The sequence below is a fragment of the Zootoca vivipara genome, chromosome 10 (genome assembly GCF_963506605.1).
Source record: "Zootoca vivipara chromosome 10, rZooViv1.1, whole genome shotgun sequence".
NCBI classification, from domain to species: domain Eukaryota; kingdom Metazoa; phylum Chordata; class Lepidosauria; order Squamata; family Lacertidae; genus Zootoca; species Zootoca vivipara.
This window is the reverse complement of record NC_083285.1, coordinates 43,057,638-43,200,332: the sequence shown is the minus strand read 5'-3', so window position 1 is coordinate 43,200,332 and position 142,695 is coordinate 43,057,638. Positions and strand designations below refer to the sequence as shown.

Sequence of the window (142,695 nt, the reverse complement as noted above, 5' to 3'; positions counted from 1 at the left end):
AAAGTGCTCATCTAGATTTTTTCCACCCAGACACGCCTATGATTGAACTGGGACCTTCCACATACCAAGTTTAGGTGCCCCATTGAGCTGTGGCCCCACCGCATGTGAGACCTAGACTGAGTGGTGATGGCTGTTTTCTGACACATAACTTCGATGATTATAGTGTAATGACTACATTAGGTGATCAAGGTAGGAATTCGGAGTGGGAAGGTCAAAGGCTGGTTAAGGCCTAGGAGAGTAAGGACATCAGAGAGACAGGAGAGGAATATGCAGAGGAGAAATCAGGTGTGGATCATCCACAGTCAGATGCGCTAGTCTGAACACTTTCTGCATGTTCAGCCACCTCCAACTCAGCACACTTGAGCAAATGTAATCACATAGCTTCTGACTGAGCCAGGGGTTTCCTGCAGGTTATTGCCATTTCAGGGGTGGTCTAGTGCACGTCCCATATGTGGAATTTGCACTATGTTGTGCATGCATAGACATAAACACAAAAGGATCCTGCAGTTGGGGAGGGGCACAGTGTCAGTGCTGCAGGGGATCAGTTGGAAGCCGCATGCATATGTGGTGGTTGCTGCCAGCCACATCATTTCTTTTTTAAAGCAGAATCATTCCTTGCCCTGCCATTCCCCCCCCCTTCTGAAGACCACCTCTTGAGTCTTTAACATGCCTTGCCTTGCAGAGGATTTCTAGGCTTTGCACAAAGGGTCCGTGAGACTGAGTGATGTTTAAAATCCAGGATGGGGAACCTGTGGTGCTCCAGATGTTTGACCACAACACGCCTCACTCCTGGCCACAGGTTCTCCATTCCTGATGTAAAGCCACCTTTGGGGCGATCCCTTGCCCTGGTGTTGGGTTGTGTACACATTACAGTACTGGCTTAAAACACAGTGAAGTCATTACCCCTGCCCTCTGTGCTTCAAATCACATTTCCACATCATCATATGTAACAGTACGGTTGGGTGAGTTTCCAAGTTGCTGTCTGTGCACACCAGTGAGCAGAGGGTGTGTGTGGATGTCTTCAAATGGCTTATGTTTTCAAATTGAATCAAAGCTGGTTGGGGGGTGGGAAATGCATCAGAAAGCAGTGTTTCTCAAGACACTGCAGGATAGATGTGGATAGGGGCTCACGTCTTAATAATAATAACAACTCTGCACTCTGGGCGGCTTCCAACAAACATTAAAATACATTAAAGCACATGGATTCAGAAACCAGCAACTGGAGTGCACTGGATGCAGAGTAATCAGGAGTGTGTGCACAGCCTTTGTGTTTGGGCGCTTTTTTGCAGAAAAAGTTGGGTAAGATGCTGTCTTGACACAGGTGCAGGAGACAAGGGGTCATGATTACACCTCCCCTGGCTTTGAGGAAACCTCACTGTAAGCGGAGGGATGTTCCCACACTTCCCTTTCTCTCTTGAGTTATTTCACTGTTATCATTTCTTCACCCCTTTTGGTGTTGATGTAATCAAGGATTCAACAAGGAAGTGTTTTTTGCTGGGAGGAAATGGGTTATGTGGTGGTTGCAGGGAGAGTTGGCAGGGGTTTTTTTAGTCCAAGAGTGCCTCCTGTTTTAAATAAAAGCACCATAAAGTTACATAGATGCACCAACACCCTCTTAGCCAGAAAAGCCCACACATACCCTATCCAGACAGCTCACACATGTTAGAGAATGACACAGCTACCTCATTCTCTTTTTCTGTCACAGAGATATAGTCAGACACATGTTGGATTATAGAGCATGCTCTAATTTCAGCTTTATACCTCTGGGATTTAGAAATACTTTACAGTGCAAAAATTAAGCGGAGCACAGACATCTCATGCTAAAGCTGACAGCCTGCTTCTGTATCAGCTGTGACAGGCACTCAACCACCAACACCAGAATTTCATTACAGTCAGAACACTGAGTCTGCTATCTGTGTGGTGCCCCAAGACCCATCAAGGCATTCCCTGAGGCTCTGCCATTGTCTGGCAGACTGACTTAGCCATTCATTTCCTTAAAGGCTCCATTGTGATTCCACGTAATCCAGTACAGCCTCAGGATTCAAAGATTTACATTACCATGCATAGCTGAACTGGATACATGCATCCCCAGGCCCTCTTTTATATGGATTATCTAACAGAGCCATGGCTCAGCAGTGCAGCATTTGCTGTTGCATACAGAAGGTCCCAGGTTCAATACCCAGGGAGACCTAGAGAGACTCCTGCCTGAAACCCTGGAGAACTCCTGCCAGCCAATGTAGACAAATGCTCGGCTCGATGGTCCAATGATGTGACTCAGTGCAAGGTCGCTTCCTGTGTTCCTAGTAGTGCTGGAGAACTACGTCACAAGAAAATGCAGAAGTGACAGGAGGCAAGGATGGCCACTACTCTAGAGGGACTTAAAAGAGGGTTTGTCAAATTCATGGAGGAGAGGGCTAACTATGGCTACTAGCCTTCAAGGCTATGTTCTGCCTCCACAGTTGGAGGCAGCCATGCTGCTGAATACCAGTTGTGGGAAACCACAGGCGGGCAGAGGGCTCTCACCAAGTCCTCTTGTGGGATAAGTCTCAATCGAACTTTCCTAACAAGTTCTGAAGGCCAAACTACACAGACTGCAACCCTTCTGGACAACCTGTTTGTTCAGCATTCATCCTAATATGCTTGCAGAAAGCTTATGTACAAGTTAGTTTATGCCTGGTCTTTGTTTTTTTAAGATCATCATTATATTTTATTTTCCAAATAAATCATAACCCATAGAATTTACATAAATCATTAATTGCCAAAATAAATGTCTCTGAAGCCGGTTATATCCCAGATTCATGTGGCAATGGTTTACAAAACATCTATATCTCTCACCAAATTTTGCATTATAGCCAGTTAAATTATATCCAGTCTTTATTGAGCATTTGTTCTGATTTGTTTGTAAGCCAGGTTTACGACAATGAGCATTCTTCTGTAAGAACACAAGAAGAGCCTGCTGGATCAGGCCCCTCTAGCCCAGCATTCTGTTCTCACAGTGGCCAACCAAATGCCTGTGGGCAGTCTGCAAGCTGGGCGTGAGGGCAACAGTGCTCTACCCACCTGTGATCATCAGCAGCCGGTATTCAGAGAGATATTGCCTATCTCTCTGTAAGAGCTGTTCAACAGTGGAATTTGCTGCCAAGGAGTGTGGTGGAGTCTCCTTCTTTGGAGGTCTTTAAGCAGAGGCTTGGCAGCCATATGTCAGGAATGCTTTGATGGTGTTTCCTGCTTGGCAGGGGGTTGGACTGGATGGCCCTTGTGGTCTCTTCCAACTCTATGATTCTATGATCCTGGTCTGCTTGTTGCTTACCATTACAGTGGTACCTTGGTTCTCGAATTTAATCCATTCCGGGAGTCCATTCGACTCCCCAAACCATTCGAAAACCAAGGCACGACTTGCGATTGGCTGCAGGAGCTTCCTGCACTCAATCTGAAGCCACGTCGGACATTCAGCTTCCGAAAAACGTTTGCAAACCGGAACACTTACATCTAAGCCCTTCGGGAACCAAGGTACCACTGTATTCATTCACCCCACACTTTTCAATTCATTTCCCCAAACTCAAAAAGCCTGTGTGTGTGTTTTTTTTTTTTTTAAAAAAGTGGTTTTGTTTCACTAGGGAAATGGAGCACCTTAATCCACTTTAAATGTGGAAACATAAATTTTGAATACATGCTTGCATCCCTCCAGCAAAATACTGATAGTCTGAAGAAGCTTTTGTGTATCTTTTAACACTGGTATAACAGGGTCTCTGGATCTGAAACGTACTTTACAGATTAGAGATGAGAAGAAACATTATTAAATTTGAATGCCTGTCGGAGCAACTATGGTAGGTGTTGTTTTCTTTTGGGAGATTTTAGTAATGCTGTTTGTATTGTACTGTTTTATTACATGTTTACTGGCTGGTTTTCTGTTAGCAGTGTTGATTATCTATTTTACAGAAAAGGCAGGATATAAATAAAATTGCAGTTTTGAAGAATGTAAAAATGAGTGTACATGTCAATTCTTTTTATATGGACTTTGAAAAATAAACCTGTGGACTTGGATGTTTTTATTATAGATTTATTATTATTATTATTATTATTATTATTATTATTATGACGGTATACTGCTTTGTGCATTCTGAAGGAAAAGTAGTATATTGTGCAGTGCTTTTTTTCTTTAAAAATGTTTAGAGGTATGTACTCTCATTTTGACTCAAGAAAATCACCATTTTATAGTTCAAAATAGGAAACATAAATACAGTAAATGGACGAAAGTACAAAGATTCACAAATTGTTTAGGGGTATGAGTACCGCTGCGTACCCCCAGAAAAATAGCACTGATATTGTGTATATTTTAATAATCTGCTGTGCAATTCCTTGGACATTCCATTGAAATCAGTCGGAGCACCGCCTAAAGAGCCTTACCCTTATTAATATGTGCTAATGACACATGTAGCTGAAAGTCAAGACAATATGCCTTGCACATGTATGTGCAATTGGTATATTTTGTTTTGTTCATTTGGTTAATTTCTGGGCCAAATCAATTACCATAGTGGCTACATTACTTGTACTTTAAAAGGTGCTAATAGCCCTACCATTTTAGACTAGGTCCCCTTTGATTGGACCTAACTATCCGGGGTCATTTACCTATACCTTTACTGTTCCTTTAGGCTGCAGTTCCATGTGCACCTGCCATTGAGTAAACCCTGTTGAATTTAGTGGGACTTACTAGGCATGCAGGGGACGCGGGTGGCGCTGTGGGTTAAACCACAGAGCCTAGGGCTTGCCGATCAGAAGATCGGCGATTCGAATCCCCGCAACAGGGTGAGCTCCCATTGCTCAGTCCCAGCTCCTGACAACCTAGAAGTTCGAAAGCACGCCAAAGTGCAAGTAGATAAATAGGTACCGCTGCAGCGGGAAGGTAAACGGCATTTCCATGCGTTGCTCTGGTTCGCCAGAAGTGGCTTAGTCATGCTGTCCACATGACCTGGAAGCTGTACGCCGGCTCCCTCGGCCAATAATGCGAGATGAGCGCCGCAACCCCAGAGTTGGTCACGACTGGACCTAATGCTCAAGGGTCCCTTTACCTTTACCTTACTAGGTATGCATAGGTTTGTGCTGTTGGATCATCGATTGTTGGCATCCGTCTGTCTTGAGAAAGAATGGAGTGCACTTCCGGGAGTGAAACCAAACCACTGTGTTAGCAGCATTGAAGTGACCTCTCTGGGTCGCAAGCCTGGGCAGTGTTTATGGAGGTCCTGGGCTGCTCAGACGACGACCCCCTTTCGGCCTCACTGATGTGGTCCAAAAGAAAGCAGAGCAATACATTTGGCACCAGCTTGGCTTGTAGGAGTTGTTGGAAGGAGGCGTACATTCTGGATTTGTGTAAGGTTTACTCCTTAGCCTTTTCTTCTCCCAAAGATATCCTGCAAGGCAGCTGAGGTTAAGGATCAGAGACTTCCTTCTCCTAAATGGGCTACCTTCCCAGGTCTGCCCCATCTGCCTCTCACTTCCCTCTACAGCTTGTGCAGAAATGGCCTTCTTTTCTGTTGGGCTCACGATTGGTCTTATTCGCTCAATCCACTAATCCTGTCTTCGCACATGGGGGAAGTCCCTAGCTCACCGAGGGGTTGAGACCCATCCACTACCATCACCTCGTTTAGCTGGCCAGTCAAAGCCATTTCTAGGAGCCACAGGTGAGAGCTGAGTGCATGCTGGCGACCAAAGGTGGACAAGCTACCCCAAAAGAATCATGATCTGTGTCCCCCACCAGAGGTACTACCCCTCTTCTAACACCCCATACACCCTTGGATCATCTAGGCATGTTTTTCTCAACTATATTAGTTCACAAATGGCCATCTTCTTATCCTGGAGTTAGGGAACTTATACCCCTCCATACTTGGTTGAACTACAACTCCCATCATCCCTGGCCAATGGTCATGCTAACTAGAGCTGTTGGGGGCTGAAGTCCAGCAAGACATGGAGGCCCTCAGGCTCCCGCACCAGTATTATCCCTAAGGAAAAAGTATGTTCTGTGGTAGGACGTCCTCTGAAGTTCCTTTTATGTATGTATCACATGGAGCATGTGTAGAGTCCAGGACAAATTTAAAAGTGGCACTTGTGACACAAGAATATAGGAAATCTCAGGTTACGTTTTTGAGCCCTTGGCACACTGTCTTCTCCAAATCCGGTTTAATTACGTGGGAGCTGAGATGGGAAGAAGGTTATTTATTTACACGTGGATGATGCTGAGAGGAATTTTTAGAAGCATGGCTGTAGAGAAGCTAATTCTTACTGATTCTTCAGACAATGAGGAAAAGGATGTTTGGAAACAAGACTGTCCACCTATAGCACTGGATGGGGCCAGAAGTAAATAATATTCAAAGGCTTTTAAGGATTTCAGTAACTATTTATTTAACATGGGAAGGGAACAGATTGTCTTTCCCTGAGAAATCTTTAGAAGGGTTCCAGGCCAGATTTGGACAAGGTGGAGGGAGGGAGGTGGCCAGATAATGTATAGTATAGTATGTATAGAGGGTACCTTGTGGAGTGCCACAGAGCTGGGCTTTGGATGGGAAGACCAAGTTCAAATCCTTGCTCAGCTGCCATCTCATTGGGTGTCCTTAGGCAGGTCAGTGCCTTTCACCATCTCCTATTTTGCAGGGTTATTGAAACCAAAACATCAGCTTGGGTTGTTCTTAAGTGAAGTGTGCAAATGACATGGATAGATCACTATGCAAGGAGGTTCCCAGACCTCCCTACTCACATACATTCTCCTCACTGAACCAGGAGAAATGGCGCCAAACCACTGGACACTCGCCTGGTTCTCCCCCATCACCAGTCTCCAACTCAGGTTGGTTTTCATTGACAACTTAAAATGTTCTTGCATGCTTGTTTTGATCTATTTTTTCCCAAACTAAAAGTGAATACTTCAAGCTGCTTGAACTTGTGTGCAGAGTGTGTTTGCTATGTTTGTTTTTAATGCTGCTGCTTTACATTCAGTAAACATTACATTGAGAGCCAGCGTGGTGAGAGCCAGTGGATTCGTAATCGGGTGAACCGGGTTCGCTTCCCTGCTCCTCCACATGCAGCTGCTGGCTGACCTTGGGCTGGTCACACTTCTCTGAAGTCTCTCAGCCTCACTCACTTCACAGAGTGTTTGTTGTGGGGGAGGAAGGGAAAGGAGATTGTTAGCCGCTTTGAGACTCCTTAGGGTAGTAATAAAGCGGGCTATCAGATCCAAACTCTTCTTCAGTGCCTCAGTAATCCTTACAATGGGGGTGGGGAACCTGGGGCTCTCTAGATGCTGTTCGACTACGACCCCATCTCCCCAGGTCATTGGCCCTGTTGACTGGGGCTACTGGGAGCTGGGGTCCAAGAACATATGGAGGGCTACATCCCTTTTATTGCAAACTGAGAGATGAGGTGGAGAAAGAGGAGCTTGCTTGTGCATGTTTGAGTACTGTTTGAGTACCTTGCTGTAAAGGCCGTTCTTATGAATGCAGTCCTACTGCACCCTGTTCTCACAGTGGCCAACGAGACGCCCATGGGAAACCTTCAAGCAGGACATGAGCACAACAGCACTTTGTCTACCTGTGATTCCCAGCAGCTGGGATTCAGAGACATGCCAGCTCTGAAGGTGGAGGTAGAACATAGCCATTGTGTGGCTTGTTGATAGCCTTATCCTCCTTGAATTCGCCTTCTCTTTTAAAGCCATCCATTTTAAAGCCTAATCCTCTTTTTGAAGCTAATGGCACCATTAGCTGCGGTGGCTTCCTCTGCCTTTCAATTAGGAGAGAACCACAGCTCCTCTGCCAGAAAGTAAAATTTAAGAAATCCATAGAACTTGGCTTGCATGCTTTGTTTGAGCTATAAGGCATCAAGGGAGGGACTGGAGATCAGTGGTTTGAACACTGTGTGAAACAGGATGCTAGACTAGGTAGGCCTTTGGCTTAATCTAGGTGGGTTCTTCCAGTGGCTTTGGGGGCAAGACTTATGGTTCTTATGGTTAAGTCTTACGTATATTGTCTCCCTGCTTATTTAACTTATATGCAAAATTCATCATGCGAAAGGCTGGACTGGATGAATCCCAAGCCGGAATTAAGATTGCCGGAGGAAATACCAACAACCTCAGATATGCTGATGACACAACCTTGATGGCAGAAAGCAAGGAGGAATTAAAGAACCTTTTAATGAGGGTGAAAGAGGAGAGCGCAAAATATGGTCTGAAGCTCAACATCAAAAAAACTAAGTCACTGGTCCCATCACCTCCTGGCAAATAGAAGGGGAAGAAATGGAGGCAGTGAGAGATTTTACTTTCTTGGGTTCCATGATCACTGCAGATGGTGACAGCGGTCACGAAATTAAAAGATGGCTGCTTCTTGGGAGAAAAGCAATGACAAACCTAGACAGCATCTTAAAAAGCAGAGACATTACCTTGCCAACAAAGGTCCATATAGTTAAAGCTATGGTTTTCCCAGTAGTGATGTATGGAAGTGGGAGCTGAACCATAAAGAAGGCTGATCGCCAAAGAATTGATGCTTTTGAATTATGGTGCTGGAGGAGACCCTTGAGAGTCCTATGAACTGCAAGAAGATCAAACCTATCCATTCTGAAGGAAATCAGCCCTGAGTCCTCACTGGAAGGACAGATCCTGAAGCTGAGGCTCCAATACTTGAGCCACCTCATGAGAAGAGAAGACTCCCTGGAAAAGACCCTGATGTTGGGAAAGATGGAGGGCACTAGGAGAAGGGGACGACAGAGAACGAGATGGTTGGACAGTGTTCTCAAAGCTACCAACATGAGTCTGACTGCGGGAGGCAGTGGAAGACAGGAGTGCCTGGCGTGCTCTGGTCCATGGGGTCACGAAGAGTCGGACACGACTAAACGACTAAACAACAACAGCAACAACTTATGGTTCCACATCTATGGCTCATAGAGTGCCATTGTAGCAGAGTGGCTAAGAGACTGATCTACAAATCAGGAAGATCCTGCTGCTTTGACTCTCCCCTGTGTAATAAACTCATTAGGTGGCTGTAGGCAAGCCAATCTCTTGCAGCTTCAGCCCCCACCTCCCTTTGCAACAGGGATTGCAGGATTGTTGCGAGAATTATACCCAAAGGATGCATTGCAAGCCATTTTTCGTGGAAATGATTGCTCAGTTAGCCTAGGGCAGGGTGTTTGGGAAATCGTAGCCCAAAGGCAGCATTTTAGGCGTAAAGCAGGGGCGTGTTGACATAGTGGATTAGAGAATTAAAGGGTGCTTTGCATTTGAATAGACTATGGTGAATTCTAGGAACTGGAAGCATAAAAAAGACATTTGAGCTCAGTCTTTTCAGGTATCAAAGGATTATAAAGCTACTGAGCAAGATGCCACCTAAGTGGAGATTTGCTGCATAAGAACATCAGAAGAGCCCTGGCTGACTAGATGCTTATCTAGTCTATCTAAGCTTATCTTATCTACCTAAGCAGGACCTGAGTGCAGGACATGCCACCAGCAGAGTTGTCACACCTCTGAACTCTGTATTTATTGACCTAGGAATACCATCCTCTGGTTGCATATAGTCACTAAAGTGGACGAGGATCCCTGTTTTATCACTGGAATGCATTGGAAGTAATGAGAAGATTTGATTACTAGACCCCTTGGATGGCTGAAGAGTTCTCTAAGGAGCACCTGATCCATGATGGATCAACTTGACTCTTCTGCCTTACCTTGCAGTCTTATGAATAGCTACCCAGAGGTAAGCCCTATTAAGTCTAATGAGACTTCCAGATAGGTGTGTATAGTATTGCAACCTAAGGACATAATATTCAAGTTATTCCAGCTGGAGGCGGGGTTACATCAGGTTAGGTGGCAGCCCTGTGACTCCCACAGAACTGCCACCAGCACAACAGAGAAAGCCTGTAGGTTTGCATATCACTCTGGCAGAATGATCAAAACAGGCTATGTTGACCCCCAACCTGCAAAGCCAGACTCCAAAATTAAATTGGGTAGGGATTTTTTAAAGACTTGTTATTTGAAAAAAAGCCTGACCAAAATAATTATATGACAACAGATAACAAAATGTGTTGAAGTCCACATGCGTTTCAACCCAATTGGTTGTCTTCAGTGGTCGGAAGATAATTATGGAGGTGACAGAGTGGGGGCATTGTTTTGTGCTGCCATGGCGTGCAGGGGGTGTGTCCCCTTGCCCTGATGGCAGGCTTTGGAGGTGTTTCAAGGTGGGGGCGCCTGCTCTTTCTATGCCCTTTGGGGGGGTGGGGATTAATGGTTCGTTTCCCCCTTCTTTCCCAAGCTTTGCATGCACAGGAGATGGTGGCCATTCAACGGGGAAAACAGTCACGTATTTTCCCAGCCCCCTTCGACAAAACTGGAACATAGGATTGCTTCGTAAGTCTCCTTCATAAGTGAAAGCATAGGGGAAATTAAGGCTGTCCCTGGAGGGGTGTGGGGTGAGCTGATATACGCTGATGCCTGTGTATTTTTATGAGCTGGGGATTAAAAACCCTTCCCCTGTACAATGACACACATGCACACCACTCCATTCATTTCTCTCTCTCTCTCTCTTTCTCTGGCTTCAGGACATTATAGAACTCTTTTCCTGCACCGGGAGGAGCATTTAATGATGGGTACACCCCCCTTCTCCCCCTCCATCACCTCTTTCCTGTTTTGATGGAAGGGGGGGGGGAGAATGTCCTGTTTTCCTTCTTTATTTTTCCGAAGTACCAAATAGCACTGGAAAAGGAATATCTCCCCCTACTCTCTTCCTTGCTACCATCAATTTAACAATATATATGTCGATTTTTGACATATAACACATCACACCCTGTTCTTTGGGGATAATAAACATACTCCCCCCCCAAACTTGAGGAGGGTAGGAAACACCTTCAGCTCCCCCCCTTTTCCACCCACCACCCAAGCCCATCTCTTATAACCCACCCGTTTCCCCCAACTCACCATTCTCCTGTCCTTCACCTCTTCACGCAGCAGCCGCTGAGGAAAGGAAGCCTGCTGAACAAGAGTAAAAATAGACCCGGCAGTTACTCAGCGCCTGAGAACATGATGACATGACTCATGAGGTAAAATAAAGAGATGTGAAAATCAAAAGCCCGTTGTATTCCTACCACCATCCATCCATCCTTGCACGTAGCGAACCCCACTTCCATCCAGGCCTGTCTTGCATCTCGGATCTAAGGAAGGGGGGGGGGAATAAATTGCTCTTGAATTTTGGAAGTCGCCAAGCACTCAGGTAAAGACTTGGGTAAAAGGGAACTAACAGGAGGCCTCCCCCCAAGCTGATTTTTGACCAAGCACCAGTTTGCATACTACATCTGATGGGGAACACTTTCCAGGGTTCTTCTCTCCTCCCCCCTTTTCAGGGTTTTCACCACCAGCTGGCAGGGAGGGCTGTGCATTTGCGGGGGGCCCAGGACCATTCATGGGCTTCACTTAGCCAGCACTGCGTTCTGTGTTTCTGTTCTGCAGGGGGCACATGTATGGCCTCTGGTCCACGAAGGCTTCTGCAGGCTGAAGCACTCTCAATTTGCACATCCTGTGCCACACCAGATGTGGCTCATGCTGTAACAAGCCTTTTAGTGCTTCAAGTGTTGCAGCATGATTGATCTTGCTCCTTTCACTTTTAGCTCTCGCCACGTACTGGGGGTCAGCGTTGGATCATTTAGGGCCAGTTTTATACATCATCATTGCCGCCATTAAACCAAGGTAGTTGCAAATATATCAGTAGGGGGAGTGGCCATCAGGTGAGCCGTTCATCTACATCAGACTGGGTGATTTTCAGCATCTCGTTATGAGCAAACATTGGCCCACGGGGGAAATCACCTAATTCATGGAATCAGCCATTGCACATCAACAGCTTGCCACGTGGAGCAGTTTTCATGTGATTTTCATATGGTGGTCATAATGTGTAAGGTAAAAGGTAAAGGACCCCTGGATGGTTAAGCCCAGTCAAAGGCGACTATGGGGTGTGGTGCTCATCTCGCTTTTCAGGCTGAGGGAGCCGGCGTTTGCCACAGACAGCTTTCTGGGTCCTGTGGCCAGCATGACTAAACCACTTGTGGTGCAACGGGACACTGTGACGGAAACCAGATCACATGGAAACGCCGTTTACCTTCCCGCCGGAGCGGTACCTATTTATCTACTTGCACTGGTATGTTCAAACTGCTAGGTTGACAGGAGCTGGGACAGAGCCACAGGAGCTCACCCCGTCGTGGGGATTTGAACTGCCAACCTTCTGATCAGCAAGCCCAAGGGGCTCAGTGGTTTAGACCACAGTGCCACCCGCATCCCACATAATGTGTAAACCTGTGGTAAGAGGGAGGCTGGGGCAGGGGATGGGGTATCTGGCAGCAGACGAAGAGCCCAGTTCGAGAGTGTTTGAACCGAGCTACACAGAATGGTGTGGTGCAGCTCTTGCTGAACTTCCTGCAACATAACAAATCAGTGTGATAGAAGGGAAAAGATTTTCCCTTCTATGTATGGGGAAGGTGCACTCCCACAAATAAATATGGGCTCTGCATTTAAAGATATGGCCCCCTCACAACCTGGCGAATGAACCTCCAAAAGATGCATCCCATGGTTTTCTTGATCTGTTATAAGAGCAAAATCTGGTGCTCACCCACCAGGAAAGATGGTTTGCAAGTTTGCACGGGTCAGGCCCAGGCCAGAGGCAGATTCAGCACTTTCTACCATTGCAATAATTTCCCCTCTGTTTCCTTTCATGAGAAGTCAGGTAAGAACTGCACTGTTGGTGCAGAACTCCAGTGTTGGTACAATAGCTGGAGGGTGGGATATGCTGAAATGATGCTTGGCTGTATTGGCGAGCCATGTGTTTTACCAGCCTGGCATTAAAGTCCTCATACTTTGATAAGGTCATTTTGGGAGAGTGGCTCTGCATGCACAGTTAGCCCAATATTGTCACTGCTCTGTATACTAGCATAGGGCAGGGGGTTGGAGTGGAGAATGGCTATTGACTTCTTAGGATTTAGTACTGCCTACAAATCCTGAATCAGGAACGTGTGTGGCGTTGTGGTCTAAACCCCTGAGCCTCTTGGGCTTGCCAATCAGAAGGTCGGCGGTTCAAATCCCTGCGACAGGGTGAGCTCCCATTGTTCAGTCCCAGCTCCTGCCAACCTAGCAGTTCGCAAGCACGTCAAAGTGCAACTAGATAAATAGGTACCACTCTGCTCTGCCGGGAAGGTAAATGGCGTTTCCGTGTGCTGCTCTGGTTCGCCAGAAGTGGCTTAGTCATGCTGGCCACATGACCTGCAAGTTGTCTGCAGACAAACATCGGCTCCCTCGGCCAGTAAAGCGAGATGAGCACCGCAACCCCAGAGTCGTTCGCGACTGGACTTAACTGTCAGGGGTCCTTTACCTTTACAAATTCTGAAGCTGGAATGATACCCTCAAATCCCTCTGCACCAGCTTATTGAGTGCTACACAGGTGCAGACCGTGCTCATGCAATACACGCCACTCGCCCACAATCCCTACGCCAACCATGCGCCTGGGCAAACAGAGAAAGGAATCAGGCAAGCAGTCACAATGACTTGCACCCGTTGAGAGCCATGTGGCTCCAGCTATGAAGTGGGCCCTTCTCTCTCTCTCTGGAAGCAGGGCAGCCTCTTCACCAACCTGGTGCCCTCCAGCTATTTTGGACTACAATTTCCTGGCTGGGGCTATGGGAATTGCAGTCCAAAACAGCACTAGGCTGATGAAAGCTCTGCTGGGGAATTTGTGGTTTTCCACTGACCCTTCTCAGCACCATTGTCTGTGCAGCCTTTTGCTCCCTTCCCTTGAGTGAACAGTTGAGGGAGATCCTGTTGCTCCGCCTTCTGTTTTTCATGGTGTTTAAATTTTCCAGCTTGCTTTTTGCATGCCATGAGCTGAGGTGACCACTGACCACACAGTTCCTGTGGCTTTTCCTGAGAGTGTCCCCCCCATTTTCCCCATCTTTTAAAGGCATGCTTTTTATTTGGGGGGCATTTTGGCCCCATACAACCCATGTTGCGACGATTATTTTACATGGTTGAATGAGCCGTCATAGGCTGCATCTCCTGGAGCAAAATATTAAATGAAGACGCTTCACACATCCAATTGAGAATTGTCTAGTGGTGTGATGAGCATAGCACCTACAAATCGGTCCACGTGATAACGTTTTTGCTGTGAGATATTGCCTGTGGGAAATCCCAGGTGACTAAGACTTCGCTTCCAGACATCCTTGCAGAATGCCATAACCCCAGCAGCATTTGTCATGCTCTATTCAGCCTACAGCTGAACACCTCTGCAGGTGGTTCCCGCCCCCCCCCCCCGCTGAAAGGTAATAACAATTAACCTTAGCCATATAAGTGACAGGAGGTGGTTCTTATTGATTCCGCACTTAGAAATGGAGAGCAATGTGTCAGCTGTCTCCAGACAGGAGGTACCACATCACCATCACCCATGCAATATGTCTTTGCCCCTCCGGCACCCAAACTAGGGCATCTTCTCTAACAAAAACAAGACAAAAGCTCCCGCGTCTGAGCAGGTTAACAAGCCCCCCCCGCCCCCCCCTCAACAGACCCAGACAAAGTGGCATCTCGGAAGACAAAGGGTTTCAATAGCGCCCCTGCCCTCTGCCCTCTCCTGAACAATGTGAAATCAAGGAATATTGTCCTCAGCTGAATAAAAGCCTCTAAATATAGTGCGTCTGATGTGTTCTTGGTTTCCTGCCCGTCATTCCCCTCCCCTCCCCCTCTGCCGGCCCACTTTGCCACTAATCCCAACACATTAACACAAAAGAGGGTGAGATCACAGTAGGAAGACCACCTCCTCCCCACATGATGAGGCAGAGGGGATTTCCAGTGTTTTGTGCAAGCTAGAGGTGGGCTGGCTTGGTGGGGGTGGGTAAATGTCAGGAGGCACCAGCGCCGCATGTGGGGTAGGTTGCTGTCAAACAAACAGAGAGCCTTTCACTCCGGCTTCCGCCTGCACCCACTTCTAATTCTGGACCATGCGCATGACCCTGCCCGTGCACACACTAGCCTCTAATAACACAGTCCTGGGTTGCTGCTCCAGTCTGTGAAGCTATGTTAGCCCGTGTGCATTTCTGCACATTGGCTTTATGCATGGTGGAAGTGCATCAGGCTTCCATGACCGATGCATTGAACTGCTCCTGCAACCTTGTTTCCCCCCAGGACCAAAGCAGGGTCTCCTGTGTGGGGTAGCAGATGGGGGACCACCTTTGCAGTGATGAAGGGGAAGGATGGAGCAACTCCTCTGTGTGGAAAAGTGGCTGCATTAAGGACCTTTTAGCATAGAGAGAAAGGGCAAGTCAAAGGGGATATGACAGAGGTGTGCAAAGCAATGCATGTTATGGAGAAAGCAGGCGGGGAGAGGTTTGTCTCCCTCCCATATAGTATTTGAATTCTGGGATGTAATTTACTCTCTGGTCTCATTTTGGCATCGCTCTTCTTGCTGCAAATTGTGAAATCCACTCAGACCTTCCTCTTGAAGGATTAAAATAAGAGTTCTTTAATTAGGGACACTTCTCTACGTTCATATTTCCTCCTTGGCTATGAAAATAAATTACAGGTTGAAAGCTAATTAAAGGACTTGCAACCTCTATAAGCAAATCCCCAAGTGACGATACCTTGTGTGAATAATAATAATAATAATAATAATTTATTATTTATACCCCGCCCATCTGGCTGTGCAATGGTTTCTCACCAGCCCAGGTTCCTTCCTGAAAAGTAAAATAAAAAAAAAGCAAGGCCGCTAACTCAGAGATTTGGGAAGGGGCAACTGAGACCGCCACATTCCTCCTTCCTCTTCCCTTCTATTTCATTTTCAATGTTGTGGCCAAGTAAGTTTTCCTATTCCTTCTCATGTCCTTTCTTTAATATTCTTTATTTTATTTTAATTTATTCCAATTTTTTTGGCCAATTTTCTGGGGGCAGCTTCTGCGGAATGTTGTCTTTATTTGCCATGGCTGATGTGCCAAAAGTGGCAGAGGCGTGGGGGGGGGCACACCAGATCCCCACAAGGAGCGGGGGAGGAAGCAGAAGAACAGCAGCTACAATCTGAATCACAGACAGAGAAGCAATGAAGGGTGAGGAGAAGTGGGGAGGAGGGTGCTCTCTCTCTCTCTCTCTCTCTCTCTCTCTCTCTCTCTCTCTCTCTCTCTCTCTCTCTCTCTCAAGTCTTTGTCAGCAGGTAAGAGATGAAGGGTGAACTGTGGAACCCTGTTGTCCTGTGAGTCACTTGCTTCTAATCTCATCCCAGACAGGGAGGTTGCCCTGGGGATGCCCAGGAAAGCAGCGATGGGGAATGACTGATGTCACAGTGATGGATAATAAAACAATTGTTTTCTGAAGTGTGGTAGGTCTCCAGGAGGGGAGCCAGCATCGTACCAGAGATGAACAGGACCCCAAGGCAGGGTGGTATCTTCCACTCATACCAGCCAAGAGTTGCTTGTCCTCTGGCATGGGATGTCACTGATTCACCCTGGATTTGTGGGCATGGCCAAACCCTTGGTGCTCCATCATCCCAATCATATGGATCAATAATGGCAAGGAAACCTGCTTCGCCCTGCTGTGATGTAGTTGGAATGGCCTCACACACAATACAGTAATGCCAGTGTTGCTTGTTACGCCATTCTGCGAAGACTCCAAACTCGGCATCAGGACAAAGTACAGTGGTACCTCGGTTTATGAACACAATTGGTTCCGGAAGTCTGTTCATAAACTGAAGCGTTCATAAACTGAAGCAAACTTTCCCATTGAAAGTAATGGAAAGTGAATTAATCCGTTCCAGATGGGTCTGCGGCGCTCATAAACTGAAGCGTTCATAAACTGAAGCGAACTTTCCCATTGTAAGTAATGGAAAGTGGATTAATCCGTTCCAGATGGGTCCGCGGAGTACTTAAACTGAAGCGTTCATAAACTGAAGCATGGGTGTAATTGGTTCCGGAAGTCTGTTCATAAACTGAAGCGTTCATAAACTGAAGCGAACTTTCCCATTGAAAGTAATGGAAAATGAATTAATCCGTTCCAGATGGGTCCGCAGTGTTCATAAACCGAAAATTCATAAACCGAGGTGTTCATAAACCGAGGTTCCACTGTACACGGAATAAAGCACCCCAATTCATTGCAGAGTGCGCAAGCCCTAAAATTAAAGCACATTTAAGGCCCTTGCCTTCCCCAAGGAATCCTGGCACCGTAGTTCACTGCCACAGACTTTCAGTTCCCAGCACCGTTAACTACAGTTTCCAGAAATCTTTGGGGGAAGCCATATGCTCAAATGTGCTTTGAATGCATGGTGTGTAGACAGCCATGCATACATAAATATATTTTGCATGCAGTTTGCGTGCAGAGTATGGACCTTCTGAAGCACCGCTGGTCCCTCTTCCCTACATTTTCATGGTTTGATTGGTCACATCCACACCATACATTTAAAGCACTCTTCTGCCACTGTTAATGGCCATGGTTTCCCCCAAAGAGCCCTGGGAAGTGTAGTTTGTTAAAAGATGCTGGGAATTATAGCTCTGTGAGAGGTGCCCTAAGCACTCTCAGCACCCTTAACAAACTACGGTTCCCCAGGATTCATTGGGGAAGCCAAGGCCATTGAAGTGATATAAGAGTGCTTTGAATGTGCTGTGTGTGTGTCTGCTCTGTCTTGCCAGAAAAGTGCCTGCTCAGTTTTTCGAGAACTGGAAAGGAAAATGCATGAATGCAAAGACCCAGCTATGAACCTGTACTGGAATTAGCTGCTTTCTTGCCATGCTTTCCTACCTCTTAGCAGGATGCTGGGCTGCCTCCACCTCCCAGACCCCATGCCAAGACGACTTTATTTTTAAAATCACAAACAATGAATGAGCAGCTGTTATGATCCTGGAGGAAAATTATATATACATTTTAATTAGCTCCTTTGAGTCAATTTCCCTTCCCATCATTCATTAGCAAGGGCAGGTGCCAAAATGACCCCCCTAACCCCTTATCTATAGGGTGGAGAACCTTATTTATTCCCTGGCACACCTGGCATTTATTTTGGGTATTTACTATTTAGGGTGCCCAAGCCTACCATCTGAAACAGACCCCCACCCCTTTGGCCTTGCTGTGATCTTGCACATCAGTATAAACACATCAGGGATTTGATATGTGTATGTGTCCGAGGAACACAATCTCAGCACCATACTTGTGACATGTCGTCTTTTGGATACATGAGCTATTTCTTCAGGCACATCTACACTACAGATTGCAACTGGCTTACTTGTCATTCTCCCCTTGGGAACACTGGAAACTGAGTGTTCTTGGGCATGGCTACTGAAACCTAGCAGAATGTACCTTGAGCTTGTTTGGAGGTTCTAGCAGGGGAGCGCAGCTATCGTATACCCTTGACCGAAGAACGGTACACTCCTTCTATCTGGGAAGGTCGTCCTCTTCCACCGAGCGTGCAGCTTCGGGAGGGACGCACATGGAGCCGTGAGGGAGGAAGGGGACACCCGCCTAGGCAGCCAGATCAGCCGAATCAACCCTGACGATCAATGGGGTGACAGATGTCGCAGCCAGATCGCCCTCACATGTTTGCACCCTCATTCTTCTATATGTTTGCACCCTCATTCTTCCTCTAATTCCCATGATTCTTTTGGAGGAAGACATGGGAGTTAAAATGGTATAAGAATGATATTGGAAAGAATGTAGATATGCCACTTGGCTTTCCCCGACTAACAGACTTAAAAAGAGCTAATGACACATGATTTGTTGTTGTTGTTTAGTCGTTTAGTCATGTCCGACTCTTCGTGACCCCATGGACCAGAGCACGCCAGGCACTCCTGTCTTCCACTGCCTCCCGCAGTTTGGTCAGATTCATGTTGGTAGCTTTGAGAACACTGTCCAACCGTCTCATCCTCTGTCGTCCCCTTCTCCTTGTGCCCTCCATCTGTCCAACCATCTTGTCCTCTGTCGTCCCCTTCTCCTTGTGCCCTCCATCTTTCCCAACATCAGGGTCTTTTCCGGGGAGTCTTCTCTTCTCATGAGGTGGCCCAAGTATTGGAGCCTCAGCTTCAGGATCTGTCCTTCCAGTGAACACTCAGGGCTGATTTCCTTCAAAAGGGATAGGTTTGATCTTCTTGCAGTCCATGGGACTCTCAAGAGTCTCCTCCAGCACCATAATTCAAAAGCATCAATTCTTTGGCGATCAGCCTTCTTTATGGTCCAGCTCTCACTTCCATACATCACTACTGGGAAAACCATAGCTTTAACTATACGGACCTTTGTCGGCATGGTGATGTCTCTGCTTTTTAAGATGCTGCCTAGGTTTGTCATTGCTTTTCTCCCAAGAAGCAGGCGTCTTTTAATTTTGTGACTGGTCACCATCTGCAGTGATCATGGAACCCAAGAAAGTAAAATCTCTCACTGCCTCAATTTCTTCCCCTTCTATTTGCCAGGAGGTGATGGGACCAGTGGCCATGACACATGATGGCCAGGTCAAAAGAAAATCCAACCTTTAATAGTTGTCTTTGAAGAGGGAATTTCAGCAAATCCCCTCCTCTACAGAACTATTAAAGGTCCAGCAGCCCAGCCCTCTTTTTCATCCAGCCACCTTACACAGATGAAGTAAGGTGAGACACACCAGGCACCAGGAATGTACAACAACACGGTGTATAGACAGATCTGCACACTTGAAATGGGATGTTGGGTTGTGACAGACGTCCTTCCATCCACCCCACCTTGGAATCCATGATCCTTCAGTTTGCCTATTGATTAACATAAGAAGATCCTGCTGGATCAGCCAATGGCCCATCCGGTCCACAATCCTGTTCTCACAGTGGCCAACCAGATGCCTGTGGGAAACCTACAAGCAGGATCCAAGCACAAGAGCCCTCTCCCCTCCTGCAGTTTTCAGCAACTGGTATTCAGAGGCATAACTGTCTCTAACTGTGGAAGCAGAAGATACCGTAATTATAATGGTTGCACATGCTGAACTCAGCTTTGCCTAGGATTCAATGCCTAGGATTCAAACACTTTTCAGGTGCTGTGATTGCATGTAGAGAGCTGGCCCATGTGCATTTCAGTGCATGGTGCAGGTGTAATCACCACCTGCTATGTCCATGGTGTTGCTAAATTGCAGGACATGGATAAAGAACTGCTGCTGACTCACACTTTGCTCTGGAGGGCTCCAGATTACCCGGTCTGGAGGACTCCAAAGTCAAACCAGGAGTGAATGCTGTCTGGCACACGAGGAGGCCAACAGGCTTGCAAGGGTTTGCTGCCAACTGGCCTGGTTGCTCCTTTGCTTCCATTCTGCAGGAAGCTCCAGGACATGTACCAAACTTAAACAGAGCAGTGTGTCCACCCTGAAACTTCCACAAGGAAAGCTGGATCACATAGATCCATCCTTCACATAGATCCATCCTCTTAACCGTCATGAGCACAAATAATCATGAATGCACATTTTTTTATATTAAAAAATGTCGGGGGGGGTCTCTTTGAGAGAGGTTATGGGGAGCTGATGTAGGAAAGGTTGGATCACAGCATTCCATCGTCTGCTAGCATCGCCAAGCTACAATGGAAGGTCAAGTCAGACGCAAAGTTTCGGCTGCTGCCTCAACTATGGAGCGAGTGTGAATAGGTCACCCTTATCTCGAGAAAACACTGCCATAGCCAAGGCTTCCAGCCCTTCCAGCCTTCTTCTCTGGCTGTGCTCTTGGAGGTTCCCTTCTCCTGCAGCTCTTGCCATGTTGCCAAGCTCTCTGGAATGTCAGCAATGCCACCGAGATGAAACACTTCCACGTCCCTCAGAGTCTGGCCTCTGCCACTCAGAGGCACAGGGAAGGTGGGCTCCCAAAGGGTCCCCTTAGCAAACATTCTTCCACTCCCACCCCTGTGTTGCCGTTTGGGACAAAGGTGGAAGGCTAGCTGATGAGGTAATGCAAATGAACGTGCTTTTGCACCCCTGTTGAGCAAACATGTATACACTGTAGGCATGTTAGGACCTTCCTGTGATTGTCTGGCTCTGCATTCCTGCCAGTGCCCTTTGTGAGGATGTTCTTCCTAACTGTGTGTCTGCATTTGCTGTTATTGTTCATCTTGTTTATTTCAGCTACGTCTTCTCCAGGGGTGGCAGCAGGGAGGGAGAGAGATACTCATTAACACTGCATGTAAAAAAAAAAATTGAACCTATGCAAGCCTTCAAACCTCCAGCTTGTCAGAAAAAAACAAAATCCAGGTAAATAAGGGCCAGCCAAGGCAGGGCAGCAGCGATGTGTCTCCCAAAACTCTTCTGTGACTGTGGATAAAATGTTTTGATTGTAGTTTTTCTTAGAACACCCGTTGCTTCTTTAGTAAAGTGCCATGTCTGTTAATGGTATTGTGCTGCTGCTACTAGTAGTAATGGTAATCATCCTATATTTTTCAAGGCTTTGTACTGTATTGTTTTGTCAGTACGCCATACTTATGCCTGCCACTGTCGCCAACCTTACACAATTAGCTCCACTGGATAGGAGTCTGGTTCTGAACTTGCATGGCCTGCGCATCTGCTCTTATTTTCACATCGTGAGCCTGATGTAGCAGCCCACAAATTCATCTAGTTGAGCATCCTACTTCTCACAGCTGCCATCCACATGCTTCTGGAAAGTGCACAAGCTGGATAAGATCCTCAGCAACTGGTCTTCTACAGTACAATCCTACTATGCATGTCTACTGAGAAATAAGTCTGGATTTAGTCAAAATGGACTTACTTCTTGGTACTTGGATATGAGATTGGAGCCTTAGGGTGCAATCCTAAGGCTGGGAGAGTGCAAGAGGAAACTAAGGTAGTTTAAGTACCTACCCAACATACGGTAGGTAAAAAAAGGTAAAGGACCCCTGGACAGTTAAGCCCTGTCAAAGGCGACTATGGGTTTGTGGCGCTCATCTCGCTTTCAGGCCAAGGGAGCTGGCATGTGTCCGCAGACAGCTTTCCGGGTCATGTGGCCAGCATGACTAAACAGCTTCTGGTGCAACGGAACACCATGACGGAAACCAGAGTGCACGGAAAAACCATTTACCTTCCTGCTGTGGGAATGTTAGCGATGTGGATTAGGATATATTATTAGATAGATCCTATCCAAGCTTGTGTTATCAAGCTTCCAATATCAGTAGAGTGACATTCCCCTTTTGTGCGCAGCAAAAGTGTGTGTTTAGGTTTGTTAAAACCTATACAACAATGTTATACTTCCTGGCAAATCCCCTTTGTCCCTCTTAAAAGAAATACACAACACAGTGTTCATAAAATAAGATAGAGTTTACTTACGGGTTCATCCTGAGTTAACAGCATAATCTCAGAAAGGCAGGCTTACGTAGAAAAGTTACAAATATGTTTGGATATAATTTGTCTTCAGGAAACACATGTGGCAAAAAAACATAGTTATATTCTTAAAAATAAAAGGTTGGGTAAAGAGTTTATAAGTTCGATGGAAAAGAAAAAGAGAGGAGTGGTCTTGTATATAAAGGAGAAATTAGATCCGAAATTGATTTTTAAAGATGAAGAAGGAAGAATAATCGCGGCTCAAATATCGATTGAGGGAGAAAAAATGTTAGTGGTGGGAATCTATGCACCGAATGAAAATAAAGCTGAATTCTACAAGAATCTGGAGGAAAGGCTGACTGAATATATGGATCAAAAGACAATGCTTATGGGCGATTTTAATGGAGTGACAGTGCCAGAATTGGATAGGACCAAGAAAAGGAAGAATGAAGGTAAATTACCAAAATCCTTTTTTTGAACTAGTAGAAAACCTGGGTCTAGTGGATATTTGGAGACTGAGGCACCCTACAACTAAACAATTTACATTCTTCTCAGAACCAAATCAGAGTTCGGGAAGGATAGATAACATGTGGATCTCCAAGGAACTAGTGCCCAGGGTGAGTAAAACAGAGATAATACCACGTACACTGTCAGACCATAATTCTATATTCATGGAATTGAAAAGCAAAGACCAAAAGTCCTTCAGGTGGAGAATGAACGAAGATCTATTTGATGATAAAGAGGTGGTCTCGAAAGCTAAGAAGACCCTGAAAGACTACTTTCATTGGAATTTACACAAAGATACCGGACTGGATATGGTATGGGATGCAAGTAAAGCAGTGATGAGAGGTTTTCTAATACAGCAAAACAGTTTTCTGAAACGAAAGAAAGAAAGGAAGAAAGAAGAAATTTTGAAATGTCTCATGGAAAATGAGAAGAACCTGATTGATAAACCCGAGAATCAGCAAATAAAGAATAATATAAAGATGTTACAGACACAATTCTCCATGTTGATCAATCAGGAGATTGAGTGGAAAATAAAACAAATGAGACAAAGAAATTTCGAATCGGCGAATAAAACAGGAAAACTGTTGGCTTGGCAGTTAAGGAAACGTCAAAATCAGAACATAATAACTAAGATTAAAACAGAGGGAGGAGTGACGGAAGATCCAAAGGAGATTAAGAAAACCTTTCAAAAATTCTATAAGGATTTGTATTGCAAAAAGAAAGAAGATGAGAAGAAGATCAGTGAGTATCTAGGAAAATATGGTTTGAAACCAATTCCAGAAGAAGAGAGGAAGAAGCTAAATAACAGGATAACGACACAAGAATTACAACAAGCAATAGGGAGAATGAAACAAGGTAAAGCCCCAGGACCAGATGGTTTAACGGCGAAATATTATAAAGTACTGAATGAACTGTTGGTTCCAGTTTTAGAGGAAATGATGAATGATATTCTGTTGGGGGGAAAGATCCCAAATACATGGAAAGAGGCATACATAACATTGATCCCAAAGCCGGATACGGATGGCTTAGAAGTCAAAAATTATAGACCAATCTCATTATTGAATAATGATTACAAACTTTTTGCAGATATAATGTCCAAGAGATTGAAAGAAGTTTTAAATCAAATAATACATAAGGATCAGGCTGGTTTTCTTCCTGGTAGACAGTTAAAGGATAATGTAAGACACATAATAGATGTAATAGAATATCTGGAGACCAAGATAGATAAACCAGCTGTCTTGATGTTTGTAGATGCTGAGAAAGCTTTTGACAATATATCTTGGCAATTCATGAAGAGGAATTTGGAATCAATGGTTGGGAAGAATACATTCGTGAATGGGATCGAGGCGATTTATTCAGAGCAAAAGGCAAGATTGATAATTAATAACACCCTAACAGAATATTTTGAAATCACAAAAGGAACTAGACAGGGCTGCCCTTTATCGCCGTTATTGTTCATCATGGTCCTGGAAATATTATTGATCAGATTAAGAGACCTATCTACAATTAGAGGTATTAAGGTAGGTGCAAAGCAATTTAAAGTGAAAGCCTTCGCAGATGATTTAGTTTTAACATTGGAAAATCCAAAGGAAAGTGTTGCAGAAGCTATAGAAGTAATGGAGAAATTTGGCCAATTGGCAGGATTCAAATTAAATAGACAAAAAACCAAGGTTATGGCAATGAATATGACGAAAGAAGAAAAACAGGAATTACAGTTAAAACATGGACTCGACGTGGCTAAAAAGGTAAAATATCTGGGAATATGGATGACAGCAAAGAATATTAATCTTTATAGTGATAATTACGAACAAGTATGGAAGGAAATAAAGAAAGACCTGGAAAGATGGACTAATATGAAAATGTCATTCTTAGGAAGAATCGCAACAATAAAGATGAATGTATTACCTAAGATGTTATTCCTATTTCAAACTATACCTGTGGTTAAAGGTACGAGGCAATTCCAAGAGTGGCAAAAGATTTTATCAAGATTTGTCTGGCAGGGGAAAAAACCTAGAATAAAACATAAAATTTTGGTAGATAAGAAAGAAAGAGGTGGATTCGCCCTGCCAGACTTGAGACTTTATTATGAAGCGTCCTGTATCTGTTGGATAAAAGAATGGATAACTCTAGAGAATACGGACTTGTTAGATTTGGAAGGTTTTAACAATAGATTTGGATGGCATGCATATTTATGTTATGACAAAAAGAAATCACATACCGGGTTTACGAATCATGTGATAAGAAGATCTCTGTACGAGGTGTGGGAAAGAAATAAAAGGCTGTTAGAGACTAAAACACCCTGGTGGGTCTCACCAGCAGAGGTATTAACAGTTAAGAAAATAAATATGGAGAAGAGGCGGGCCACGTATGAGGAAATCTTGACGAAAACTGAAAAAGGATGGAGTTTAAAACCTTTTGAGGACATTAAAGGAGTGTTAACAGGATGGATAGAATACCATCAAATAAATGATGTGCTTAAAGAAGATAGAAAAATAGGTTTTGAGGATAAAAGATCCAAATTTCAAATAGAAGTGCTAGAAGGCAAAACAAAGCTTTTGGCAAAGATGTATGATTTGTTGTTGGAGTGGTATACAAAAGATGAGTTGACAAAAGAAGTGATGATTAAATGGGCAAAAGATTTGGGGCATAATATTGAATATGATGCGTGGTTGAAATTATGGAATCAAACTTTAAGATTTACAGCATGTACTGCCTTGAAAGAAAATGTATATAAGATGATGTACAGATGGTATTTAACTCCAATTAAATTAGCTAAAATGTATAGAATGAGTGATAAAAGTTGCTGGAAATGTAAAGAGAAAGATGGTGAATTTTATCATATGTGGTGGACATGCGAAAAAGTTAAAAGATTTTGGGAAAGTTTATATAACGAATTGAAAAAGATGTTTAGATATACCTTTCCAAAAAAACCAGAAGCATTTTTGTTAGGAATAATAGGAGGAGAGATTAGAAAAGAAGATCAAACACTGTTTATGTATGCAACAACCGCGGCTAGGACTTTGTTAGCCCAAAAATGGAAATTACAGGAATTACCTACAATTGTGGAGTGGCAGATAAAAATGATGGACTATGCTGAACTTGCTAGATTGACATGCAAGATTCGTGACCAGGGGGAGACAAGGTTTCAAAAGGACTGGAGTAAATATGTGGACTATATGGAGAAAAACTGTAGATCATTAAAAACTCTCGCAGGATTAAAATAAACCTTACAAATTGACCAATATGTTAAAAAAGGAACTGCAAAAAAGGGAATTAACAAGAAACCCGCATGAAGGGAGGGGGGAAGTCATAGCTCGGCGGAGCAAGGTAAAAGATGTGAATATAAGATTTTGTATAAAAGATTGGTTTTGTTAATTTGTTGAATTTGGAAAATTGGAATAAAATGTATTAAAAAAAAAAGAAAAGTTACAAATATGTACATCTGGAGTCTACTTAGTAGAGTAAGGCTCCATCTGGTCTCTCTCTTGGCAGCAGGCCGAGAGGGAGAACCATCCTAACTGGAGATTCTCTGGAGATGTGTTCTCATTGAAGAAGAGATGGCTAAGAGAGAGAATGGCTGCTGGCTAGGGGCTTTTATCTGCCAGCTAATCCATCTCATCTGCATGTCTGGAGGAACAGGAAACTGAGCCTTGGTCAGGTGTTCCTCCAGGTGAGTTCCTCTTAGTGGACACTCTAGGAACTGTTGTGACTTGTCTGCCCCAGTGTTCCATCCCACACCTGCCACAGCGGTACCTATTTATCTACTTGTGCTGGTGTGCTTTCGAACTGCTAGGTTGGCAGAAGCTGGGACAGAGGAATGGGAGCTCACCGATGGGGATTTGAACCACCGACCTTCTGATCAGCAAGTCAAAGAGGCTTAGTGGTTTAGACCACAGTGCCACCTGCATCCCAACATATTGCTGGGATCACAACAGCAGAGTGGAAGCAAGATCACAGGAGTGCCCTTAAACTCCTGCACCCTTTAAACACGTTTTTCCAAAAGACTTTTCCTCCAGTTGAAAACAATGTGAGGGAAATTAATGGAATAGCCTAAGGACAGCTGCTGAACTAGTTTCAATCACAGAATCACAGAATTGGAAGGAATCCTGAGGGGCCTCTAGTCCAACCCACTTCAATTCAGGAAATCTCTCACTGGCTTGAGGGCTGAGGAGGATACAGATCCTTCAATAATAATAATAATAATAATAATATGTTGTTGTTGTTGTTGTTGTTGTTGTTGTTGTTGTTGTTGTTTGTACCCTGCCCACCTGGCTGAGTCTCCCCAGCCACTCTGGGCGGCTTCCAATCGAATATTAAAACAATACAGCATTAAATATTAAAAAAATTCCCTAAACAGGGCTGCCTTCAGATATCTTTTAAAAATTGGATAGCTGCTTACAGTATTTCCTTGACATCTGTTGGAAGGGCGTTCCACAGGGCAGGCGCCACTACCGAGAAGGCCCTCTGTCTGGTTCCTTGTAACCTCACTTCTCGCAATGAGGGAACCGCCAGAAGGCCCTCGGTGCTGGATCTCAGCTGAATGATTCAACTCCTTGCGCTTTCCTGATCTGCTCCCGCAATGCCGCTGGCATGCCAAAAAGCTGATGTCAGTAAGGCCAGGGCCACAGAAATTGCATCAACAGTGTTGACAAATACTGAGCCAGCCCGGGAGACACTGGGTAGCTTTAGGGCTCCCTGGATTCCACCATCCCAGAGGTACAGCTCCTGCAGAGAAAGGAGGGTTATGCAACAGGTATTCCTCTAGGCCAGCACAGACCAATGAAGGGGTGGCAGGGAGAAGAGGTGATAAAGAGATAGGTCATTGACTCCTTAATGGGTGACAGCTTTCCCACATTGCATGCAAAAGGCATTCCCTGCATTCCAGGGCTAGTAACCCCCCCAGGCCAGCCAAGCTTTTATAGTTCACTGGCATGCCGCAGGGTGGTCTCTCTGTCTACCTCTGCAGAAGCCCTTGAACACTGGGAAGAAATGCATCTCTCTCCCAATGAGAGCCTTTTGCTTAATTGCTCCTCAAGCTGTAGCTGGCAGGCCACCTGCTGCCAGCAGAGCCTTTTGATGTGGTTACCAGACTCTTAGATTAAGAGGAGTCAGGGCTCAGAGGAGACCAGCAGTGTATGAAGGAACTTTCACCTGCCTCCCCTCAGCTCTGGCTGGAAAGGGCAGAGCTGCTTCTCCTGCAATAAGTGGTGCACTGGAGGCTGGAGTGGGCAATCCTGCAATCCTTTGCACACTTATAGCACAATTCCATATATCATGCCTATTCAGAAGACCAATGCAACTCCCACTGAGTTCAATGGGACTCGCTCCCAGATAAGGGTAGGGATAGGATAAAGGGTTTAGACAAAGGAATTTCATGCAGGGTGTGCTTCCTAAAATCTTCTGTTCACAACTTGTGAAGGTGCAGCAGCCCAGTTCTCTACATGTATGTGAAGTGATTAATACCCAGACCCATTATTTCATTTCTGAGATATGCATTTTTGGTTCCCATCAGTTTGACGGGACTTTCAAAGAACAACACTGCCTCCAAGAACTTACATGGGGGCTGCTTGGCAGCACAATCCTATGCATTTTTACACAGGAATTAGGCTGCAATCCCAACCCCCACTTACCTGGGAGTGCGCCCCATTGAATTCAATAGGACTTCTGAGTAGTCATGGTTAGGTAACTGTGTAATGCATGTCAGAATACCAAGACAGTCATCCTTGCTATGGCTAACTATCCATGAGGATATCCTGCTAAATACTTACTGGATGTGATATGTACTCTTGTGAATCCCTTGGCACAATGGAGCTCGGCCCTGAGATGGCAGACTCCAGAGGAAGAGGAGGCGGCTGGAACAGATGGGGGCCCCACCACTCCTCATTCTGTCAGGTTCTGCTGTGGATATAGGACTTCTAGCTTCTAGCTCACATCACAGCAAACTCTAAAACTCAGGAGAGGCCCCACCCATTTTTCATTTCGTACAGAAAAATATACCGTTCCTTTGTTCTTTGTTTTCTTAATGGCCCATCACCCAGGCAATCGCCTGGGTCATCTTTTGTTCGGTGGTTTCCTTAAAAAAGCTCAATAACTTTTGGGGTGTCCTGGTTTTTACTTTCTGCCCATTGTGGAGAATTGTAAAATGCACACAGGTGTATTCTAGAAAATGAGATGGCAGGCTTGAGGGTTTTTCAAAATAATCGTGTTGCTTATCTCCTGCTGCCACTGAGTTCCCTTTCCTTTCCTTAACTTCCTAGTGCATCTTTGCCTCCCACCTTTCTTTCATCCTCTGCTGTTTCCAAGCAACTAACACACATGCCCACCCCAAACACAGCAACAGGCAAAGAAGCTTGTACACATTGCCAGCTTAAAACACAGCCAGGTCTTATCCCCTCTTGATTCAGGTCAAAGCTGATGGGAGCGGAAACACATCAAAATGCAGTATTTCTTAAGAAACTGGGATTCCCCCTACTCTGTCCCATGACTGCTTAGCCCTGCTGAGTCAGGGATGGGCAGGGCTCCAAGGAGTGTGTGGCGCAGGCAGGGGACCAGAGAAGGGACCTAGGAGAGGGACTAGTGATTTATGGGATGCCACACCACCCACAAGACAGGAGCCAGGGGAGAAGGGAAAGTCAGGGCAGTCTGAGGCAGAGGAACTCAGGTCCGGTTCAGGTGAGAGATGGGTCAGTAGATTCCCCACCTTTTCCTGCCCCACTGTCTTGCAGAACCAGGAGGGGCATGAAAAGAGAAGAACAGCTATGCCTTCTGTGCTGGAGAAGTCTCAGTCTGCGGGCACGCCACCAGTCAGAGGAGGGTATATATAAGCCAGAGGAGGAGAGGGCCCCCACTGCTGCTGCAACTGCATCCTAGGGCCCAGACCCATGGACAGCTGCCTAGAGGCTAGAAGCATGTGAGCATGTGTATCCGGAGCACCGTGGAAGCTGCTGTAAGTGTTTCTCTTGCCCATCAAGAGTTAAATATCAGACGTGTGCCTTCCTCATCTGGGACAGGCTGGGACATGTTGCCTCTTAAGTTCCCATTTTACACATTCATTTTGTTTATTTGAGAGACTGGTGCTCTGCTTTTTGAGGAAATCCTCCACAAAGTGGCTAACAATATTCTGAAATACAAATCCATTCCATAAAGCCTTTCAAAACATATAGACGGAAACAATAACAACATTGGAACCATCAGCGTAAAGCAATATTAACTTAGCCATTCCCCCGTTGGCTGCCCTCATTCATAACCCCCACCGAAAGTTTTTAAGAAAACGGGGCTTGTGAAGCGAAAAAGCTCTGTTACAGGGGTTGCCAGCCTTTTTTAGTCGCTAGGCACATCTGGAATTTTGAGAAAGTGTTTGACAGCTGGAAAATGGCTGCCGCGAGGGCAAGGCATATCACAAAAGGGTTGTTGTGGTGTCATAAAATAACACACAATGGCTGCCCTAGGAGGGTGAGGCATGCTGGCTGCCATTTCTAGAAGAGCAGAACAAGCCACAGGGCCACAAAACGATGCAGGTATACTTTCCATCAATGGGGATAAGTCGCTTATACAGTATCATCCATTGCCAGACTGAGTCACTCACAGAGAGAAGCCCTTTGCATCTTTACTCTGCTCAGAATGGAAAGGAAGGAGGGCGTCTGGTCCTGGTACTGAATGAAATATGGGCAGGAAAAGCTGAGCCAGTGCAAAGTGGAACAGAGCAAAGAGGAGATATTCAGTGCAACCATCTGTGGGCACCACATGGGAGCCGCTGGTGGGCACACCGGCATACGTGGGCACCACCTTGGCAACCCCTGCTCCGTTATGTGTCATTGCGAGCCTAATTGTGAGCAGTCCTTATAGTCTGGGGAGGACTCTATGGGTGCAGGTGGAGCCTTAAGCCCATTCAGGGCTTTAATAACCAGCACATTTTGGGTGGGGGGGTGGGAGATGCCGCTGTCACATTGGTCTCCTATTGACACTCGTCTTAGAAAGGAAACTAAAGACTCACTCAACCATGGGGGCTGAACTCTCCTCCGACCTCTGAAAGTGGTCCCGCTCCAGCAGAGCAGCTCCAGGGTCACATGTTGCAGGAAGAAGGAAGTCTCCTTGCCCTCTCTCTCAGCCCATGTTGTTATGGATAAACAGCCGACTGGTGCTAAGTTGCTGGGGGAAGGGAGAGAGCAGAACTGAGTGGCGAGACGTCTGTCTGACCCCCCAAAGCCTTTGGCACTCCAGAGGGAGGAGCAGGGGGGGGAATTGGGTGCAACTGAAAGGCAAACTGCTGCTTCTCCTTCACCATCCCGCCAACAGCTCCATCCCCCGCTCCCAGCTGTGCCGAGGCAAAGTGGAACCTCTTCGTCTTGACATATCCATATCCGAGACCAATGGCTTTGCCTTGGAAGTCACATGTGGCATTCCCGACCAGTTTCAATAGCGGCTATTGTCCTTAGGAAAGGTCACCACCGCCAGACACTTTGCTGTACCCCAGGCTGCAGAGAGAAAGGCCGCCTGAGGAGCGAATCAGGACGTAGGAAGGGGACTGGAAATAAATACGTCAAAACAGATCCATTAGCTGCAGACGGTGGAGTCCCGTGTTGCTGGGTTCTTGTAAGACTCACATCTGCACGCTGGGCCGGATTTAGGTTTGATGAGGCCCTAAGCTACTGAAGGTAATGGGGCCCTTTATATGTCCAGCTGTCCTTTGTCAACAACAAATTGTCACATAACAAAATATGCACATAGCAAAATATGTATTTTATCAAAGTAATTGTTGAACTGAAATACAATTAAGAAGAAGTATATTAATACAGTAGTGAAATTCTTTGGGGGGCAAGAGAGTGGGGCCCAAAACTATAGCTTGTTTAGCTTGTACATAAATCCGGCACTGACTGCACAAGTTCATGACACACATTTGCCTCTGGCAGGTGGCTGGGGTCCTGCCGGCATTGCATTTTGCAGCAATGTAAAATGTGGGAGATCTTAGGGCCACTGCAAAAGATTTGGAGCTTGTTGTTGTTGTTGTTTAGTCGTTTAGTCGTGTCCGACTCTTCATGACCCCATGGACCATAGCACGCCAGGCACTCCTGTCTTCCACTGCCTCCCGCAGTTTGGTCAAACTCATGTTCGTAGCTTCGAGAACACTGTCCAACCATCTCGTCCTCTGTCGTCCCCTTCTCCTAGTGCCCTCAATCTTTCCCAACATCAGGGTCTTTTCCAGGGAGTCTTCTCATGAGGTGGCCAAAATATTGGAGCGTCAGCTTCAGGATCTGTCCTTCCAGTGAGCACTCAGGGCTGATTTCCTTCAGAATGGATAGGTTTGATCTTCTTGCAGTCCATGGGACTCTCAAGAGTCTCCTCCAGCACCATAATTCAAAAGCATCAATTATTCGGCGATCAGCCTTCTTTATGGTCCAGCTCTCACTTCCATACATCACTACTGGGAAAACAATAGCTTTAACTATACGGACCTTTGTCGGCAAGGTGATGTCTCTGCTTTTTAAGATGCTGTCTAGGTTTGTCATTGCTTTTCTCCCAAGAAGCAGGCGTCTTTTAATTTCGTGACTGCTGTCACCATCTGCAGTGATCAAGGAGCCCAAGAAAGTAAAATCTCTCACTGCCTCCATTTCTTCCCCTTCTATTTGCCAGGAGGTGATGGGACCAATGGCCATAATCTTGGTTTTTTTGATGTTGAGCTTCAGACCATATTTTGCGCTCTCCTCTTTCACCCTCATTAAAAGGTTCTTTAATTCCTCCTCACTTTCTGCCATCAAGGTTGTGTCATCTGCATATCTGAGGTTGTTGATATTTCTTCCAGCAATCTTAATTGGGATTCATCTAGTCCAGCCTTCCGCATGATGAATTCTGCATATAAGTTAAATAAGCAGGGAGACAATATACAACCTTGTCGTACTCCTTTCCCAATTTTGAACCAATCAGTTATTCCATATCCAGTTCTAACTGTAGCTTCTTGTCCCACATAGAGATTTCTCAGGAGACAGATGAGGTGATCAGGCACTCCCATTTCTTGAAGAACTTGCCATAGTTTGCTGTGGTCGACACAGTCAAAGGCTTTTGCATAGTCAATGAAGCAGAAGTAGACATTTTTCTGGAACTCTCTAGCTTTCTCCATAATCCAGCGCATGTTTGCAATTTGGTCTCTGGTTCCTCTGCCCCTAGATTTGGAGCTAGCCACTCTCTAATAGCACCCCTGCTGGAGCAAAGCACAGAATCTCACCTGGGATTGGCAAGGTCTGTCGACTTGCCTCTGGGATCCTACAACAGTTAAAGAAACTCTCAGAAGATTTAGAATTCCTTCAGCCTTTTTCATCTTCATGACTTAGAAATCTGCCTTCATAACAGAAGAGCATAGGGGAGGGGGGCCTAGCTTACTGGCACAGCATTTAAGAATGTAAGGAGAGTCTGCTGGATCAGGGCAATGGCCTCTCTAGTACACCAACCTGTTCTCACAGTGGCTAACCAGATACTTGTGGGAAGCCTGCTCCAGCGACTGTAGAGGCATGGATCTGATTGTTTTAATTTTAAAAATGAAGTGAATAAAAGGAGAAAGACAGGGGATTTGGGGTGCTGCTCAAGACCTCAGGGACACCCTTGAACACTGCATCCAAATATTTCTATTAAATAAGAAAGAACTATTCCTGCAGGCTTGCAATCCCTTTCAGAGGTCTGTGTTTTCTCTACTCTGTGCACTCAATGTCTCTCCCTCTATTTCCAGTGATCTGTTTCCTCCACACAAAATGTATTCATAAAAAGCTATTCACAGCAGTTGCCAACATTTTTTCCATCTTATCATAATTCTCCTGCATTCACCCTCCCCGGTTCCCAGTCTGTATTTTGGGAGGGTAGGCCATGGGGTGATCATCTTACTAAGGCTGCTCTTCAGCATCTAACTCTCTTCAATTCTCAAAGTCTGGCTTTTTCCTTCTGAATATTTTGAATGACCCAGGTGACCTTGCTTGTTGCTTTTGGGTCAATGCAGACTTGTGCTGGCTATGGGAGACCGCCACCCTTCCAGTCACATCAGTCCAGTGACTGGCATCCCCGAAACCTCCCTGGGTTGAATTCTGTAAATGCTGGAGGCTTCATACAACTGGAATAAAAATGCCATCACATCTTTCATTAAAAAAATAGCACCGACAAAGGTTTTATTCCCCTGGCAGGGAACAGAGTTTCAAAGGGAAGTGTGTTTGTTGCTCAAGAGTCAAGACCTTCCTAGCGACCTGAATTTGCCAATATGGGATTGAATCTCACCTGCAAATAGCAACAGTCTGGAACAGGCATCCCCAAACTGCGGCCCTCCTACAACTCCCATGATCCCTAGCTAACAGGACCAGTGGTCGGGAAAGATGGGAATTGTAGTCCAAAACATCTGGAGGGCCAAAGTTTGGGGGTGCCTGGTCTGGAAGCACCCCCAGTTCTCCAGAGCAAAGCCTGGCTATGGACTACGATCTACAGCCAGAAAGACTGGTGTTTTATCTTGAGCATTTGTCGTGATAGCTAAATGGAACCACGAGGTTCAGAGGCAATATCCCTGCGAATTCTGGGTGTTTGTGAAGAGTGGGGATAAACAATACATGGTGTCTGTTTCTTATACACCCTCTTTGTGGATTTCCAGAAAAATCTGCTTGACTTCTGTGGGAATTTATTTATTTATTTCTCTCTCTCTGTGTGTGTGTGTGTGTTTTATATTATTGCACCTTTCAGAATACCGATCCTTCCAAGGTGGCTTGACTTACAAATAACACCGGTATACAGTATACATGTACAATTCAGAGCGGAGCCAAACTTTTGGTTTCTGGTCAAGACTGCTTGCACATTCTCACATTTCCCTCGGTCCCCATGAGGGCCAAAAACTTTCTCTTTGAAGTTTGTTTGTTTGCTTTTGTTTTGTTTTGTTTTGTTTTGTTAAGCTGAAATTCTTAGGAAGTCAACATCTTCCCAGATACCAGATTCTGCAGGCCCTGTAAATTTACAGACTATCCATGTCTTCGACACTGGTGCCGTGCACAGCGTAGTAATGCTTTGGCAGGGAGGGGGTTTCTGGGAGGAGGCGGTGCTACTGTAAGACAGATTGTGGTTTCAGGTGACTACACAGTCGCTGTAGGTGAGAAGAGGGGAGGAGGGAGAGCTCTCTGGGGAACAACAGTGCATTGAAGCCTCTGTATCTCTCTGGAGCAAAGGAAACGGAAAAGAGATAAGGAAACCTTTTGGATCAGGAATTCCTTCTCACTTTCCTCTTTCTGTTTGTCTTTCACTAGAGATAACACGAGACCTTGTACAATTTACCTGTACAGTATCCAGGGCTGCCAATAGGCCATGGGACACTTTCTGTTTCTACACAAGCTCCCTGCTTTCTAACCGAGGGATAACAGTGCGTTGGCTCAAGAGGGAACTGTTTTGAGCTCCCCCGTGTTCTCTGCATCACGCAAAGCTGACTTATCTCGAATGGCTGTAACTCGAGGAGCAACTCGGAAAAACAGAAGCAAGATTGCAGACAATGAAATGGAGAGAATTTGAAAGCCAAGGAGCCTGATAAAGAAGGGAGGAGGGGTGTGTGTATAGTGTTTCATTCATCGCTTCTGCTTCTTGCCGGGGAAAGGATATGGGGGGAGGTTGTGCGGGAAACCCTGCTAGAGACCCCTCTTCTTTGGGATATGGGTTATTCAATGGAGAGGCCAAAAAGCAAACTGCAGGAGATATGCTTACATGACAGGTCTGCACAAGTCAGTGTTCATGCTTTGCTTAGAAAAGGTCCCAAGTTCAATCCCTGGCATCTGCAGGCAGGGATGGGAAGAGATTCTGCCTGAAATCCTGGAGAGATGCTGTCATTCAATAGCCAATACTGGGCCAGATGGCCCAATGGTCTGGCTCAGTATAAGGCAGCTTCTAGTGTCCACCAGTGATACAGCATGGACTGTGAAGCATTCAAGCAATACTCTTCCTGGCTTTTTATAGGTGACCACAGCAGGAGGCTTATCAAACCATTGGCAGGTCACCCTACGTGCCACTATTGTACAGCGGTACCTTGGTTTGCGACCGCAATCCGTTCTGTGGAGGCGGTCGCTCGCTGAAGTGGTCGCTCACTGAAGGCACGCTTCTGCTGATAGAGCGCTTCTGCACACGCACACGCTGTGCAGATCGCTTCTGTGCATGCACGAGCTGCGCAGATCGCATCTGTGCATCCGATGCCGCGGAACCTGGATGTAAACACTTCCGGGTCCACGGCGGTCACTCGCCGAAGCAGTCGCTGCCAAAGCGGTCGCTCGCCGAGGTAGGCGTAAACCGAGGTTTGACTGTATAGTGTGCACTCCAGATGTTTTGGATGACAACTCGCATGAGCACAGCCAGTGACTAGGGAAGGTGAGAGTTGTCCAAAACATCTGGAGGGCACCAGGTGGTTCATGACCCTAGAATCTGTTAGGTTTTTCCTTTAAGACTGATGTGGTCAATGGTGCTACACAGAGATGTGTGTTTGTAACCTTGTTCTGAATGTTAACACACCTGTGAGCTTTTGCTAATTTGAATAATTGAAGGTAGAGTTTGCTTACTGTAATGTGATTGGGTAATTGACTATTTTGAATTCTGTATTTAAGCAAATGGTTCATGGGTGTGGTGGTGGTGATGTATTGTGAAATGAGAGGAAAGGAGTAGAGGAGTGTGGTGTATATAGCTGTAAATAAAAGCAAGCAAAGATACTGAAGACGACTTTGTTATTTCGTCGACCCTGCCGCTGTTGCTACTCGGTTGGTGCGTATTTTGCCCAACAGAATCTAGTAGGGACCAGTGCTCTGAGTCAGCGGCTACAGTGTCACTGGTTAAGGACCCAGGCTCAGCCCCTGGTTCTGATGGTGGCAATCAGTGGACCACTGAATATGAGGCCAGCAGGCAGGAGCCCACTGAAGTGGATGCCACAGCACCAGAGCCTGTAACCAAGATTCTTACAGGTGCCTTTCCCTAAGCTTGAACTGAATTCCTGCCACACTGGGCGTATGTTTACTGCCTTCCATGCATCCCGTACACTCCTGCTGCTAATTTTTGAAGCTGCAAAATGTTAACCACAATCCATACTTATCCTGTAGTTTCTTGACAAATTGCAATGGACTGGTTAGAATGGTGGGAGGGACCAGCTGAGGAACCCCCAAGGGAAGAAGGCTCAAAGTCAGGGGAGTGAAGGTGGGACAATGATGAGTGGGCAGAGGGAGAAGAGGGAGACTGGGAAGGGGAGGTGTTGGAAGCTGAAGGGGTAACAGGACTTAGTGAGCTGGGAGAGCCTGTGGCAGAGAGAAGTCAAGAATCAGAGGCAGAAGCTGAAGCAGGTGAGTGGGAAGAGGGAGGCCAAAAGGCAGAGATGAATTGGGTTGGTGAAGAGTCACAGGTGTCCCCTCTCTCCTGCTGTGACATGCTTCCCTACCCCTCTGACTCCCAAAACCAGAAGAGGTATGAAACAGGAGAAGCAAAGACAGGCTGCACGCAGGCACAGTCTCTGATTGCTTGGAGGAAGCCTGGAGAGGAGGGGACATAGACGGGTGTGGGTAGGTGGGGATTTTTAGTCTCGGTAACTGGTTTCATAGAGTAGGGCCTACAGAGCATGAGCTGCTGTACTCATTAGCCCTGAAACTCAGCCAAGGCCATGAAGAATATATTTTGCTAATAAATAGTTAACTCCAGTTTGAACTGTGATTTACTGACTCCCTTGCTCTGTGACACAGATACTGTACAGCTCTTTGATGCATTTTTTCTCAAGCCATTTCAATCTGACTAGAAAACTAAGGCACATTCACTTCATACTTAAAAATTTTATGAGCCTTGAGACAGATGAGTCTGCATGAGCAGATGACAGCTTCATGAGCAGGAATTCCAGGGGGGTTCCAGGGGTGGGGAGAGGACATGCACGCCAGGTGAGAACATAAGAGGGGCACTGCTGGATGAGGCCAATAGCCCATCTAGTCCAGCATCCTGTTCTCACAATGGCCACTCAGATTCCTGTGGGAAGCCTGTAAGTTGGACCTAAGTGCAGCAGAATTCAGCCCACCTGCAATTCCTACGTGGTTTTCAGAGGCATATTGCCGCTGACAGTGGAGGCAGACCATAGCCATTGTGGCTACTAGCCATTGATGAAGACATATCCTAGCTTGCTCATCCAAAGTGGAGTTGTCTTGTAGAGGTAGCATCTCAAAAGGCTTCTGTTCCGTTCCCTTCTGACCATAGCTGCCAAGTTTTCCCTTTTCTCGCGAGGAAGCCTATTCAGCATAAGGGAAAATCCCTTAAAAAAAGGGATAACTTGGCAGCTATGCTTCTGACCCTTGTTGGACCCAAGTTGCTCACTAGGAGCTATCCCTGGTGCTGAAATAACCAATATGCCTTGCTGCCATGCCCCGTGGTCTACTCTGTGAGATCAGGACAAACTGAGAGGGCTGGTGCAATGGCTAGTGTTGGACTGTGGTCAGAGTGTTGGACCAAGATTGGAGAGATTTGGGTTCACACCCCCACTCACCCATGAAGCTCTTTGGAAGACCTTCAGATAGTCATTTCCTCTCAGCCTAACTCTGTTCATAATGGTTCGCTTCATTCCATCTGATCACCACAGTCTGCAGGGTGTCCACTCTCCTACTGGTCCTGCCATGCCTTCACTGCAGATATTGAGAAATCATAGTGGCAGTCCCTTGAAGGAAATGCAGTCCTGAGCCCACAGGAGCTCTGGTTCATTCATTTTATTATGGCAGACTAATGATTCTCCTGCAGCATACCATTAAGGAATTGCTGGAAAACTTCATTTGCTGACTCCTCCTTAATACTGGAGAATGTAAATTCGAGCCAACGCCGCATCTGATGCAATAAGAGGAGATGCTAATGAGACACAGCTCCGCTTTCAGCTCAACAACTTTTGGCAAACTTTTATTTTTGGCTTGTTTGCCACAGCTCCGGTTGACGTAGAGGATCTAGAAGGTAAGGAACACAGGAAGACAGATGAGTCAGCCCAAGAAGCCAGATGGTGGTTCTAGCTATGGGACACCTGAAGAGCACTGGAGTGGCAGGAAAGAGATCGGAAGGGTGAACATACCCAAGGGATGGATTTTGGAATTCCAAAATAATAAGGGTTTCCCTGCCTTATTGTTCAGCTGTGCATCTGGGAATGTCATTAGGCAAATGCTCAGGGTGAAGTCATAGGGAAAGAGGCCTATAGGAGGCTTGACACCAAAGCTGAGGGTGTCCTGCTACAGTATAAGCTACCACTAAGGGTGAACATGATTGTGTTTTTCTGCACAGTCAAAGCAGAAGGTCATCCTCAGGGTTACTGTGCTTCTCCACCCACCTCCAACTCCGCTCTTGTGCAGTGTGGTGCACATAAATTTGGCAGATGAAGGTTTTCCTGGCTTGGACAGAAGCGGCAAGAAAATATTCACCAGCTAAATTTCTGTGGGACAGATTACTGTCAAGAAATAGAAGATGAGCCTGCTGTATCAGGCCAATGGCCCATCTAGTTCAGCATCCCGGGTGCTTGTAGGAAGCCTGCAAAACTGGACATTAGCATAACAGCACTCTGACTACCTGCAATTCCCAGTAACTGGTATTCAGAGGCACAAAGCCTCTGACAATGGCTCCCCTAACCCATCTCCTGGTGGCCTGATCATCCCCATCTTAGACTGGAGGCAGTAGGCAATGGCTCCCAGACCACCTGTGCCCATCCCATATAAAATGGCAAGCAGGGCAGGATGGTAGAACTCAATAGAACAGCAGCAGCAGCATGAAATATAGGTAGCTAAAAGCAGCAGTGCAGACTAAACAATCACCATAGGAACATAGGAAGCTGCATCAGACCCAATGGATGCTCCTGCACTGTTTACCCTGACTGGCAGTGACTGTCCAGGGTTTCAGGCAGGAAATCTTTCTCAGTCCTCCCTGCAGTTGCCAGGGATTGAACATGATGTCTTCTGCATGCAAAGCAGATGCTCAGCCACTGAGCTATGGTCAACTTTAAACTGTCCAGTGAAATGCATAAAGTTTGACCAGGCATTGAGACGGCTGCAGTGTTGAGGCCAGCCCCACTCTTATGGAGCGGGTATTCCACAGACAGGGCACCACCACAGAGAAGTCCCCCTCCCCTTTGTAACAAACGTCCCCTGGTGACAGGACATGAAAAAGAGCCTGATGGCAGGACACCATCCTTCTTTGCCTACTTCCTGTCCTGATTTAATTTTAGGCAGAGTCCTAAAACCTATTTATAAATAATAATCAGAACCCTTCCAGGTGGTTGCTTTTTGGAAGGGGGGTTCAATCACATACTTGCCAGCACAATTTGATTAGGTTCTCTTGCATAACAAACCCAATTCCTTGACTTTTTGCTGTGATAGAGAAATGTACTGGAAAGTGTGCAGTAACCACCGTTTAACATCACGGTCATATAGGCTCCTTGTAATCAAATCAGAATGAACACTGGGCGTCGTATAACTCCCCCCCTCAAGCTTTATGCAAAGAAATCAGGATGAATACTCAATAAACGGGTGGTCTGAAAGCCTCCTAAACAAGGCAAATGCAGGAGGATGTGAAGTGTATGGGAGAATGGATTAAAGAAGGCCGCAGATGTTTTTGTGACTATACACTGCAGGAGCACCTGTTGTCACTTTGCCTGCCAGGGACCCCGTGCTTCTGGGGCTCACAGAGGTATCACCGTCACTTCTTGGCTCAAGGAAGAGAGGGGATATCCTTAGCATCTCATCTTTAAATGTGGCATCCGGCCTCATGCTGCCCTCACTTGAGTTCCTGTCCTCTGGAATGTGAGCGATCTAATATGAGTGGTCTCGTCTTTCACAATACCACACTAAGACCAATCTTTAAATCAGGTCCATCCCATTGGCTTGTTTCCTAGGCTAGAAATAAATCTATTACATCAGAGGAGCCTTCCTTTTCTTTGGGTTATTCTCTTCAAGGACCCCCAGTGGCTTCCGCTGTTTGAATTCTGATTGAGCTCTATTTTTATGCAGAACCTAATTACTATAGTCCAAAACAGCATCCATATCCTAACTGGGAGCATTGGGTGCTGCTGGGATGACCCAGATCACACCAATATGCCTCTCACCCTAACTCCATCTCCCAGCCAGGGCACCTCCACCCAAACTACCATTCCACCATTCAACGTCCAACATGCAACACAGGCTCATTGCAATGCAAGCCCCAGTTCTCTGCTCTGTATTCCTCTTTATTCCCATTCCATATGTGAGTGTGCATCAGATCTTCACAGGGGACACTCCCCCCCATACAAAATATAGCCTCTCTGGAGGTTATTGGATTCCAATTCCCATCATCCCTGACCATTGGTCCTGCTTCCTGGGGCTGATGGGAGTTGGAGTCTGGGCACTGCCACAAACACCCAAGAACACTCTGCACTGTAGATGCCTGCCACCCCACAGTGCTGATTTCTCCAACGTGTCTCTTGGGTCTTATTACCTCCCATCCACTGGTACCTCCCAGTGCCATTCCTGTCGCATCCTGGCTGCCTTTTTTGCACACCCAAGGCTCCAGCCATGAGGGAGACAGTAGCATATGCAGATTGTTTTTCTCACTAATTGCTTCTCTAATAATGCTAATAGAAGCAAATAACACTTGGCAGACATCGTGTTCGGTAGCAGAAGACTGCTCTGTCATCTCAGGCAGAGAAAGTGAGGCACACAAAGACTGCCAAAGGGGTTTTGTTCCAGCTCAGTTTCTTAGGAGGACAGAGGTGGAGTTCAGGCTCTGGACACCTTGAGCACATAGCCGCTCCACTTGCTAGCCCAAATAATTAAGGGCGCATTCACATTACAGCTTACTCCACATCCAGTGTGCTCCCGTGGCTAGTTTTTGAAGCTACATTCGCAGAACATGAGCCACGATCCATATCGATCCTGTTCTGCTGTTTGGTTTCTCAAACTGGCTTCAGTACAACTACAAAACTGGACAAAGAGTAAATGGTAAGGTGAATAGGCCCTAATAGCCATCATGCATGTTCAAATGAATAAAGGTAAAGGTAAAGGTGACCATGGGGTTGCAGTACTCATCTTGCTTTCAGGCCAAGGGAGCCAGCATTCGTCCACAGACAACTTTCTAGGTCATGTGGCTTCTGGCGCATGGAGGACCATGACGAGTGCCAGAGTACACGGAAACACCATTTACCTTCCCACCACAGCGGTACCTATTTATCTACTTGCACTGGGGTGCTTTTGAACTGCTAGATTGGCAGGAGCTGGGACAAAGCAATGGGAGCTCACCCTGCCGTGCGGATTTGAACCGCCAACCTTCTGATCAGCAAGCCCATGAGGCTCGGTGGTTTAGACCACAGCGCCACCCACTCCCCTGTGCAAATGAGTCCACAAGTGTAGATGAATAGGGGTTGGGAGCGGTTCAAATGAAGACATCCCTGCCTCCTCTCTGATGCAATTGCAGCTGGAAATGCAGTATGGAAGAAATGACTGACTGGAACCCTATACAGTGCAACATTTTAATGCAGCTCTTACTCATATGACTAAGACACGAAGCATGTGTGAAGAATATATGAGTATGAAAACAATGGACACAAAATGTTAGCGGCACACGTGCTCTAAGATCTCGGAATAAAGCCTGAGAGAGAACATGGATTCTCAGGGTAGCAGCAGGAGGTCAGAAAAGCCGGAAGCTGCTCTTTGGGCTAAAGGAAACCAGTTGCAGCTGCTCTTAGTTCCAGGCAGGAGGCTGGCCAACGGAAGGAGCTCTCTTGAAGGAACAGCCCACCAGCTCACAGAGATCTGTTTCATTAAAGCCACAGCCAAGGTGAGGTCAGAGTAGAGCAGCTGGAACTGCTCCAGAGGCCTGGGACTTCCTCATATGGAAATTGCTGGGGCTTCCTTGAGACTGCCAAAGGGAATAATTCTTTTGGCCATTTTTAATGCTCTTTCCATCAGCTCTTTGTTGGGAGATAGGGAAGTCCAAGGGGCAAAAGCTTCTACCTGGGTTATCCATGGTACCTAGCAGGAGAGTAACCACTGCTTTGCCTCCCCAATGGAACAACCATGTCTGCTGAACATATATGAACCTACGAAGCAGCCTTATACAGAGGCACACCCTTTTTTCATCTCACTCAATATTGGCTGGCAGCAACTGAACCCTACCTGAAAGTGACAGGAATTGAAGTTGGGACCTTCTGCTTGCAAGGCAGATGCTCTGCCCCCTGAGCTATGACGTTAAAGCAAGCTGCCGATGGGTTGAGCTAAGGACAGAGGCGAATTGCTTCAGTGGTGTGGCTGGAAGGAGTCAGCAATGGACTGAGTGGATTTGCTGAAGATGGGAACTTGGTCGTATTGGCAGAGTATTGTGGGGCCCAGGGCCAGTTCTAAAACAAATGGCACTCAAGGCGTGGACTGTCTTTCTTTATTTTAGCTACTGACAGGCGGTTAACAATGAAAGATAAAACACATGAATATCAAACAGAATGAAACCGCATTACAAGGCTAAGCAAATAAAACCTGCAGCAGCAAAGCATATGCTAAACCAGCAGAGCTAAAGAATTACGTCTTCCACACAACTGTTAAAAGGGTAGGAGACCTGTCCTCTTTTTCACCTGGCCAGCAGGCACCTTTGTCTAGCGGCTTCCTGTCATTTACCTCTTCCAAGCAACTATTAAAGGTGCAAGAACCCTCTGCAGAGTTTCACTCAGCCAACTTGCACTAAATTGGCTTAACTTTGTACCCTAGACATGGCCTATGTCATAGGCAGTCATTAGGGAAGCTGCGTCAAAGAGAGGTTGTAGCTCAGTGGCAGAGCATGTGCATTGCATTCAGAAGGTCCCAGACTGAATCCCTGGCATCTCCGGGTTGGGCTGGGACAGGTTCCCTTCCTGAAACCCGCTGTCAGTCAGTGTACTGAGCTAGATGGAGCCAGCTTCATAGGTTCATCTATATTCAGCTGGCATTGTTGATGAGCAGGGATGCAGCACTTAGGCAGACTCATCTCATACCCTCTAACATGCTGCAGAGGAAAATTGGGACGCACATCTTTTGGGGCTGCGATCTCGCGGAGATCCTGGGATCCAGTCAGAAGCCCAGGTGGCTTCTATAATTCTGGGATGTCCTGCTTAAATCAGGACCATTAAGGGGCATGTCACCTGCATCCTGGCCTCCAACCCCTGTGTTGTGAAATGCAGGCAGAAATCAACATGCCCACTAATTCTCCCACTGCTGCATTTTCATACCAATAAAAGGTTTGCCTTGTATGTATATGGATAGATAGAGTTATGAAACACATATGTGGCCAGAGAGAGAGAGAGAGAGAGAGTGGAGGAGCTGCCAGCCATTGAAGTCACACTGTACTCTACCTTCACCCGATGATGCGACATTGCATGTGTGGTGCAATGCCAGGCCCCCTCAATCTTCAGCGCTAGTTGGCGCCTCTGATCACCAGTATCTTCAGGTACTCCTGCCTGAAATTCTGCAAAGCTGGATTGCCATTCAGTGTAGACAATACTCGGCAAGATCAGGGCCAGATTTAGGTTTGGTGAGGCCCAAAGCTACTGAAGGTAATGGGGCCCTATATATGTGAAATTTTTGGGAGCAGGCTAGCAGGCGGGCCCCATTACTTATATTATAAGAGCCTACACAGCACAAAACACTGTTGCTGTATGTAGGTTTTAGTTTATTTGTATTTCATCTTATATTTTGGAAATTTCCATCCAGATTTTTTTTTCCTTTAAATTTTTGGGGGTCCCCAAGCGAGTGGGGCCCTAAGCTATAGCTTGTTGAGCTTATACACAAATCCAGCACTGGGCAAGATGGACCGATGGTTTGACTTCATATAAGGCAGCTTCCTCTGTTCCTATGGAAACCCTGTTGAGTGGCAGAAGCAATACATAATGGGAGGAGCCTACCGTGGACAAGCGTTATCTGTTTCGGAAGGGATATGATGACATCGTAACTGTTTGTGCCCCTTCAGGCTGGCCCTGAAAACGGATAGCTGGGAGTGTGTGCCAGAGAGACAGACACGCTGGTGTTTTCTTCTCCGTTTCTTGTGAGAAAGTTAGTTGGACCTTCTCCGTGGCCTTTCTCTCTCAAAGTTTCCTTTTGTGCTTGCTGGACACAGAGCTCCTTGTGTGAGCGGGACTTGCATGGAAGACAGCTGTCTTGGCATTGTGGGGTGGAAAGCAGAACCCTTGGAAATCGCCAAGAGACCCACACGCCCACACCCTGAAAACAGCACGAGGGGATGGTATTCCCATCCCAAACCTAAAAGTGCAACAGCCCAGCCAAGGCTTTTTAAGAGCAGTTCTGTCCAAGTTAGAGGGAAGCCCCTGGAGCAGCCTTTCCCATTCCTCCTGGCAGCAACTGATTCCTTTGCAGAAATGCCTCAATTACTTTCTCTCCCAAGAGTTGGAGAAAGGGCGAGAAGGGGCTTAAGAAGGCATCTAGCACCACGTCAGCAGCTCCTATAAAGCCATCACTTTTTGTCTGTCTTCATCTTTGTCTCCCTCTTCTTTAATGGATGTCCTTGCTCCTGGGTTCTTCCTCACCACACAGATTCAGGGAATGATCAAGGATAAGGAGAGAAAACAGAGGCAGGGGCAGAGGGTGGGGGGGGGGAGAGATAGATCAGAGGAAGGTTGTTGAATGGGGAGGCTCAGATTTGGGGGGAAATGCAAACTGAATTCAAGACTGTAAGAATGAGGAACTGAGAGAAACCAAAACTGACAAATGGAGCCATTCCTAGTGGACAGCAAAAGAATAGGAAACAGATTCAGGCTCCTCTGAAGAGGAGATGGTGCTTTCTTGCCTTCAATCCTCTTTTGCTGTGTCATTTTTAAAAGTGAGGATTCAACATTGATCCGTTGCTTCGCACATGGAAAAGAAAGGGGAGGCAGCTGCTGTACAAACATGCCCTAAAATGGAAGGGGAGCCATCAATATCTCCACAAAGTGATGGGTCTGATTCAAGGCCATTGGGTAAGCCCGGACTTCCTGCATCTCTTTGTTTCTCGGAGAAGCGCCTGCTGCTTCCTATGTTCCCCCTTCTTCTCCATCTCTTCCAGCACAGGCAGTAACACAAAAACAGGATCTGAGTTTCTTGAGAAGCCCCCTGCTGCTAATCCACAGCCTCAAGGTCGCCAGTATCTGTGATATCACACAGCCACCTTCATGGCAGGAGGCCAGCCAGACGGGTGAGGATGCTGACGCACTCGGTGAGAATTTTTGTGCAGGAAGAAGTGGCCCATGTATCAAGAACGTCCAGAGACTACTTTGCTCAGCAGCACAATGCCTATGTCCTGTCCTCACTATGGGCAGAACCATGCCTTGGGAGCCCTGGTTTCTAATACATCTTCCTTTTCCTTCCAGAACCAAACCCAGCAATTATGGAGCAGAACAGGAGTGGGGAAAACCAAAATATTTCCCACTAATGAAATTTGATTTAACTACCTACTGAAGATTTTATTTTCTAACTGCTAGGTGTGGGGTTTGGGGGGGGGGAGGGTTGCAAATCAAAGTGTGTCTTGAACCCTGGAGATATAGAATAGTGCTTCCAAAATGCACTTGAACAAACAGAACATTCTCGATAAATACTGCTTTGAACAGCAACAGAATTGATACTTTGCAAACTCTCTGTGTTTGAGAAAACCATTTGTTTTCCTAGCACTGTTATTATGTTATGTTTATCTGATAAAGCTCGATAAAAAGGTTTCTTAAAGTGTTTCTAAATTCAGTAGTGGATAGAATGTCTGAAGTTTTTAAAAGCTGGACATCAATGAGAATTTCAGCAATTGCAGTTTCTCCTATCAGTAAAGTACTACAGTAGGAAAAAGCTGTTGCTGCTGAGCAGTTAAAGGTACACACAGGTATCCTAACCTGTTTTGAATCTGGCAAGCCCTAGTGGGAAGATTGCATTCGTAAGAGGCGACCGCAACGTGTTTCTCTTGATAGGGAGACCAGCTCCAAACTGATGCTTTAAAAACTGAGACCTGGGCCACTGAAAATGGTGACTGCATGAGGGCTGCTGCCAGGATTACAGGTCGCTGGAGTTTCTTCCAGCATTGGCACAGCTGTTGTCAGCAGCAAGCTTGTGCTAACAAGGCTAATTTATCTTTTCCTTTAAAGTCAATATGCAATGCACATATCTCAGGTTTGCACTCCCCCCTCCCCCAGTGCACATGCAGCTGAAACTTGCCACATTCAGGAGAAGCTTTGAGTGCTGCTTTTAATAATCATAAAGGCAGGAGAGTTGCAATAGATGCTGTTTCTTCCACCACTGGGAGAAAATGCATGTCTTGCATCCCTCCTTTTCATGCAGGGTGACTGCTTGAAAGAAAAAGAAAAAAGACAGGCCCCCTATCATGCCTTTAATAGTTGTGCTAAAGAAGGGATTTCAGCAGTGGTAGCTTGTAATGGAGCTATTGAAGGTGCAAGAGTCCTTTTCTCTTTTGCTCCTGGTCACCCTGCAGCTATGCTGCTATTAAAGTCCTGCTCTTTAGTCAATAGGGTGCCAGGTGGCGCTGTGGGTTAAACCACAGAGTTTAGGGCTTTCTGATCAGAAGGTCAGCGGTTCGAATCCCTGAGACGGGGTGAGCTCCCGTTGCTCGGTCCCAGCTCCTGCCCACCTAGCAGTTCGAAAGCACATCAAAGTGCAAGTAGATAAATAGGGACCGCTCCGGCGGGAAGGTAAATGGCGTTTCCGTGCGCTGCTGTGGTTCGCCAGAAGCGGCTTTGTCATGCTGGCCACATGACCTGGAAGCTGTACGCTGGCTCCCTCGGCCAATAATGCGAGATGAGTGCCGCAACCCCAGAGTCAGTCTCCACTCGGCCACAAAGCTCAATGGGACTATCATCCAGAGGAATCTGCCACACAGGGATGTTGTGAAGATAAAGTGGGTGGCGGATAGAAACAGGTTCGCTGCGCTGCACTCCTTGGAGGAAAGGCAGGCTAGAAATGCAATTAGTAAAAGCAAGAGGATGGCTTTATGAGCCCCACCCTCTCTGCTACTGCACCGCAGTGACGTCACCTAGCGTTGCCTGCTCTGTGTTTATTCATCTGCAATAAACCTCTCCTCCACCAGCGTAGACGCTAAGAAGATGAGGGCTCCCTTCATAGATTCATAGAATCGTAGAGTTGGAAGGGCCCCGAGGATCATCCAGGCCACCCCTCTGCAATGCAGGAATATGCAGCTGTACCATATGGGGGTCGAACCTGCAACCTTGGTGTTATCAGCACCACAGTCTAGCACTTGGGTAGACAAGCTAGAAACAGTAGTTGTCGTAAATATACCTCGGCAGCCACAAGGTGCGAAATAGGCTACATACAGGGGCATAGGAAGATGCCTTCTAGCACGTCAGACCATTGGTCCAGCTAGCTCAGTGCTGTCAACACTGACTGGCAGCAACATATTCTGTGTGGTGTACATGTTAAGAGCGCAGCACTCTTAGGCAGCCTCTGAGGTTGCCAAATTAAGAGTGACGCTGCCTAGAACATTGCAAATTATTATTGCACGCTAGAAAGAAGTCTGGAGCTGGGACAAGCTGCTGGCTTTCTTCCCTACAGCGCCTCCTGCAGGGAGCATCTGGGACTGAGGCACCTTCAAACTTCAACCCCGTAAGGCCCTTTGTTGCCTAATCGCTGCTGTTCCCCCCCCCTGTGGATTTTCTCATTCTTTTTGTTTGGGGAAGAGGCCCGCTCCCCAGATGAGCCCATTTGCACAGCCAAGAGGAGGAGAAAGAATGGTGACACATGCGTCAGGTGTGTGAGAGATAACAAGGCCTGCCTGAGGTCATTGGTATATTTAATTAGCAATGAAGCCTCGTTTAAATATTAACCTGGGGGATCTTGGGGGGGGCGGGGGGACACGATGCAGATGAATGCAACAAGAAGTTTAACCCTGTGCATAGTAGAAGGGAAATAGGAAAAGATCCCACAGAAGCCACTTTTATAGAGCAGCACGCAAGTTCTGGAATGGTGGTTGCCAAAAAGGAGGGCAGATCTATATCTGAAATATGCAATTCAAGCATATTTAAAGCACAAGGCTTCCCCCAAAGAATCCTGGGAACTGTACTTTGTTGAGGTTGCTGCAAATGGCAGCTTTGAGGGAGAAACTACAGTTCCCACGGGAAGACATGTGCTTTCAGTGTACATTGACTGCACTTTAAATGTGTAGTATAATCTGCTCAGAGTCGTTCCAAAGCCATCAACTGAAGACCAGAGTGCTAGATCATCCTTCGGCTTTGAATAAGGCTATTGCCTACAAAAACTGGTGTCACACACGCAACATTGTGTTACTCTGTAATACGCCCAAAACTATTGGGGTTTTTTTGTGGGCAGAATGTCAACATGAGTTCACACATGTGGTGCTCAGCATTTGATGTCTGCAACATCAAGTGATGAACTGCAAGCGTGAATTCGTCATCGCGTCCTAGACATTGGATGGGACTTCCATATCTCAAAAATAAGGCAATATTTTTCAATGACTTCAGCTGACTTCAGCCAATTGTGACATCAGCCAATTGTGCATCAGGTGAGAGGGAGAGAGAGAGAGAGAGAGAGAGAGAGAGAGAGAGAGAGAGAGAGAGAGAGAGAGAGAGAGAGAGAGCGCTGGGGTGAACCTGCTTTTCGAGCATTCAAAACTTCCTGGCAGCTACATAGGTTTTGAACTGGGAGCTAGTGCACTAAATTGGAAGCAGGAGAAAGTGTGAAACTTAGCAGTACAGACACTTTTTTGGTCACTCTCGTGTGATCCCTGCTGGGCACATTACATGGCACTCATTAGCCCTCATTTGCCGGCACCAACAGAGTCAAAAGAAATGAACTGCCCCACAGGCATCTGATAATGAAGGTGGATGATGATGATGATGGCTCCCAACAGGATATTAATACTACTAATAAAAAAGCAACAAAACAGCAAACATTAAAAACTTCCCTAAACAGGTGTCTTCTAAAAATCAGATATAGTCGTACCTTGGAAGTCAAATGGAATCTGTTCCGGAAGTCCGTTTGACTTCCAAAACGTTCGGAAACCGAAGCATGGCTTCTGATTGGCTGTAGGAAGCTCTTGCAGCCAATTGGGAGCCCCGCCAGACGTTCAGGTTCCAAAGAGAGTTTGCAAACCTGAACACTCACTTCCGGATTTGCAGCATTCGGGAGCCAAAAGGTCTGAATACCAAGGCGTTCGGGATCCAAGGTACAACTGTAGTTGTTTATTTTCTTGAAATCTGATGGAAGGGTGTTCCACAGGGCGGGCGCCACTACCGAGAAGGCCCTCTACCTGGTTCTCTGCAACTTCGCTTCTTGCAGTGAAGGAACTGCCAGAAGGCCCTTGAAGCTGGACCTCAGTGTCTGGGCTGAATGATGGGGGTGGAGACACTCCTTCAGGTATGCTGGGCCAAGGCTGTTTAGGGCAGCGTTTCTCAACCGCTGTATCGCGGCACACTAGTGTGCCGCGAGACGCTGGCTGGTGTGCCGCGATGTGCGGCGACAAGAAGGGCGATTTGCATTGTCACGTGCCTGGCGGCCGCCAATACACAGCACTGACCCGCCGGAAAGGAAGCCGGCCGGGTCACGACGCGGAGCGAGCGCAGCTCTCAACAGCCACCACCACGGGAGGGTGGTTTTAGACAAACTTAAAGAAGCTGGCTGGATGAGCTCAACCTGAAACTTGCTGAGCAAAGGATTGTGCTGGCAGAGAAATCAGCGGCTTGTGAAGCCTTATTACAGGAGATTGCAACCAACACAGCAATTTGCAAGTGTTTCTTACAGTCATAATTATATAGTCAATATAGGGCGGCACAGAGTTAATTTTTTTAACTTTTTTAATGGTGGTGTGCCTCATGATTTTTTTCATGGAACAAGTGTGCCTTGGCCCAAAAAAGGTTGAGAAACACTGGTTTAGGGCTTTAAAGGTAAGCACCAATGCTTTGAATTGTGCTCGGTAACGTGGATGGGCTGTACCAAAAGAGGCCACCTTTCCACGCCTTTCTCCTGGCACACCCACCCACCCAATAACACCTCTTCCTTTGTAACCCAACCCATAACTGTAGGTGGGAGGCAGCAGGAAAACTATAGCTTGGCAGGCCATATGAAGGAAAAACTGCAAGGACTTCTCCGCGAAAGGCTGCCTTGTGACGGAGCCACTGCTAAGTGGTTGAATACCCCCTCCCCAGGCTGTCTGGTGGAAAGATGCACTTTCTCCCTTGCCTGAGTCACTCTTCCCTTACCTCCCTGACTCACACCTGGACAGCAGGGAGCAAGACCACCTCCTGCAGACACCTCTTCACCTTAGGCCCTGGAATTGTCTCCCCAGCTTCCTCTTGTAAACTTGCCCCTCCTCTCCTATCCATCCACCCACCTGGGAATTTCTAGACTAGAGGGACCATTTTAGGAGTAAGCCATCAAGGAGTATTGCTTGGTAGTGCTTTAAAAAGACACTGTGTTTGTCTTATTTCAGTATTTCTCTCATTTTTAAAACTTGGTTCCTGTTTCCAAGTGTAACTTTCTGGGACAGCCCTATTTGGAGGCATGATTCAGATGCTCTGCTCCTGAGACGCAGCCTTTCCCCCAGAGCTTCTGCATGAGCTGAGTATGCTAGAATCGTCTACTCCCCGCCCCCCAACAAAAAACCCAAGTGCTGAAACAAAATTGCATTTTTAGCACGAATTTTAAAATCCATAGATGCCCAAATGGGATGCTTAGATACATTGCTGCTCCACCCACACAACTGTGTTACTCCCACAATTGTGGGCAGAATGTAGTAGTGAAATATAGACACTTTCTCCAAGCATGGAAAGTCACTGGGATTATTTTCATGTGGAATAATATAATGACCAGGAGCTGCAAAATCCCCATAGTCTGGAAGCACTCCTTGGCTTCCAGCAGCAATCTCACCATCACTCATCACTGGGAATCCCTTCCAGCCAATGGTTTGAGAACCTAAATAGCCTTCAACATTTCTGGACCTGGAACCTACCTTGAACCCAAACATGACTTTAATTAAAAAATCTGTATAGTGGTAGTGCTGCTGTTGTGATCAGTGCTTTCCCCCCCGAGAAAAATAGGTGCTGGTATTCATCATGAAGTTGCTACAGTAAGTGCCACACTTTTTAACAACAAAAAGAGATGTTGGCAATGTGTACCCTTTAGTGCCCCCTGAAAAAAGCACTGGTTGTGATCAACCTTGGACCAGACTTTAAACCAGCAGAGGTTCCTGACCCACCAGCTGAGACCAGTGGCTTAGTTAAGGTTTGGGTTGGACCCCTATTAGCAAAACTCCGAAGTGGCTTTAAAAAGCAGAAAGTGTATTATTTTATTTGAGTCAGCTGTGAATTCTCCTAACCTGGGGTGGGCAACCTCAGGCCCAGGGGCTTAAAGGAGCCACCCAAGTCTCCCTTTCTTGCCTTTGGGATTCTCACTATGTCATGCACTTTACCATCCCAGCCAGACCTCTTTGGCCTTGTAGTGCCTGTCCAAGGCCATACTACACACCATCCTTGCCTGTCTTTGCCTGGCTGGAATGTGCCCTTGAGTTCCGACGGTGGCTCTTGCTTGCCCGGAGGGAGGGCAGAGAGGGTTGCGGAAGTGTCGGTAGAAACTAGCCTAACTCTGTAAATGTGATATATATTTTTGCTCCGCCCACTTTTGTGCCTGGCCCCTCCCACCATGGGCATGTGCTGCCCCCCCCAAAAAAATAGCCCAGAAGGAAACATTCTTTGGGGTGTGGAAAAAGCTCCCCAGTCCCTAACAAAATGGTGAAGGCCTTCTTTGCTGTCAATCAGTTGAAACTTCAGACCTGATGATCCAGATCACTTTCCGCCAAGCAGAGAATGGGGGTGTCACCACCCTCCAAATCCTGGCCCTATTCCAGGATTGTTTTGACTATTTACTTTAATGCACGTGGGACGGAGCTTGCTGCTTATGTGTGTATAATTTTAGCAGAGCAGGTTCTCTTCCCTGGAGGGAAGAGCGGAGAGCGACGCGAGTGTATTTTTAGTGAAGTGGGATCGGGCCCAGGCTTGCCTGGTGTCTCTGTGCAAGCATGGAACAGCTGCAGGCAGTAGAAGAGGGTGCACTGTAGCAATGATGTCACCTAGGCAAGTCCCATGTTGTCATGTTATGTGGGAGAAGGAGCAAAGGCAAGGAGACTGAACGAACAGAGAGGGTTCTGAGCCAGCAACAGAACATTCCCCACGAATTATCGCATCCAGCACATCCACGCCTTTGTTGAAAATAGAAACATAGGGGCTCCTTTATACAGAGAAAAGACCATTGGTCCATCTAGCTCACCAATGTCTACACTAACTGGCAACGACTCCCCTGAGATTCTAACAAGACTAGGGCTAGGAATATCTCCCAGAGAGCTGCTTGCCCATTGGTGTGGTGGACATTTGCTGAGCTAGACAGACCAATGGTCTGACTTTCTATTAGGCAACTTCCTATGAGGTGAAATCAGGAAGCTAATGAATTTCACGCTCTTGGGGAGCTAGATGAGCATGGATAGCTCGGTTGGCAGAGCGCGAGACTCTTAATGCCAGGGCCGTGGGTTCGAGCCCCACGTTGGGTACAAGAGTCCTACATTGCAGGGAACTGGACTAGATGAGGGGCCTCACGCCCCTTCCAACTCCACAATGCTATGATTCTGTGTGTCTGCTGGAGCCACTTTAGTGGGAGATTGAAAGCGAAGGTGTCTTTGCCTCTTATAGAGTGCGCCAAGAAATAGATGCACAAAGTGCATACAGCATCCCCTTTTCAGTTGTTTCGTTGCCCTCATTTCCTTGGCTGGTAAGAAGTTTTGGAGAAATGCTTCAAAGCAGTTCTTTCTGGGAAGAGCATACTGTACTGAGAATGCATTAAGGCCCACAAGCTTGAGGAGTTATAGTGGTCCCTCTCGGTTAAGCAGAGAAAATAGGAAGAGGTTTGGAATCATAACTATGGAGGTATGTATTAGGAAATGTTTGTGCCCAGTATTTGCTTATTGAGTAAGCCCAACCATTCCGACTTCACTGCCTTTCTGAAGGAGGGAAGAAGCAGACATTGATATATGCTGAGTCACAACAACAGCCTCAGCTGGCCATTGTGTGTGCACAGTGTGTACGGGGGGCGGGGGCGGATTTAGATATTCTGAAATCATGAATCAGCATCAATCAGAATGGGAGGAAAGCATGGTGCAAATTTTAATTCAGACTATAATGGGAACTGTTTGAAAAGGGGGTGAGCCAGCCAACCAGCCCTTGGAAGAAGGGTATTTCCTTTCCATTGCATATTATACCTTGTGTCACTCATCTGGAAAAATGTACGGAGACGTCTGGGAATGTGAACTCGCTCTCCTCCTGGGCATATCTCCTCTCTCCTTCCTCCCTCTTGGGACAGTTGCTTCATCCTCATGCCCCCGGGGGCATTCTGAGATTAAGTAAAGGTTGCTCTCAGCCATTCAGAATCTCAAAGGTGTTCCTTCACCTTGCTGTTCTCCATATTCCCCCGGAGAAAATTAACTCCTGTTCACATTTCTTGACTCTTGCTTCCTTATACAGTATCTGCAGATCTCTTGAAATTGAAGTGGACAAAAAGCTTTCTCTGTTCTGGGAAGACAGAACAGGGAGAGAAGCCCATCTGACATTATAGCCCTGATCCCAAAGGCTGTATTATTATTTTAAATCCTCTGCAGTTTTTATTATTCAGCAGCGATGGTGGTTCAGTGCCCAAATGGTGGTCAGTACCAGAGCATCGTTTAGGGAGGATGCTTTTGGCTGGCTGGTGTTCTTATTGTGTTTCATAATTCTTTTAAAAATTGTGTTCAAGGTCTTATTTTATGTAAGTTGCTTTTCTGCCCTGCCCAAGCTTCTTGCTTTAAGATTATCCAGTTTCTCTGGTCCTCCACCATATAGAAGTAGTGAGGACACATCTCTCCTCTGCCAGCCTGAGTGCATAGGATGCAGATTGCTGTCTAGCAGGGAACCTGGATCACTCCAGCCATGGTTAGTACTCTGACAGCTCCCATCTCCCTGATATGGACACCTTGACTGCTTAATACTCTAGCTTCCATAAGGTGTTATGCCCTATATGTGATTCCTGGGATTGGCTGCTCAGATGGGATGGGCTTACTCAATAAGCTCAGAAGAACTACCTACAAGCAAATTTTATGCAAACGGCTGTCCTCTTTTGCCCTCAGTTTTTGGTGATGCATATCCCCCTTTTAGGAGACGCGGGTGGCGCTGTGGGTTAAACCACAGAGCCTAGGGCTTGCCGATCAGAAGGTTGCTGGTTCGAATCCCTGAGACGGGGTGAGCTCCCGTTGCTCGGTCCCTGCTCCTGCCAACCTAGCAGTTCGAAAGCACATCAAAGTGCAAGTAGATAAATAGGTACCACTCCAGCGGGAAGGTAAACGGCGTTTCCGTGCGCTGCTCTGGTTCTCCAGAAGCAGCTTAGTCATGCTGGCCACATGACCTGGAAGCTGTACGCCGGCTCCCTCGGCCAATAATGTGAGATGAGCGCCGCAACCTCAGAGTCAGTCACGACTGGACCTAATGGTCAGGGGTCCCTTTACCTTTATCCTCCTTTTTATTTTATTACAATTATGTACCACCTTTTTCTTCCAAGCAGCTCAATGTGGTGTACATGGCTCTTCTCCACAGTTAATCATCACAACAACCCTGTGATGTAGGCTAAGCTAAGAGATGGTGACTGGCTCAAGGTCACCCAGTGAGCATCGTGGCTGAGTGGGGATTCAAGTCTTGGTCTCCCAGGTCCTAACCACTCTAACCATTATGCTAAACATTAGGAAGAACTTCCTGACGGTAAAAGCTGTTCGACAGTGGAATTTGCTGCCAAGGAGTGTGGTGGAGTCTCCTTCTTTGGAGGTCTTTAAGCGAAGGCTTGACAGCCATCTGTCAGGAATGCTTTGATGGTGTTTCCTGCTTGGCAGGGGGTTGGACTGGATGGCCCTTGTGGTCTCTTCCAACTCTATGATTCTATGATTCTACACTAGCAATAATTCATGGCTTTTTCAGCAATGAATAATTGGCCAACCTGCTGTTGGGGCAGAAGACTGATCTAGAAAGGCCTTTTTAGTCTGGGCCTTTTAAGTCTGGCTATGCAGTTTTTCTGCTCTACGATGTTGATTGCTTCAAAATCTGTTTTGTTGTATTTTCTCTTGAGATTATGAAATATTCATGCCCTCCACCATTCTGATATCTATAAGAATAAAGGGATGCTTTAAAACATTGAAATTCATTCATTTTCTTCTCTCTGCAATGCTATGAATTCCTTACTGCCCTCCTGGATTTAGGATGGATGGAAGTGGCAATGCTGATACCCTCCAGTAGCTGGGGCTTTTGGGAATTATAGTCCAAAACATCTAGAGGTCACCAGGTGGCTTGGTAAAGGCTGGTGTAGGACATCCTTTTTCTGTAGCTCTCAAAGAACTTCTGTTCCCTTGTCCCAGGTCAAAGCTTCTCCCCACCCCCATTTTTTTTGCTCCCCTGTCCTTTGGGGCCTTGTTGGGAATGGGTGTGAAGAATTTCTGGCCCCACTTCAGAGGAGAGAAGCCTGTTCAGGCAACAGCAGCAGTCAACACACGCCAGGGCTGCTCTGAATTCCACTTCCAAGAGGCAGAAACGGGACCGGAGCCAAATGGGACTGACTGGAGAGGGACTCGCCAGCTGAAGAGGGAGCACCCAGCCACCTGGTTGCTTCGGCATGCGTGCACACATTAGTCTCCCTCCTCTCAGTAAATGAGGTTAAAGGGTGAGATGGGGGGGGGGAGGAACGCCATGTGATCTATTTTGTTAATGAGGGCAGAAGCTGAGATGGAAAGGCAGGGAAGAATTGGAGACGACATCTCTGGCCAGGATGTTTTCTGCTGTGCATCCGGAGTGTGAGACAGGTGTGAAAGGATGACATCAGCCATTTGGATTTGGATTTGTGCAAGGATTTATTTGTGGCCAGGCCCTGAATATGTGCCAGCTGATAAAAGGTAAAGGTACCCCTGACCATTAGGTCCAGTTGCGGACGACTCTGGGGTTGAGGCGCTCATCTCGCTTTACTGTCCAAGGGAGTCGGCGTACAGCTTCCGGGTCATGTGGCCAGCATGACTAAGCTGCTTCTGGCGAACCAGAGCAGCGCACGGAAACTCCATTTACCTTCCCACTGGAGCGGTACCTATTTATCTACTTGCTCTTTGACGTGCTTTCGAACTTCTAGGTTGGCAGGAGCTGGGACTGAGCAATGGGAGCTCACCCCATCACGGGGATTCGAACCGCCGACCTTCTGATCGGCAAGCCCAAGAGGCTCAGTGGTTTAGACCACAGCGCCACCCGCATCCCTGTGGCAGCTGATAGATGTTAGAAATTACATAACTCTGGGCCAGGAAGGAATCTCAAAGACACACTCAGTCCTGCTCTTTGCAGGATGCTTGCATGCTTCACTAAGGGGCAGTACGCCATCCCCCAACCTCCTTTACTCAGGTGCAGTGATCTAGAACAGCGTGTTTAGTGGTCTGCTCTGAATAGTCACAGCTAATCAGGATCTGCGCTTTTGTAGAATTACAAGGCAGGTGTGCAAAAATTACAGCAACAATAAAACATCCATAAAAACAGGTCAATAAAAAATAAAATTTGCATTTCAAAGGCCTGCCTAAATAACACCATTTCTAGGAAAAGGAGGGAAGGGGTGATGTCTGCCAAACCTCTAGTGGCAGGGAGTTCCATAGGGCACATCCTGCCACACTAAAGGCTCAGTCCCTAGTAACTTCCAACTGAACCTCAAGGACATGGGAAACCACAAGGAGTGCCCCGTTGGAGAATCTCAGTGATTGAGGTGGAGCATAAGGGATCAGTTAGTCCCTACGTGACGTAGCTGTTTAGGGCTTTGTGAATTAATACAGTGACCCTGAACCTGACCTTGAAGCAGAATGGCAACCAGCACATCTCTCTCAGCAGTGGGATAGCATGTTGCCAGTAACCTACTCCTGCGAGCTGTTTGGCAACTCTGCTAACTGCAGCTTCTGAGCCAGATACAAAGGTAGCTTCACATTAAGCGCATTGCAGCAATCAGGTATTGAGGTTGCCAATGCACAGAACATTGTGGTCAGGCTAGCATGGTCCAGAAACGGTCTCAGCAGGGCTGTCAGCTGGAGCTGGTAGAAAGCACTCCCAGCCAGAGAGGGCTCTTTGTGATGGACCAGTGTCCTGGACATGGGAACCACCCACAAGGCCTCAATCTTTCAGGATTCCAGCTAAGTTTTTCAGCCTTCCTCCTCCAGTCCATCACTGCATCCAGGCATCAGTCCAGGGCTTTTGCAGCCTCTCTTGAGAGAAATAGGAAGATCAAAATACTTAGTTTCAGAGTTGGAAAGCTGGACCTGAGTGCAAACACATCCCCCTCAGCCACATGCTCATTACTTTAAAATGTATAATAATAATAATAATTTATTATTTATACCCCACCCATCTGGCTGGGTTTCCCCAGCCACTCTGGGCGGCTTCCAACAGAATAATAAAATAATCGATTAAAGATTAAAAGCCTCCCTAAACAGGGCTGCCTTCAGATGTCTTCTAAAAATCTGGTAGCTGTTTTTCTCTTTGACATCTGATGGGAGGGCGTTCCACAGGGTGGGCACCACCACCGAGAAGGCCCTCTGCCTGGTTCCCTGCAACTTGGCTTCTCGCAACGAGGGAAGTAGTATTAACTTTGTTTTATTATCTTGCATCACCTATGTGTACAGAATGGGCTAATAAGGATTCTTCAGAAAAGAGCATTCTGCTGTTGCTGATGAGTTTATATATTGTCTTCTATCTTTATCTCTTTGAAGGAGAAACGCATCCATTTCAGCTTCCCCATGTGCTCTCCAACCACCCACATGCAACCTCCCTCAATGGAACAGAAAATAGGAATTACCCACCCATGTTACAAAAAATACAAAAAAAATCTAGCAAGAAAAAAAACGACAGCAATCGCCAAGTTTGGGAAATTCCCATTTTGGGTGGGAATCAAGGGGCAACTCCTTCCTCTTCTCAAAACTTTACAAAGCCAACTCATAAGAAAAGTGTCTTGGCAGGGTACAATAAAATCATTAAATTATCACAAGGATTATAAAATCATCAGATGCAAGGCAAATTACCAACACTGAAGGTGTGTACACACCATACATTAAAGCACATTCCATTCGCCCGAATCCTGGCAACTTAGTTTACCCCTCACAGAGCTACAACTCCCAGTACCCTTAACAAACTACAGTTCCCAGAATTCTTTCATGTTGTGGATGTGTGCGCTTTAAATGCCTGGTGTGCTTGCAGCCTCAATCACGTGAATTCTCTACAAATTATCGGAAGAAAGAAACTTTTTCAGCAGGCAACAAAATATGGTACCATTTTTGGGGAAGTTCAACCAACGAGAGAGAGAGAGAGAGAGGCTATATATAGTGCTCCCTGAAATTTGTCAATGACAGCAACGAAACTCATGACTCCCCTAGAAGAGGGGGAACAAGAAAAACTTCCGCATAAATATCACACGAGCAGCCTTTTCTAGGAAGCAAAAAACATTTCCAAGGAAATCAGAAATGAAGAGCTGTTGATACTTTCCTTTGAGTTGAAGCGGAGGTATCTGAGCATTTGGGGCTATAGAGCCAGTCCTACCATTAGACAGAGTGAGGCAGGCAGAAGACAGAGGCGTAGCGTGAGCAGGGTGGGAGGAGCCATTGCCCCACGTGCAGTTTTTTGGGGGGCACATTCCCCATGATGGCTGCGTTGCAAGCTACTGCATCCTTCTTATGCCACCCTCCAGCTGAAGGGTGGCATGAGAAGGATGCAACAGGGCACCTGCCCTGCCAGTCCTGTGCCGCTTTTGCGAGTCTCACAAAGTGGCGCTGGTCTTTCAGGGTGCTGTGAGTGCGTCCTTCAAAGAGTTTCTGATCAGACTGATGCAAAGGCGCACTCATGCCACAGCCACTGCCCTGCCAGCTCCATGCTGATTTGCAAGGCTGCAGGTTGGCTGTGACAGCCAGCCAGCCACGCTTCCCACTACGCGGCTGGGCAGGTGGCATAGCACGGCCCTGCTGGGCTCCAGTGGGCTGGGCTCATTCCACACACACACCCCACATCGCACCCTGCCCCCATGGCATGCACATGCCCAGCCCAGACATCAGCAACCTTGAGTCCACAGATGTTGCTGACCTAAAATGTCCATCATCCTGGATCTACATCTAAAGTGGCTAGAAATGATGGGAGTTGGAGTCCAAAGATGGCTAGGGACCCAAGGCTGAAAAACAGTGCTCTAGGCCAGGCATCCCCAAACTGTGGCCCTCCAGATGTTTTGGCCTACAACTCCCATGATCCCTAGCTAACAGGACCAGTGGTTGGGGAAGATGGGAATTGTAGTCCAAAACATCTGGAGGGCCGAAGTTTGGGGATGCCCATAGCTGCCAAGTTTTCACTTTTCTCGCGAGGAAGCCTATTCAGCATAAGGGAAAATCCCTGTAAAAAAGGGATAACTTGGCAGCTATGGGGATGCCTGTTCTAGGCCATCTTGTCCTTTGCAAAATGGTAGCAATGGAAGAATTCAGTTTACACACACACACACACACACACACACACACACACAAGCTTAGTTTCAGTAGAGAAAAGGGATAACAGCTTAGTTGCTGGCCTTGGCAAAGCTGACTGCTGCCATAGTGGCTGCTTGTTGCTATGGATGCAGCTGATCGCATATGGATCAGTTAATGTTACTACAGCGAGGGGGGTGGGGAGGGAATCAGCAGAAGTCACCAAAAAAGGGCAGGTGACACTCTGGGTAGTATGCAGCTATGTGCTAGTCACAGTAGGCCCATTGAAATTAAGGAGCATCACTAAGTTAGGTCTATGAATTCCAACAGGTCTAACGCTCTCTTATTCCAAGCAAGCAGTTCCTTATCTGTTGCCACGTACTGTCCTGGAGATCAGTGCCTTTAAATGGCCATACAGTGGAATGGGGCTGGTTTGGCAGGCGTAGCTTCTCCCACCATCAGAGCAGGATGACATGAGATTTTGCATCTGTGGAATTTCTCCTAACTGCAAAACCCTGAAAGGGGGGGGGGAAAGCTTTATCCAGGATGCTATTTGGTAATTAAGAGTCAGACCGAGCCTGACGAAGACGACCAGGGAGGTGGCAATGCTGTTTTCTCTCTGTTTCTCTCTCCTTCGCATGGCAATGACTCAAAGTACAGTACTGCATTTACTATGTTTGCAGGGGAAGTACATGGTTTCAGTCAAAAGGGTACTAGTGATCCAACTATGCCAGCTCCCCACTCGGTCATGCAACTCACTGAGTGATTGTGGGCCACCTCTCAGCCACCTCTCAGCCTAACCTACCTCACAGGGTTGTTGCGGGGATCAAATGAGGAAGGGAAGACCCATATACACCACCTTCGCTTCATGGAGAAAAAGGTGGGTCTGAAATGCAACAAATAAATAAATAAATATAATAAACCATAGTCTAGCTATTAAAGCACTCATTGCTACATATAGGAAAATATTCTGAATTATGGTGAATACAAATGGCAGCTGTTAATCCAGATTAAAACCCCTTTGTGGATGCTGGGTTTGGATAGAAACAGTTCCAAACACACCAGGCATCTTCACATCCTACTCATGTACAGAAAAGATAAGACTATTCAATGAAGAATTGGCTGCTGTTACCATGAAATGATTCTAGTAGGAGCTCCATTTTCTTACAAACAATATTTGTGTGTGTGTGTGTGGTTTCAAAAACAATGAAGAGGCATCATCCCGCACCCACAAAGGAGCAAGCATTTCCCCAGAGACTCCCACCACCCCACCACCCCCGCATCACATCTTGACACTTCCTCCCCACCCCCACCCCAGTGTCTGGAAAGAAGTCTAGTACGGGTGGCTTTTTAAAATGGGGAGGCAGAGAAATGGCAAAGAACTCAAGGAAGGAAGGAGGCATACATTTAAAGCAGCTATACCACTTTAAGAGTCATGACAGTCCCCAAATATTCCTGGGAACTGTAGTTTGTAAAGGGTGATGAGATTCCCCTCACAAAACTACAATTCCCAGAATGCTATGGGACGAAGGATTGATGGTTATATTACTCTGAGAATTGTAGCTCTGTGAGGGGAATAAAGGTAAAGGTAAAGGGACCCCTGACCCCTGGTCCAGTCGTGACCAACTCTGGGGTTGCGACGCTCATCTTGAGTTATTGGCCGAGGGAGCCGGCGTACAGCTTCCAGGTCATGTGGCCAGCATGACAAAGCCGCTTCTGGCGAACCGGAGCAGCGCATGGAAATACCGTTTACCTTCCCGCCGGAGCGGTACCTATTTATCTACTTGCACTTTGACGTGCTTTTGAACTGCTAGGTTGGCAGGAGCAGGGACCAAGCAACGGGAGCTCACCCCGTTGCGGGAATTCGAACCGCCGACCTTCTGATCGGCAACCCTAGGCTCTGTGGTTTAGACCACAGCGCCACCCACATCCAGTGAGGGGAATAGAAATCTCCTAACTACTCTCAGGACCCTTAACAAACTACAGTTCCCAGGATTCTCTGGGGTAGCCATGACTCTTCTTCTTCTTCTTCTTCTTCTTCTTCTTCTTCTTCTTCTTCTTCTTCTTCTTCTTCTTCTTCTTCTTCTTCTTCTTCTTCTTCTTCTTCTCTCATAGCTGAGTAAGATTGTCTTCCATAAACACATTTTTAACAATGAGTCTGTAAGTGACTGTGGAGGCTAATTCTGGATCCACATGTCCTTCCACAGTGGGGACATTGGTTTCTGGGCGGGAGTTGATCCTGGTGTGGATTTACATTCCTCTTAGCACGTTTCCCCCTTGCGTCCTGAGTTTGCATGTAGCTTTAAATGCAAGGTGCAGGTTGGACAAACATAATATAGATATGCCTTGTGTCTTGGCAACCGGGTTAGAACTAAGGAGGATAGGCACTGCATTTCCTAGCTTGCCCACAAAGAGCTACATAGTTTGAAAGCACACACACACACACGGCCTCGAGCAAAATTATTCACACACTTTGCCATATAAAAGGAGGATCGTAACTCCAGCTTGTCAGTGTACTGTTCAGGCTAAGGAATATCTCAATATTACACAGTTTTTACATCAACTTGGTTGAGGCCTCAAAGTGCTTCTGTCATAGAGCAATAAATAATAATTAAGGAGACAGCGAGGCAGCAGTTTTAAACTTGCCTGATTGCATGTCAAACGAAGTTACTAAAACTTTTTTAAAAAAACAAAACCTAGCATGAAATACACTTTCAAGTTAGATCTGCAGCATCAAAACAGCACGCTGCAGGATGGGGGGGGGGGTAATAATAATACGTCGTTCAAGGGGTCTGGGGGGGGCAGTGATCCACAAGCTGCAGAATGAGCCTTGCTTCATCCCCCTTGGGCGCATTAATAAGCTCCTCTGCCATGTTAAGCATACTTAGTGTGCTCCACCTGTCGCTCTGATCAAAGCTGGAGGTCGGCTTCAATGCAAGAGTGTCAGATGGGCCAGTTGTGAAGCTAATTGTGGGAACAGAGAACGCAAAACCCAAAGCTCCCCACCTCCTTGTGTGCCTGAGGCAACCTCGGAACACCAGGTAAATGTCTTCACTAGCAAGTCGCAGCTGCTTTTCACTGCAACTCCAAAGTGGGAGAGGAGACTGGGAGCAGAGGCAGAGTGAAGAATTGCGCCCAACCATCCTGCCCACAGACATAGTTCTCAAATCAAGGTGCCTAGCCTTGAAGACCAGCCACGTTACTTTGGTACCTGAGGCGGGAAAACCCCACAAGCGGTACAAACAGGGCCGGTTCTACCATTAGGCAAAGGGAAGTAACCACCTCAGGCAGCAGATGTTGGGGAACAGCAGCAGCAGCCCCCCTCTGATAATCTTGACTCCCAGCCATCTTGCTCTAAACTGGCTGCTGTTTCAGGTGTGGTGAAGGATATACTAATTTGTCTTCAGCAATGAAATAAAATTCAGCAGCCAACTCAGTCAGCTGCTCTACATGGAACAGGGAGTGGGCAGCCACTTATTTTATTTATTTATTAAATTTATATACTACCTGTGAGGGACAAGGGATACAGGGAAGTCCCTCCCATCTTAAGTTCCAGCCCATCCCCAAGCGCTGGAGAGAGTAAGGAGAGCTCTGCCTCCAGCGGAGAGCAGGGTGGATTTGATTTAAATCAATCTGATTAAAATCACGATTTAAATCACGATTTAAATCACTAGTCAGTAAGGCTTGATTTAAATCATAGTTTTCTACATAAAGACTAATTCTTTCTGGTATAACTTTAATATGCAAGTAGATAAAGATTTTTAGAATAACAACTTTTCATATTAGTTTTTTATCCCCAGTTTAATGGGTTATTCATATTTGGACAACTTTACTGTTGTACTTAGGAAGGAGTAAAATAATCATTACCTTAATAATAACAATTTAAATAGATTTATTCAACTGAAACAATAACATTACAGCATATGTTATTTGCTTAAACAAACATCCATGTTTGTTAACTAATTTGGCTAAACAAAATAATATATTTTAAGAAACTTAGACTGTCAGCCCAGCCTACACATGAAAAACTTAAATACTGTCCACTCCAAACAATCAGAAAAATATTGTTTCTATTCTATTCACTGAACTTCTTGAAACTTAGCACTGAAGGGGTTGTTTCTGTATTCATAGGTTTGTAGAACAATAGGATTAAGGTCTTTTTCTCAACTCTGTTCATGTTATAACATTTTTGCTGTGAAGAAGAGGCATGTGATCTCTGTTGAGTCAAATTCAGTTTTGAGAACTGCAAAAATAAACCAAGCATCTGTGATAATATCTTGTAGGGTTAGGGTTAGGGTTAGAAACTGCCCAATAATCTTACAAAAACCTCTGGAAGAGCATGACATTGTGAATGGATTAATGGAATTTATTTACCCCAAAAATTAAACATATACAACCTTATTCTACATAATTAAAAAACTAATCTTTATTTCATGATGGAATAACCTTTGGATGGTAATATATTTTCCTCAAAAAGCATTTTATTTAAAAAAATCCAATTTAAATCAAAAAAATCGATTTAAATCAAAAAAATCCGATTTAAATCAAAAAAATCCGATTTTTTTGATTTTTTAAAAAAAATCATTGATTTTTATCCACCCTGGCGGAGAGTCAGGAAGTGGTGTCCGAGGCTCAGGCAAGGTTGTGGAGCCCATGCCGCAGGTGGGACAGGAAGTTGGACGCACGGGGGGGAGGCCAATCCCCCCAACTCCCGAATTGCGACGCAAACGTAGGGGGAAGAGGTTGGGTCTGCCAAAGCTTTGGTGCTGGAAGAAAACGCGCCAATCGCCATTCGGAGGTTCTGACACCTCACCTTAAGGATGCATTTTTACTGCTCTGAACACTGTAAATAATCAGCACTTAATAAAAGCCTTAAAAGACCATGCTGGAGTCGTTACTCTAGAGTAGCCATATCAGGCCCTCTGACAGCAACCTCCGAATCTTTTTTTGGCTACTTTGGAGTGCAGCGATGAGCGCTCAAGAGGCTGAGCATTGTAGGCTGGAGGCCGAAGCAGCGAAGCAGGAGCTACGGAACCTCACAGCGCAGGCACAGCAGCAATTGCATGCCGCTCAGGAGGAAGCGCGAGGGGCGCAGGAGGAGCTGAACAAGCTGGTGGACCAGGTGAGGACAAAAGAGGAGACTGAGAAACAGCTAAGGGTGATGGTATTGGACCTGCAGAAAAAGTTGGAAGAGGAGAAAGCCGCGAGAGGTGGGGGGGCGCCCCAGCCGCAGCTAGTCCAAGTGAGAAGGGGACAGAGCCTAGTCACCAAGTTTAGCGGCGACCCTAGGGAGTACCTAGGATTCGAGACAGAAATAAATTATGCGCTGGAATTGCATGCAGCAGAATTCCCAGATGACGCGCACAGAGTCTCCTTTATCATAGAGCATTTGACGGGGGCCGCCCGAGAATGGGTAAGACCGCTCATCGCGCAAAAAAATCCTTGCATGAAGAACGCAAAATTATTTCTAGAAGCTTTAAAAATAATGTACGCTAGTGACAGTGAAATGGAGGCCACTAAACAGGAGCTTCATAACTTAACACAAGGAAAATCGACAGTTAGGGACTACTGGGCAAGATTCACCATGCTGGTGCACAAACTGGGGTGGGATCTGCAAAGTGAGCCAGTGAAATCAGCCTTCTACCTGGGTTTGCACGCAGACGTTAAGGATGAGCTGGCAAGAGGTCCTAGACCGCGGACTATGGATGAGTTAAGCAAAGCGGCGCTAGCGGTGGGGGTGAGACAGGAATCCAGATGGTATGACAAACAAGCGACGCGCGCAGCAAAACCTTGGTTCCCACGCTCCCAGGACAGACCACATCACCAAACCCCACCCCAGGGCCCGCCCCCAGACCCGCCCAGACCAAGCCCAGAGCCGGAACCGATGGAGATCGGTGGAGCGCGCGCGCGCGGGCTTTTCAAACCCCGGCGGCGCCAAGACGCAAGGAGGGAAGAGGCAGGAATTGCTTTCTCTGCAACTCCCCCCGGCATCGCGTCAGAGACTGCCCTCATCGCAGGGAGTGGCAAGGAAAGGCGGGAACGGTTGTACCTTCCCCCACTGAAGCAGCACCACAGCAGGGAAACGAGACAGCCTGGCTGCAGGAGACAAGGGGCAGCAGCCAGGCACAGTCAGCAGACAACAGCCCCAGCCCGCCCACCCGCACAGAGAGGAGCAGAGCCAGCCCACCCCTCCCAGAGCAGGAGTGGTTCTAGAAGTCACGCTAACGCTCCCAAATGGCTATCCCCTGACGGTCCTAGCCTTAATTGACAGTGGTGCCTCAGCCAACTTCTTCTCGAGAAACTTTGCAGAAGAGCACCAGATCCAGCTGCTGCAGCTGGATTTTCCCCTGCACGTAGCCACCATTGACGGCAGAGAGTTTCTGGGAGGGGCCATCACTCATCAACCCCCCCCATGAGAATGACGGTGGGAAGGCACTCAGAGACACTGGCTTTCAACGTCACAACCATATCAGACCCCCCCCATCGTTTTGGGAATGAGCTGGCTGGCGCGCCACGACCCCTCCATAAGTTGGCACCAGAGATGCATCACGTTTGGGTCGGACTTTTGTCTGGAACATTGCATGCAGCACCAACCAGGGGAGGGGCCTCCAATAGCCACGGTGGCCACCATGCATGTCAAAGGGGGTGAGGCGATACCCAAGCAGTACTGGGACCTGCAGGAGGTCTTCAGCGAAGCGGAGTCCGACCACCTACCCCCACACAGGTCTTTCGACTGCCAGATCAACCTGGTGCCAGGGGCAACGATACCCCCAGCCAAGCTGTACGCCATGTCAGATCAGGAACTGGAGGATTTGCGTGCGTTCATAGACAAGAACCTCAAACGGGGGTTCATCAGAGAAAGCAAGGCAGCAGGGGGCAGCCCGGTCTTCTGGGTGGACAAGAAAGACACGCAACAGCGCCGTCTTGTGGTGGATTTCAGACGGCTCAATTCAGTGACAGAGCCAGTGGCTTTCCCCATGCCCAGAGTGGACGATCTCCTGACAGCGGCACGCAGGGGCAAGATTTTCACCAAGCTAGACCTGAGGGGGGCGTACAACTTGATCAGGATCCGGGAAGGCGATGAGTGGAAAACCACGATGTTCACGCCTCTGGGCTCTTTTGAATATCTGGTGATGCCCTTCGGGTTGCAAGGGGGCTCAGCATGCTTCCAGGCCTTCATGCACCACGTCCTGGGGTCCCTCCTCTTCAAGAACTGCTTGGTCTTCCTGGATGACATCCTTATCTATTCCGCTGACCCAGTGCAACATGTGAAGGATGTCAGGGAGGTGTTGCAGCGCCTGAAGGAGAACCACCTGTATGTGAAGCTGGAGAAGTGCAAGTTTCACACCAGGGAAGTGGACTTCCTGGGCTACAAACTGTCAGACAAGGGGCTGGCAATGGACAAGGACAAGGTGCAGGCCATCCTGGACTGGCACAGCCCCAGGACGCGCAAAGATGCCCAACGCCTCCTAGGATTCGCCAATTTCTACAGGAAATTCATCAAGAACTTCTCGCGGGTGACGGCTCCCATCACGGACTGCCTGAGAGGCAAGCAGAAGTTCAGGTGGACGCCAGAGGCGCAAGCAGCGTTCGAAAGCTTCAAGAGGGTGTTCGCGTCCGACCAGAACCTGTTCCACGTGGTGCAGGATGCGCCCCTACGCGTGGAGACAGACGCTTCAGACCGGGCGTTGGGAGCGATCCTGTTGCAACTGGACGCCAACAGAGAGTGGAGACCTTGTGCCTTCTTCTCCAGGAAGCTGACACAGCCTGAACGCAACTACACGGTGTTTGATAGGGAACTTCTTGCGATCCACGCTGCTTTCCAGCACTGGCGACACTTCCTGGTGGGCGCCAAGCACCCCATCCAGGTGTGCACTGACCACAAGAACCTGGAGTTCTGGAGAACGGCCAGGGTGCTCAACCAGCGACAGATACGGTGGGCAGAGTTCTTCTCGAACTTCAACTTCTCCATCCACTACATCCCGGGGGAGCAGAATGTCAGGGCGGATGCCCTCTCCCGCAAACCAGAGTACATGGAGCAGGAGTTGCCACCAGAGCCCAGGCACATTTTCCCCCATCAGCATGGTCCTGCGGAGCAGCAGTGGTGAGCGAGGCAGAACTCACAGCACTGACGGCAGCAGATGAGTTTGCCTCCCGCATCTTCAGAGAGCTGCGAGGGGGGAGGGAGCAGGCCAAAGACTTTGAGGAAAGGAGGGGTTTGCTTTTTTACAGGGGAGCCCTGTACCTGCCCACCAAACAGCTGAGAGGTAAGGTCCTCAAGCAGATGCACGACAACCCAACGGCGGGTCATTTCGGAAGGGACAAAACCACTCACCTAGTCATGAGACACTTCTGGTGGCCAGGGGTGCGGGAGGATGTTCGGGATTATGTAAGGGGATGTGACACCTGCCAGCGAGCAAAGGTGGTCAGAGCGCCACCAGCAGGTTTGCTGGAGCCATTAGCCACACCGCACAGGCCGTGGGAAGTAGTGTCCATGGACTTCATCACAGACCTGCCGTCGTCCAGGGGCAAGACCGCAGTGTTGGTGGTGGTGGACCTCATGTCCAAAATGTGCCACTTTATACCGTGTGCCAGGGCGGTCTCGGCAGAAGAGACGGCCAAACTGTTTGTTGACCACGTATTCAGACTGCATGGATTGCCTTTAAGAGTTATTTCGGATCGTGGCCGCCAATTTGTTTCCAGGTTCTGGCGGCGGCTAATGAACCTCCTGCAGGTGGAGGTCAGTTTGTCTACGGCTCGGCACCCGCAGACCAATGGACAGGCGGAGCGGGTCAACGCCATTCTGCAGCAGTACCTGAGATGTTACGTCAGCCAGAGGCAAACGGACTGGGTGGATCGCCTGCCACTGGCAGAATTTGCCTACAACAATGCGGTGCACGTCTCCACAGGGGTGTCGCCCTTTAAGGCCAACTACGGGCGCGACCTCAGATCTTTCCCGGAGAGGGGGAGGAGGAGGAAGAGGGCCCACAGGCAGAGGATTGGGCAGAGGACCTGGAGACGGTGCACCAGCAGCTCAGAGAACACTTGGAGAGGGCCAAGGAAGCGTACAAGAAGGGGGCAGATCGCCACAGGCGACCGGGAGAGGTCATCAGGGTGGGGGACAAGGTTTGGTTATCCTCGGAAGGTCTTCCCACCAGGGGGCGATGCAAGAAGTTAGCACCCAGGAGGCTGGGCCCCTTCACGGTCACGCAACAGGTCAACCCGGTAGCCTTCAGGCTAGCACTGCCTGAGGACATGAGAGTGCACCCAGTGTTTCATAGATCGCTGCTGTCGCCGTACAGAGAAAGTACCAGGTTCAGGGACAGCGATCAGCCTCCAGAGGGAGGGGGGGAGACGGGAGACGCCCGACAGCTCAATGAGGCAACTGAGATTTTAGACTCAAGGAGAGGGGTGAGAGGGCTGGAGTACCTGATAGCATGGGAGGACACTCCGCCGTCCCACAATGAGTGGATACCGGCCACGGAAGTACCTGAGGAATTTTTAGTGGAAGAGTTCCACGCCCTGTTCCCCCACAGGCCCAAGCCCTGGCACATGGAAAGGGAGGGAGAGGGGGAGGGGCGGGAGGAAGGGATCGCAGGCAGCAGCTCTCCATGGAGATGGGAAGCGGAATTTGAGGATACGGAAGAAGAGGTGTGGGTTTCACCGAGGTCGACTACGTCAGAGGCAGGAGAGGACTGGCAGAACATTTTTACTCCCACCAGCTCTGACGCCACTGACTTTTTGGGATTCCCGTCTTCTCAGGGGGAAGGGGAAAGATCGCAGGATTGGGGGAAAATTTTTACACCCACAGGCTCTGATGCCACAGACTTCTTGGGGTTTCACTCGTCCCCAGCAAGCAGAGAGCCCCTAGGGAGGGGGGGAGAGGAGCCTGGGAGGGGGGTGGATGTGAGGGACAAGGGATACAGGGAAGTCCCTCCCATCTTAAGTTCCAGCCCATCCCCAAGCGCTGGAGAGAGTAAGGAGAGCTCTGCCTCCAGCGGAGAGTCAGGAAGTGGTGTCCGAGGCTCAGGCAAGGTTGTGGAGCCCATGCCGCAGGTGGGACAGGAAGTTGGACGCACGGGGGGGAGGCCAATCCCCCCAACTCCCGAATTGCGACGCAAACGTAGGGGGAAGAGGTTGGGTCTGCCAAAGCTTTGGTGCTGGAAGAAAACGCGCCAATCGCCATTCGGAGGTTCTGACACCTCACCTTAAGGATGCATTTTTACTGCTCTGAACACTGTAAATAATCAGCACTTAATAAAAGCTTTAAAAGACCATGCTGGAGTCGTTACTCTAGAGTAGCCATATCAGGCCCTCTGACACTACCCTTCATAAAAAAGACTTCTGGGTGGTTCACTTGTCATTCACCATGAAATGTCTCAGGACAGCTCTGAGTAAAAAGACAGTTGCCACAAAATAAATGGATAAAGAGCAATTTGGTGTCCCTTCCTGATACCCAAGTCAACTGCCTGGAGGTGGCTGCCTCTCGCTACTTAATGACAGAACTGTCCCACAAGATCTCATTCCTGAAGCAGGCTAGGAAACTGGGTTTTTGAGGGGGTTAGGGTTAGCTAACAAAGCCGCAGGTGCCTGGGTGCCGGTGGACGAAAATCCCAATATGTACTATTTATAGTAGTCCATGAAAATTGACAAACAGGGTGGGTTGGGGACAAAAATGGATACTGCTTGGGGTTCTAAAAAAATAATGTGAGGGAACCATCCTCCTCAGAGGAAAACTAGTTTTGTTTTTTAATTAAGCTTTGGAAAGTCAAGCCCTGCCCAACCAGACAGAATCTTACCCAGAGGTGTGAGGCAGATGGACATGGTGTGAGGAAAGCAGCCTTGTGGGCCAGATCAGGACCCCTGTGCTGGTCCACATTCGGTCCACAGGCCACACACTCCCCACCCCTGAGCCAATCAGTGCTTATTTTCAAAGATTAAAAGTGCTGGCGTTCTAAACACACCATCATAAAGTCTCACTTTTGACCCCTTAAGCCATTAGAGAGCAGCTTACAAAGATGGCCCCTAGTCTCTGGCTTACAATCCAAAAGACAGGACACAACAGGGATTGGATGGAAGAAGGAAAAAAAATGCAAAAAAACCTCAGGGGCCAGTTCTTTGTTTCTAAGTTCTCATGAGATCCAGCTAGAATGGAAACCATTGAAGTTACCTAACTGCACTACTGCATCCATAACAAAATACCAGTAATTCACGTTACAGGTAGGTAACCGTGTTGGTCTGCCGTAGTCGAAACAAAAAAAAAATCCTTCCAGTAGCACCTTAGAGACCAACTAAGTTTGTGATTGGTATGCGAAAGCTCACAGCAAACTCCTGGTCTGTGACCTCACTTGATTGTTACCTGTTGCTGTGGCGACTGTGTCCTAAACATCATATGCAGAAACTGAAAAGCTGGTTGCAGTTCAGCAAGAGCAGAGGCCACCGCCTACTGGTCCATTCAATTATCACTTGGGCAGCTACTGTACTTTCAAGGATATTTCCTATATGCAAGGCAATCAGTCACATGAGTTCCCCTAGATATTTTATATTGAAGGTTGATCACTGTGGAAAACAGGAGATGCATTGATGAGGGCATTGGCATACATACCCCTTAATGATTTTTCTTCCTGCCGTTTAGCCACTGTAATGCACTGTACTAGATGCTAAAGTCGTTCGTTTTTAATTAAAACTTTCTGCCATGCCCCACCTGAATATTCGGGACCACTGGTGGTCCACAGACCACACCTTTGGGCAACACTGGTCTATAGCAAGCATGATTCAGATGAGATCCAGTTTGGGACTCAAGTGAGAAACATCCTTTATGTTCTTACACATTCCCACATTCCTGGGAGAATGCACATAAGCTGTGCATTACAGGAAATGCCACTTGGCTACCTCCTCACAGGGTTGTTGTGATGATAAAGTGGGAATGAAGAGAACAAGTATGCCACCTTGAGGTGCTTGGAGGAAAGGTGGGGATATAAATATAAATAAAAATAGTAATACTTTCCTAAAAATGCAGATTCCACTGGCAAATTCAAAAGCATTTTGTCCTAGCTTTCTTCGAAGGCTGCAGCTACAGATTTTGTCAGGTGGATTTCTAAATAGGTACCGGTATGTCTTGGAGGCTATCAGGTGGCAACGCAGACCAAACCTGGGGAGAAATTGATACACAGTGGTACCTTACAAGATGAAATTAATTTGTTCCACGAGTCATTTCGTATTGCGAAAATTTCGTCTTGTGAAGCACGGTTTCCCATAGGAATGCATTGAAATTTAATTAATGTGTTCCTATGGGGGGGGGGATAGCACACAAAAAAAGGCGCCAACTCACCCGCCACCGCCGGAAGGTTTAAAGGCTCTGGGGAGGGGGAAGCAGGAGGAGGGCCAGGGAGAGGCTCCCTCCCTCCTTCCCCAGCAGCCGGACCCTCGTGCCCAACCAGATAGCCAGCCCGTTTGCGCGCAGGCAGCTCTCCCGTGCACCCAGCCAAGAAGGGGCTCCACTCCCTCAGGGTTCTGCACGGCATCTTGGTGAGAGTGGATCCGGCTGCTGCTCGGCTGCCGTTTCGGTGCAGCACTGCCAATCGCCATGTCCCTGTGGAAGCCGGGCGATGGCGAAGCGGGCGGGCGGGCTCCCCGGAGGCTCGGTCTGACTTTCTTCTCCTCGCGGCACCCCTACCCTGCTTTGTCTTGCGAAGTTCTCTGTGGCGTGGCCATAGAAAACTTCCGTCTTGAGAGTCTGCCAAAAAAATTGCAAAATGTTTCGTCTTGCATTTTTTCCGTTGCGCGAGGCGTTCGTCTAGCGAAGTACCACTGTACTGGAATCTGAGCTGGTCCATCACCTCACACCTCCTGCACCAAGACTCATCTTCAACTATAATCTCTCTCTCTAATCCTGTGGTTCAAGTGAACTGCAAACTCTGGAAACAGGGGCAAAAGAAGGTACACGTGCAAGGCTTTGATGTATTCAAAGCAGCAAAGAAACATGAGGCAGGCTATTTCTATTTCTGACCCTCCCTGTACATCTGGGTCAGCAAATGCAGGTAGGTTCTCCTTCAAGAGTCCTGCGTATTAAGGAACGTCTGGCATGCAGGTCTTATCCAGGGGATCCATAGGGCCAATGAGGTTGGATACTGAAACCTGTTGATAAGTGCTGGCAAAGCAACTTATGCAGCCTGTAGCATTGCTCATTACCTAGAAATGGGAAGATTCAATCCTGCTTTGCTGATGGAGACCCCTCCCTACTGCATGTCAAGAGGATAGGTGGGTGGGGCCACCAATAATTGCATAAGAAAAATACTTAATACTTCACAGCAGTGATGATCCCAAGGTTAGTGCACCATCATGTGGACAAAGCATTTTGGTTTAAACCAGATTCCTATCTGTTGTATACCTGTTCAACCAAAATTTACTTCCATCCAAGCAACCTTGGTACAGTGTGTACCAGGCAACCTACCTTGCCTCATTTTGGAGCGGTCCTAGTGTGTGTGGCATTGCTAAAGGAACGTACCAATCCTGACAGGAAAATTTGGTTACTGCAAAGCAGAACATTGTATTATGAGAAAAGTGGGGGGGGGTGCGGTTTGCATATAAAAGGTGCCAGGTTCAACCAAGGGCATTTCTAGGTAGAATGGAGAAAGCCTTGTGAAACCTTGCTTGTCCATGCAGGCAATACTGCCTTAACACAAAGCTCTGACTTGGTCTAAAGGTAGCTTCTTATGTTCCTACCTTATTCCAAACTAAATTTTCATTTAAATTCATTATCTGAAACCAACAGTTTCTAGGAGCAGATGCTTTTACACTTGATTCTGTGTAAATTTTGCTGCCCATACACCAGCAAGTCTACTGAAATGAGGGAGGGTGTATCCGCCACACAGCATCCTGTCTTGCAGAAGAGCAATGCTACTTATCATTTTAAAATCCAAGCAATTATCACAGCTCACCTAAAGACCAATTACATTTCTATCATTCAAAAAACATGAAGCAGACAATGTATTTGATATTTGTAGCTTTATTATAAGACTACAAGCCAGAACAACATTCCAGAAATTAAGCGGTCTCTTCTTTGGCAATACGGTCTTTCTTGAGTGGTCCCTGCAAAGAAAATAGAAATGTGTCAGTCTAAACAACAGGAGATCCATAATCTCAAGACGCAACATAAACCATTTAACATCAATTAACAGGTGTTTTTTTTTTAAAAAAGAGACAGAAGTCAATAGACTATGAAACACAACACAATTGTTAAAAGTCTGCTGCCACCAACTGGCCACAGCATATAGCAGTTCACTAGTGGACTACTGGTTACATTCCTGAGGAACCAATTAATCCTTCCTTGTTCTGGAGATTCCAAAAAATGCTAGACAAAGTGTGGTCAAGCAAGACTCTTATGTGAGCAACTACTGTTGTCCCTTAACTGCAAATTTGGAGTATATAAATGCACACAAAGGTTGAATTTGAATGTACTATGGCTGAATTAAGACTACGCCATACCATTTAATCCATTTACATATGCAACGTGGAATCAACAAAACCATTCTAATGGCCTTACACGGAAGGAGCAAGTCTTTTCACACACCTTAGAACAAATAAATTTCTGTGTTCCCACTGTTCAATTACATAGGCATAAAAGATCAATTCAAAACATCATTTTCTCAAGAGCAGATGGAGCAAGCTGCTTATATGCTGGACAGGAAGTGCTCTTACCATGAAAACCTTCTTCTCCTCGGCTGTCTGGAAGCGGCCATGACCAAATTTGGAAGTGGTGTCAATAAATTTCAAGTCAATCTTCTCCAGGGCCCGACGCTTGGTCTGTACAAGCAAGGACTAGGGAGGAAAAGGACACAATTAGTAAGGCTGACTGGCAGGCAACTGCAAAATCTCAAATAGAAAAGGTTAAGTGATGGAAAGCCGGTAATTCAGAAACATTTTTCTACAGCTCTTCAAACTTCACTACTACATTGTACTGCAAACTCTAACGCCCCCCACCCCCTGGCATGTGGCCTGAAGAACAATATTAACTTTAGATCACAGGTCTGCATTCAACCACTGTGCATAATGTGCAGTTTAAGATGAATTTAGGCCTGATTTGCCAAGACATGATTATGGCCTAACCATATAACCATGTGGGTTGTCCCTGCTGGTTGCTGTATACTGTCCTAAAAATGTAAAGAGGCCAATGAGCAAGAAGGGCCCTCTCACCCTTCTTGGGGAAGCTGATCTATTGGAAGCAGTGTGCATACCTCCATTTGCTGTTTTTAGTGTCACAATCTGGTACAGAAAATGCTAGCCTTCTAGCACCCTGACATTATTGGAGAGCTTACAATATTTGAACCACCTCATCTAGCAAAGGAACTTCAAAGAGATCAGTCACCACCCTTCCACTGCTCACCTTGCGCAGAGTGAGAACTCTCTTCTTGGTCCCAACAACACACCCTTTCAACATGATAAAATCATTGGTCACTTCACCATAATGGACAAATCCGCCCTGTGTGAGAACAGCAAAAAAATGTGTATGGCAATTATTTAGTACTACATACCACCAATATTCTGAATTCTGCAATTTCCCCTCACCCCCAATGGGATTAAGAGGCGAGAGATTTTAATGTTCAGCCAAAGCAGAAGGCAGAACTCATGGCAGACAATCACTGAAGGGGTAAAGGGCGGGGGAGATGGTTTATGTTGAAGTGAGTATCAACTTTAGGAACTGTTAGGAGGACAACTTAAAACGGGTTCCCAAACTAAGGCCCGGGGGGCCAGATGCGGCCCAATCACCTAAATCTGCCCCGCGGATGGTCCGGGAATCAGCGTGTTTTTACAAGAGTAGAATGTGTCCTTTTATTTAAATTGCATCTCTAGGTTATTTGTAGGGGCCTGCCTGGTGTTTTTACATGAGTAGAATGTGTCCTTTTATTTAAAATGCATCTCTAGGTTATTTGTGGGGCATAGGAATTCGTTCATATTTTTTTTCAAAATATAGTCCGGCCCCCCACAAGGTCTGAGGGACAGTGGACCGGCCCCCTACTGAAAAAGTTTGCTGACCCCTGACTTAAAACTAAGAGCACTGAAGGTCACTCTATGCCTCCAAAATGCAGAAGTGGCTAAATCTTTGAGGAACACACAGGCTTCCACCCAATGATGTTCTACCCAGACCCCCACATTTAAATTTGAAAGCCACTCACCAGAGGGTTAATGCTCTTGTCAGACTGATCATACTCTGTCGAAGCATTGTTTTTGATCAGCTTGCCATCCTTGATTTGGTATCCTTGGCCAATCTTGTAGATCTATGTGAAAAACAAAAAAGGGAGGAAGAAATGAATACTTTTCAACAATGAAACAAAAAATTAACACCAGTTTATGAATCTGGTGACACCTGGCAACCCACAGATCCCTACTATAGGTGTCTAATTTCCCATTATAGGTTTTGAGAAGCTAAGATTCTGAGCAGCTGTAGGTTTCCAATGTTTCTTGCCTTCATTAACCCTAAACAAATGTAAAAAGATCTTGTCACTCAAGCATGTCAAGAGTGATTGGTGGTGACCACGAAAAAAATCCTCACTCAAAAGCCACACCACGATTTGTGGCCCACCAATCAGGACCTATCTCTTTAAAAAAAACAACCTTTAATTCCCAATGATGTTGCAATCTTTGTGTTAGCTGGTACACTGGTATCTCCTACACATGTTAAGCTTTGGAATGTTTCACTTTGGGAAAGCAAGTTGTACCATTACAATGCTTGTAATCAACTGCAGTGACTATCTTTAGAACTTGCAATGACTCATGACCGTTTTAAGAATGCACACATATTTACAGTTGAGGGGGAGGTAGTGATTGGCCAGCAAGTGACATTACTGGTATGGAACTATATTGTCCAGCTGCTCAACTAGGACAAGATTTCCATACAGAACGGGTTGCTCTTTACTGAAATGCTGCATTCTTATACAACCTGTAGTGTTGTAGGGCAAGTGGTAAGTGAAGTGGACAGTGTTCAGTCTTGGGCTCAAATCCAGTTAAGTAAATCAGCCTCCAATAACAACACAATCTTTCTACCCACCTGCCATTCTGCAGTAACATTTTATGAACACAGAACACATTCCGGCTTCAACTCCAATGGAATCATATTATTATTATACAAAGCACATCCATACCTTCTTATTGATTTCTGTGCGGTGATGGTACCCCTTCTGACCAGCTCGAGCTACAGAGAAGGCCACACGAGCAGGATGCCAGGCACCAATACAAGCCACTTTACGCAGACCCCTGTGAGTCTTACGGGGCAGTTTTTTGGTGTGCCATCGGCTGGTAACACCTATGAGGAAGAGACATGGAACTTGTTAGAACTACTTAGCTCCAACATCTAATTGACTGGAGCCTCAACTGTGTGGAAAATCACTGAAATGTCTTCCAGACACGTGAGATCACTATACTAAAATAAAGGGATCTTACAAATAACCACCCTAATGTGACCAAACTCTCTCCCATTTCATGCAAAGCTGTTCTCAGAAGGAAGGCAGCATGGAATGACTCCTCATGGGTATCGGGCACTGCGCCCAGTGCATATTCCATGATCTCATCACTGAACAGCCTCTTGCAAACCAAGAATATTTTGCCAACCCTCTTTACGCCTACACCAAAGCCAAATAAACTACATAGGATGTTAAGGACATTCTTAGTAGTTTAATCTCTGACATACTGTTGACTGGGAAATAAATTACCTTTGTACCCCTTGCCCTTTGTGACACCAATGACATCAATCATTTCATCCTGGCCAAAGACAGTCGACACGGGTACTTGCTGCTCCAGCTTCACTCGAGCCCAATCCACCTTCTCAGCTACAGTGCCACCATTCACCTGGATTTCCATCAAGTGAGACTTCTTTTGCCGAAGTGGAAGCATTCGCATCTGAGATACCAAATAAAGAGAGTTAATGGTTGTGGCAAAATGTCTAATCATAATTGCATTTTTCAGTATCAATTTATTTTAGCTCAATCAACCCAAAGTGAAGGGTAATTTAATGCTTTTTCAAAAAATTATGTTGCAACATTAACCGATGACTTAAATTTCATCCAATACCATCGTTCTCCTTGAAGGCCTTCTGAGCGAAACAATGCAATGCATTGTTAAAGACTATATTGAAGGACCCCACATTTCTTTTCTGATGCATTCATCAACAGCTCATTGCATGTATTAGTATCAAGACCCTTCACAAGTTAAACAAGAGCCTTTAGACAAAATACTGTGAAATAGCCAAATTATATAAAACTTTTGAATAAACTATATTGTGGGGCAGCAAGGTTTGACTGAACTGACAAATCCTGTATCCTTCCAGTACTTGCCACCTTCTGGTTTTCAATATTCCTTTAAAAGGATTCTGAAAGGCTTATAAAGCATTGCCCAATTTTACAGTCACAAAGCTGTTTTTAAAAAGGGCTGAGTCAAAGGATTGACAGATAGGAAGTGCATCATGGCACAATAGCTTCTATGTAAATATTACATCAAATACCAGATGCAACGAGGCTCCATTTACTTCACAAGACTTTAAAAGCACTACCAGCCAACTGAACTTGACAAAAAGGTGCAGTCTCCCCTTTCAGCTGATAATGATAATGGCAATTATGGACATGAGCATAGACAGAAGGCAAACCAGTCAAACAGTGGAATCACTATTAGCAGATCTTTGGCCATTGACACTAAACTATCTGTGAATTCATATGTGCTTCAGGAAATAGGCAAGGCAAGAGCTCACCTGAGTGTGAGCTATGACCCTGATAACCTGGCAGTACTTCTTCATGCTGTTGAAGTCCTTCTCCAGTTGTTTCTTGCCTTCTTCATCCTGCCACTTCTTGCAGTACTTGGTAAAGGCCTTCTTCTTGGACTTATGCCTTCAAGGAGGAGCAGAGCAGAGATGGGGATTGGCAGAGCCCTTCATCAGCCCACCCAGAGAGGTGGTTGAGTGGAAGAAGCTGCCACAGGAATCAGTTTTGGCTCATTGCTGGCTTCTAAGGAGCCTTTTCCACCAGCAAGCGGAGCCTGGAGCTCATCAAGCAAAGGCAAGACTGCCAGAGCTGAGCGGAGCTGCCATAATTTCATACCAAGAACATTAATATGCACTGCACAGAACAGTAATTACAGTAAGAAAATATATTCTGCCTTAGAAGCTCCAATTCTAACTTCATAGGGTTAACTTCACTTTACTCATTTATAGGTTTCCAATCTTGCCTTTTAACACCATAATGCCACTATTACCTTCCCAACATAAACAACTTTTACATTTGCATGCCTCAAGTTCAGATATTCAGGAAGGTTACTGGTTATAGTACCCTGACCTGAGTGATTGACACGAATGTGCCACACTATAAGGGGGAGAAATCCTTCCCAAGATCTAGGTTAAGACTATACCAGGAGGCAACTCAACTAGAAATTGCCACCAGAAAATAAGTCATACTACACTCTCCTAAGATAGCAAACTACAGTCAGTGCTCGACAATCAGCAACAAGCACCAAAGGTGATTTTTTTAATGTCCGCCCGTCGAGATATCATCATCTGTAGTGTTCCACATACCCAAGAGGGTATCATAAAACCATACCCCCTTACTGCAATATAAACTGAGTTGCTGTCAACTCAGTTCTATAGAGTTCTACAAGAGAGCAATATAATTGGGGCTAACTATTCCTGCATCTTCCTAACTCAGGGAAATTAAGAATCTCAGCCATAATTACCAGTTCTTGTAGAACCGACGCTTGCACTCATCGCTGATATGTTCGGCAAAGATGGTCTTGAAGGTGCGAAGGCCACGGGGCGTTTCAACGTAACCCACAATCCCCACTATCACCATGGGAGGGGTTTCCACCACAGTAACTGCCTCAACAACTTCTTTCTTGTTGACCTCTATGAAACAGATAACAGAACAGATGAGCACTAAATGATCGTAATGAACCAAGAGTTTCTATAACTGAGGGAAATTAAAACACTACATCCAAAAGCAACCTAATCCTTCAGTTCTGTTGTCAGGTTAAAGCCTAACATGGGGTATGTGTGCTGTCCTGAAAAGCTAAAGGAGTGCATAAGGTGATGAGTAAGTGAAGTTCTTATGCCTGGTCTTTTTAAACCACCCTGGTGATCAGAACAATCCACTTCTTACTTCTGCCCACATGGACTGGTGGAGCACATGGACTGGTAGTGTAGAACAGCAAGTCCTGGCTCATGCATACTCCATCTTGGCTATGAAGCAAATAAACTCAGGCAAGCTGCTACCTTTCAGCCTCACACCTTCACCTAAAATAACAAAGCTAATAAAGTCACATTGTAGAAGTATATCCTAAAGTATATCAATGGCAAGTATCAATTTCACTTCCCTCCCAAGAGAAGAAATACGTACTGGAGCCAGGCCTGTCAACTTCACGGACAATGTGGGTCATGCCAGCTTTGTATCCAAGAAATGCAGTCAGGTGGATGGGCTTGCTGGGGTCATCTTTAGGAAAGCTCTTCACCTTGCCTCTGTGCCGACGGCTACGCTTGCGAGGCAGAAAGCCCAAAGACCCATGCCTGGGAGCTGAAAACTTGCGGTGGGACTAGAAAGGAGGGAAAGAAATTTTGCCTAGTAGGAAACATCTTTGAAAGTCCTCAACAACCTCGGGGTTCTTAGGAAGGCAAGGAAATGCTCTAAACACCCTGGGAGAGAAATAAATTTCCCTTGCCCATAATAAATCCCTTGGGAGCAACATTAAAGTGTGCTTCTGTTGTGTACAGCAACAGTGTATGCCAAGCAATATGCCTAGCCTGTTTTCCTTGCAAGGCTGGCGATACTACATCTCAAATGCAGGTACACAAGACTCACAATGTTGCATTAAAAACCAACCCACCCTATGATTTCTCTAAAAATACAGCCAGGGTGGCCCTTTTATAGTTGACTCTTCAACCATAGCCTGAGGTAATGGGAGGCTTTTTTTTAAAAAAAACAAGAGCATAATGCATTTACTTAGTACAGTACAAGTTGCCCCTCAAATAAAATCAAAGACTATACTATAAAAAGAAACTATCGCCCCTCAGCCCCAGCCAAAGATCAGGGATAGAAGCAGCTGGAGCCAGCAACATCCGGACAGCCACACCTCCTCCCATTCCTGCATTAAGAGCCATGACTGACCACGCTCCTTGGTGGAGCTGTTCTAGTCAATCACATGCAATGACCTTACAAAATTATAATAAATACGATCAAGGCGTTTTAGCAAGAGCGATGCACTCCGGAATAACAGTACGAATCTTACACGCGTCTACTCGGAAGTCGCGATGGGACCTTCCGCTTAAGAAAGTATGAAATTGCTGCCTAAGTAGCTATAACAAGTTCCAGCAATTTCAAAACACTCTTTCTTTAGACTAGATAAAAGATGATGGCAGGCAGCCCCACGTTATGCCAACTCAGCCGTCATCGGGAGTGAGAATAGGCCCAGGACCCCGTTAACGAGTGAGGCGTATGTAGAACCCAAATAATTCTCGGTGTGCCTTCAGCAACGACCCTAAAGCGAGATAGACCGGGATTGAGCGCGGTCGGAACGGCCACTGACCCGATGGCAGCGGATTGCATGTTTCCCGCAATGCTCAACTTCGACCTACCATTTTGTCTCCGAGCCGATGTAGAAGGGAAGTATAAAGATGCGCGTGCGCTATTTATCCCTTCGCTTCCTAAGCGTGCGCAGACGCATCCGGCCTATACTTCTGCGCATGCGTTTCCAAATCGGTCCCACGTGCACTGTAATCCTCTATACGAAATATCGCGAGGAGACAGAAGGAAACGATTTTTTTTTTAAAAAAGTAAAGGCTACGGGTGCCGGGAGGGCTCCGCATTCCTCCGAAGATGCCAATTCGCGTGAAGGACAGCTTTTCGGGAGGTCCCTCATTAAACTCGTGCATGTGTACAAGGAAGAAAATTCCATCCTTTCAATGGGAGATCGGGGAGGGGTGTCTCTATCTAGTCATAATACTGGAGGCCGGAAAATTGGGCCCTAAATTTGTCTATGAAAGGATAGGGTTATCAACGACGCGGGAGTCTAGCATAAACCTATATTCCACCCCACCCCCACCCCCCGGCAAACAGCAGTACAGTAAGATGTACAAAGCAGGATGGAGGCGTCTGTTAAAGTTTCGTATGAATGGCTGAATATGCAAGCTTTGGGGTTCCATAGATCTCTTCAGCCCCTTCGCCGGGTTAGAAGAGGTTTTTCTCAACCGCCTTGTGGTTTAGTTAGTTTGTTTACAATCAAGTGATATATAAATTTTATTAAGTATAATAAAGGAGGAGACTGAGAAAGAAAACTACAGTATTACTTAAAGAAAATCCCTTCTGCTTCCCTGCACTGCTATCACTGATGCTCAGGCAGCTCTGTGCTGTTACTGACCCACAGTAATCGTACTGAGTATGGCCCATCTCTTTCCAGCATCCCCCACCCCCAACACCCAAGCACTCTCCAGCTTCTTATCTGTGAACTTACCCCCACTATGGGGTTGTAGTCTGGGAGTGAGGAGTCTGAATCCTGCCCATTAAGGTTTTTTTTTTTTAAGCTCATGTTTTGGAAAGGCTGGACCTCAAGGTAGCAATCCCACCCCAACATAACCACTCTCAGCCCTCTTTCTGATGCAATCTACTGTGCTGTCATCATTACCAGTTACATAACGGGAGCCCAAAAACAGATGGCTCAAGTCAGAAGGCAAGGCAAAGCAAGGCAAGACATTTGTGCTGGGATGAGCGTGGCCTTGCTTCTAAGGGGTCAACATTAACAAAATGGCAGGTGAGAAGCGGCTTGCCATTTACCAGCCAATTGGGAAGCAAACTGTGATGTACATGGCACAGCTGACTTTGAGGCTGCTGCTCCAAACCCAGCTCATGCTACTCTACTTCTTTATGCATTATCTATTGGTGAAAGTCTACATGCTGCTGTTCCGCCCCTTGGCCACCAGAGTCAAGCTAGTCTTCTGTTGGGTCACTGTGCAAGTGACTGGGATCTTCATCTTGTGGCACTGCGGCCTAAAGAAGTTACGTGCCATGCATTTAATTCTCATCAGGAAGCTCTGGAAGGAAGTGCTAGTCCCAGCACTTAAAATCCTATGGCATTCGCGGGCAGCTGCAAGGTACTTGTGTTTTTATTTGGCCGGTGTCTTGCAATGGTGTGCTGCCAAATGGGCTCTTGAGTTGCTAGGGTTCCTGAAACAAAGAAGTCTACCAGCTATTTCATCTACAAGGCTGTACCACTCCATGAGTCCTTTCTTCCAAGAAAACTATGAAACCTACCAGACAGTGTTGCGACCAGTCATGAAGCAAATTATTGTCTCGCTCTTTCTGGGATTACTTGATGGCGTTCAGGAAGCTTTACAGCTGACAGCAAAAGTAACAAAATGTGCACTGACTCTGCTTTTTAACTTGGTCAGACCCACACTGAGTTCAGCCTGCAAAGAGAAGATCTTAGACAACATCACCAGTACACTCCCACATCCCTGCATGCCTTTGTGCTCCCGTTTCGGGGGCCCTTCATTTTCCATCTTAAAGGACATACCACAGACTTTTGCTGCACTAAAGTTTGTTGTGGCCACTGAACACATAACCAGTGGGCCAGGCAAATATGGTTTAGATGGCACCAATATTCCTCTGCATGTGAGATTCCAGACCAACATCAGAATGAGGAATGCTTTTGCTATGCAAGAAACAAGTGCAACTTTGAAGCAGGTGAAGGTAGCCTGTGTGCTCTTCATTGCAATCTATCTTTCCGTGGTCTACGGTGCTGTTAAGGCCATCATATAAATGGATAAATTAGACAACCTCTTATCTGTACAGTTGTTTTAAATGCTGTAGCACCTGCACTCAGATTTTATCCTGGTCACTGTGATGATATGCAATAACCCAAAGCTAATTTTGGGGTACAGGGGCATATAAACTTCAATTCCATATTTATGTTGCTTATGCAGCTCTGTACCAAATAAAGAAATGTGAACTAGTAAGTGCCTAGGGATCCCAGGAAGAAAATGTCCTTCTGAAAGTCAAGCCTCTTGAGAGTTGTAATTCATATCCTGACATTGATGACAAATTATGATAATGGTGATGATAAAAATGTGGTTAAATGCTTAATGGAGAATCATTATGGCAATTTGCACACATTTTCTGGTCTTGGAAATGTGAAATGCAGTCTGGGAAATTAGATAGATAGGCCTAAGAAGGTAGTAATCTTTCGAAAGTTGCACACTCTGAAGCAACAATTATTATGCCAGCACAAACGTTCTTTCAACTCAAGGTTACTCTGTGAGAAAGCAGGGAGAACTCGGGTGGCGATCTTAAACTTGGGAGTAAATCTGAGTAACCAGAGGATTGCACTGTCAAAAGACACAAAAATATGCAAGACCACCTTTTATCATATCAGACTTTTTGTCCATGATCTGGCCTGGTATTGTTTACTCTGCCTGGAATTGATCCTCCTGGGTCTGGGACAAAGGTTTTTCACATCACCCTGCTACCCATTTTTTGCTTTCTTAAACAAACACCCAGAAATGCCAGCAATTCAGCCTAGGACTGAAATCACTTCAATATATTTTATGGGAAGTGACTCATAAGTGGAGTTAAATAAAGAAATACTCTGAATCACGCAGATGTCTCGGGCTCTGTAATGTTTGAAATCACACCAAAACACTCTTTACTGGGCTTAAGAAGGCTGATCACTAGTAGATTGTCAAGGGTTTCTGACTCCCAATGATTTCACAGTATTGACCGTCCAAAAGCCCCTTTCCCATGCTAAATGAGGCTGCTGAACAAAGTTTTCACAAATGCTGTGACCAAGCGGTAATATTTCCTATTCATTTGTATGCAGCTAGGGAGAATATTATAATATTTCTATGCTGCCCTTCCTTCAAGGAGCTCAGACTGACTGACATACATGGTGTCCCCCCATCCCACTTTATCTTCACAAGAACCCTATGATGGAGGTTAGAGTGACTGGCTCAAGGTCACCCACTCATAGATGAGTGGGGTTTTAAATTGGGCCCAACACTCTTAATATTTACACCACACTGCCTCTATTGAATGTTAGACAACCACAGTGGGTGCTTCCTTCACAAATAGTCATGGCTACCTGAAGAGAGAAGAGTTGGGGTAGCTTAGCTATGTGTTTGAGAGGGAGAGAAAAAGAAGTTCTGGTATAATTTGGTCCAGTTCCCTGGGGGAGTTGGAGTGGGTTCAAGTGGGGATGGCAAAACCTGGACCCCTATCCGAGTTTTTCAGGCACTGGCAGTATGACTTCATTATTATAAATATTTTATTTTTCTCTCCTGAGTATGATCTAACATTTCTGTAAGAGGCTTTGTACAATTTGATGCCAAATCTGACTCCATCCTAGACGCGTTGCTGTCATGTGCCTGCTTCTGTAAATATTATCAACTGGAGGTGGAGAGAGCAAAAGAGGAAATGAAAAAAAGCACGGAGAGGAACAGGGCTGCAGGAGTCAAGACAACAGGGTTATCATCTTTACACATGAAATATACACAACAGCGTAACATTATCTTCCTCATCCTGTTTGGTAGTGAACAAAAACAGATGTGATAGAAATCAGCAATATCGCTGTCTGTTGTTGGAGGTAATTGTGTTGACTAATTTAAACCAGATTTTTTGGGGGGATAAGGTGCTATGTATAATGCTGGCTAAGGAGATGAGAACTGCAACCTGAACAGGCATTAAATTGAGAACAAGAGGATGAGTGATGAATTATTAACTCTTCTTTTCACGAATGCAAGGTAATGTTGAATGCAAGGTGTGCTCTTTTAAGCCTGTGCAGATCGACCACTTTGAAACCACTTTTCTAGCAAAACTTTTAATTCAATCATCTTACTCTTAGCACATACAGATTTATATCTTATATTTTGAACCATTTTGTTATCAGTTGTCATGGATGGCTAAGATTAAGGCTTTTCTTTAAACTGTCCAATTTTCTATATATAATGTTATGCTGGTGTATTCTAATGCTATTATCTTATAGGAAGTATGCAAGAATTTAAGGCATCAGAGTGCTACTCCAGGTTTTTGCTCTGCTATTCCACAATAAATCGTCCATATTGCTCAGTCCCACTAATCCATGTCTCTCTCCCATCTAGAAAGGGAGTATCCTAAGAACAATAAAGCATATATTTTATGAACCACAAACGAGACCTGCCAACTCTTTTGCTTTGGCTGGTAAACACCTGGTTTTAAAACTAATTTCTCCCATTTCAGAAAAGGAGATTATTGTTTTTAATCTTTTTTTGGAAGCTAACTTCTAATTAATTTTTAAAAAGTGATCATCAATCTTTCCCTGTCTTCTGGTCGGTTTCTACTGTGAGGCTGCTCCCTAAAAGAATGCTGTTGTCCTCTAAGTCTAAAGCAAATGGCCCAAGAGCTGAGCAAAGAAGCACACACTTCAGCATGTTTGCACAATATGAATCATAGTTGCTAACTAAATTCTAAGACTGTGCAAACTGGTTGGCTCTGAAAAATATCTGAATTAAGTTATCATCAACCTTAAACCGTATCACATGGCAAAGATAGGACTGCCGGCTTGTAATATAGGCCCTGCTGCTGTGTATCAACAGCAGCCTGACATGCAGACATTTAACAAAGTTTTCCCCTGTTAGTGATAAATTGGGGGGGATTTATATGTGTCATTATGCTATTAAAAGCAGAGAATCTGAGCCAGTAAAAACTGGCAAATCTATGCAGGGGCCACATCAATATGCAAGACAACAAATTAAGGTCTTTACTTAATACACTTTTTAACCACACATGGGTGTAGCCAGGATTTTTGTGGGGGGGGAAGGCTTTTGTTAGGGGGGGCAGAACCTCAGATTTGCATTGATTTGTATTGTTTAGTAGGGGCAGCTGTCCTCCCCCGGCTATGCCGATGTAACCCCAATCATGTTGCACATTGTATGCATAACTTGCCAAAGCTGCCTTTCTGAAATTCATTATTCTTTTCTGGATGTAACAAGACTGAAAGGCTGACTCTTTCCTGCAATATCCTTTTCGCTTTACAGAGTTTCCATTACGTGCGTGACTTACAAGTCAAACAAAATATCACTTTATTTCCTATTAATACAGTCTCTAACATCAGCTAGAAATTGTCTCCTGAGTGTACCAGTGGGTGACCCATTTCATAATGTGAAGGCATGCAGAAAAGTATTTTTATTGGCAGCTCTAGAGCCATTGAATTTTCATGTACTGAAGACTTGCAGCACTTGTTGGGCCTTTTATTTCAGCGGCCTTTCAAAGAGCTGGTGCTAAACTGGAGGATGTAAAAGTGCTCTTGTCCTCTAGATGTAAAAGATAGATGTATTTATTTTTAATGCTGCATGACCAGAATTGGCAAACTGTTTCCCCCCCCCCCCCCGAGTGTCTCAGCAAGTACCTGCTGAAACATGAAACAAAGTCATCAGAAGTTTAAGCAGCATTGCTGAGTCAAAGCTAATCTGCCCTGCTACATACAGACATCATGCTGCTGTGACAGGCAAAGATGTACAGGACAGAGTCTGTGACATCAGCACAGGAGAAAAGCAACACACAAACATGCAATGCCAAGTACTTTTTTTTTTAGAATAGTTTTTTATCTTTGATGAAAAGTGAATGGTTACAGGTAGGTAGCCGTGTTGGTCTGAGTCGAAGCAAAATAAAAAAATTCCTTCAGTAGCACCTTAAAGACCAACTAAGTTTATATTTTGGTATGAGCTTTCGTGTGCATGCACACTTCTTCTTAACTTACTAAACAGGTTTGTTCTGTAACCCTCCTTTTCCAACAAAGCTCTAGTAGTTTACAGACAGCACTATAATAGCACTAATAATGTAATATCCTGTTCATTTACTGGAGAGCAAGTCCCATTGAATTACAGTATGGTGAACTTACTTTCGGAGTAAAAAAATGCAAGGGATCAGGTTGTTAGGTGGAGAGACCCAAGGCAGATAAGGGAATTTCTTCCTGTCCCAAATGAAATAACCCTAGATAGCTGTTCCTTGTTTAGCTTTCAAGCCATCAGGAATATTATTCACACAATTTCAACATATGAACTGGTGTTTTTCTTCAGTATGGGGTTAGTTTTATGAATTTAGCCAGTGTGGTGTAGTGTTTAGAATGCCTTTGGGTGACCTTGGGCCAGTCAATATCTCTCAGCCTAAACTACCTCACAGGGTTGTTGTGAGTATAAAATGGAGAAGGGGAAGAAATATACCATCTTTTAACCTTGGGTTAAAAGCATATTAATAAACAAATAAATATTATCAGCACACACTGCACTACAAAAAGCAGCTGCATGAAGGAAAATCAAATGGTGCCTCCCATGGGTTCAGGGGGGTTTACTTCTATGTAAGTGTGCAAAACCTTTAAAGCTCAATCAATGTACCTCCTGGCATGACGCTGGCTGTAGGTCTGACGAAGCATGTCTAAGCATGTATACCCCCCCACAAGGGGGTCTCTGACGTGCAAAGCCCCCAGAGGCCTGCAGAGGCCCGCCCCGCTCCCTTCACCCCGCCCTTCATGTTGCCGGGGCTGCGCGGGCAGAAAGGCGCGCGCGCTCTCTCTCTTCCTCCGAAGCGCGCGCCAGCCCCATGACTGCCACTAAAACGGGAGCGCGCCTGGCTTGCCGCTGAGCCCAAGCCTGCCACTGGTGCCCTGGCTGCGAGCGTGTTGCTCTCTCCTTCATCGCCGGCAAGCAGGCGGGCAGGTGGGGCGGTGAGCGAGAAGCGAGCCGGAGCCCGGGCTGCCATGCACAGCTAGCCTTCCCCTTGCCTCGCACGCCACCCTTGCGGCACTGCCTCCGCTAAGGCTGCCCCTGCACGGCGCGCCCTCCTTGCCGGGCAGCGCGGGCTGGCTCGCTTCCCCTTCTCCTAAGCACCCCCGGCCCGCCAGTGCAATAAACTTTTCGCTGCCGACAGAGCGACCAGCAGAGCGGCGGGTCTTGCCCCGGGGTCGCTCCCAGGATGGAACCGGGCGCCGCGTATGGAGCTGGCAAAGCCGGGGGCGCCTTTGACCCTCAGACCTTCATCCGGCAACCTCACACGATCCTCCGGATGGTTTCTTGGGTAAGGACTCGGAGGACGCCTCCCTGGCCGCGCGCGGGGGAGGGCAGGCCACTGGCATGGAAAATAACAAAAACACGTGCAAAGCAATCGGCACGTCTGAAAGCCCTTTTGGCGAGGAGGGAGAGATCTGCAGAGAGCCCTGGGCGGGCTTGGCTTGGCTGTGGGGTTGATCCCTATCCTGCTGACTGAGCACCCAGGGCAAGCTTTAGATGACACTCAGCGGGGCTTTAAGGAGGAGGAATGTCCTTCTCAGCGCGCGCGCGCGAGAGAGAGAGATCCTGGAAAGGAAAATTAGGAAAGCCCAGCGCCGGGTGGTTGGATTTGGGGGGGACCCACTTCTCGGCTTCCCCTGTCCCCCGTGAGGCGAAGGAGATCGCGGGGTGGGGGTGCCGGCCAAGCGGGCAACTGGGGGGGGGAATCCTGCAACGCCGCCTGCCCAAAGTGACCTCTAAGATGGGAGTGAGGCTGTGTCTTCGCTGTCATGGAGCCCCCAGCTCGGCTTGCTTCTTCCATCTCTGTTTTCCGTCTCTTGTGCAGCGTCGCTTCTAGTCAGCTGCTCTGGTGGCGGCAGGGCGGCAATATTTGCAAACTGGTGCTCTGTGTGTGTTTGTGTTGTGGAGACGTGCAGCACACAGCTAGCCCGGCAAGCAAGGTGCAAAATGGCACTGTAAGCGCCCTCCCCCCGCCTCTCTCCATTGCCCAGATCTCTCAGGGTGAAGCGTTTGGAAAACTAGGAAACATGCCCTCCCAGCCGCCTTCTGTATTGGAGTCTCCCTCTCTTCTCCTGTTTCTTTCCCTTTCCTCCTCCCAAACTACTGCCGGCTTCCTTTGAAAGATGGAAATGGTTAAGCCGGTCCTCCAGCCTCGTAAACCTGACGCTGCTATTATTAAACGTTAATCAAAACATGCAGAAAATGGGAGAGTTTCCCATAACCTGCGCGATGAGCTGTTAATGGTGGGGCAGTTGGACGAGAGAACTGCAACAGTGATTCTGAATTTCAGCTGCCCTTTTCCTAACCCTTCCCTTAATTTATTTCAGTTGGTTCCTACTTATTTCATTTACAGAGGATGGGGGGCGGGGAGGGAGAGAAGGGTGCAAATGCGTGGTGTCCTCCTCCTCTTCCAAATCCCCCCCTCCACCTTCAATTTTACCGTGTAGCAAATTTTATGTAACACCGTGCATGTGTGATGGAGGGAGCGGGTTGATGGGATCCGGCAGCAAGAGGAGGGAAGGAAGGCTGCTCTCTCGACTGTGCATCTCCCTGGGGGTGTGGGGAGGTCACTTATCTTGTGACACTTTCGCCATGGCTGCCCGTGTGTGCCTGGAGCATTTGCAAGAAGGTCACTGGGATTAAGGGAGCAGGCTGCAAACAATAAGCTGGAGAGAGAGAGAGAGAGAGAGAGAGAGAGAGAGAGAGAGAGAGAGAGAGAGAGAGAGAGAGAGAGATTTGACTCTTGTAGGAGTCTGTAGGGAGAGAGGGAAGGAGGACACAGCGAGGTAAAGCAGATCTTGGAGGTGAGGTGCCTTCTTCTCACCCTCCCCCAGTAGGCCAAGAAAGAGGGGGGGGGGGAGATTAAATGTTGGATAGGGCTAGGGCACCTCTTGTTGTGAGGGATGATGGTACTGTAGGAAGAGTTTATCTCTCCTATGCAGCCATTAAGGCAGGGGTCAGCAAGGTTTATCCGTGGGCTGGATTGTGCACCCACATGAGCGCTTGCACCCACGATTTTCAGTGCGCAGACACGATTTCCGGCGCCATGGAAGCGAGTCCCCACACTGCTGTGCTGGTTTAGCGCAGCGCGTGAGCAGGCAACTCAGTTTGGGGGGTGGCTCATGGGCCGGTCAAACTACCTCTGCAGGCCACTCCCAGCCCATGGGCCTTAGGTTGCTGACCCCTGCATTCAGGTCAGCCCAGGAAGTTGCCTTGAAGTGTTTTGTTCATCTCACCCATTATTTGTCTACCTTTTGCAAGCATAGCATTTATCTTTTACATTTATATCCCACCTTTCTCAAGGTTCTCCCCCCTCCCCATATTCCACATAGTTGTTGCTTTTGTGCAAAAAGAGAGTTAGCAGCCTCACCAAGCACAACCAGTGTGCTTGCCACCTGTTTTTCTGCCGACTGCTGGTACCCCTTACCTTCCTGTGCTGCCTGACTGCATGTGATTTGGCGAAAATGTTTGGAGATGAGAGAAGGAGGAAGGAGCTCTGCAGAATTGCTAGCAGTGCCCTGAAGATTGGATTAATATGGTTGGCTGGTGTGTCTGCCTGGGCTCATTTTGCAGTGCTGTATGGTAGTGTTCGAACCACAGGGCGGAAGACATTCTAGCAATAATCTCCTGGCTTTCACATCCGCCAGTGAAATTCAACATGATGTGGTGGAAGAACCTTTTTTGCTGTTGCGCGAACACTTGAATGAGGCAAAGCAGCAAAGAGCACAGGTGACAGCGCTGGCCCAATTATGATTGACATGACGTTAGATGGGACACTTCTGTCCTTGATAATCTGGGACAGAATGTTCTCCCCTTTAAAGCTGTGACTTCATTCTGTTACTGCAGGGCTTCCTAAGTACAGGAGAAGAGAGAGGGTTTCTGCAGTGTGCTTCTTTCTGCTTCAGAATATCACCTTATTGGCTCTCTTCACGAAATCAGATGACTTCCCAGCTGCAGAAAGAAACCCAGCATCCAATTTTTTTTTGGATGTCCTCCTGTTTCCCCAAAGCCACCAATTGTCTACTGCACCTTGACCTTGGAAGTGACTTTGATACCCTTCTATTTCTTGTGATAGTGTGTTACTTTGCTTTGTAAAAACACGTGAGTTGCAGAATAGTGAGAACTCTTAAAGACCATTCCTGTGCATGTTTGCCTAGGAGTAGGTCCCATTGAATTCAAGGGGCTTACTTCAATGTGCATAGGACTGAAAATCCCAGGAATAATTGGAGTACTGGCTTAGCTGAGCAAGTCAAGAGATGGAGAAACTTAGAGCCTCATTCCTCCCACATTTGAATGTTCTTCTCTCTCATATGGTAAAAGTTCAGTCTTTGTGCCTCTCACTCATTTTTCACTCGTTTACTGTAGGTTACAATTGCACATGCAATGCAAGCTTAAGCACACTTATTTGGGAGTAAATTCCACTGAGTTCAGTGGGGCTTGCTTCTAGGCAATGTACATAGTAATATAGCTGTACATGTTTGAACCCCGTCATATCATTAGAGATGTGCTCGGTACATTAACTTTGCATGGTAATAGAAATCCCCCCTTTCTCCATCAAGTCTGAAGTGCTTAACAGATGAGGCACACAATATTAAACCTGTTAACCTTTTTTTTTTTTGTCTCAAGTATATTGCACTGGTGGCCGGAATAGAATTTGTACCCTCCATGCTGTCTCCAGAACTTTCAGACTCTTAACTCAATTATTCCCCTCCCCCCATTACTGCGGCAACATTTTAGAACAGGCATCCCCAAATTTCGGCCCTCCAGATGTTTTAGACTACAATTCCCATCTTCCCCGACCACTGGTCCTATTAGCTAGGGATCATGGGAGTTGTAGGCCAAAACATCTGGAGGGCCGCAGTTTGGGGATGCCTGTTTTAGAACTTTAAGGTGCTTGTTTTTTAAAAGCCATATTCTAATCCTCATGGCAATATTGGCAAGGCTGAAAATGCAGTGGCAATGCCTGCTAATGGAGCCTTCTCCAACTTGGTGCCTGCCAGGTAAACACCGTCTTCCTGATGGGAGTTGTAGCCCCAAACATCTGGAGGGCTGTGTTAATGGCTCAGAAATAGGAAGGTAAGAAATAAGCTCAGTTTTTTTCAAGTCCCAGAACCTCCAGGTGTAGTTCATGAACTGCAAGGGAGTGGTCTGAGTCTTTCGCTACTGGGGCTTCTGGAACAATACATTGCCATGTAGGTACAATATATTGATCAGTTGTGGCTGTACCTGCAGCAACCCACCTTTGAGATGAGCTTCATGACAAGCAAAACAAGCCAACCCATACAGATTCCCAGTGCAGCCCGCCTAACCCTAGCCCTCAAAGGAAAATAATGAGATAACCTCAATGGTTAGATGTGCAAGCGCATCTGATTTGCAGATTTCTGATTTTTCAAGCCTTGTTTGTTTCTACAGAATTTGTACGAGATTTGTAGGCCCATTCTATCCACAGTTAAGGAATCTCCAGCTGGGAATGGTAGTGACTAAAAGAAGACAGGAAAGAGTTTCTGAAATTCCTGGCACTTTTCTAGAATGCCATTGTAGAGCTCAAATCTCCACAAGAATCTGGGGGACATAGATTGCTGGACAGAAACTTAACAGTAACAGACCAGTCCTGTGTATTATTACTTGGAATTAAGCACCACTGGGCTCAGTGAGGCTTAGGACTAAGTAGTTGTGCAAAGGTCTGCAAGAAAAGACTGCACACTGAGTTAAAGGCATTTTGAGCTAATAGTGACTTCACAGCTGCTCTGCAGAGTTGCCAGTTTCTCAACCAGCCACTGCAGCTGTGCCTTTAGCAATAACTTGGTGTGCAGATATTTAAAAAGCGATAGCGTTTTCTCTCCATCGTGTGAAAACATGCAAATGCTGGGATTTATTCTTCACCTCGAGCTGCACAGGAGCAGACCAAATTGATTTTCGTGGTCATTTGGCAACCCTAATGCGACACCTGTCAGATGCAGTGCAGCTTTTAGAAGCCCGTGACCAGGAACACAAAAATAACCCCACCCTTCTGTGACGTGTTATTGGTGGCAGGAGTCCAATTCGAACTGTGTTTGGAATCCCTATTGAATTCAATGGGACTTACTTCCAAGTATAAATATGTTACAGGCCGCATCTTTAAATGATCAGGCCTTGACATAATACCATGCTGATGGCACTAACACTGTTGGAGTGATAAGATGCCACAGAAAGTAGGGCTCAATATCCTAAGTGGTTTTTAGAAGAAAGGAAACCTGTCTTCTGTTACACCTGCACACCCTGAATGCTAGGTGAGATTGTATTTGGGCGTGAAACATACCTTTAATTAACTGTATAGGTTTTTAGTTTAATCTAGTGTTTCTCAACTTTTTCCTGACCATGTACCCCTTCTGACCTAATTTCCTTCCTGTGCCTCCCCCCCCCATGTGTAGCCAGGGGAAATACAGGGGGCAGCTGCTTCCCCCAATAAGTAAAAGTCAATACCAAGCAATACAAATCTAAGGTTCTGCCCCCCCCCAACAAAAATATTGACTACACCTACCAGTAGAAAGGTAGCTATTTAAATGTTTTGTTTGTAAATGGAACTTGTTTTATTTATAATTTATATAATTTATACAAAATACAATCACCGGTACATAAAATAAAAGGAACATAATGAAATATTGTTGAAGCAGAAAAACATAGATCATAGAGCTGGAAGGGACTGCAAGGGTCAACTTTCTAGTGCAACCCCCTGCAACGTATAATAATAATAATAATAATAATAATAATAATAATAATAATAATAATTTATTATTTATACCCCGCCCATCTGGCCGGGTTCCCCCAGCCACTCTGGGCAGCTTCCAACAAAACACTAAAATACAGAAATCCATCAAACATTAAAAGCTTCCCTAAACAGGGCTGCCTTGAGATGCCTTCTAAAGGTCTGGTAATTGTTGTTCTCTTTGACCTCTGGTGGGAGGGCATTCCACAGGGATGTGGAAACTCAGCTAAGGCATCCATGATAGATGGTCATCCAACCTCTGCTTAGAAATCTCCAAGGAAGGAGAGTCCAGAACCTCCCGAGGGAGATCCGTCTTCCATGTATTATAAAAAGTAAACAACACTTATTTGGCCCCAGTTATTTGACACAGAGGGTGAAATCTACAGATACAGTCCAAAAGGCACACAGGGAGTTCTGTATACATGGGAGAATTTTAAAAAAGCAAGTGATTCTCACTGACCTGGTGCAAAAAGATATTGTCATGTGGAGGAGCCCTGGCTGCCTAGATAAAACACTATACTGTAGTCCCACACACCCTTACTTGGGAGTAAGGCCCGCTGAACTCAGTGCAACTTTCTTCTGAGTAGACCCCTAGTTATTTACTGGATGCGAGCCAGCTGCCACCAGACGACCCTGCTCGGCTAGGCACTGTGGTGGATTTCATCCTGCGCCTTGCAGAGCATCGCAGACACTGTCAGCGGGCCCAGCGCCCATTGGCAACATCTAAAGGCACCGATCCAAGAAATGCACGTGGCAAAAAGGAGTGTTAGGCCCTGGTGGGCTGTCCCCTTACCCACTTGTGATTGGACAAGCAAATAGCCAGCCAGTCAGGATTTTTTTTATTTTAGAAATGTGGTTTCCCCCCTTCTCACTTCCCTCTGTTTCCACCTAGCCTTGTGCTGTGCCTCCCCCCCCCCATTTATGCGATTTTCACCTGTGCCCCCCTTGGAATATCCTGGGGACCCACAGGGGGTCATATGGCTCCTGGTTGGGAAACACTGGTTTAATCAGTGAATTAGATCTGCACAAGTCCACTTATGACCAAAAATAGTTCTGAAAATGAAACAAAAAACCCTCCATTTTTTGATGATGCACATTTATGCCATAGCAGGAATTACCTTAGTAGACACATTCCTTACTGTGTGGGAGAGGAGCAGGATCTTAAGAAGGTGATCTGCAGTATTTAGAATTATTAAATATATATTTAAAATAACTTTTTAAAAAATAATGAAGTGCTGCATAATTAACTGAGGGTGGTTCTTTTTAGTGAATTAGCACCTTATGTACAACCAATTGGAACTGCCTTACAGATAAACCTGCAAAAGCTGCTACTCTGCTCATTCCCAGTTACTTGTAGAACATTCATGGCCTCAGCAAACAAGAGTAAAACAACCAACACATTTTCACATTTGCAAATGCTTCCCTGCTTGGTCACCTGGAGATAATTCTTACCTTGCTGAAGGTGATCAAGCAGGCAAGCAGCTGTTTCTAAGCCTCAAATACCGTAGATCAGCCGCTATTTATGGCACTAACTTTTATAAATGTGAATGCTCAAGGCCAGTGGTATACCACTGCTCCCAGTAGCCTTCCTGTTAAGGCTACACACACACACACACACACACACACACACACACACACACAAAATCAACTCTTGCTTTGGAGCTATCTGGGAGGGCAAGTTTTCGTTGTTTACCTTTCCGAATCGTTTTTTGCATGCAAGGCTATACACAAGCAAAATAATGTTGGCTGAAGTCATAGGAAGAAACAGGCCTGCCTTCCAAACCTCCTTTCTGGAGTGTTGAGTGTGGTAGTCAAAATGTGGCTAGCAAGATCCTTGTAGTGAGGTGTACCTGTTGCGTATGATTCAGGTTTTCCAGTTTGCCTGGGGAGCTCTTTGTTCATCAACAGCTGCACCATTCCATTTAATAATAATTGAACAGCTTTGTGGTGTGTCTTTGTTTTTTGAATGCAGTGCCTTTTGAAGCGGCATATGTTTGAGGAAGCTAGCACATAAGACAACTCCGTGTAACTGGAGAAGCTATGCTTCAAATTATGCAGGAGTTGGCAACCTTTTGGTGCATATTTGCAAACCAGAGAAACCCTCATGGGGACCCCAGAAACTGCCACTTATTCCACTGGCTACAACAGGATACATCCTTCATGCCTAATTTCAACAGGGATGGCAACCGTCCGGGAGCAAGGAAAGGCCTCGTTGGGCCCCTTTGTGGCTGTCATGTTGCCAACCTCTATTAAAACACAACATGGCCCCTAATCTTCAGAAGAGGGTTGTTGTTGTTTTGTGTTAATGGAGCCTTACCTGAGAATAAGCCCCACACAGTGGAACTGAATTATGAAGCCTGGAATTGTGATGCAAAGGGCACAGTTGATAAAAGCTTTCCCCCATAGCGCTTTCCCCATTACTATCAGGAAAATGTTCCTCCACCTGCTTTGCACGTGTTAAAAAAGGCATGGGAGCTCTGGTGGAGAAAAGATTGGCAGCCTTATTTGTCACATGATCTACAGCAATCACTCCCGTCCCCTCCATTTTGCAATTTGTCTCTGGGTACATCAATATATCTGGCACTGAGCAAGCTGTAGCTTTATAGGTTACACATTCACATTTTATTATAGCATTATGTGCTGTTTCAGGAGATCTTATTCTGGGCATTCATTTAAAAGTTCTTTGACAGGAACTGCATCATGTGAGTAGGAAAATGGCTCTCTGGAAAATTATAATAATTGTATGGTAATGATTGTTAACAAGCTGCTGCCAGTTTAAGGTTTTGGCTTTTTTTTTTTTAAAAAAAAAAACCTAGTGCTTTTCAAAAAAGAAGAAGAATCCAAGCCATATTTAAAGCTCACCTTTTTCACTTGGAAGCATTTAAATGTAAGAAGACCTTTGCAAGCTGTCTATAAAATAGAGCAGAGCTGAACTTTCATTGCAGCGCAGAGGGAAATAGCACGGAGGGACGAATCATTGGGCAAATGGGGATAATGCTGTATTTGTTTTCGGGAAATGGCAGAGAAAGTGCTCCGAAATGAGAAAGGCTCATGCATGAAGCTTAAATGCTGAGAAAGATTGGAGGTGGCAGCTGTACTGCGAATTAAATGTGAGCTTCCAGCAAATTGTGCTAGAAAAGGTACTCCTCGTTATTTCAAGCAACATATGCAGAAACACAGAATGTTTGTTAACGTTGTGAGACTGTTGCATTCTTAGTTGCAATCCTATGCACCTGTTATGATGGGGTTTTGGGGGTGGGGTAGGAAGTATGCCTGAGCCCCTCTTCTAATTCTTGGATCCAGCACAATTGCTGGAATAACCAAAACAAAAAATAAAATAAAAATTCCTTCCAGTAGCACCTTAGAGACCAACTAAGTTTGTCATAGGTATGAGCTTTCGTGTGCATGCACACTTCTTCAGATACACTGAAACAAAAGACATCAGACTTTTATGTATAGTCAGGGGGTGGGGGGTGGGGGTGATGGGAATGGGTGATTGGCTGATAGGAGTGGTAAACCTGTTGACGACTGTTAAGGACTGTTAACACTGCAATTGGTCTTGCAGGAAAAGCAAGGGGTGACATGGCTAAAGATAGCTTTGTCATGTATAATGAGATAAGAATCCAATGTCTTTATTCAGACCAGGTCTCTACATAAGGGTCTGGTGACCTCTGTTTCAGTGTATCTAAAGAAGTGTGAATGCACATGAAAGCTCATACCAATGACAAACTTAGTTGGTCTCTTAAGGTGCTACTGGAAGGAATTTTTATTTTATTTTATTGTTTCGACTACATACCTACCTGGAATAGCCCAGCCAGCATAGTAATGGGCTGCTAGGTTTGGGTCATTAAGGGAACAAAGGGAGTGGCTCTGTGCTAAAGGACAAATGGGTGGGCCTCTCCCTTCTACAAGTGTCAGTTAGAAAGACAAAAGGCCAGAGTAGAGAGTTGAGTTATGGGAGCTAGAAGCTGGAACAGCAGAGAGAGAGCCATGCCTGATTTCTGCTTGAATCCAAGGCTGTGGCTATGCAAGAAGCATGACCCCCTTGGGGTCTTAATGCTATGAAGCCTTCCATCGTAAGCTCAGGTTGTGCAAATGAACCATATAACCCAGGGGTCAGCAAATTTCTGCAGGGGGCCAGTCCACTGTCCCTTAGACCTTGTGGGGGGCCAGACTATATTTTGAAAAATATATATGAATGCATTCCTATGCCCCACAAATAACCCAGAGATGCATTTTAAATAAAAGAACACATTCTACTCATGTAAAAACACCAGGCAGGCCCCACAAATAACCCAGAGATGCATTTTAAATAAAAGAACACATTCTACTCATGTAAAAACATGCTGATTCCCAGACCATCCGTGGGCTGGGTTTAGAAGGCGATTGGGCCGCATCCGGCCCCCGGGCCTTAGTTTTGTTTGGGGACCCTGATATAACCTAATGATACCTCAGTCTCCGTGCCTCATTCCAAAAGGAAGCACAAACCCTGAGAAAGCGCCTGGAACCCCCGGCATCTTGCGCCACTCAGAGGTTGGGGTGGCATGCAACAAACCTTTATCTAAGTCAGGGGTCAGCAAACTTTTTCAGCAGGGGGCCAGTCCACTGTCCCTCAGACCTTGTGGGGGGCTGGACTATATTTTTTTGGGGGGGATGAATGAATTCCTATGCCCCACAAATAACCCAGAGATGCATTTTAAATAAAAGGACACATTCTACTCATGTAAAAACACCAGGCAGGCCCCACAAATAACCCAGAGATGCATTAAATAAAAGGACACATTCTACTCATGTAAAAACATGCTGATTCCCGGACCGTCTGCGGTCTGGATTTAGAAGGTGCCTTAGTTTGGGAACCCCTGATGTAAGTCCAATTGCACTTGATTAGGGTTTACTTCTGAGTAGACATGGAAAAGATTGCCCTGTTAGTAACAGAAACATTGTCAGACATTCCAAGCAACATAAGCCTTATATCGCCCTCATGAACTTCCCCTTTATGTGAAGGAAAATTCAGAGATTCAAAGTATGTCTTTGAATGACGTCACATGGAAGAGGGAGGCACCGTGAGTCCAAAAGTAAAGAGAACAAGTGGTGTGCAACAGTCTGTTCTGCTAGTGCAAGATACTTCTGTTGGTGGAACAGGACTTTCCTCTCTGTAGCTCCCCCCACCCCACCCCATCCACCCAAATCTGCTCTGGAGGGTTGTGGAGCTTTGTGTACAACCCAGTGACTCTGATGGGTTCGACAAGCATTGTTAAGCAAAGCAATGATCCCAGAGAGTTTTAAGCAACAATCCAGGGCATCTTCTCCAACCTGCTGTCCTCCATATGTTTTTGGACTACATCTTCCCTCACCCCCAGTCAGCATTGCCAGTGGTCAAGGAAGATGGGACTTGTAGTCTGACAACATCTTGAGGGCACCACATTGGGGGAGGCTGCTTCACTGAAATGTTTTCAGGGTACTGGCAGTGGAGCCCCCTTTTGGAGCAAGGGAGCCACTGCGTTGCAATGGTTAGAGTGCAAGAGGAGGAGTGGAAGACCCAGATTCAGAGTCTCCGCTCTGCCAGAAAGTTTGGACCAGGTTTTATCTCAACCAACCTCACGGGGATAGCGTCAGGATGAAATGGGAAGGGAATCAAACTGTTTTTGCCATCCTGAATTTCTTGCAGGAAAGGTGGAATAAAAACAACAAACCGAGAGTTCTAAAATATTCCCCAATGAAAGCTTGAACATTCAAAACTCAGGGTCATTGTATTTGACAAATACCGCTTCATATACCCACTGGGATAGTTCTTACTTTGTTTGAAAAAAATGAATAGCAAAGAAGTCATTGTTCCCTCATAATGGCATCAAAATCTCTCTAGCATACGGTTATTGGGTCCAGAGCTCAGGATTCCTCCAGGGCAGAAATGACAAGTCATCTTGTGATACCTTAAAGGCCAACAAATTGGTCAAGGTGTACGGATTCATGGACTTTTAAAGTCTATTTCCATCAGATGCAGGAAGTGTTATCCTGAGTTGCAGGTACATTGTTGGAGTTCATTAGGCTCTGCTTTTTGCAATGCTGCAGAGACAGGAGAAACCCCCGTCTGCTGAGATCCTACACCTACCCCAAATGAAACTTTTAAGGTCCCAAGAGCTCTCTTAGTGTCTGAACCTAGTACCCCATTTAGCATTGTATCAGAAATACAGATCAGCTTCCAGACTGCCAGCAGATGCAATAAGAGTTGATGGTTCTCTGATTTAAAAGAGAGAGAGCAGCAAAGTGTTCCATGAGTAACGTTGACTTTGGAATGACCAACACAAAAGAAGAGGGATTGAGAGAGACTCTTGCTTTAGTGAAATCAGGCAGACAAGTCTCCAGGTAATGACTGTCCTTGAGGACTGCCCAAGGCAGGTGTATGGGTCATTAGCATCCATAGCAACAGTGGAACGTACCTGCAGTCTTATTTTTCCTGCAAAGCGTTCTGCCAGCTATATGTCTTGTGCTGTTGTCCATTCACAAAAGTCAGCCAATTACGAACACATTGCAATGCTTTTAAGAAATATTATATGCCTTTCTTGCATCCCACCAGCTGGAGCTATCCTGGGATATAGGGGCAAGTTGTGTGAATCTTCCCTGAGGTTTTATGAACAGCAGCAGCAGAGCCATCAGATCAGACCCTTCCAGATGTGTTGGTCTAAGTTCCCATCGATGCCAACCAGTGTGGCCAATGGTCAGGGATGATGAGAGTTGTGGGACATGAGCATCTCCCTTACATTGGGCCAGTCTATCGTACATCTGGACCAGGGATGAGGAACATTTGGCCTTCCAAATCTTGAACCACAACTCCCATCAGCCCCAGCAAGCATGGCCAGTGGCCTGGGATGATGGGAGTTGTAGTTCAGCAACAGCTGGAGGGCCAAAGGTTCCTCACACGTGATCTAGCCCACTGGGTTAGGTTGTAGAGTTCAGCCTGTCAGGATGTTAGCTGTGTGAAGGATGGAAGCCAGGTAGCACCTCTCCGGAGGCTCAGGCAAGCGTCTTCTCAGTTGCCTGATTCCCAGTTGTTCAAACCAGAGAAGCTAAGAATTGATCCTGGGACCTTCTGCATGCAAATCATGTGTTCTGCCACTGGCTCTGCTCCCTCCCTGCAACTCGCAATCAAGAGATCTCTCCTGCGGAGAGGGATATTATTATTGTTCCCCAGGGCTGACAGGTCCCCAGGGCTCTTGTCTCTTCCAGATTTGCATGGAAAGAACAGTTTCCCTGCTGTGCCTTTTTCCATCTTAGAGCTGCAATGATAGAAGTCCTGCCTGGTAGAAATTCTTCTGAGCAACTCTTAAAAGGTACAAGAGCAGACTTGGGTTTCAGACCGCCTTACATGCTCCCTCTTTTTTTTTTTCCTTCTCTCTGGCTAGGTGTGATAAAGATTTCTTAAACGCAGCCTTTCCCAGCCTGGTGCTCTAGCCTTAGACCAGGCCTTTGAGAGGCTACCGCAGTGGGATCCAGTCATGGTTCCAGATGAGTCTCCAAGGGAACAGAAATGGCTCTGTGTGCTTCCTTCATTGGTGCTGATCTCTTCCAGCGGGAGGTAAACCAGCTAATGCTGTGGGATCAGCAGTTAAGCTGGGGGAGTGGGCAGGGGATAGGGGCCAGATGCAGCAGCTTGTAATTACCATTCAAATGGAAGGAACAAACAGTGGAAGAAGGAGAGTAGGCAGCAGTTCACATCCTTATCTGTTCGCTGCAGTTCAATTGCCTGCTCTCTACGGGTGATGAATTTTTTTTTTCTGTTTGCCTGTTTGAGGGGACTACTAAGGAGGTGTTTAAATATATCCGAAACAACTACTGTAATTGGTTTGAAGAGCAACGGTTCAGATTGAGAAATGGAACTTGCGTTAACCCTGCCTTCTCCGCGCGTGAACTATGGTGGTTCCACATAGTGGTGGAGCCAAGTCATTTTTGACTCTGGACTTCGTGGTCTCGCCAGCAGAGGGGACAGTTTTCAGTCCGTGCCAATGTGCGTTGCTTCATTTCCTTCCAAATGTTGCAAGGCAGCCCAGCTGTCTTTGGGGCTCCTTCTGCACATTCTGCCAAGTGGAACCCCAGACTTTTGCCCTGCATTGGCTCCATGCCGGCATTGGTTGCAGCAGTCGCATACCTCGGAAGGCTGTTGCACGTGTGTCTGGATCAAAGTTGCCCCAATACATGTACTCGAGTGTATGCCACTCACAAGTTACCTGCTTGCTTTGGGTAACCTCGGTATTTCCAGTAGTGACTGTAACGTGTGGTGAACTGGCCAGTGTGTTCCTGCTGTTTGAGTTTCTTGGCGCTGGCGCTCAGTTCCGCCACTAGGCATGTCTCTGGGGGTGAAATACTGAATCCTCTTATCTTCAAAGTCCATATGGCACAATTTTGGATGGATGCAGCATTGGCGTTTTTGAAAAAGCATAGCTTGGGTTGGTTCTGCTCGCTTTCTAGTCCAGAAAATATGCACTTAACAGCGTGGAGTAACTTAAGAAATCTGAAAAGCAGGATTGGGGCTGGAATCTGACCTCGCTTCCTCTCTCTCTCTCAGGTTATTCCAGGTGATGGCTCAGACGTATTATCAGGGAAGCGTGTGTGAAGCTTTGCTGGGGCATTCCGACTGATTCTGTGTGCATAATGGATAACATCATTTCTTAAAACAGTTAATCCAGCAGCAATTTTCTGATAGCAATAAAAGCTTCTTTTTTTGGCATCTTTTTGGTGTATATGCCTTTGACGTCTTTTTGATACTACAGTCATTCCGGAAGTCCGTTTGACTTCCAAAACATTCAAAAACCAAAGTGTGGCTTCTGATTGGCTGCAGGAAGCTCCTGCAGCCAATCAGAAGCCTCATTGGACATTCGGCTTCCAAAAATAGTTTGCAAACTGGAACAGTCACTACCAGGTTTGCAACATTCGGCAACCAGAATGTTCGAGAACTAAGATGTTCGAAAACCAAGGCACAACACTATATGTCCTTAGGGAGTGGCCCAGATCTTCTTGGTGGGCCCCTTATTTCCTATCCCTTCTCCTCTCTCCTTTCTCAGATTTTTACTTTGCTTGCAGGGTGGCCGGACACCATGCTAATGAGACCCTAAACTGCCCACCATCTTAATTTCCCAGAGGCATCTATACATCTAAATTGGCTTATGGAAATGTTATGGAACTTCAAGGCCTTTGCCCAAAGTGCTTCTAAGTACCCAACAATACCTTTGCTTCTAATAAAAGTGGCTCTGCTTATAGAACACCAGAACTGCTACCAAACACTTTCATCACCCTTAAAACATTACTTGCTTAATAGCCACTCTTTGAGTCTGAAACTTGTTTTCCAAGAGATCTGCTAAATTCTGAGCAAGGGTATCAGCCAGAAGTGATTTACAGCTTTTTTAACATTTTGTTTTCAGTGGTGGGGAAACGCTATAAGGATGTGTTAACCATTCAGTGTTAAATCTATATGTATGATTGAGTATATTACTTTATATTTATAAAATGGCTATTATCCCAGCCTGAGGGATTAGGCTAGAAATAATGTTACTTTTATAAATGAAGTAAGAAATAAGAATACGCAAAGGAAGAAATAATCTCGTTCCTGGCTCTCTGGAGGTACCCAAAGCTTGCAGCTGTGAATGGTTGAATAGAAATGAAATGGGAGTTGGATAAGCTGTAGCTAGCAGCTTCCTCATTTTTCTTGCTGTGAACTTGGAAACTCTCTCTATATTTGGCAAGTGGTCCTGCAAATGCAAGAAAAGCTTTTGCTTTGTTCCATCCGGGGTAGATTTGATTATAAATCCAGCGAGGAATATTATGTAACAGAACAATTTCCTTTTCGTAACTCAATTTATAAAATTTCAGCAAGGGAGATATTGTGGCAGCCTCGTGACTGACGGGGAATGATGGTGAGTTAAGGGCTGGGAGCAAAGAGGCATGCAGAGCCTAGCTAAAAACAAGATGGGCATAGTAGGATGGCGAGGGAGAATGACAAGAGTTCTTCCCATGGTGCTCAAGGAACATTAATGGGGTGAGTTGTAGAGGCATCACATGATACTCAGGAGGGCTTAATAGCCTGCTCGAAATGGGTATCATGCTGCAGGCATCACATGGCACTCAGGAGGTTCTTCTACGCTAACTGCTCAGTTCACTGTGCAGCACTGGGGCCAGAAGGGGGGAAATTGCACGTTTGCAGGCCTTGATTTCTGGAGGTGGCAATGCAAGGATTATCCTGTACAGTGGTACTCTTGATGCTGGGTCCAGTGGCTGCACACAGCCGGTAGCGGTTGGGGCTGAAGCATAAGGCGTTGATGATGTCTCCACCATCCAGGGTGTACTGGTGCTTGCCTTCGTTCAAGTCCCACAGCATAGCCTGGCCGTCCTTGCCACCTGAAGCACACAGGGAGCCGTCGGGTGAGACTGTCACTGTGTTCAAGTAGCCAGTGTGCCCAATGTGGTTGGTCTTCAGCTTGCAGTTAGCCAAGTTCCACACCTTCACGAGCTTGTCCCAGCCACAGGAGACAATGATGGGGTTGCTGCTGTTGGGGGAGAATCTGAAGGTGCAGATAGAGAAGCCTTTATTCTCCTGCAACATATATTGATCCTGTCAACAGAACCAATAAATAGTTCTGAGAACTCTGAAACTACTGCCTGGAATTTTGTGGTCAACTGGTCTAAATGTAGGGAGTCTTGAAGCACCGTATAACAGTACCTCGAGTTACGAACGCCTCAGGTTACAAATGCTTCAGGTTACAAACTACGCTGACCTGGAAGAGTTACCTCGAGTTGAGAACTTTGCCCCAGGATGAGAACGGCAGCAAGAGGCCCCATTAGCGAAAGCACGCCTCTAGTTAACAGTTTCAGCTTAAGAACGGACCTCCAGAACGAATTAAATTCGTAACCAGAGGTACCACTGTACCTCACCATAACTGTTTGCTTTAGGGAAATAGATGGATATGCAAAGTATTTTCCAAAAGAGTTGGCAAGCAGAGTAAGGAAGCTATGGGGGGGCAGTTAAAAGGGTAAAGGATACTTAAAATTGCGTCTTCTGGACACTGGAATTCTTCCCCATACCTCTTCTGAATTTAAAGTCTTCAAAATGTACAGTATTCACTTTAACCAGGCTCCTGATCTGGTACGGGTTTTGAAAAGGGTTTTTCTTCTTTTCCATGTGCATTGATTGGGTCAGGAGGCAGACAGCCAATTCATTCTGCTCCCAATCAATAGCTAGAAGTTCTCTCTATTATTATTATTATTATTATTATTATTATTTGGCCAGATCATTTTTCATTGCTAGAAACGGGGTTTAGAAAACAGTTGGTTCAGGCAGACAACTTCAAGGGGAGCACAGTTTTTCTCCCTTCTCCAATCTGTGTGTTGGATGAATAGAAAAGGAAAGAAAACCGCAGTCCAGAGTTGAGTGGAGCAATTCTGACTTCTTAGTTCAGGTGTGGATGAACCATCAGTAGTGTTGGATTCTGTAAGCTCTGAGAAGTCTTGTCTGGTTTCTGGAAACAGTCTCTTTCCATATCAAGGTATACCTCGGATTGTTCCTTTCCGCACTTAAAGTGCTTTTGAGCATATTTATTTAAGGAGTTCTAAACCACCTTCTACCAAACAGTTGACAGGGCAGTTTGCAAATGTAAAGCAAAATACATAATATAAAATATTAAAATGGCAAACTAAAATAAGAACTAGATTCAGGTAGGCAGCCGTGCTGGTCTGACGCAGTCGAAATAAAAAAATAAATAAAATGTCCAGTAACACCTTAGAGACCAACAAAGTTTGTTCTGGGTATAAGCTTTCATGTGCATGCACATTTCTTCAGATACTGCATCAGATGTCATTCTTCAGATGGCATATGAAGAAGTGTGCATGCACATGAAAGCTTATACCCAGAACAAACTTAGTTGGTCTATATCAGGCATCCCCAAACTTCGGCCCTCCAGATGTTTTAGACTACAATTCCCATCTTTCCGGACAACTGATCCTGCTAGCTAGGGATCATGGGAGTTGTAGGCCAAAACATCTGGAGGGCCGCAGTTTGGGGATGCCTGGTCTATATGGTGCTACTGGACAATTATTATTATTTAAAATAAGAACTGTTTCAGCAATCACCTAATTTTGCAATTCCGCTATTTCTCATCACATTTCCTCTCCAACAAAGGCCTGATGGAAGAAGTGTGTCTTTACCTGTTTCCTAAATGAAAGCAGCTATGCGGCAAGATTCACCTCCGTGGGGAACTTACTCCAGAGTTTTGGAGATGCCACTGAGAAGTTGCAATTACAGAACCCCTTGCTCTAGAGTCTAAATCATCAATGGAACACCAAAAGTTTCCCCTCCACTGTTCTTAAAGGACAGCAGATTGATATGGAATTCTATGGAGTTCTAATTGTACTTCAAAAACATACGATATAAGAAATAAAACAAGCAATAACCATACAATTACAGCATCTAGCACGGCACATTGGAAGGCAGGGGGGGAAAACATTAAGCGGTCTGCCGAAACCAGCAATTTTCAAGTGGTCCCTGAGGTGGGGGGAGTTCAGAAAGTGCAAACTCATTGCATGGGTGTATGATTTTGGGGAGCTAATGTTTCAGAGGAAAATGTTTGCACATAGATGATCCTGTTGACTACTTCATGATTACGATGCTTGCAAAACTATATCTGAATGTTTTCCAGAGGTACAGTCAGGTTAGAATCATAGAATCATAGAGTTGGAAGAGACCACAAGGGTCATCCAGTCCAACCCCCTGCCAAGCAGGAAACACCATCAAAGCATTCTTGACATATGCCTGTCAAGCCTCTGCTTAAAGACCTCCAGAGAAGGAGACTCCACCACACTCCTTGGTAGCAAATTCCACTGCCTAACAGCTCTTACTGTCAGGAAGTTCTTCCTAATGTTTAGGTGGTATCTTCTTTCTTGTAGTTTGAATCCATTGCTCCGTGTCCGCTTCTCTGGAGCAGCAGAAAACAATCTTTCTCCCTCCTCCATATGACATCCTTTCATATATTTGAACATGGCTATCATATCACCCCTTAACCTTCTAAGGTTGTCTATATACTGGGATTGCTGAGTGACAGCAGATGGGGAGGTAGAACACCTCCCCAGTTTTACAACTACTACTCTGGCTCCCAGTTAGTTTCCAAGCCCAGCTCAAGAAGCTGGTCTTAATCTTTATGTTGTTGTTGTTGTTTAGTCGTTTAGTCGTGTCCGACTCTTCGTGACCCCATGGACCATAGCACGCCAGGCACTCCTGTCTTGCACTGCCTCCCGCAGTTTGGTCAAACTCATGTTCATAGCTTCGAGAACACTGTCCAACCATCTTGTCCTCTGACGTCCCCTTCTCCTAGTGCCCTCAATCTTTCCCAACATCAGGGTCTTTTCCAAGGATTCTTCTCTTCTCATGAGGTGGCCAAAGTATTGGAGCCTCAGCTTCACGATCTGTCCTTCCAGGGAGCACTCAGGGCTGATTTCCTTAAGAATGGATAGGTTTGATCTTCTTGCAGTCCATGGGACTCTCAAGAGTCTCCTCCAGCACCATAATTCAAAAGCATCAATTCTTTGGCGATCAGTCTTCTTTATGGTCCAGCTCTCACTTCCATACATCACTACTGGGAAAACCATAGCTTTAACTATACGGACCTTTGTCGGCAAGGTGATGTCTCTGCTTTTTAGGATGCTGTCTATGTCTAATCTTTATAAAAAGCCTTAAATAGCTTGGGATCAGATTACCTTAAGTTACCACTGCCTCCCAAACAAGCCTGTCCTGTTATTAAGACATTCCTCAGGTGGGCCCTCTTTCCTCCACCCCCATCAAATGTCAGGCCATTGGAGGCCTATGTGGAAGCTTTTTCAATGGCACCGCCCTAACTTACCGTAGTAACTCTGTCCCTAAAGAGACTCATCTGATGCTGAGGCTGATGACTTTCGAGTGCTAGGCAGACTTTAAAAACAAAACAAAAAAAACCCCACGCAGCAATATTTGCCATGTGTTTTAGCATTAAATAAATGAATGGGGAGTGAACTGCAGCAGTAGTAATCGTAAAATTTGGCAAAGGAAGGGAAAGTAGGTGGTGGCAGGAATACTGAGCTAACAGATGGGAAAATAGATTGCAGAGATGGTAGGTGGAAGACTGAGTGGGTGCTTGAATTGTGATGGCAAATTACTAGTTCTGGGTGACTTAGAAATAACACTGCTTCCGTTCTCAGGCATCTTCCAGCTGGATTATCTACCAGCAATGGCTGAAAGCAAAGAGGGGCTGTTCAGATCTAAAATAGTGTGTTAAAATACCTGGGGTACAATCCAGCCACACTGTGCAGGATATTTAAGTCTTAGCTAGGCTTAACTAGCTAGGCCCAAGCTTTCCCTCCACCATAAGATCAGACCCTGTCTTATGTGTTTGAACCTTCCGAATTCCTGTTCTATGGGCTGTTTTATTCATTTTAAGTTGCATTTTTGTCTTAACTGTCTTTTAAAACTGTTTAGAGATTTTGGGGAGGGGGGAATACTAAAGGTACTTTAGAAATGATTTTGAATAAATTACATGAATTCTCTTTGAAATGAGTTGGGTTTTACAAGTGCTTCTGCCTGCCTGGTTTGTATCCCCAGCATGTAGAGTGAAATCTTCTAAACCCTTCTCTCCCCTCCCCGCACCCAGCTCTTCTCCATCGTTGTGTTTGGCGGCATTGTGAACGAAGGCTACGTCAACCGGCCGGATGAAAAGGAAGAGTACTGCATCTTCAATCGCAACCAGAACGCCTGCAACTATGGCATCACCGTGGGAGTCCTTGCCTTCCTCAGCTGCCTTCTTTACCTGGCGCTCGATGTCTACTTCCCACAGATCAGCAGCGTCAAGGACCGCAAGAAAGCTGTGCTCTCTGATATTGGTGTTTCTGGTGAGCTCTCCAGCGGATCAGCACCGCAGGGGTTTCCATGTTTATACCGTGGTTCTTTGTGAGCGAGGCTGCAGTCCTGTGCACTCTTGCTGAGTGTATGTCTCATTGTCCACAGAGGGGCTTAGTAATGACGCCTAGGATTGGGCTGCACAGAGGCCTGTCTTATTTCATAAACTTACCGATAAGCCACCACAGTTGGAAATGCCTCTACCTCTTTTCCATCATCTTCATTTCCCCCTTCCAGTTTTTATTACAGTATTGGTTTTTCTTCCTGTTTCACCCAATCAGGTTGGGGAGGACCCCTAGTTCAGTGGTTAATGGGGCAGTTAGGTAATTTATAGATTTGATTTAACTGGTTTTATTATCCTTTCTTCCAATTTAGATGCTAATGGTTCAAAATATGGTAAGCCAGCCCTGCTGCATTTGGGATCAGCTGCTCATTCTGTTGAATGAGGCCCTAGATCTCTGCCCCAAAGCCCTTTCCTGACGGCAAAATTGTCCATGATAGGACACACCTTTGGCATGCAGAAGGTCCTAGGTTCAGTCCCAAGCATCTGAGATGGCTGCTGTCAGTCCATGGGTCTCAAGTGTAAAAGTGCTCCATACATTCCTATTTATTTAATTGTTTCCTATTTTATCATTTATCTGACCAGTTCTGTATATGATCTTTGTCCAACGGACGGCAAATTGGTTCATGTCCTGGCTGACCTGTGTTCAAATAGGCAAGTTGACCTGCATTGTAACTCCTTCCGTGCTCAAAGACAAGGATCGATATCTGTACAGAACGAATTGATTTAAATGACGCCCACGTAGATCAGGATCTGTCCCTGCAGAATAACAGCAAAACGTTAGTTCACGCTGCACTACACTAGTTGGCAAGACTGTCTTAGGCTCAATAGTTTGCACCTATCACTAGTAAGGTCACCAGCGAGCCGAGATTAACCCACAAAATGATCGTTGATTGGTCATGTTCATGTAAGCAAGAATACACAAATAATTCCTGCAGAGAAAGGCAAAATGACCTACATGTTAGTTTGGGGCTTGTTTCTGTAATGAATAAAAGTAGTTTGAGAGGTTTTGCAATCACTCCCTCTCTCTATTTCATCTCCTGCCCCCTGGTTAGAAATTTCATATTTTGTGTGAGAGCTCTTGGACAAAATCAGAGATGAGAATGGCAGCTTTCCAGATATTTTAAGTGCAGGGTGGTGGTATATTGGGTTGCAGAATTACCTCCTAATTGCTGATGAGCTTTTTCTAATCAAAAGTCACTTTCAAATACACCAAATTAAAGCACCATTGCAACCAGTGCGCCATGCACTTTCTGGGGGCTCTGAAGGACTCTGTCGAACTCCTGACTCTCATAGCAAAGCCCAAGTTATTTTCTGCTTCCTGTGAACCATAAGAACCAACTGAAATGCAAGTGCAATGGGGGAGCAGAGAGGCAAGAGTCAGCCTAGGGCTGTGATGGCAGTTCTCTCTCAGCACAGGGAATAGTCTGCCAATGCAGCCACCAGGATCCTTGAAGTGGAACAGAAAACCGCTGCAAGGTTTTAGAGCTGGAGCAGCTTATGCGCACCTAATATTTTCAGCCGGAGGGTTGTAGAGCCAGGAGGAAAATCCTTGCGCTCATAACCACATCATCTTTTGTATGCCTGGCTTCTCTGGCTCTCGCTCTTTCTCTCTCATCCCCTCCATAATTAATGCAGAGCTTCTTTTGATGCTTTTCTCCAGTTCTCTCTTCATCTGTGATTTCGTTATTATTTCTGGCTGCTGTATGTGTCTCCTTGCCGCCCCCCCCCTCTCTCTTAAGCCAAGTTCTAATTCGTGTGAGTGAATTCTTGCTATGATTCATTCATCCTTTGTCTCTGTGAGCATCAGTCATACAAACAGGCAGGTGATTCTGACAACATGGTAAAAATGCCCATTGGATTGGGTTGGACCCTAGAGCTCCTTTCCGGCTGTGCATTGTAGGGGGAAATTGCTAGTACCTTTCAGATAAACCAGCCTGCCATTACTGATCTTCTCAGCGAAGAGCTGACAAAGATCCAGGAATCCTCAAAGTTCCCTGGAATGCCATTTGGAAACTGCAAAAAGTGCTTCTCCGCCTCTTAGGCCTTCTATCACCCAACTTCCAGCTATGAATATAAAGCTCTCTAGGGCATTAAACAAAATGAGTTAAACAGTCTCATGGCAAGAGGTGAATCCCAAAGAAAACATGGTTTTAAATAAATAAATGCCTATATAAAAAGAAAGGAGTAAATATAAATATAGAAAAGGATTATACATGAACACACACACACACACACACACACACACACACTATTTTCAGTTTATCCTGGCCTTTGATATATTCTCCTGATATAAATTGTTTTAACTGGTTTTAATGCTATATTAATATATTCTTGTAATCTGCCCAGGGACTTTATGGGTTTTCCAAGCAACCAGACTTTATGGGTTTTCCAAGCAATCATAGGTATGATAATAATACAGAGGACTGATTTATAAAAAGCACTTGGGTTCCAACATAGGATGGTGCCTTTTGAGAAATAAAGGCAGGCAACACACATTATTTCATTAACGTTACAAACTGTTTCTCTTATTGCCCTTTAAGTAAATTGTCCACTCGTTCTTAAAACATCCTCTTCATTCAATAAACTGGACTCTAGACATAGCTCTCCTGCAGTTAATGACGTCAGCGTGATAGGGACATTGGCTCAGTGCTGGTTCATTTTTCTGCTTGTAATTAAGTTTGCAAGCTTAATCCAGGGACAGTTTTCTTTCCCTTTAGCAAGTTCCTTAGTGCAGCTAGGCAGCATACAGCCAGGAAAAGACTATATTAGTAAGAAGCAGTGAAGCAAATTTTAAACTTAATAGCTCAATCCTCCTAGCCATCATTACTTAGAAGTAAGTAAGTAAGTAAGTAAGTAAGTACACTTGCTTGTGAGCTAATAAGAGGCTGAGTTAAGAAGTTCCCAGTTTAAATCTGGCCTCTGCTATGAACTTTAAACAAGTCCATAATGATTTCACTGGTCCTAATCTGAGTGAGTTGGCTGGATACCCCTTGCAGTACTTCATATATTCTCAAGGTCAAGGACAATATGAATGCTGAGCTTTATTATTATTATTATTATTATTATTATTATTATTATTATTATTATTATTATGCAGTCTCTACTTTCAGACTGGAGACAGAGATAGCTTTGAAGGAAGCTGAAAGTGGTTTCAGAGATTCCACTTATTATGGTGTACCTATACGTTCCTTTTGTCTTAAGGTGTACCTATATGTTTCTTTTGAAATATTAAAACCTGCAAAACCTGTTTACCAGTGGAGGATGTGGGAGTGAGGTTTGCACACCATAGGCAGCCACCACTCTTCTAAACTGCCCTCAGTGCTTTAAAAACACATTGGCTTGGAGCTAGACTTAGTAATACGTAGAGTAGATCCACTGAAATCAAGCAGACTAACAAGTCCAGCCCATTGTCTGTCTCATCATACACAAGGCTCTGTTTCTGTATTTCGAGAGTGTTTTTCTTTCTTTCTTTCTTTCTTACTGCTTCCTGGTGTTACTTTTCTATGAATTCCTATGCACAACTCTTCTGGGTATAAAGCCCAGCAACCAGGTCATACCAGGGACCATTCAAAAGTATGAAAAGATCCAATGGCACATTTTCTCCTTTAAAACAAACAAACGAGTCCTGGGCTTTTGGCAAGAGTCCAGGAGCTGTGTATGCAGTCTGGAGTCCCGCTGCAGTTGATTTTGGAGCTGTTCATCCTTCAGCTTCCAAATACAATGTTTAATTGTATGGCTCAGTTCTGCAGAGATGCTGCATTTCAAGAATAAATGAGCAATTGACGCTTCTTTTTTTTGATGCCCGGAGAATTAAGTGGATAGACCCATTGGCCTTACTAGGTACCTCAAGGACTGGGTGTGTGTGCATTGGACCTTTGACCCAGATTTGCAATACCTGTAAATAAATAATGCACATGTTAATTTTTATGCAAATAAAGATTGCAGGTGACACCCCACCTGCACTGTGCTTTGCAGTTTGCCCAGAAGTCCCATAAGCAAAGGGGATTTTTTTAAGAGAAGGGGAATGGGTGACATATCTCACAGCTAGAGGAGGACCCAGCCTTCCACCAAGCCCTGGGTCATCTGGTGATGAAGAGCCAGGATCCTGCAAATAGGCCAAGGAAGGGCCATCCATACACAAGGGGTGAGATCAGCCTCCTACTTTGAGGCTGAACAGGTCCCAAGCCTGAGGGAAAGGTGGCGCGTCAAACGCCACATGAAACCCTGGCTCTTCTGGAGAAGTGCCCAACTACAGGCAAGGGATCCTCAGGAGTAAATGGATAGATGTCTCCTTGGGCATAAGGCTCTCTTCTCTGGAAGCAAAGGGAGCTGAGAGAAGTGGACAAAATGCCAGGCAATTCCTTTGGATATATCCACTGTGCAGGGAGCTCACTGCTGCTGAAACTGCTTTCCCTCATCACTCCAGAGCATGAGTAGGCAAACTAAGGCCCGGTGGCCGGATCCGGCCCAATTGCCTTCTAAATCTGGCCCGCGGACAGTCTGGGAATCAGCGTGTTTATTTAAAATTCAACTCTGGGTTATTTGTGGGGCATAAGAATTTGTTCATTTCTCCCTCCCCCCCCCCCCAAATAGTCTGCCCCCCCCAAGTTCTGATGGACAGTGGACCAGTCCACGGCTGAAAATGTTTGCTGACCTCTGCTCCAGAGGATGTCCCTTACTTCTTTCATTTATTTTTACATTTATACCCCACCTCTACTCTGTGGCGCTGTGGTCTAAACCACAGAGCCTAGGGCTTGCCGATCAGAAGGTCGGTGGTTCGAATCCCCGTGACAAGGTGAGCTCCCATTTTTTGGTCCCAGCTCCTGCCAACCTAGCAGTTTGAAAGCACCTCAGAGTGCAAGTAGATGAATAGGTACTGCTCCGGCGGGAAGGTGCGCTGCTCTGATTCGCCAGAAGCAGCTTAGTCATGCTGTCCACATGACCCGGAAGCTGTCTGCGGACAAACAGCTTATAGAGCGAGATGAGCGCCGCAACCCCAGAGTCGTCCACGACTGGACCTAACGGTCAGGGGCACCTTTACCTTTACCTACTCTGTGGTGGTTTAACAGTCACTCCCTCTTCCCAGGGAACTCTGGGAATTGTACCTCTATGAGGGGACTGGGGGTTTCCTCACAACTCTCAGTTCCCTTAACAACTACACTTCCCAGGATTCTTTGGGGCAAGGGGAGCCATGTCTGCTTAAAGTGATACGAGGCTGCTTTAGATGTATAGGGAAGTTGGGGCCTAAATGTTATGAGGGAAATATGAGACTGAGAAGGTGATAATTTTGCCTTTTAACCTGCAGTTCCATATCAAATGCCCTTGCAGCAGGCTACTCAATTGGACTTTGTCCCAGCATGCGAAATAGATTTGTAGGGCGACCTTCCTCAACAAGATGCCCCCCAGATTCTTTGGACTACAATCCCATCAGTTGTCTACAACGCCCATTGAGCTGATGGGAGTGGTAGTCCAAGCCCTCTGGAGGGCACCTGGTTGGTAAAAGCCTGCTGTAAGGTAGTTGTTGGCTGGGGGAATGCGACACCTTCAAACTCACTTAAACCTTGTCCTCCTTCTTCTTTTGATGGTGGTTTTTCACAGGCTTGTGGGCCTTCCTCTGGTTTGTCAGTTTTTGTTTCCTGGCCGACCAATGGCGCGTTTCGAAGAAAGACAACAACCCATTGAACGAAGGAGCGGATGCCGCCCGAGCAGCCATTACGTTCTCTCTCTTTTCCGTCTTCACCTGGGTGAGTAATACAGGCGCAGACCTGGCTAGCAAGCGATGGGTGTCATTCACAGACCATCCTGTTCTCTCCATCTCCAGTCTTACTGGATGCAACGCATTTCAGGCTCCAGTTCCACCAACTAGGAAGTCACCTTACGAGCCAAAATAATCATTGGCCAGGAAAACAAACAAACGTTGGACAGTTTCACTGGCCATACATTTAGTCGCCCACATCTCTTTGAAACCCAGCAGCCCACAAGCACATAGGAAACCCAAAGAAAAGATGTAGGCAGAAACTGCACACCAAGTGCCTCGAGTAACTATGGCAGGGAGGCCATCAGAACATTAGATGAGCCTGCTGGATTTGCGCCTCACAGACCTCCAGACAGCAGCCCACCTGCCAGGAAACTAGCATAGTGACAGCTCCCTACCAGGTGAGCTGCCTCTGGAGGGGGGCCGGTTGCCCTTGACAACTATATGGTTTATTCAACCTTGAGACGATAATGCCAAGAGTGGAAGGAGGCCCTCCAGCAGCATCCCAGATTCCCAGCCCTTCCCCTCTGCCAAAGAGACCTTAGACACCCTTCCCCTTTTTTTTCCATAGGAGTCCTTATTTCAGTTCCAGGCCTTGCTTATGTTCCTTCACCAGCTCTCTTCTCTCACGCCCACCCACCTCTTCCTTCCTGTTCTCTCCCTACAGGGCATCCTGACCTTTCTGGCCTTTCGGAGACTCGGAGAAATTACTTTTCAGGAAGAATACAACACACTGTTCCCTAGCTCTCCGCCAGTGCTCCCCTAATCCCAGTCCCCATTAAAAATGAGCATATCGGGGAGGAAATTTTGGAGTGAAAGTATTTCTGACTTTCAATCTCAGGGGTAGGAAGGAAGATAAGAGAGAAAGAGGAATAAAAGATACGCAATTTGTGCAGCTGATGGGGTGAGGAGAGAGAGCACCCTTTGTAATTGTGGAGGGCTTCACCTATCTCCTAGCTCTTAAATAGTTCAAAGTACACCTGCGTACTGTTCAGGGTTCCCTCTTTTGTGCCTTCTCTGCTGTGCCTTCTCCCCAAATAACTAATGCCAAATAACACCCATGTGCCTTTATCTCTGCCTCAGTCCTGTCTTAATATGTTTAACCACGATGGGTCACCGCTGAAATCAAACTTCTGTTTCTCCTCATGTCCTCTTGGTTCTCTTTTCTCCGGGTACAATCTCCAAGGAGACTATGTCACATCCACACCAGGCATTTAAAGCACTCCTATACCACCTTAGCTGTCATGGCTTCCCCCAAAGGATCCTGGGAATTGTAGTTTACCAAGGGCTCTGACCTCACAGACCTACAATTTCCAGCATCCTTAGCAAACTACAGTTCCCAGGATTCTCCATGGCTGTTAAAGTGGAGCAAGCGTGCTTTAAACCCACGGTGCAGATGTGACCTGTGTCAGAGGGCAGCTGAAAAGCCACAATCCCTACACCTCCCACACTCTTTGTTTTGCCAAACAGCATTGCACGAACGAAGGTTTAGTGATGGAGCCGGGCCTCTTCACAGCTGCCTTGATCGGCCGTGCGGTTGTGTGTGCGTGTGTAAAATGTCAGTCCTCCTCCGATCCCTAATCCATAGTCACCCAGGGCAAGTCCTTGGAAAAGTCAGGCATCTTTTCCCCCAAGCCACTGCTGCCGTTCCCATGCTGATGCTGCCAAACTGGCTACCCAGCCCTGCACTGATTCTGCCACCCCCTTGAATGAGCAGGAAATTGGCCTGGGCTGAAGCCCTCAACAAACCTAGACTTATTAGAGGACCGGTGTGCACTAAACGAGCATATCCAATCCCAGAAAGAGGTGCCGCCTTCTGTGTGGTGAATTGGAGCCCCCACATGAGTGCTGCCTTGCGTCTGCCAGACTTTTTCATGATGACAGTGAGATACATACAACAGGTTGTGGAAGCAAGCCTTCTGCCAAATCATCTCCCACTGAAATGAGTTCCTCTCCGCAGTTCCTCTCTCTGTGGCTTCTTTCCTGAACTTGTACTCTCTCTAGAGTGTGCCAAATCTTCTTCTTGCGTTAGGATGTATTTGCGTTTTAACTTGTTAATAATTCCAGTATGTCTCATGCACTAAGTTAATGTCTTGTGCACTAACCACTACTAATCCGGCTTCTGTTTGTTTCTCCTCGGTATGCTTCCCTTTCTCTCCCCCCCCCTCCGCCCCCCACCAAATGCCCTTCCGGAAACCTCTCCCGCACTGCCGCATCCTCCCTTAAAGGTGGGCCAGTCGTTCCTGGCATTCCAGCGATACCAGCTTGGCGCCGACTCAGCCCTCTTCTCCCAGGACTACACGGACCCGAGCCTGGAGCCTGGCATGCCTTACGCTCCCTACACAAACGAGGATGACACTATAGATAGCATGGGGACGTACCAACAGGCCCCTTCGGCAGATGCATTTGATGCTGAGGCACAGGGGTACCAAGCCCAGGACTACTGAGAGCCGGTGGAGCCCTCCCCCCTCCCCCTCCCCCCCTCTGCCCGCTCCCCTTTGCCACCAACATGCCAAGGTGCAAAACAAGGTGCATCAGAGTCAGAGGGGGCTCTTGGCCGCTCCCCAGCCTTCTAGGGTCTCCGTTTTTATTTCTTATTTTTTTAAAACAACAACAACAACGGGGTGGGTGGGGAGAAGCAACAGCCCTGACACCTCTTCCCCACTTCTGAATTTGCCACCCAAACCAAATTGTTGATTGCAAAGTGTTTTACGGTCCATTCTGCAGCACAATGCCGTCCTCTCTTTGTGGGAGAAGCTGCCGAGGGCAGGAATTCACCCTTTTCTGTAGGGGGGGAATGAGGTGGGGGGAAGCACGGCTGCAAGGCAAGTGGGGGGTGGGATGACTGGCTGAGGTAGTATCTGAGGCTGACATGTCTGTGTGTAAGTAGTGAGAAGAGAGAACAGGACCTAGACGGGTAGGCAAACCTGGGAGAGTGAGCATGCAGGCATGCAAGGGCGAATGATGTGTAAGCTTTGTGTGGTGTATCAATGATGTCAAATAGGACTGTGATTTGCCCTTTTCCTGAAATTACAAAGATTCACATCCATTCCTTGCCAGAGTTGACAGTATTGAGCTAAAAAAGGGTGCTCGCTTCACTAAATTTCACAAATATTTTGACCCCGATAAGAGTGCTTATTTTTTCTGTCTATGTAAGGCTTTTATAACAAGCACATATTGTGCTTGGGTGCTTGCTCAGCTTGCATTTTTGGAGAAGCCATTGGGAGCACCCAACTGCAGTCTGAGCCTGTGGCAGAGGTATCATGCCATTGCATCGCTAAGAGCAAAGTGCAGGTCAAAGTTAGTCCCAGTTGAAAAAGTACAAAGTGGCTGTGAGCATTTTGGGGGGGGGGATGAGGCAGCTCTTTATTCCCGGGAGGAATATACCGGTAATTCCCTACCCATTCCATGGCAAGCTAACACATGATCTGATGAACTGAGATAATTTGCTTTTTTGTTTTTGTTTTTAATGGAGGAAAAGTGTTGAGAGCCTGCAAGGAAGTCTGCAAGGAAATTTTTCCGGCACAACCAAAATCCACAGGGACATGTAGTTTTAAAGGAACATGTAGTTTTAAATGTTACACCAGCTGTGTCTCATTTATGACTCACCACAGGGTTGGACTGGACTGAAGTGGGATCCCAAATCCAGGGCAGAGGCTATTACATAGGAGAGATTGCCATAGGCTTACATAGTGCAGAGCAAAAGTTCAATTGGGAAAATAGCTACCTACAGTGGTTTGGAAGATCTTGGCAAAAAGGCTTAGATCATTTGTAATCTGGACACATCAGAGCACTGGCAGAAATGGTTCAATGTGCCAAAATTCCCTGAAAATATTAACCCATCTTCACCGTGTTGTAAATCAAGCTTCAGCTGAGCAAAATGACTGTAGCTTTGTTGTAGCTCATTAGAAAGTTCCCTGTTTCCAAAGCTGATTTTTGCTCTTGGTTTATATGGAATTTGTCCTTCTGTCACACCAGTAGCTTGATCCAATACACGTTTACTTAGAAATAAGCCTCGGTCAATTCAGGGAGACTTACTTTTGAAAAAATGTGTCTATTGGATTACGTCCTAAAGATGTTTTTGCACATGCGCATATAATGGACTTCTAAAAAAAGGTGTATCAGAACCTCCCAGCAGGCCACACGTGAAACATCAGTTCACACAGGGCCATGGGTCAGCTGCATTGGACTAGATGATCCTCAGGGTCCCTTCCAAATTATATTCTATATATTACTTGGTGTGCACTGTAGTAAAGCAGAAGTTATTTGCTGTAGGGTCTTCCCCAACCTGGAGCCTTCCAGATGTTATGAGCTACACCTCCCAACAGCTCCAGCCAACATAGCTAAAGATCAGCAATGATGGATATTCCAAAACATGCAGAGGACTCTAGTCTGGGGAAGGCTACTTTACTACATGTTAACTTTGTCACATGGAAGTAACCTCTGTGATTGCAATTCTTGAGGACAGCATCATGGAAGAGAAAGAATTGATGGGAGTGGCTCGCATGGACACTGGGCTATTCAGGCTTACAACCATGGCAGCCTTTGCCAAGTGGGATAAAGAGACCGTCTCTTCCACTGGACAAATTCCCTAGCTTTCCTGGAATTAAGAGGGAAGCCAATTTAGCTCCAGGGCTGAGCAGACCATCTGTCACCCCTACTATCTTTGTGCTCAAGAAGAATGAAACCAGAGTTTCCACTCAGTGAACACATTGCCACGCTGGGAGGAAAGACAGTTGGTTGTGTTAGCAAACTAGAGCCTGGATATTCTAGATTGGATGGGATAAGTGAAAGCGCTTGCACTGTGTTATGCTCAACTTCCGCTAACCCTGCGTGAGCTAAGCATTCAATAAATGGTTGAGAGAGCTACAAAGAGAGCACGCCCCCTTGCTTCCAAAAGCATCTGTGGAAGCACATAGACATTAATTTATTTCAAATTATTCTATTTGAGTTACAAGCTCTCCCATTCGCTTCTTGTAGTTGTTATTCCTGATCAGATGAATATGCATTAAAACATTTGGTAGAAAAACCTCCCATAGCTCTTTATATGTATCTGATCCTTTCAGCATTACCAAAAAAGAAAATGAAAAAAAAAAAGCTGTGTTGGCCATTTGTGTTTTCACAGAAATAGGGAAATACAATGTGAAAAGTGACTCAAAGTGAGTAGGGTGGTGCCATTTGTTTGCCCTAGGCTCTCTGCTGCCTTCTGAATCTTAATTGGTTCCTGATAGCTGGCACTCAGTTCATGTGGCTCTGTAGCTCAGGCATGTTACCTTACGAGTTTCATGCTTTCAGCATCCCATGAGATAATTTCCTTGCTGGTCAGCTGTAAGACTTAGTGAGCTAAGGACCATATAGTTAGGATGAGATCTATGGATTTCTACACCAGAACATCACAAACCGAGGCACTGTAAATGTTTTAGTCTGCTCTGGGTGATTGCTTGCCAGTGGAGTATAGTAATGCAACAGAAGGCAATCTTGTTAAAAGAATGTTTTATATGTGCTCAGAGCCACAGTGGCTGCATAAAATCATCTGTGGAACATAATTAGCAAACATCAACTAGTTCCTCACTTGTTAATCATCCATTTGTAGAAATGCTTGCCTGCTTCTAGTTGCATCATCATGCAAGCATTTTCCCAGAGCCAGTCTAAAGAAAACAATTTTTAGGATGTCTTGCAATTGACTGGTAAGAAATATATCATAGACCTAGAGGAAGGCACACAACAGGCCTGAAGAACATTTTGATTGTAGCATTACAGTGTAGAGATCAGAACAGAGCACTACCTGTCAGGAATGCAGGGAGTGCGTAGCTCTGAGCCCAGCATGAAGAATCTGTGCTCACCTGAATATGGCACACTAGTTCCAATACTACATATTCCTTCTCCTATGTAAAGAGAAGCCTGCTTTGTGTCTTTGTATTGCTGAAAGCATCAGGTGCATGCACCTGTATTTTATGAAGCTTCCACAATCTTGGTCGTTAACATATGTATAGTTGGCCTTGCCAACATGACAGGAATAGGTTGGTTTGACCAATTTGTAGCCGAGTCTCTTAAGTTGATGCCCTCCAGGTGTTTTCGACTGCAGTGCTGGCTGGGGCTGATGGGAGTTGTAATCAAAAATATCTGGAGGACACCAAGTTGGAAAAGGCTGCCATACACTTTTTAAAAAACGTAAGCAAAGAACAGTTTTTGAAGCAGATGTCCTTTGGCCACTGTTTCAGTTTGCCAGGACCCAGCTAGGAAAAAGATAACTGATAAAGAAACAGCTGTGGCATCAAGAGAGAAGCCTTCCTTTAAATAGTGTGTCGTTATTTAAAATGAGAAGACATGGGACCTCTCTCAAGGGATGCAATGGGAAGGAGCCAGTGTGGTGGCAATGGGTCTTCCTCTGGTGTGTGGTCTGCATGTTGGTGTGAGTGTGGGTGTGTGGAATTGCCTCTAGATCCCCTCTGTTGGTACCTCCTTTCTAGAGATCCACTAAATACTGTGTGTGGCTAGAAGCCGGCAGGGAGTGAGACAAGGAGTATAATAGCCTGTTACTCATAAAGCACAAAGAGGAACAAAGTCTCTCGCTTTATGGTCTCAAGAGAAAGCAATATTGTACAGGGCTTGAGGGAGGGGGAAATGTTCTCCATCCCAGAGTTCCTCTTCTATTGGGATGGCCTAATATTTAGGCTTGCGGGTGGGTGGGTATTTTACTGAGTGGGTTTCTTTATAACTGTGGTCAAGGAGAGGTCTTTTCTTCATCTCTCCCCCTGGAGGGAAAGAGACAAACATGGGATTGGAGGATAGGGAGGGGGGAGGAACCCAGTGTTGCCGCAAAGTTTTATGGGAGTCCATTGCATGCTTTGCATGCTTTTCACGTGGGGGGTGGAAGGGGAGATGGTCCATTTTTCAACATCTGTTCCATTAGCAGATTTATAAATGGGTTTTGCCTTGGAGAATAGGCCAAGACTGTGTTAAACTACATACGTAAAAACTGAATCCTAACTTGTGCAATGGGGATTGTTTTTACATCTCCTTCCCTGTCACACATGGATAGATTCCTAAGACCAAACAGAAATGCCTTTCCCTGTTATGCACAACACACTCACAAAATTACGAGAATACCCTGCACATAACTGGTGGAATATGTCAAGTTCAGGGGGTCCCAATCCAAGAAGAAAGCATGTAAGGCCATGGATTGCAATTAGTGCTGGCACACCTGTAGAATTGTTGTTGCCATGTGTGATAAAACTTTCACCTGGAAAGAAATCTAGGTTCTGCTCCTGTCCTGGCCAGTGGCCCATCGTGGCATTTTCTCCTTGCTCTTTGATGATTCCCAGTTAGTATTTGTTGGTATATTTACTGTTTTAACTGATGGGTGCAAGAACAGTCGTTTTGGGTGCGTTCACAGCAGAGTTTTAATTGCACGAAGAGTGTCCATATAGCCAGAAAATGTGTGTGACGATGCTGGTTATCATGCTGTGCAAGCCCCTTTTAAATTACAGAAGGGCATCCTTCAGTGGGCCAGGCATTCCATGCATCTGAGGAGATAATTCTGGATACCCAGAAATTGCACTCCAGTGATTGCTGTTTTATTATGCTGCTGGAATACCTTTGTATCCTGTGAAGCTACAGTCTAGCACTGTGTTGCACATAAATATTTGCCATATATGATTACTGCAAACCATTTCATAGTTTATAGAACGACTGAATTATACCAGTCTTTCCCTCAGTCAACATGTCAACTGTGAAAGACCAATGAGCGTCACTTGCACATAGCGGAAATGCAGGGAGCTGGGATCAAGTGTGGCTTCCTGAAACATCCGTGTGTGTGTGTGTGTTACCAACACACACCTGCCTTTCACACTTTGTGTTTCCCATGGGAAACTCTTGACATAATCTGCTGAGTCAAATGCAAAGCAGTTCTAAATTGATGGTATTAAAAACCCATTCTCGTTGTGCTTGGATACCCCATGATGCTTCTGTAGGGTGAATGCAACCTACAGCTTTGAGTTACTCAGACTCATGGAATGTAATCCATGCATACAGAGATAAATGTTGTTAAGCACCTGAGACATCTCCCTGTCAAAACAATACTGTCAAACAGGGCCATCCAACTTCTGACCCACCAATCCAAATGTGGCGCACCACCAGCCCGGTAGTGCGCCATTCAACTGTTTTGGGTCCCAAGCGGGCATCAAAACCAAGAGTGTTTATTGAACCTACTGGCTTGAGATCTGTGTCTACTGGTTGATGAGTTGGAAGTTCTGTGTGCCTACTGTAGTCTTTTAAGTGCCCCACACACCTCTCTCTAGATAGAGGCCCTTCTGATGCACCAATATCCAAGAGTGCAAACCAGCTTGGTGTCATTCCAGTTCCTTAGCCATTGCGGCAAAAATAAGGTCTCCTTTCAGCTCCAGTTAGGCATAGGAACTTACTTCATTCACTTCTTGCACATCTTGGGAACAATGGAAGAGGCACTCACTATTTGATGCTGCCAGTTCCCCTTAGCTTCACATACACGTGGGCAGAATCTCATATGCCTAGACAGGCAGACTGGTCTTAGGAGTCTAGACTGGGACATATTTGAAAATACGAAATCATAGACCTCAGTTCATTTTGCCTCATGCAACACACACAAAGACTTGTTCTGACAGTCTCGTTGCTCCTGGGGTGTTGATAACATCGTGGGGTCTCTACAGCCCACACCTACAGCATTACTGCCTCTGTATAGTATATATATTATATATGTATAATATAAAACTATGCATATGTATATGCATACATATGTGACAATGAAAGGGTTGCCTGCTCCATACAGGATCTACAAAACGTCCGATGAACTACAAGCCCTACCCCAACTGGCCCATTTTCTCCTCCAGTATGTCTCCCTCAACTAACATAAACCCTGCCACCCGGGCACCTGTGTTTACGACGTCCTGTATATTTGTGGTTAAAAAAAGTGAAGGTGGTAACTACTGGTGTGTCTTATCAATAAAGTTATTACATTCAAAAACAATTGTCATGGTGTTATGATTTCTTCCCTCTGGGTTTAAATGTTTCATTGATCATTTATATCTGCATTTGAAAACCATGTACGGCATGTTTTTTTCCACACATCTGCACCGTGTAATTAAAGCAGTGTTACACCACTTGTAATGGTTGTGTTTCCACTGCCCACCCCCACATTCTTGGAAACTATAGTTTGTTAAGGGGACTGAGAGTTTCTTAATTCTCGCCACTGGATTTCCCATTGAAAGAGCTTATCCAGTGAAGAACTTGCTCTCAGAGAGCCAGTCAGAGCATAAGTAGACAGCATTGGGTTAGTGAATATGGTTTCCTCCAGATGACATTGGACTCCAACTCCCATCATCCCTAACCATTGGCTGTGCAGAATGGGGCTGGTGGGAGTTGAAGTCCAATAACATCTGGACAGCATCATGTGGGCTCCCTTGACTGATGGTCTGACTGGCTCATATGAAGTTGAGCAGTATCAAATACATATGTACCCAAACAGCTGCTGAAGGAAAGACTTGCTTAGGTATGGAACAGGAAGAAGTATTGAAAAGTGAACCTCCGAGTACGTGCAAAGTGGATTTCTCTTAACTCTGGAGCAGATCCACACTATACATTTAAAGCATATTTAAAGCACATGATTTCCTCCCAAGAATCCTGGACACTCTAGTTTGTTAAGGATGCTGGAAATGGTAGCTCTGTGAGGGGGAACTTCAGTTCCCAGAATTCTTTGGAGGAAGTCACAAGCTTTAAATGTGTGTTGAATATGCTTTAAATATATAGTGTCGATCTGCCCAACAACTCATACTCAGCTGGTATAAACAGATTTGAGTGCCACCTACCCCTTTCTAAAAATTAGCCATGAGTTAAGGCTCTGTAATGAGTAGTCTTCCCATATAGCCTGTGGTTGCTGCTGATTAATGCCTCTAGCAGTGACATTAAGATGTCCTGTACATACCTATTTTGGGAATTGGCTACATTGAACTCGGTGGGAGTTTGAATAAGCATGCAAAAGATCAGGACACACTTCTGCCAGTTTGTTTCAGGCTGTTGGCTGTCTGTTTCCAGGCATAATTCATGGTGCTCATGCTAAATGATTCAGGCCCCAAATATCTGAGAGACTGCCTCCTTCCCTCCATTGCCTTCAGGTGTTAAAATCAGCGGAAGGGGCCCACTTGGTAGATCCACTACCCCCAGAAGTTCAGAAAGTGGTGGCCCCCAAAAAGGGCATCATTCTCTGTGGCAACCCCTGTTTGCTTCCCACAGAGGTGCTTCTGGTACCTTCACTGCACAACTTTCAGGGAATGCTGAGGTAACATGTCTTTACCCTGGCGTTTGATGTGTGTTTTCTGAATCCACCTTATTCCTGTGACTAATTTGTTCTAACTGTTTTTAATATTGAAGGGCAGGCAATAAGTTTATTTATTTAGGTATTTATTTTATATAATCTCCCACTCTACAGTTGCTTAGCAGTAAGCCCTATTTAAATCAGTAGGGCTTGGTTCTGAGTACACCAGCTTAGGGTCATCCTGCATAGGACACAGGTAACCATGGTAGCTTGAGTAGCGTAGGCTTCCCTGGCTCAAAACATTTTGATCTCCCAGTAGGTGACACTTATATAACCCAAGTGAAGTAGCTGAGTGCAATAAACTTTATATGAACCAGGGGTTTGCACAAGAACAAATTCTCAATTCCAGGCTTCATTGTACTGGATGCTTCCTAGTTCATTATGTATGGCTGGGACTGCCTCTTAGATCACCTGCCTGTACCACCGCTGTTTCTTAAACCTACCTCTTCCCATGAAGACCATGGCACACATACGCACGTGTGTGTGCACGCACGCACACAGAGAGAGGGACACACAAACACAGAGTTCCCATGTCCTACGGATTCTGTTGTCAAGTCTAATTATCCATCATCGAAAGAAGCTTATATTCTTCCTCTGCTTCCATCTTCCTCCTGTTTCAAATGTCAAGATTGTAAGCTCCTCAGGGCAGGGACACTCTGAAGCAGTGCTACACATATTGATGGTGCATAGGTGGAGCTACAGCGCAGCCAGTCACTTCACCACTGATGACGTTCACCACAAATATGGGACAGATCTGTACAGTATAGCCACAAAAGCTCAGTGCGTGCAAAGGATTCAAGATTATGCCTTTGCTACAGTCATGGTCACAACCAGTCACTGGTCTGAGTCGTTATAAGGCAACTTTCTTTGTTTTCGGGTGTGTGTGTGTAAAACTAAGATACCAAAGTAAAACTGGCACATTGCTGCCCACTGCACCCTTCCATCACCATCGAGAGCCTCTCTGCCCCACAGCCCACCCCCTTCCAAGAACGGCTTGGAGAAGTGGTTGCTGCTATTCAACGGCTACTAGTCCTCATGCGGTCGTTCTGCCACCTCCAGGATCACAGATGCCTCCTTTTGGATTACTAGCTGCTGGGGACGAGCAGCAGGAGGAAGATATGGAGCTCACGCCCTGGCTTCCCAAGAGGCGCCTGTTTGGCCAGGGTGGGAAATAGGCATAGCTGTCAAGTTTTCCCTTTTCTCGCGAGGAAGCCTATTCAGCATAAGGGCTCCTCTTATGTTCTCCCCGGACTACGCGTACAACCCACCCGCCGCGTCCCCTGGAATGCCTGCAATTTAATTTTTTGACCTGACACAGAACAACTTCCAACAAGTGGGGAAGAAGATGTGAAGAGTCAGTCGCCTGCGATGCCTCCCTCCGTCCTCCTGGGGGCGCTGTGACCTAGGGTTTTTTTTGTGTGTGTTTTTAAGGCGCGACGCTACGCTTCCTGTCCACGCTCTCGCCTGCTCCTCCTCTCCCTTGCCAGGGGAAGGGCGGAGGTTGATATTGCTTCTGCTTAAAGATGGCGGCGGCGAGGAGGAGTCTCCTGCAGAGCGTGAGCAGCCGAGCCTGTTCTAAGGGGGCGCTATGGGCGGGAGCTCTCCGGGGCCAAGGGCAGGGTTCGGGGCCCATGGGCTTCTCTGTCGAGGAGGCGGCTCCTGTCTTGGGAGCACAAGGCGAGGATGGTAGCCTGTGAGCGAGAGAGAGGGAGGGTGCGAGAGGCGGGTTCCGTGTATCTGTGCAAAGCAGGAATGGGGAGCCTGTGGCCCTCCAGGTGTTTTGGGACTCCAGCTCCCATCAGACCCAGCCAAAATGCCCCATGGAGAGGTGTGGTGGGAGCTGTAGCCCACCATCCTGTGGAGGGCCAGGTGCAAAGAAAGAGGCGTGTTGCTCTCCTGCCAGAGCGAAAGGAAAACAGGGCGCCTTGTGCCTTTAAGAACGAGGTCAAGGGAAGGTATTTGGGACAGATGCAGCTCAGAACAGGAGCATTGAAAAAAGCTGCACTTGTCAGACACTCTCTGCAACACGGTGATATAAGTCCTGCTCTCCTCTGCTTCTGGTTAACCGGCGGCTCCATGGGGGACCTATGACTCTCCAGAAGTTGTTGGACTCCCATCACCCCCTCCATCCCCAGTGCCAGCATGGCCCGTGATGGGAGCTGTGGTCCCCACAAAATGGGCGAGGCAGAGGGACAGGTTCTCCGTCCCTCTCGTGTTCCCACTGCTATCATCATCATTAGCACCACTAGCTGCATTAACACCATCCCTGCAGGCTTTAGTTAGACTTTGGGGAGCCAACCAACTAAGGAGATTTTCCCCTTCCCAATAGATGTAGCGAGGAAAGCGGGGACTCATTCATTGACTTGCTAGATAAAAGAGGGACATGTACCTTGCAAAGCAGTTTGTGAGTCTCATAGCTAGATCTTTTGGATTTAGCGGGCCTTGGAAAACAGTGTTTCTCAAATCCCTGGCGAGCCACAGTACAAGGTGGGCTGTGTTCATTTAGTGGGGTGTGCAGACCTTTTTCAGATGTTGGCTTTCCTCAGCAAATCATAGTCTTTCTGTGGGTGACCAGCATAATGACATGCCAAATATCCATATGTGAGGTGGAAATTGGGCCACTCTGCATCCCAATCACTGCTGGTCCAAAGGTTCTAAAAAGATTAGTATGTAGAGAGAGTAACGGTTGTGTAAAATCAGGGACAGTAGCTCCAAACCCGTGCAAAACAGGTGCCTCTTGTACAAAACTCTTCCTATGATGCTTTTGGGGCAGCTGATATCTGGATGACCCCTTCTAGTCCCATGGTTCTGTAGAAGGACAGAGTGATGTCACTTCTTCCGCAGACCAGAGGGATGGTACAAGTTCCCTACTGTGAGGGTGGGGGACCTTTGGCCCTCCAGATGTTGCTGAACTGCAGTTCCCATAAGCTTTGGCTATTGGCTGTGCTGGTCAGGGTTGAAGGGAGATGTCGTTCAGCAATATCTGGAGGGCCAAAGGTTCCCCACCCCTGCTGTACTGGGAAAGGAATGCTACCCTTTCCCCTTGCAGGAAGAGCTGGTTTACATCCCTGCTGCTCTGTAAACAAGAGTTGTGGCGTCCTGAAAGGCAGCTATTTAGAAGGCACAAGGAAAGTGTTCAGAAATATGTACCAAAATATCCGAATTATACGCAGAGAAGCATTTATGTGGCAAGAAAGCTTTACTTCTCCAGTTACAGTCATTAAAATGCATCAAACCTATCTGGCTTTGCTCTGCAGAACCAGCTACGTCTCTGAAATATGTTTCACGTCTCTTTTGGAACCTAATGCTAGATGAATTTTGTGTGTGCTTAATTTGTGGGGAGAGGTATGAGTGAAGGAGGACAAGGAAGCTGGGTTAGCAAAGAAGTAGCAGGAGGAGAAGTGTGGGCAGGTAAAATAAAGTATATAACTGAATAAAAAAGAAAGGGAACAAAGGGATCAGCTGCTAGTGGGAAAGGGGACTCAATAAAAGATTGTCAGCTATCTTAAATTGGACCCTAATTGGGAGGCTAACTCTTCAGCTGATGTATAGTCATTATCCTTGTGGCGCTTGCTGGAAGAAGTTCATTGGGGCTTCTTTCTTACTCTGTTATCCAGGAGCAGCAACCAAATTGGACAGATGACTTGCCTCTCTGCCAGCTCTCCGGTGTGGGTTCAGCTCCTAACCGTTCCTATACCACAGATGGAAAGGGGACAGAAATTCACCCCTTAGAGGATAACTGGCTGAAATTCAGGTAAGCAGCCTGTAGATTTGGGTGGAGCAGGGCAACAGAAATAATGGCATTCATTCAACAAGCCCACTTTAACCCAGCAATATTTTTGTAGGGGAGGCCAACTCCCATCAGCCCCAGTTAGTATGACCAATTTGTCAAGGATGATGAGAGCTGTATTTCCGCAACACCTGCAGGGCATCTCATTAGAAACTCTTAATTTATTGAATGACCTGTGGGCCAGGTTTTTACTCCCAAACCACAGGCCTTTAATTGTCCCTTCCCATCCTGACCCTCTTTGGCAGGAGTGAAAATGACTGCTACCTCTATGGGGTCTTCAATGGTTATGATGGCAACCGGATCACCAATTTTGTGGGGGAAAGACTCTCCGCAGAGCTCATGTTGGGCCAGCTGAATGCAGACCATGATGATGCTGATGTGCGCAGAATACTGCTGCAGGTAATGGAGTTTTTTCTTCGGAAAAAAAATCAGTCATAAATTGGTGCTTCTTGTTGTAATTAAAAGCTCCTGAGTGATTTGCATAACATACAAAGTTTTGATGTTTTATGCAGGGAGAAATAAGTTTGGGGGATTCTGTGTAGTTAGCAGTTCAAAGTTTCTGTTCTAATACATAATTTTGTGTTGTCTACCTTCTGGGGCCTCTTCAGGCTTTTGATGTGGTGGAAAGGAGTTTCCTGGAGTCCATTGATGATGCACTAGCAGAGAAGGCCAGCCTCCAGTCCCAGCTGCCAGAGGTAACTTCTCTTCCTAGCCTTAAGGAAACATCATTGAATTCAGGAAGTGTTAACAGTGCACTTTCTTCTTGGAAGGACCTTGGAGCCTGCTAAACGAATTTGAAAGTGCGTGTTGGGAGGCAGGTGGCAGCAGAACAAGCTTACTCCCATTTGCAGCATTTCATGTTTCAAACTCCCACCTTCATTGGTGCTTTTTGAAGAATTGGTGGTGGTCTCAGAAACACTTAATGGCAGAGCAGTTAAAATTGGGACCTGCCAGAGTTGATGTGGCTCCTGCAGTCTGGGGTGGAAAACAGTCAGTGCAGTGCAGCTCATCTGTTCATTTTGCACTATAGGCACCAAACGGCATCCTTGTACTGCTCGCTGAATAATACAGAAGGGATACCAATCCTTTGGTTTCCTGTGTTCAAAATCACTAAAGTGAATTTCAGTCCGCACTTCACCTATAAAGCATGCCTGTACGGCGAGAAAAAAATCCTTTCACAACCCTGATGAAAAATTTTTAAGGAGTGGCTGATTATGTTGAATGAAATACATTCTGTATTATTTAAGAGCAGGCATAGGCAAACTCCGGCCCTCCAGATGTTTGGGACTACAATTCCCATCATCCCTGGCTAACAGGACCAGTGGTCAGGGATTATGGGAATTGTAGTCCCAAACATCTGGAGGGCCAAAGTTTGGGGGTGCCTGTTTAAGAGTAATCTGCCCAGAGCCTGTCATGATGCTGTACAGCTGTTTTAATGTGAAAATGGCAGACTCCTGCAGTACTTTAAAGGCTACTGCATTTGTTATGACACCAGCTTTTGTAGACTAGTGCCCAGTTCACCAGATGCCTGAAGCTGGCAGGTACCTATACACCTGGGTGGGTGGGTGCAAAAAGTGGGATCAAATGTTTTTGGTATGTCTAGAGAAGGCTACAGAAATATTGCACTGATAAATTTTTCCACTACCCTGTATTCTAGGGGGTGCCCCATCACCAGCTGCCTTCCCAGTACCAGAAAATCATGGAACGGTTGAAGGCTGTAGAAAAGGAGATCTCTGGAGGGGCCATGGCTATTGTGGCAATCATCCTCAACAACAAGCTCTACATCGCCAATGTAGGTGTGTTCCTCTTCAATGCCGTTTTTGATTTGGGCACTTCCTGGTCACAGCACTGAAGGGTGAAGAGTTAGAGCAGTTGCAGCTGGGTTACTTTATCCTCTTTGCACAAGAGTAATGCTTCACTGACGTCCTTACAGAGCCACTAAACCTAGTTGCCTGGGTAAATACAACAGGGAAAACGGGAGAGATGAGACGTTGGCATTGACAAGCACCGCTTCCAGGTTTTGCTGGGGAGGTGTAGTACTGGATTGCACTTCATAAGTGTGTGTATTTCTCAGGTGCCTCACTTGTCCCCCTTTCCACCTTTGCAAAATGCACTCCTCCTCCACAGGAACAAACCGGGCACTCTTGTGCAAATCTACAGTAGACGGGTTGCAAGTGACACAACTCAACATGGACCACACCACAGAGAATGACGATGAGCTCTTCCGCTTTTCGCAGCTGGGTGAGTGTTACGTTCCTGGAGCAGCAGAGAAGTAAGTCTGGGAGAGGATGGGCCTTGGTACACAACTGGGCCAACAAAGCAGGGGTGGCTTTAGCTTTGGCCCTCCAGATGTTATTGGGCAAGAACTTGCATCATTGCCAGCCAGTGTGGTCAAGGGTCAAGGAAGATGGGTGGTGTGCAGTTCCTTAATGTATGGAGGGCCATGGGCTCCTCAACCGTGCAATAGAGAAAAGGCTGCCAGAGAGGAGACTTTTGTGGCAATTTCCCCACCTCTGTAGCACATCACTATCATTGGTGGCTTTTGTGTTTACCAAACACAGGAGTGTTTAAATGACCAAGTTACAGTGTTAATGTCTCCTCTTCCCCATAACAGGGAATACATGCTGGATATCAGAAATGATCAACAACTGAGGGATGAGAAGTAGCTTTCTTACTTTTTCCTCATACTGAATCTGGGTGGAGAATTGAGTCGGAGAACAAATAATAAAAATAAAAGCTGACAAATAATATACAAAAATTTCAAAATTATATAAACAGATGTAATCAACAACTAAACAATTCTGCTGTAAAGTAAACAAGCAAAACTACAGCAACAAACATTAATGTTTCCAATTTAACTAACTTTCTAGGTAAAAACAAACAAACAAAATTTAACAAATTAAACAGCCAATGCTTTTTACCAATAGTTCCCACCCCATTTTTCACTTGCACTTACTCCATCTCTGCCTCTGACACAAAGAGGGCCCCAAACTGTGGCTTTTGAGTAACTTAACCTCTTTAGCGCAGGCTCTCCAAACCACCCTGGCTTTCATGCTGAGCTGAGTGGTATGTATTGTTGCCGACAAGCATTGATTGCATAAAAAACCCCTCCCATGCCTTATCCACAGTAGCAACAGTCATGGGTTGTTGTGCATTAACTGCCCCCTAGAGGGCGAGCTGCTAATAATTGGTGTATGCTTCAAAATATGACAGTGGCTTACTCGCTGCCCTAATCAAGTTTTGAACTCTTCAAAATACTTGGCCATCTGCATCAGTTTTTTCGCCGAACGGTTATGAGACCAGTTCTGTTGGAATCCTTGTCCAAACTGAAATCCTGTTGAGGCCCTTAAGGAGAGGGCCCCACCAAGGAGAGCCCTCCAAACTTTCTTCTTTTCACCATTGCAGCCAACTTGCACACCTGCATCACACTCTAGTGGAGCTGTGAATGCTACTGCTTGCTTGCTTGCTTGATTGCTTGCTTGCTTGCTTGCTTGCTTGCTTGCTTATTGGTTTGCTTTTTGGCTTTCTGCAGCAGCAGCTGGTGCTACTGGTGGTGATTTGCAAAACTCACTGTAACAGGGGGGCTGTAAAGAGTGTCTTGCCCATGTTCCCTCCCAAACCTAGAGCCAGCACTGCAGCGGACTCTTCTGGCACTTTAAATAGCACATTTTTAATACCATAAGCTTTCATGAACTAGATTCCACTTTGTCAGAGGCAGGGCATGTAATCCTCTGTTGACATGGGTGTAGGAAAATAAAATTATTGGTTTTTTTTTACATGAAATCTACCTGTTGGCTGAGGGTAATTCATCCTGCACTGTATTCCCCCAAAAAGCTGATGCCAAGATGGCAGTTGATACTGAATCGTTCTCATAGCAAGTTCAGTTATGAGTCTCTGACCACTTCTGAATGCATGTGCAGACTTCCTTCCTTGTGTGAATATATTACAGATGAAAAGCTCCTTGCTGTCCTCCATTCCTTAGTTGAGTTTATTCTGCCTTCCCTCATTCATCAGCTTTTTGTTTCAGTCAAAATGCCTGTTTAGCTGGGGGTAGGGTGGGCTTCCTCTTCTTGCCTTGGAATATAACTATAGGACACATTTAGCATCTGCCTGAAGTCAGTGAGCTGATTCTTTATCTGCAGGTTTGGATGCAGCAAAAATAAAACAAGTAGGAACCATATGCGGGCAGGAGAGTACCCGGCGCATCGGGGATTATAAAGTCAAATATGGCTATAGTGATATTGAACTGCTGAGGTGAGGCAAGGCCCAATACTTGGTCTTACTTTCCTTTCCTGTCTTTGCTTTTGAAGACATAGCTGTCTCTGTCGCTCTGTCCAGTGCTAACTTAGTTCTTCTCCCTTTGAAGTGCTGCGAAATCTAAGCCAATCATAGCAGAGCCTGAAATCCACGGAGGGCACCCACTCGATGGAGTCACGGGCTTTCTGGTTCTGATGTCAGAAGGGCTCTACAAAGCTCTGGAAGCAGCTCATGGGCCTGGGCAAGCCAATCAGGTAAGAGCGCCAGAGCAGTTTTAAATTGACCTTGGAATCCTGGGCAGGTCTTCAGACTGACTGTGTCTACACAGCGTACTTAGATGCACCCATCATTAGATTTGCAATTTGCCCCAGAGTGTTTGAGCTCTCTGTGCTCATAGGCCCTTCCGGGTAGCCCTAGGCTACAGAGACAAGCAAGGCTAATAGTTATAAGTACATAAAATCCGTTGCGCAGGAGAAGGCTGGAGAGGTGAAGAGGCTTCCCAGGGACAACTTTTTCAGGGAAGTGAAATTATGACCGTGCAGAAAATTTCCCTCTACTTTCCATCCCTGCTGCTCCAATCAGTGGCTCTGCCAGGAAGGAATAAGGAGTAGGTTCTGGTCCGCCTGCTGCATCTATTGAACATTGATCCAATAGTTCAACTATGGGACTCTTTACTATAGGAGTTGGTGGTGGACACCAGCTTGGAAGGCTTCGAAAAAGGTTTAGATGAATTTATGGAGGAAGATAAGGCTGTCAGTAACTACTAGCCACAGAGGCTATGTTCTGCCCCCACAGTTGGAGGCAGTATGCCTCTGAATGCCAGTTGCCTTAAATCACAGGTGGGGAGAACATTTTGGGCTTCCCATAGTCATCTGATTGGCCACCTTGGGAATGCTGGGCTTTTGGCCTGATCCAACACCGGATTTTCCTTTCTTATCCTTACATTTACGTCCACCATAAAAAACTGCAGGCTTCTCTTTTCCTCCACTTCCAGTTGCAGGACAGGGAATGGAGGAGGCAAGAGAAGGTAGTATTTAATGCTGCTTTAAACCCCCCCCCCCAACAAAAAAGCAAATGTAAAAGTTGCAACCCACAAGGGTGGACATGAAAGCCTCCTGTAGGAATGCAATGAATACCTTCACCATTTGAACACAATGCATCTTTCAAGTAGCCGAACAAAGGCACCCTAGAGAGTGACCTGTTGCAGCCTTTCCCCTAAGGCTGATTACTTGGGTGCCCTTTAAATGTTATCCCAGCTGTTTGGGAGATGCTTATCCATCAGAAGCTTCCAAGCAGCTCCTGTGAGAATGTTTGAAGGACCCATGCGCATGGGCAGGGCCACATTGCGTGGTTTTTCCCCATGGAATCAGTCAGCACAGACTTGCTCCACCTGGTAGGATGCCACTTCCATGGAGAGAGCTGCCCCAGTCAACCGGGCAGTTGCGTCCTTTAAACATTAGCCCAGCGGCGTACATGGCTGGGAGAATATCTGAAGAAGCAGCTCCGGTTTCCCCACCCCTGAGAACTCTTTCTCTTTCTAGGAGATTGCAGCCATGATTGCCACAGAGTTTGCCAAACAAAGCTCACTGGATTCCGTGGCTCAAGCAGTCGTGGATCGAGTGAAGCGCATTCACTGTGACACATACGCCAGTGGTGGGGAACGGTCCAAGTTCTGTGCTCGGCATGAGGACATGTCGCTGCTGGTGAGGAATTTCGGGTACCCGCTGGGTGAGATGAGCCAGCCCACACTGACTCCGACACAAGGTATGGGGGAGGTCGCAAGGCAGATCAAAACTCTTCTGTCCAACTGTGTGTGTGACAGATAGATAGGCAGGCAGGTGTGCCTGCATTTATGGTGAGCTTGTGGGTGCTGAATTTGTAGTGTCTCTCTGTGTGTGTGTATATATGGATGCTTGGGTACATTGGCTGTGCTCTTTATTTGCATGTGGCCCTCAGGGATGACTGAGCATTAATAAGCCAGAAAAGATTCATCATCCTTTTCTTAGAGAGTGATCTTTGTCCTTGGTGTCCCAAGAAATTCTTCCCACTTGTAGAGTGACACAGGTATGAGGGTTTTCTGAGAATCTTGTCCTTCCTAGTGCTTACAATGTTTTATTCTGCATGTTCAGGAGGTCGAGTTTATCCTGTGTCAGTGCCGTACTCCAGTGCCCAGAACACAAGCAAGACCAGCGTTACTCTATCCCTTGTCATGCCATCCCAGGGTCAGATGGTCAATGGCGCTCACAGTAGCTCCACGTTGGATGAAGCCACGCCCACCCTCACAAAGTAAGTGCCCCTTGCTCAGATCAAGTGTCCTTTTGCCCTCCTTTTTGCTGGAGGCAACATCCCACTTCCCCTGTTAGCTGCTTCTTAGGCCTAGCAGTGGAGACCTACTAGCTCAGGCATCCCCAAACTTCGGCCTTCCAGATGTTTTGGACTACAATTCCCATCATCCCTGACCACTGGTCCTGTTAGCTAGGGATCATGGGAGTTGTAGGCCAAAACATCTGGAGGGCCGCAGTTTGGGGATGCCTGTACTAGCTGTTTCACTTTTAAACCCATATGATAGGGGCAGGCAATCTGTGGTCCAGTGGCCTAATCTCAGAAACCCTCTTTAGATGATGAGCAAGTTCTGTCCCTCCCTCTTGAAAACATAACCATGTCATTCATATCGGTCAAAGCTCAGCTAAGAACAAGCTGCTGCTTTTTAGCTGCTCCCCAGAGAAAGAGTGGGTTGCCTGATTGTTGCCCAGAAAAATAGAGCACTGGTCCTGGCTCTTGGCTGATTTTAAGTGTTGCTTCCTTTGACTGTTCAGGGATAGGGACAAAAATATGAGCATGCAAAAAAAAAAAAATACCCACCCTGTATAGTTGTAGAATGAAAAATCAAATCTATTAGCAGTATTTACTGGAAGTTCCTCTTCATCATTATAAAAAAGCAGAAGTGGCTTGGATAAGAAAGGAGAAACTTCTCTGTGTTACACACAGGTGCAAGAGGAGAGGCTTTTTATTAATAGACTGTATATGCATTTACATTTTTAATGCCCTCTTCACACTTAAAGATGTTCCTGCATTCATGGTGAGCTTGTGGGTGCTGAATTTGAGTTTGTGGGTGCATTTTGCAGGTCTGTGTACTGATATAGGTGCTCACATCAGGCAACTGGGATTGTCTGTGATGCTCTGTGACAGCCTTCGTCAACCTGGGCCCTCCCCATGATGTCGGACTGCAACTCCCATGAGTTCCAGCCAGCATGGCTAAGGATCAGGGATGATGGGAGTTGTAGTCCAACAACACCTGGAGAGCTGCAGATTCCCCAGAGTTGAGGGGGGAGGCCTCAGATTGCATTTGCTGTGTCACTTCTGCCGACTGAAGTTTGCCTCTCTTTCTCTTTCCCTCCCTGGCCGCGTCTGCAGTCAGAGCCCAACAGTGACCCTCCAGTCTACCAACACTCACACCCAGAGTAGTAGCTCCAGCTCAGATGGGGGCCTCTTCCGTTCTCGCCCTTCCCACTCCCTCCAGCCGGATGAAGATGGGCGTGTGGAGCCCTACGTGGACTTTGCAGAATTCTACCGTCTCTGGAACATGGACCACAGTGAGCAGGGAGCGCTCACCGTGCAATAATGCACCGAGACCAATCCCTTCGAACCCCTATCAGGTTGGGGGGGGGGGGAATGGAGCCTGGCAAGGCAGGAACAGTTCACCCTTGACAGCCCACCTTCTGCCATTAAGGGATGAGGTTAATGCTGGGACTGGTCGCTCATAGCATTCGTTTTGCATCAACTTGTCAGGGCATGTTAATACGTCCCTTTTCTAAAGGTCCCTTTCACTGTGAAACCTTGTGGGCATTAGAGAGGGTTGTGACCAACCTCTCCTGCACCTCCAGTATTACAGACAGTTGCTCTGCTGCGGAGAAGATGACAACTCAGATGTCTGGCAGGAGAGGTACTTGGTGCGCATATAAGCTGCTGCTGGAGATTTAGGTGTGCCTCATGATACTGGTGTGTTAAGTCGATGAAACCTCTGTTCTGCAGAATAAATGGTAACTTATAGCAAACGCTCTGGCCATTTATGTGATGTGAGTTTAAGAAATGGTATTAACCTCAGCTACCTAGGTTTTTAGTCGCCTTTGGGGCCCAAGACCTAGATGGAACAGGGCAGGTGGGCAGGCAGGCAGGCACACACAAACACACAGACAGTTCCTCTAATGCATCATCTCCAGGTGTCATTTCCAGTCTTTAGAAACAAACATGGAAGGTGGGGGTGTTGTCTTCTGTACCCAAGATGTCACAGCCACTGTTAAATGCTTCCTTTTGTATCCAAGATCACAGTAGGGTGAAACAGGCAGCATTAGAAAGATTTGGAGCCGGATCTAACCACCTCTCTGCCTCCTATCTGGGTGTCCAGAAGATTCTCCTGACTTCCTTTGAAGAAGTGGCATGTTTTCCCCCATAATCATATACAGGTTTTTGGAAATGCTTTGTTGCTCTCAGACAGTCATCAAGTAAGAATTCCTTCTGGGAAAGCAGCTTAGCAGACCCACCATGCATGCATGCTAACAGGAAAAACAGCAACAGAGGGACTACTATTGTAGACTTCATGGCACCAAGTGCCTTGGACTCCTCTGGAAAAAAGAGCAGGATATAAATTTCATTATAAATAAAACAGTTTTAACTTTTTCTTAGAGTTTCTAAACTACTGTTAATTTTCTTTGCTGGTTTTATTCTGGTTTGTTTTACAAGGTTGTTTTTTTAAATAAAAAACAATCTTGGATTTTCATTATTCTTTGTGTTCTATGGTTCTTACCTTCTTACCTTTACTGCAGAGGTGCCCAGCCTGCACCCCTTCAGATGGCATCAATTGACCCCCCAAGAGCCACAGCCAGCTTGACCAAGGGGCAGGGATGATGGGAATTGTAGTACAGCAACATCTGGAGAGATGCAGGTTTCCTACACCTCCTTTACTGTAACTGCCCAAAGAACTTTTGTTACTGGATGATGTGGAAGTGTTGCAAAAAAAGAAGCAGCAGCTAAATTTAACTGCAACGAAACCCAAACCAACTTTGTGCATCTCTCAGAAAGGTGAGGCCAGAAGGAGAAAGAGCCAAGAGGTGGCACTAGCAAAATATAATAATAATTTTTATTTTTTATTATTTATACCCCGCCCATCTGGCTGGGTTTCCCCAGCCACTCTGAGCGGCTTCCAACAGAAAAATAAAATAAAGTAATTGATTAAACATTAAAAGCTGGATTTGATGCAGTTTGCAGGAAGGCTGGAGGCTGATTTAGCAACACCTGCCTGGAACACTGGGGGGAGTGGGCGTTCTTGGACTGGGATCAGGGATATTCTGATAAGCAGCACGCGCTGCAGGGTCAGGATCACACACGAGTGGGCTGGACTCCCACAGCCAGCGCTTCCATTGTGGCGATGTGCTAGAGCAACATGCCCTTAGTGCCTGTGTGGGTGGCAGTTCCTGCGAGTGCCAAATACGGACGCAGTTGGCTGCACCTTACTAAACTTGGACTAGCCCCAACGCTGTGGCTCATGGCCTCTGACTGCTTTCGCTGACTCAGCCCTGGTGAGAAATCTGCTCCACTGCCTCTCCTGAATAGTACAGGGACAGCTGGGTGGAGCCAAGCATGCCTGGGCTGTCCCTTTGTGAATTCTTTGAACCCCAAGGGAGGGGGGGAGGGAGCTTGAGCAATGTGCTGAAGCAAGCAGGGTTCCAAACAGCAGGGCTGCGAGGGCTGAGCCCATGGATTAACCCACCGTCAGATTGAGCCATCTTGGTGTGACCCTCGGGTTCAAATTGAAAGGCGAATTGTTGAGGAGGGTTGGGGTGCAACTTGGGGTTTGTTATAATTAAAAAGCTAAGCCATAACCTAGGCTAAACTGCTTAACCTGTTGCATTTCCAAGGTGCTGCCTGTGCATTCTCTCCACTCTCAGAGACCAGAAATGTCCATTGCATTAATTGAAAATTTAGGGGTGCACCTCTTGAAGGACAGCAGAGGAAATGCTTGTTCATGGATGCACAGGCTGTAGAGTCAGTTTCAGCACATTAATCTTATCCTGGCGGTGTGACAATCAAGCCGCCCCACCACCCCAGGAAGGTTTTCTAGCTATCTCATGTCACTGAAGGCCCTACAATGCTATGCTAAGCCCAAAATTTCCAGATTATGAACCACCTTTGTTGGTGGATTGGACAGATGGATAGATGCTAAAACAGAAGAATGTAAGAAGAGTCCCTGTTGGATCAGGCCAAAGGCCTATCTAATTCAGTGTCCTGTTCTCACAATGGGCAACCAGAGACCTACCGGTAGAAGGAACCCACAAGTAGGGCATGTTGCATTCAGTCTGCTGTGTTCATTGGCAGGATACGGTACATTACAGAAATTCCCAGGTAGAGAATTTGCTGCTGGGATCCTTCCATTGCAAACGGCAGGCATGGAAGGGGAGATTTCAACTGAGACTCCCATGGGTACAATTATTACAGCTCCCCTCCCTCCCTGCCGTGGTCCAGATTTGATTTGGCCCCTTCCTGCGCAGGCAATTTGTTTTCAAAATAAAGCAACTGCAAGGGTAGACTCTGACAAATGTCAAGTTTAAGGCTTAATTCCAGTTTGGATATGAATTTGCTGGGTGGCCTTCCCTGAGCCATCTTATTTATGGTTCTACATCAATAAGAAGGCATAGCGACCCCACAGATGAGTCACTTGGTTGCCTTAAAGGTAAACTATACAATGATTGCAAAGCATTAAAAAAAAACTGGGACAGAAATGGTTAACGAACATGACAGATTATCTATGTTTAGCAACTTAAATATTCTACTTCCTCAAACTTCTAGGTCACTTTTCAGGACTTGCATATTTATTTATTTGTTTGTTTGTTTGTTTGTTTGTTTGCTTCCTTGTTTACTCACTCCGTTTAGCAGATGCCCCATAAAAATTGTTCCTAGGATGATGTACATGTTCGGTTTCTGATAATTTCCACCTCAACTAGCTTCTGCACTGTGCAGGAAAACTCTGCTATGTTTGGGCTAAAGCCACTAGAACTATGCCTGGCACTTCAAAATTCTAAGAGTACAGACATAAAAGAATAAAATAAAAGTACAGTTCTGCAGGAATGACCCAAGTGACTAACAGAGAACCCTGGAGACATTTCTGTCTTCTGTACTATGACCAATCACCTCTTTGCCCAGCTGGACAAGTCCCTCCCACTTGCCTCTAGGTACAGAGGAATATGTTTTACCAAATTAGCATTTTACCTAGTCTCCATCTCCATAGTTTTCTACCACAATTTCTGCTTACACTGATGATGGGCTAGAGATTTCTGTAAAAAAAAATCTGAAGTTGAATTCTACCGGTATCAGCTGCACCAGTGAGGAATAGCTTTCCAATATGGAGAGATACAAGTATGCATGTGGCTTTCATTGAATTCTGGCTTGTTTTCTTTTGCTGCCAAACTTCCTAAAATTGGTATTATACAGGCTCCAGATGTTTTCACACATGCATTCTTCACCCACAATGATCAATCACACTACAGTGCTGGCTTTGTAGACTGCAACTGATGCATCCATAGTTCATTACCGAACATATAAAATTAGCAAACATGAAACCAGCCTAATTGCAGAAAAAGCAACTTTGGTATAGTAGAAATCCCATAATGCACCACAACTGTGGAGGAACAACGAATGCATGAACATATTTGAGCTCTGCTTATTGTCAGATAGCAGTGCAAAGGAAATCAGCCAGAATCTGATGGAAGCCATACAGATGCCAGTATGATTTAGGTAAACCGTTTTAATTCCCTACTTTTACCAGAACTCGCCAACAACCCTTTACCTTTCCCTGGCCCATGTCCTGTTTACCCTTGATCCTTGCTAAAAAATACTGTGGAATCTTTGAAACCTCAAACATTGCAATCATAGTAGGGTGTCCACTTACACACCACCCAAAAAGGGAACAAAAGAGCTGCAGATATGAATACAATTTACATATGCTAATTTATATTTATAGATGCACATTTAGAAACATTTGTTATTGAGTAAAAATATAATTCCTCCCATCATAGAACACTGAGCAGGTGAGCTGTGTGCCTGTAGTTTGTTCTCTAGATGATAACCATTGATGGCAAACTTTTGAGGGTTTGTTAATCTTTCAGTCTAATTTGGCCCAGCCAGCTGTTCAATCGGAGGATGCCTCCTACAGAAGACAGTCGCCTGCAAAGTGGGACAAATGGACGCCCTGATTCAGAGCAATGTGTGCAAATTAAGAAGTATTTAATGACACAATTTCTCTTGAGCGCAGATTGGCGAGTTCCTTTTCATAGAATTTGGATACCTTTCATACGGAAAAGTACCGCCTGTACCAGCCGCTCATTAGATGTGTTGCTCATGTCTAATTAATATGTCTTTATTTTCACTTTAGGCCAGTTCCCATTGAAATAAGGCAGCCAGTGATTAGCAGTTCCTGACAAGGTGCAAGAACTGTTAAAACACAGAAGGGAGGCAAGGTCAGGCTGCACTCACTGCTCCGGCGTAATTGCCTGCTTTAGTAAATATAGGCATTAATGTAGCTGTAATACCAGCATGGGGGCCAGCGCTGATGTATTCATGCAGTGCTGTGAGAAGGAGAAAGATCCCTTTCTTTAAATGCTAGAGGGGTTTACAAATCGAAATAATGGGCCCACAGGGAGGGTAAGGTGGGTAAGGTGTGGAAAACAGGATACTGTAAGTCTAGAGGTCCATGTTTTAATATCTTTCACGAGAGAGGTACAAGGAGAGGCA

The 142,695-nt window shown here is 46.2% G+C and overlaps 4 protein-coding genes and 2 non-coding genes across 7 annotated transcripts; 2 read left to right on the top strand and 4 right to left on the bottom strand.

Moving 5' to 3' along the window:
- Positions 1–74,257: 74,257 nt before the first annotated feature.
- On the bottom strand, positions 74,258–81,984 carry RPL3 (ribosomal protein L3). The gene is made up of 10 exons (XM_035128042.2): positions 81,874–81,984; positions 80,642–80,834; positions 79,983–80,151; positions 79,009–79,144; positions 77,978–78,164; positions 77,411–77,571; positions 76,445–76,546; positions 75,655–75,750; positions 74,970–75,089; positions 74,258–74,360 (listed from the first exon to the last, which is right to left on the bottom strand). Exons 1-10 carry the CDS (start codon positions 81,874–81,876, stop codon positions 74,316–74,318), a joined length of 1,212 nt encoding a protein of 403 aa, XP_034983933.1. The 5' UTR covers positions 81,877–81,984; the 3' UTR covers positions 74,258–74,315.
- LOC118091608 (small nucleolar RNA U83B) lies at positions 77,755–77,847 on the bottom strand. Its single transcript, XR_004693412.1, has one exon. It is a non-coding gene; the product is annotated as a small nucleolar RNA U83B (small nucleolar RNA).
- Positions 79,145–79,197, bottom strand: LOC118091609 (small nucleolar RNA U82P). The gene has a single exon (XR_004693413.1). It is a non-coding gene; the product is annotated as a small nucleolar RNA U82P (small nucleolar RNA).
- Positions 81,985–88,865: 6,881 nt separating the features above from the next.
- On the top strand, positions 88,866–120,680 carry SYNGR1 (synaptogyrin 1). 2 transcript variants are annotated; one of them, XM_035127259.2, is made up of 4 exons: positions 88,866–89,335; positions 109,453–109,690; positions 115,360–115,505; positions 117,745–120,680. In XM_035127259.2, the coding sequence occupies exons 1-4, from the start codon at positions 89,234–89,236 to the stop codon at positions 117,961–117,963; spliced, it is 705 nt and encodes a 234-aa protein (XP_034983150.1). In that variant the 5' UTR covers positions 88,866–89,233; the 3' UTR covers positions 117,964–120,680. The 2 variants fall into 2 exon arrangements, with proteins under 2 accessions (XP_034983150.1, XP_034983151.1); XM_035127260.2 differs by having other exon boundaries at positions 116,184–117,885.
- LOC132592731 (small ribosomal subunit protein RACK1-like) lies at positions 104,937–105,383 on the bottom strand. The gene has a single exon (XM_060279409.1). It carries the CDS (start codon positions 105,381–105,383, stop codon positions 104,937–104,939), a length of 447 nt encoding a protein of 148 aa, XP_060135392.1.
- Positions 120,681–127,350: 6,670 nt separating the features above from the next.
- On the top strand, positions 127,351–138,688 carry TAB1 (TGF-beta activated kinase 1 (MAP3K7) binding protein 1). The gene is made up of 11 exons (XM_035127256.2): positions 127,351–127,420; positions 129,482–129,618; positions 129,900–130,053; positions 130,263–130,349; positions 131,312–131,450; positions 131,782–131,895; positions 133,797–133,908; positions 134,021–134,165; positions 135,453–135,675; positions 136,041–136,197; positions 137,326–138,688. Exons 1-11 carry the CDS (start codon positions 127,388–127,390, stop codon positions 137,531–137,533), a joined length of 1,509 nt encoding a protein of 502 aa, XP_034983147.1. The 5' UTR covers positions 127,351–127,387; the 3' UTR covers positions 137,534–138,688.
- The last annotated feature ends 4,007 nt before the right edge of the window (positions 138,689–142,695 follow it).

Coding starts and splice junctions, on each gene's coding strand:
- SYNGR1 (XM_035127259.2), top strand. CDS start 89,234: ATGGAACCGGGCGCCGCGTATGGAGCTGGCAAAGCCGGGGGCGCCTTT. Junction 109,691..115,359: donor CTCTGATATTGGTGTTTCTG/GTGAGCTCTCCA, acceptor GGTTTTTCACAG/GCTTGTGGGCCTTCCTCTGG. Junction 115,506..117,744: donor TCTTTTCCGTCTTCACCTGG/GTGAGTAATACA, acceptor CCTCCCTTAAAG/GTGGGCCAGTCGTTCCTGGC.
- TAB1 (XM_035127256.2), top strand. CDS start 127,388: ATGGCGGCGGCGAGGAGGAGTCTCCTGCAGAGC. Junction 134,166..135,452: donor GGCCTGGGCAAGCCAATCAG/GTAAGAGCGCCA, acceptor TTCTCTTTCTAG/GAGATTGCAGCCATGATTGC. Junction 136,198..137,325: donor GCCACGCCCACCCTCACAAA/GTAAGTGCCCCT, acceptor CCGCGTCTGCAG/TCAGAGCCCAACAGTGACCC.
- RPL3 (XM_035128042.2), bottom strand. Junction 80,152..80,641: donor AGTTGACAGGCCTGGCTCCA/GTACGTATTTCT, acceptor TCTGTTTCATAG/AGGTCAACAAGAAAGAAGTT. Junction 75,090..75,654: donor GAGTTCTCACTCTGCGCAAG/GTGAGCAGTGGA, acceptor TTTCCTCCCTAG/TCCTTGCTTGTACAGACCAA.
- LOC132592731 (XM_060279409.1), bottom strand. CDS start 105,383: ATGTTGCAGGAGAATAAAGGCTTCTCTATCTGCACCTTCAGATTCTCC.